Here is a 144179-nt window from a genome sequence, read left to right as displayed (position 1 = left end):
TACACGGCAGGACCTGGTCAATGACCTGAAGAGAGCTGGGACCACAGTCTCAAAGAAAACCATTAGTAACACACTACGCCGTCATGGATTAAAATCCTGCAGCGCACGCAAGGTCCCCCTGCTCAAGCCAGCGCATGTCCAGGTCCGTCTGAAGTTTGCCAATGACCATCTGGATGATCCAGAGGAGGAATGGGATAAGGTCATGTGGTCTGATGAGACAAAAATTGAGCTTTTTGCTCTAAACTCCACTTGCCGTGTTTGGAGGAATAGAAGGATGAGTACAACCCCAAGAACACATTACATTACATTTAAGTCATTTAGCAGACGCTCTTATCCAGAGCGACTTACAAATTGGTGCATTCACCTTATGATATCCAGTGGAACAACCACTTTACAATAGTGCATCTAACTCTTTTAAGGGGGGGGGGGGGGGGTTAGAAGGGGTTAAACACCATCCCAACCGTGAAGCATGGAGGTGGAAACATCATTCTTTGGGGATGCTTTTCTGCAAAGGGGACAGGACGACTGCACCGTATTGAGGGGAGGATGGATGGGGCCATGTATCGCGAGATCTTGACCAACAACCTCCTTCCCTCAGTAAGAGCATTGAAGATGGGTCGTGGCTGGGTCTTCCAGCATGACAACGACCCGAAACACACAGCCAGGGCAACTAAGGAGTGCCTCCGTAAGAAGCATCTCAAGGTCCTGGAGTGGCCTAGCCAGTCTCCAGACCTGAACCCAATAGAAAATCTTTGGAGGGAGCTGAAAGTCCGTATTGCCCAGCGACAGCCCCGAAACCTGAAGGATCTGGAGAAGGTCTGTATGGAGGAGTGGGCCAAAATCCCTGCTGCAGTGTGTGCAAACCTGGTCAAGAACTACAGGAAACGTATGATCTCTGTAATTGCAAACTAAGGTTTCTGTACCAAATATTCAGTTCTGCTTTTCTGATGTATCAAATACTTATGTCATGCAATAAAATGCAAATTAATTACTTAAAAATCATACAATGTGATTTTCTGGATTTTTGTTTTAGATTCCTTCTCTCACAGTTGAAGTGTACCTATGATAGAAATTACAGACCTCTACATGCTTTGTAAGTAGGAAAACCTGCAAAATTGTCAGTGTATCAAATACTTGTTCTCCCCACTGTATATGGCTATATGGTGTCTTGTGTGGATATTTTAGTACAGAGTGGTTAGCTTGTCTAGACTACCTGGGTTGCTGCTGACGACTGAGGAAGGGATGGAGTTGGGTCGGAGCGAGGGTCGTTGTTTCAGCTGCTCCTCTCCTGCCTTTCTCTGCTGCGTGTATCAGCCAACCAGACCAAATATTAATAATTATGTAAATCAAGTGTTAACTTTTCTAGCGTAGGGGGCAGCATTTGGAATTTTGGATGAAAAGCATGCCCAAATTAAATTTACCTGCTACTCGGGCCCAGAAGATATGATATGCATATAACTGGTAGATTTGGATAGAAAACACTATAAAGTTTCCAAAACTGTTAAAATAGTGTCTGTGAGTATAACAGAACTGATTTGGCAGGCGAAAACCTGAGAAAAATCTATTCAGGAAGTAGTATTTGTTTTGGTTTTGTAGTTTTCTATTCAATGCCATTACAGTATCCATTGACTTAGGAATCAAATTGCAGTTCCTATGCCTTCCACTAGATGTCAACAGTCTTTAGAAATTGTTTCAGGTTTGTATTCTGAAAAATGAGAAAGTAAGAGCAGTCTGAATGAGTGGACCCTAAAGTGTCACAAAGCTTTTTCATGCGCGCGACCGAGAGAGTGCCTTTCTTGTTTACCTTTTTATATTGACGGCGTTATTGTCCGGTTGAAATATTATCGATTATTTAGGCTAAAAACAACCTGAGGCTTGAATATAAACATCGTTTGACATGTTTCTATGAACTTTACGGATACAATTTGGATTTTTTGTCTACCTGTTTTGACTGCGTTTGAGCCTGTGGATTACTGAAGAAAACGCGCAAACAAAACGGAGGTTTTTGGATATAAAGAGACTTTATCGAACAAAAGGAACATTTATTGAGTAAATTAATGTCTGAGTGCAACCATATGAAGATCAACAAAGGTAAGGGATTAATCTTATCTCTGTTTCTGACTTGTGTAACTCTTCTACTAGGCTGGTTACTGTTTGTAATGATTTGTCTGCTGGGCTATGTTCTCAAATAATCGTAAGGTATGCTTTCCCCGTAAAGCATTTTTTAAATCTGACACCGTGGTTGGATTCACAAGAAGTTAATCTTTAAACCTATGTAAAATATGTTTTGTTTTCTGAATTTTTATAATGAGTATTTCTGTATTTGAATTTGGCGCCCTGCAGTTTCACTGGCTGTTGAAGAGGTGGGACGCTACCGTCTCACGTACCCTAGAGAAGTTCATCAAATGTTATGCTACTGAGGCAGCACTGTTGATATTTAAACTAGTTGACTTTCTACACACACTCGACCGGTGACATGTTTGGATACCGGGCGTGTGCAATCTCAGTACAGGGCAGACCATCAGGTGCAACCAACAGACGGGTTGGGGGGTGGCGAACTTGACAACGTCACAACGACTTGCGGGCAATGGGTTCAGAACAACAACGACAAAACCTTATACATAAAAGAATAGTTATAGCACCACGCAAAAGGGCACTTGTCGAATGGGAGTTCAAAGGGGCATACGCTGGGCACAGGTTGACTCAACTGTGCACGTGCCTGAGCGCAATAGATGCAGTAGTATACACAAGCCCCCTAATATCATCCCATCTCATCATCAACAAAACAAACATCAACCCTGGCCTGAACCTGCATTAAAGCAGTTGGGATGTACTCCAGTATATGAGTCATTTATTTAATGTATGTGAATTAAATGAGTAGACGTTTTTAATGCTAGATGGTTTTATGATGTAGTTACTGGCATTGGTGCAAGATGGGCCGGTTTTGACTTTGCTTACTGTTTCACATGATGTGTCATTAGGATCTTCCTTCATCTACACTCGTGTCAGATCAGGTACTGCCATACATGTATCTGAATGTAGACAACTGGGTGAAAATGTGACTGTGGATTTGTAGGTTCTGGATTCATTTTACCCCAAAGTGTGATGATATGATCATGTTGTGACTTCTCTGCATGACGCCATACATTACTACAGTGTATTCAGACCCCTTGACTTTTTCCACATTTTGTTATGTTGCAGCCTTGTGCTAAAATGTATTAAATAAATATTTTTCTTCATCAATCTACACACAATACCCTATAATGATGAAGCGAAAACAGAAATACCTTATTTACATAAGTATTCAGACCCTTTGCTATGAGACTTGAAATTGAGCTCGGGTGCACCCTGTTTCCGTTGATTATCCTTGAGATGTTTCTACAACTTGATTGGAGCCTACCTGTGGTACATTCAATTGATTGGACATTATTTGGAAAGGCACACACCTGTCTATATAAGGTTCCACAGTTGAAAGTGCATGTCAGAGCAAAAACCAAGCCATGAGGTCCGGATTGTGTCAAGGCACAGATCTGGGGAAGGGTACCAAAAAATGTCTGCAGTATTGAAGGTCCCCAAAAACAGTGGCCTCCATCATTCTTAAATGGAAGAAGTTTGGAACCACCTAAACTCTTCCTAGAGCTGGCCGCCTGGCAAAATTGAGTAATCGGGAGAGAAGGGCCTTGGTCAGGGAGGTGACCTCTGAGGATATGGGAGAACCTTCCAGAAGGACAACCATCTCTGCAGCACTCTACCGATCAGGCCTTTATGGTAGAGTGGCCAGACGGAAGCCAGTCCTCTGTAAAAGGCACATGACTGCCTGCTGGAAGTTTGCCAAAAGGCATCTAAAAGGACTCTCAGATCATGAAAAACAAGATTCTCTGGTCTGAAACCAAGACTAAAGAATTCAGTCTGAATGCCAAGTGTCACATCTGGAGGAAACCTGGCACCATCCCTACGGTGAAGCATGGTGGCGGCAGCACCCTGCTGTGGGGATGTTTTTCAGCGGCAGGGACTGGGAGACTAGTCAGGATCGAGGGAAAGCTGAACGGGGTAAAGTACAGAGAGATCCTTGATGAAAACCGGCTCCAGAGCGCTCAGGACCTCCGACTTGGGCAAAGGTTCACCTTCCAATAGGGCAAACAACCCTAAGCACACAGCCAAGACAACGCAGGAGTGGTGTCAGGACAAGTCTCTGAATGTCCTTGAGTTGTCATTATGGGGTATTGTGTGTAGATTGATGAGGCATTTTTTTTGTACGTTTTAGAACAAGGCTGTAACGTAACAAACCGTGGAAAAAGTCTTTGATCCTGGGTGAGGATCAAAGAGAGTCCCCCCTCTCTCTCCCACCAGATATGAAGTGGGGCTGGTTCTAGGACTTTAACGACCGGTCGTAAACTTCCTGTCTCGTGCACTACAGTATGGAGAAGTCAAAAATTATTTGTGTGTAGAGAGATACTCTGCCCCCAAAACTTTAACATCAAAAGGTTGGACATTTAAAACAATATTTCTAACGCAAATAATGTGGGAAATGATTGTTGGGGCTCCAAACAATAATCATGTCAAATCAGTTGTTGTTTTGTGATTTCATTAAGAACGGTATAACTAAATAACAGTAACTCTACAAATGTATACGTCCCAGTTGTCAGGTTGTAAAATGTTGTTAAGCTCATGCTTTAAATATGAAACTGTTTGTGGGAAGAGTAAATGTGATTTTAGCCTTCTAAATGAGAATTGTTTCTACCTAAACTTTTGCCAGTCGGTACCAACGCCTACATGAGCACAGACATTATGCCAAAAGGATGGAACGACCCTTTTTCCAGAGTACTTCTAAAGGACTCCTAACAAAATGTAGATTAGACCAGACAGCATGGAGCGGTGGCTACACAGCTACATTGCCTGATTGCTACTGACGTGTAAAATGGTTTAAAACTACTAGACCAGTATGCAGCGCAAGCTTTATATGTGACAAATGGTCTAAAATTACAAGACCCTCCTGAGACTCGACGAGTGAAGAAGACTAAGACATGCACCGCCTGCCGCTCTGCATGTAAAGTAGTCTAGAACTTTGACCAAAGACACAAGGAAGATCTTAACAAACGATCATTGGAATGTCTGATGTATCCAGTCTAAAGAACACTTCCAGAATGAAGAAAGCTACTACTACAACTACTAAGGGCATGGTGATCTCTGGTGGACTACCAGAGACTTTCTGTCGAACTATTCGTCACAGACGGATCGGGCGATTTCAACAGAGCAAGATGACAGACAAACAAGCGTCAATATTTGCATTGCATTTCTAAGTCCGAATGAGCGGTTGTTAGGATGCTAAATATCCATATTTACGATGAGCGTATTATTCAACTATGTACGATAGTTGAATTCCTTTGTCTCTTCTTCTCCCATTCTTTCTTTCCCCGCCCCTTTCATTGTGTAACCAGCCGTCATATCGGGTTAGTGCACTGGGGACTTTTCAATGCATTATGTTAGTAATCAATTCAACCTATACTGTGTGTATTTCTGTGTAATTAGTTAGTAAATAAATAATTAAGCCAATTTGTGTAAGCTGAGTCATCATGTAGACTAGGGTTCGTGCAGATTTATAGAATATTATGACGTTCAGAATGAGACTGATATGAGGTAAAAAATACATTTATAAGTGACTTATCTATAGATATATTATCTTATAAGAGTTTAATTCGGGAGATAATAACTCTTTAAATACGTTTACCGTGGTGCCCCAAGTTACTGAGATTAATTTAATCATGTAATTAATTAAACATAGTTAATTGATTTGATAAGATAAGTCATTGAATGAATGATTGTCATGTCATGACAATACTTTCCAAATGCCTGTAACAGATTTACATAGGATGCAAAAAGGATCAGCTTGTGCAAATGATGTACCATCCACATTGATTTTACTACCATATGATGTAGATCAGCAGTTGCCAACTGTCCTCCTGGAGCTACTGATTTTGCAGGCTTTTGCTCCTATGCATTTCTCCTTTTCTTCCTACTCTACCCTCTCTCCTCAATCAACTTCTTTGTCACACCCTCCCTCTCTTCTTCCCCCAGCTCTTCTCCATCGTGATCTTTGGCTGTATAGCCAACGAGGGCTATGTGAACCGGCCTGACGAGATTGAGGAGTTCTGCATCTTCAACAGGAACCAGAATGCCTGTAACTACGCAGTGGGGATGGGAACCCTGGCTTTCCTAAGCTGTGCTGCCTTCCTGGTCCTGGACGTCTACTTCCCCCAGATCAGCAGCGTCAAGGACCGCAAGAAGGCTGTGCTTGCTGACATTGGAGTGTCTGGTAAGCTCTGGGGTGTAGTTTCTCCTAGGCACCAATCTAGGAACAGCTTTCCTCCCCCAATCCAAACCTTAACCATTACTGGGGGAAATGCAAAACTGACCACAGATCAGCGTCTACGGACAACTTCACCCCACACAGGAAGAATGTTGTTTTGGCTTGTTGGTGTGAGTTTGACTGGGGGATGCGCGGGAGGTGATTGTGTGTTCGTTAACAGCAAAGAAAGGGGTTGTTTTAGTTGAAGTTGGTCATGATACGAGTTTGGAGTGTGTTTGGAGGCACACGGTTTATCTGGGTGCTCTGTGAAGACTCGGTTCAGGGGTGGGGAGGTGGATGTGGCCTTTGTCTTTAGCCTTTCTAAACTCTTAGGAAACACTGATCAATACATGGACATTGATAAAGGTATTGTTTCTTCAATAGCCATTAGGCGTACTGGGCCCTGTCTGTATACTCTTAAAATGTATAATCCCTCCGTCCTCCTTTCCTTGACGTAATCACTCCAACGTGACTGGATTGGCATAGAAGCAAGCTTTTCACTGTATTGCTCTCACCAATTATATTATATCAGATGGGTGATTACTTCAAGGAAAGGATTAAAGAAGGATGCATATTAATAGTATTGGAACAGAGCCCTGGAATTTGAATCACAGCTCTAGGACATTGGCGGACTTCAGTTCTATAGGAGCCATTTTGTATGTGCACAGGTGCCCCCTTGTGGTTAGCTGTGGTGTGGCTGATAAACCCTAACAAACTCATTATGACCTTTGAGGCTCGGCTTTGATTACTGTGAGGCTATTGAGGCTTGTAAAAATGGTTGCAAAATATGTTGTGTATCAGTAGTTGATATGTTTTTTTATATTGTTGCATGACATTTGTGGTGTTGCTCATAATGCACAAACATACTCATGACAGTCTGTTATTGGCATGACATTTGTAATGTGGTATTACTGTGTATGATATTACATTTCAAGAACAGATTTTTTTCTTTAGTTTTACCACCCCATAGTATTAATGGTTTCCGTTTGTAATTCTCCCTCTCCCTTTTTCTCTCTCTCTCCCCATCCTTCCTGTAGCATTCTGGTCATTTGTCTGGTTTGTGGGGTTCTGTTTCCTGGCCAACCAGTGGCAGGTTGCCAAGGAGGAGGACAACCCTCTAAGGGAGGGTGCGGACGCAGCCCGAGCCGCCATTACCTTTGCCTTCTTCTCCATCTTCACCTGGGTACGTACAGTACAACAGCCCTCCATTTCATCAACCTTCCTGTCTGGCGTAATGGCCATTTAAGCATCTACAAAATAGAAAACATGTATATTACGCAAAATGTATTCATATCAAAGTTTTCAATTAAATTGGTTACATATCACCTCTGCCTTCTTCATCAGGCTCTAATTCTGCTCCGTCTGAAGCTGGGTCATAACATTCTGCTCCTCTTTGTCAGTCTTAACTTAGCTCTGTTTAACACTGCTTTTTCTTCATATTTAGAAGTGTCTACTGTCTTCTGTTTTTCTGCAGTTTTGTAACCCGGATCTACATTTTTCTCTCCCAATTCTATCTTCTCTGGGTCTGTTTAGATTCCTAATTTTCTCAATTTGAATCTTTGTCTATGCTGTATTTTTGTATACAATAATGCTTCATCTCTGTTTTTAGTTAGTTCAGATCTAAGTTTCTACGTCTTCGCCAATTTAATCTTTGCTTCCGTCTCAGTCTAGAAAAAGCTTAAAAAGGTTGTTATGATACAGAACTTTATGGAAGGATTGTATCTGGTGAATATTGGGGTCATCCTCACCACCCGTCCTCACCACCCTTTCTATCCCATAACTGACCTGTCTGTCTCTCTCTAGGGTGCTCTGACACTGCTGTCCCTGGAGAGGATAAAGAGAGTGTCGTTCGAAGAAGAGTATGACAAACTGTTCATTCCATAGCCCACACCACCGCTAGCCTAATGATAGATATCCTGACCCTCACTTTCTTTATTTCACTCACACCAACTTCCCATCCAGGCTGTGTCTGAATGATGTCCTCCTTAGATGGCCAAACACATTGAAAGGAGTACCTTGTGTATGTTTACTATGATTGGCTAGTGTTTACAGCTAGGATCCGCTTGCTAGATTCAGATTGCCCTTCCAACGTGCCTTGATATCAAACCATTGCCAAAAATGAGTGTCTTTGTGGGGTTAAAACAGTGGTACTCTACTGTTGACATATCAGGTTCTCATTGCCTGGCATAGTAATCCACCATTTTAGCTATGTTCACCTTTGCTGGTTGTCTCAATTCATTTTAATGTAAAGTATTATTTTGATAAAATCATTTGATTTCATGGTACCGTTCAATTTAGATTGAACATTTTCTGTAGGGCCACTTTGCATGGTTGGGATCAATCAGGAAATTATTAGAAAGTGATAAAAATGTACAGAGTTCATACCAATTTGACCTTGTTAGATTGTATCTTAGATATGTAGTAATTGTTCACATTTTATTTCAATGCCAACACTACAAATCTGTGAAGGAAAAGCTATGACCTCTTTTCACCTCCTCTCCCTAATCTAGCCTTATGCTTCCCCATACACACATGCCACAGCTGTAGCTAACTACTACAGCTTAATGACATGCATTTAGTGTTACCAGGTCCAGCTGGCTGCAACCACTATGTGAATCTGTCTGTTATATTGTATTATGAGTTCTTTTATTTTGTTTGGGTATTTTTGCTTTATATATGACACTGGGATGATTTGTGAATGTTTATTATTCATGATAAATTGTTATTGTTGTATTAAAAAGAAATAAGTCAAAGACAGTGCCCGACCAGGTGAAAGGTTACTCACTTCACTCCAAGACCACTGACTGTATCTGTTTTGACACTCCCCACTTAAAACCGACTAACAGACTTAATCCCCCTCCCCTCTTCCTTCTTTCTCCCCCTCTTTCTCTCGTTATCCCACTCTTATCTAACTACCGTTCATCCTCCTAACCTTTTTTCATTCCTTTTTTAATCAATGGCTTGTTACCTGATATACCCCCCTCCCCCACTATCATTGGTTGCATCTATTGTGTCATCTCATTCTGCCCATCTGTCATATTCAAATCCCACCCACACAACCCCATGTCTCCACTTTTCTTGTTTATCCCCCTCACCCACAACATATTTTTTTGCTTTTGCTTTCATGTTGTTGCCCATCCCCTTTCCAATCGCTCGCTGCCCCCTATGGTCTGGGCTCCCTCTTCCCTTCTCCACGCATACATTGCTTTGCTATCGCCTCTATATTATTGCCCATTCCCTTTTCAATTGTTCGCCCTCCGCATCACACCCTCTCTACTCTGAAGGCGGTGCAGGCCTTCCTGGGCTTTCAGAAGTACAAGCTGGGGGCTGACTCGGCCCTCTTCTCCCAGGAGTATGTTGACCCCACCGCCGACCCCAACGCCGCGTCCCCCATGGGCACTGACTACACGAGCTACGCCGCCGACATTGACCCCGCGGCCAGCACAGAGCCAGCCTTTGACGGCTCCGCTGGCTACCAGGGCCAGGAGTACTGAGCCAGAGGGCAAATGGAGGAAGAGAAGGGCCATGAATGGGCTTACTCAGCATCAGGGGTGTTTTAAGGGGATATTTTTGTGGTTTATGGGGACATGGGGTGTCTTAAAAGTAGCCAAGTCCCAGATCTGTTTGTGTTAGCGGTGATGATGAAATACAGGGCCTTCAGAAAGTATTCAAACCCTTTGACTTTTTCCACATTTTGTTGTGTTACAGCCTGAATTTCAAATGGATACAATTTCGATTTTGTGTCACTGGCCTACACACGATAGCCCATAATGTCAAAGTGGAATTATGTTTTTAGAAATGTTTACATATTTATAAAAAAATGAAAATCTGAAATGAGTATTCAACCCTATTTTTTTTAATGTCAAGCTTAAATAAGTTCAGGAGTAAAAATGTGCTTAGGCATGTTGAAGTTATTAATTGGGTGTATTGATACATGCAACGCCTAGTCACTACAAAGATACAGGCATCCTAACTAACTCAAGGAAACCGCTCAGACATTTCACCACGAGGCCAATGGTGACTAAAACATTTACAGAGTTTAATGCCTGTGATAGGGGAAAACTGAGAATGGATCAACAACATTGTAGGCACTCCACAATACTAACCTAAATGATAGAGTGAACAGAAGGAGGCATGTACAGAATAAAAATATTCCTGTTTGCAATAAGGCACTAAAGTAAAACTGCAAAAAATGTGGCAAAGAAATTAACTTTATGTCCTGTATACAAAGTGTTATGTTTGGGGCAAATCCAACACAAAACATCACTGACCACTGCATTTTTCATATTTTCAAGCACGGTGGTGTCTGCATCATGTTATGGGTATGCTTGTCATCGGCAAGACTAGGGACTTTTTTAGGATAAAAAGAAATGGAATAGACGGCACGGGCACGGGCAAAATATTAGAGAAGAACCTGCTCGAAAATCTATGGCAAGACTTGAAAAGGCTGTCTAGCAATGATCAACAACCAACTGGACAGAGCTTGAAGAATTTAAAAAAGAATAATGTGCAAATATTGTACAATTCAGGCGTGCAAAGCTCTTAAAGACCTCCCCAGAAAGACTCATAGCTGTAATCGCTGCCAAAGGAGATTCTAACATGTATTGACTCAGGGGTGTGAGTACTTATGTCAATTAAATATTTCTGTATTTCATTTTCAATACATTTGCAAAAAAAAAGAAAAAACATGTTTTCACTTTGTTATTATGAAGTATTGTGTGTAGATAAAATACATTTAATCAATTTTGAATTCAGGCCGTTCACAACAATATGTGGAATAATTTGAGGGCTTTGAATACTTTCTGAATGCACTGTAGGAGTTGGCAAGATAGCACTAACAGATCTGAGACTTGAATACCTGACAGGGACTTTGGGTGGCTAACAGGGTGGGACAGGACCAAGGGTTGGCAATCACTGTGTGTGTGAGTCTGAGAGTGCTACAACATTGCTGGGAAGGTGGAGGCAGGGTATGGGGGAGAGCGAGAGTCTTCTCAGAGACCATGGTCGGTGTGTGTGTCGGTGTCCGGAAGCGCTTTGCATTTAGTGTGGGGGGGTGTAGTGTTGGTTGGCCACCTCCATGGGATCAGACAGAGTTCTAACCAGAAGAGGGTTATTCTCTGCAGCCTTAATTCACTTATGTGTGTCGCAGTTGTCCACCCTTATCCAAAAGTGTGCACTTGCATACTCCCCATCATGGATAAAATGGGATTGGTGTAAGCATTGGCTGGATGGAGTTTCCACCTACCTTTGATGGGGAGTGTGCAAGTGCACACTTTGGGAGAAAGGTGGGGAGTTGGGATACAGTCTTGGAACTCGTACACACCTATAATAGCACATATATCAACACAAATTAAAGAAGGAACGTTAGGAATGCAATTGGTGTGCAAAACTACTTTCTGGCAAACAAAGGGACTAGATAGTCACCTGATGATGTAGGTGATGAGACCTGAAGTCCTACGAAACACCACTGTGTTTTGTGGGCCTCAACACTATAGCCTGGTCATTGCACAATGACCTAGGACCTGCTTGCCATCCCTTTTCTGCCAGTTTAGCTTTCTTTGTTTGGCAAATGGAAAAGGGCACTGTTTGGTGTCTACTCTTGGCCATATCTATGCCAAATTAACACCCAAGCCAAACCCACTGTTAACGGTGCTAAATCTGAAGGGTTATCCCATCATACAGGCCAAAGGACAGGGTATGACATACAGGAACCGAACAACTAACGGTAAAGCACAACTATAGACACGCCACATGAACACAAATTGAGCTGTTGCAGATGTGCTGCGTCATCACCAGCGCAAACTCAGATATTGTCCTCAACTGTTCATAGCAGAAAATTCTCAAACTAGATAAATCCGTAAACATTTCATCAAATTCTTAAGCATTCCATCAGCAGGCACCAAATTCTATAATTATGACGTGTAAGCACTTAATAAAGAAGACCAGTGTACATAACCAACTTAAAAGCCAAGTCTTTTTCCGCCAATAACCAACCCCCATGCACCAACATTGACTGCCAACCAAAATGTGACCAACACTGGCTTGACACTAGTAACTGACATTGTGTATGTCCTTTAAAATCAAAGCGAGAGTGTCAATTGCATACTCCTGTCCTCTCTCCTATCGTCCTCAAAATCTATTGTAGTCAGAGGTGTGGGATCTCTGTTTTTTTTCATCCAGTGGCTTAAAGCGAAGGAGGTGATGAGAGAGGACGCGAGGAGTATGCAATTGAGATTCTCCCAAAGTGGGCTCGGGAAGCCTCTCATTTGACTTAGCACTAGAATTCCAGCAGTTGATTTCAGACTTGTTATCTCTTCTTTCATGCCAACAGCTGAAGACCTTAGTGATTTCTGTTTCCAAATGTTTGTAATGATCCATGTATGTGTAACTGAGTGGGGTTTTTTTCAAGGCAAAACTTGCTCAAGAATTGTATATATATTCTGCAATTTTTTGTATATATTCAGTACCAGTCGAAAGTTTGGACACACCTACTCATTCAAGGGTTTTTATTTATTTTTACTATTTTCTACATTGTAGAATAATAGCGAAGACATCAAAACTATAAAATAACACATGGAATCACGTAGCAAGCAAAAAAGTGTTAAACAAATCAAAATATATGTTATATTTGAGATTCTTCAAAGTAGCCACCTTTTGCCTTGATGACAGCTTTGCACACTCATGGCATTCGCTCAACCAGCTTCATGAACAGTCTTAAAGGAGTTCCCACATATGCTGAGCACTCGTGGCTGCTTTTCCTTCACTCTGCGGTCCAACTCGTCCCAAACCATCTGAATTGGGTTGAGGTCGGGTGACTGTGGAGGCCAGGTCATCTGATGCAGCACTCCATCACTCTCCTTCTTGGTCAAATAGCCCTTACACAGCCTGGAGGTTTGTTGGGTCATTTTTCTCTTGAAAACAAATGATAGTCCCACTAAGCGGGATGGGGTATCGCTGCAGAAAGCTGTGGTAGCCATGCTGGTTAAGTGTGCCTTGAATTCTAAATAAATCATCAACAGTGTCAAAGAAACCCCTCACCATCACACCTCCTCCTCTTTGCTTCACGGTGGGAACTACACATGCGGAGATCATCCGTTCACCTACTATGCGTCTCACAAATACACGGACTTATCAGACCAAAGGACAGATTTCCACCGGTCTAATGTCCATTGCTTGTGTTTCTTGGCCCAAGCAAGTCTCTTCTTATTATTGGTGTCCTTTAGCAGTTCTTTGCAGCAAATCGACCATGAAGGCCTGATTCGAGCAGTCTCCTCTGAACAGTTGATGTTGAGATGTGTCTGTTACTTGAACTCTTTGAAGCATTTATTTGGGCTGCAATTTCTGAGGCTGGTAACTCTAATGAACGTATCCTCTGCAGCAGAGGTAACCCTGGGTCTTCCTTTCCTGTGGCGGTCTTCATGAGAGCCAGTTCATCATAGCGCTTGATGGTTTTTACGACTGCACTTGAAGGAACTTTCAACGGTCTTGAAATGTTCCTGGATTGACTGACCTTCACGTTTTAAAGTAATGATGGACTGTCGTTTCTCTTTGCTTATTTGAGCTGTTCTTGCCATAATATGGAATATCTTCTGTATATCACCCCTACCTTGTCACAACATAACTGATTTGCTCAAACACATTAAGAAGGGAAGAAATTCCCCAAATTAACTTTTAACAAGTCACACCTGCAAAGCTGTCATCAAGACAAAGGTTGGCTACTTTGAAAAATCTAGTTTGTTTAACACTTTTTTGGTTACTACATGACTGTGTTATTTCGTAGTTTCGATGTCTTCACTATTATTCAACAATGTAGACAATAGTACAAATAAAGAAAAACCCTTGAATGAGTAGGTGTGTCCAAACTTTTGACTGGTGCTGTATATACTACAGATATTACTTTAAAAAACAGGATGTTTTTATTTTGTGGCACACATAACAAATGTGTAATTATGAACAACATGTAATTATATATGTATGAAATAACATTTTTACTACATTATTATTAACCAGATATTACTATGTTATAAACAAAGATAATATATTGTACCTATTGTTAAAATAGCATATGTCTATATGTGTTAATGCATTTAAAGTGTGTGTGTTTCAAAAGAACTGACATCTTCGGCTTTCATTATGTGAGGTACGGCAATGTTTTCTGATCAGGAAACATTGACTTTGTCATGTTTTACTGTTGCAAACCTTTCTGGGGCGAAACATTTAGGGAACACTTTATTTGGATAGTCCCAAGTAGATGGGTTGTAGATGGTCAGTCCATGTTCAATAACTAACAAAAACATTTCAACTAACTATCCACTAACCCTAACCTTAACCCTTATCCTAACACTAAACTTAAACCTTAACCTAGCCCTAACCTTAACCCTAACCCTTATTCTAAACCTAACCATAAACGTAACCTTAGCAGACATTTGCTTATCAACAGCTACTTAGTTGATACTATCACCATCTGTAGTTCATCTATATGGGACTATACAAATAAAGTGTGACCAACAATTATAAAGAAAAACTGGGATAACGGGACAAAACTACCAATTGTATAGACATTGTGTAAGAATTATTTGGTCTTTGTGTGCTACTACAGAGTTGAAAAAAAATATACAGTTTTGATGTGATGATTTTTGATTAAATTAATCAGTTAAGTAATTAAGGATACATATTTATTAGCTGTTTGTCGCTTGTTTGTGAAAGATCTGATGTAGATGTGGGGGACTTTGTCGGGAGACGATCAATAAAGGAAAAGCTGTGGTATGGTTGAACTTGAGTGCAATTCTGTTTGTTTATTTCTTCATGTGGGTTTTACTATTTAAACCCAGCGTCGAAATATGTCTGGTGTTAACCTTTGTGGCTGATATTATTCTCTACTGTCTGATCTTCTTCTTGCTACCACAGCATCCAAAAAAGAACCTGGCGAAGGCAGCGGACAAGCGGGAGCCAAAGGAGTGCTTCTTGTGTTTCTCTGTAGCAGCTGAAACTACAGATCAACAAGAGATCAGTCCTCTGACAGGCCTGTAATAGATACTGTCACCTGTATTTAAATGGTACACAGCTTAACACAATTCACCACAATGGATTTAACTGATTTCCACACAAAATTACAAGGTAACCTGTGACGTGAGCATTTGTTATGTTAGGAAAAATTACCAGGCAGGGGTGCCACTGAATTATTGAAGTTCTGTCCTTTACGAGGCTTGGAAGATTTCTTCTGGCTTTTGTTCTGAAACTTCGCTGTCTTTGATAGAATTGAAGGCACCTTACGCTGCTGTTAACCGCAGACATTCATTGGTTTGCCGTAATGTATTTCTCTAATCAATGAATTGAAATAAAGGTACATAACTTCAATGTATTTGACTGTTTAATTGTCTGTGAAATATAGTGATAATAGTGTTGCTATCTCAATGGGAGTCCCCTCAGCAGTCTGGCAGCAGAGGACGCAGCGCCAGCCTTTGTGACCTGCTGCCCCTGTGCTGCTCTGAGTCACAGCCATGTTCTGACGGTCAGCTGTTAATGCAGCATTGTTAGCAGAGCTGAGTTTTTACCACCGTCTCCAGTGAGATCAGTGAGGAAGCATCTGATGAGGCTTCTGCCTTGAAGGAAGCCTGGCTGGGAAATGACTGCCAGAAGGATGAGGCGCTGTGCCCTGTGTCGGCTGAGTCCACTGATTCAGCTCTTCACTCATCCAGTTGCCCTGTCATCCAAAGGGAGTCGGGGTTCTTCTCACAGCCAGTGACATCGCTATTGGTGGCCTCGGCTTCAAGAGAATACTTAGACGAAGTCTCTGACATCATGCAATCTGCAACAGTTAAATCACAAAGAAAATGGTGTCCTTATGTCATGTTGATACCATCAATAATCTATACATTCACTTATCTTAAAGAAATGTGACAGCGCTATGGTTGTGCATCGTATAAATACCATGTTGCTAAAGTTCTATTTTTTTCCTCCAATACAGCCAATTTGACTTACTAATCATCTTAGCTTTGTATGGACACATTATGGACAGGCCTATGTTGATCAAACCAAATATGCTTGTACAGATATCTTACCATTGATTGAAGTACGTTCACCCTCATCATCATCACAAGACTCTTGGAGACGTTCTTCAACTCTGTCAATGAACATGTCAGATAGAAGAGCATTGATGGTTTTCCTAGAGCTGGGCTTGACCATGCCCACTTCACCTGACTGTTGTATGATTGTAGAGTCATTATCACTCAGGGTGGGAGAGGCCATACATACTCTACTGCCATGAGAGAGAGCGGGAGAGACCACCCAGTTCCTCTCTTCCGTGCAGCTGTAATCCTCCATGAAGGATTCCACAGGAGGGTTGTGTGGAATACTCAGGAAGGTCTCCTGAAGGTTCTTGACTGCCCCCTCCACAAAGCTGTAGAGGAGCTCAGTACAGCACTCTGTGGACAGGTCAAGGCCTCCACTCAGGTTGGCCACTGTTGTGTATGAGAAACACTTTCCCACCAACGTCGTCTTCGACATTTTGGACTCCAGGATCAGTCGCGCCACGTGCCAGATCAGTTGCTCAGAGAAGTGGCGGAGGTTTGGGCTGCAAAGAAACCCCACTAGGTCCTTGGAGTCCAGGAAGGCACGCATGGGGCATGGATACTGAGAGCCCCCCCCTGGAAGAGGTGGACCTTCTGTCCATTTTGGGATTCACCAGATTCACGATGGAGGAGAAGATAGAGGTGGTGGTGATGCTAGCCTCATTAGCCATGTCCTCATCTTGGAGGGAGATGTGGTTCTTATCCACAGCTATGTCTGAGGAACACCCTGGAGGCTCCATGGTTCTGTCTGGGATCAGCTCTGAGGTCTCCATGGTTACAGCTGGGATCAGCTCTGAGGTATTCATGGTTATAGCTGGGATCAGCTCTGAGATTCTCCATGGTTCCATGTGGGATCTACTCTGAGGTCTTCAGGGTGGAGTTGTCCCCCTGCACCACAGGAACCTTGGCATCCAGCATCAGCAGACTCTTCAGGGTCACCATCACAGAGTTGACCAGGCTTTGGCTGATAGCCTTTTCCAACTCTGGCCTTGTGACCTCTTTGGACAGAAATGCACCGATGGTGTCCTTTAGGCCATGCAGAACAACAGACAAAATGTTGCTGGCTGCCAGGCTGGTAGTGGGAGTGGAGCGGCGAGAGCCTGGTGACACAGCTTCACACAGCTCAGAGGATCCAGAGGCTTCGTCCTCACCGCCCTCTGTGATGATCTCCTCCACAGCGATGATAATCCTCTGCTTCACCTCAGGAGTGAGGAGCTCATCTGGACTCTGATGACCAGAGGAGGAGGAGGCAGTACTCTGCCCTAACATCTGGCTGCAGTGTGAGGAACATTGAGAGAGGGAGCTCTGTCTGTCTCTTCCCCAGCAGTCAGGCAGAACTGGGACTTCTGACACAGCGGTGATGGAGGAGACAGGGTTCTGTCATCAGTGAAGCCTAGAGATTTGTCCTCCAACACAGAGAACCTGACGTTGCTGTACGTGCTGGTCACCATGTCTGAGCAAATACAGCTGATGTGCTTGTCTGAGAGGAAAAACCCTGGATTGATTCTCTTCCCAACGTCAACTATCTCCAAGGGACTCTGACTTTCAGAGCTTTCCCTGTCTGCAGCTGCAGCAGAATTCAACACCATGGGGATGTTCTTGAGAATGCCTGAGAGAAGAGCCCCCATCTCAGGGTCGCTGGTGTCTACCGATGTCATTGTCCAGACCTTCTGTAGAACTAGAGCCACCACCCTGCTGTCCATGTGTTCTAACTCAGCCTCCGTCCTCACCTCTCCACCTAACAGGGATCCAAGGGAACAGTAGCTTCACCCTGGCCAGTAAGGAAGCTGGACATTTTGCGGATGATACTCAGTCTCTCTGGGGCAGGTACCAGAGTGTTGAGGTGTTGATGGTGATGTTGATACTGATGGGGCCTGTAGCAGCGAGGCCTCTGATGGGGTGCTTCTCTGTGGATCCTGCTTAGTGCTGGAGGAGGTCCTAGAAGATCTGGAGGTGGATCTGCTTCTCAGAGCTTTGCACAGGAAGATGGAAGGGAGGAGAACTTCAGTGGTGACGGTCAACACCCAGTCGATGATGCCATCCGAGGCGTGACTCAGGTCCTCCAAACTAATCTGAATTTTGAAGAAAGGAGAAAACCAACGCTTTAGTCGGCAATGAGATACTACATGGGAACCTTTTTCAATGTGACTGAAAAGATAGTTACTGAAACCTCTGAACTAATAACTAATACCTTAAAGGGGCAATCAGCAGTAGAAACAATAACAAAACAGAATACCCCTGTTTCAGTAAAAAGCTGAGGGATGGGTGTGGAGAAATGTAACCGCTCTCAAAGTCATAAATTAGAGGATGCCGGGGACTGGCATGATATCAAGGTTATAGTTTTAACCATGTTTTGAGCCTGTTTGTTTACATTTACTTTGTTTACAAACATTAGAGCAAAACAAGTATATATATTGGGTTCTGATGGGGTACAACAGTCAAACTAAGCTCATGAGGCATTTATAACTTATTCTTCAAGAATCAATAGGTACATTGCGGGGGGGGGACTTCTTTTGTTGAGTGGTTATTATATACATGAAAAAACTACACATATGGGGAAAAAAATCTACAGTTAAGACATACAGTACCAGACATAAGTTTAGACACACCAACTCATTCAAGGGGTTTTCTTTATTTTCACTATTTTCCACATAGAATAATAATGAAGACATCAAAACTATGAAATAACATATGGAATCATGTACAGTAATAACCTAAAAAGTGTTAAACAAATCAAAATATATTTAACATTCTTCAAAGTAGCCACCCTTTGCTTTGATGACAGCTTTGCACACTCTTGGCATTCTCTCAACCAGTTTCACCTGGAATGTTTTTCCAACAGTCTTGAAGGAGTTCCCACATATGCTGAGCATTTGTTGGCTGCCTTTCCTTCACTCTGTGGTCCAACTCATCCTAAACCATCTCAATTGGGTTGAGGTCGGGTGATTGTGGAGGCCAGGTCATCTGATGCAGCACTCCATCACTCTCCTTCTTGGTCAAATAGCCCTTACACAGCCTAGATGTGTGTTGTGTCATTGTCCTGTTGAAAAACAATTGACAGTCCCACTAAGCGCAAACCAGATTGGATGGCGTATGGCTGCAAAATGCTGTGGTATCCATGATGGTTAAGTGTGCATTGAATTCTAAATAAATCACAGACACTGTCACCGGCAAAGCTCCCCCACACAATCACACCTCCTCCTCCATGCTTCATGGTGGGAACCACACATGCAAAGATTATCCGTTCACCTACTCACCTACAAAAATCTAAAATCAGACCAAACAACAGATTTCCACCAGACTAATGTCCATTGCTCATGTTTCTTGGCACAAGCAAGTCTCTTCTCATTATTGGTGTCCTTTAGTAGTGGTTTCTTTGCAGCAATTCTACCATGAAGGCCTGATTCACGCAGTCTCCTCTGAACAGTTGATGTCGAGATGTGTCTGTTACTTGAACACTGTGATGCATTTATTTGGTCTGCAATTTCTGAGGCTGGTAACTCTAATGAACTTATTTTCTGCAGCAGAAGTAAATCTGGGTCTTCTTTTCCTGTGGTGGTCCTCATGAGAGTCAGTTCATCACAGAGCTTATGGTTTTTGCAACTGCACTTGAAGAAACTTTCAAAGTTCTAGAAATTGTGCAGATTGACTGACCTTTATGTCTTAAAGTAATGATGGACTGTCATTTCTCTTTGCCTATTTGAGATGTTCTTGCCATAATATGGACTTGGTCTTTTACAAAACAGGGCTATCTTCTGTATTCCACCCCTACCTTGTCACAACACAACTGATTTGTTCAAACCCATTAAGAAGGAAATAAATTCCACAAATTAACTTTCAACATGGCACACCTGTTAATTGAAATGCATCCCAGGTGACTACCTCATGAAGCTGGTTGAGAGAATGCCAAGAGTGTACAAAGCTGTCATCAAGGCAAAGGGTGGCTTTTTTGAAGAATCTTCAAATCTCAAATATATTTTCATTTGTTTAACCCTTTTTTGGTCATTACATGATTCCATGTGTGTTATTTCATAGTGTATGTCTTCACTTTTATTCTACAATGAAGAAAATAGTAAAAATAAAGAAAAACCCTTGAAAGAGTAGGTGTGTCCAAACTTTTGACTGGTACTGTACATACACTGTAACTGAACTTACTCCGCAGACAGTTTCTGTAGTACACTGAAGCCCTGTTGGGAGCGCTGTTTGCTGGGTTCCTGAAGACGCTGCTCTCCACTGACTCTGGATCCAGATGTCACTGCAGCCTGACTTGTCTCCCTACAGCCAGAGGAACTGGAGGAAGCCTGAAGGTGGACAGTATCATCACTCACGGCTACATCCCAAATGGTATCCTATTCACTATATAGTGCACTATTTTTGACCAGACCTGTTCAAAAGTAGTCAGGCCCTAGTCAAAAGCAGTGTACAGGGTGCCATTTTAGACAAAACTTGTGACTTTTTGCAGGGTATATTTCTCAGTCCAGTCAAGTAACCCAACACCTACTTTAATGGGCAAAGGCTTAGAAAACTGTCTGTTGTATTTGAGTAAAGAGATGAGAGAGACCAAGTGCTGTCAATTACCTGATAGATTACAAAACCATGCATCTGCTATTACAACAATTAAACATTGTGGGCTACTTACAGTTCTTTGCTGGTCCTACAGCCCTAACACGTAAGGGTTTGTATCCATCATACACGCACCTGGATTTTAAAAAAGAAAAGTTATTTGTGAGAAAAACTAAAAACAAGAGAACATCATTCATCCTAATCTCATCATTTATCATTATTACTCATGAGATCTCTTGAATTTTGTACTACAGTTGCTGATGCAAGCACTTAAAAAGATGCTTAAAGTATACGAATTCACAACAGCCTACAGATAACAAGATCTGCATACGTGAGAAAAGCGATTGATAAACCTATTTTAGAAAACACTTAATGTAACTAGAACTTGAGTTGTATTTCTATGGCAATTGCATTTGTGACGTCACTGTTCAAAACCCAAGTGGCTGTCCCGTGTGTTCGCAATGATGTTGTGAGTAGCTTGCTGTCCATAAAACGATCTTATTGGTGTGAACCCATTAGGGAAGTCAATCACCTACCTTCAAGTCACAAAATGTTCAGTTTCTCAGTTTAGTTTCTCATGATTCACTACGCAAATATTCCCTTATCTCCACTAGATGGCGGCAAAGCTTTGAAGTGAATTTTCCCGTGACGCCCAGACTAGATTTATATCACATGTTCTGTCTGATATCTGAATAATTACATAATTCAACGTAAAAAACTGCTAAATACCTATGCGGTAACACTTCCTTTTAAGAGGTTCTTGTTGCAGTGTAATTACATGCAACAAGCATTGTAGTTAACTGTATCAACTCATAGTTACAGTGTAATAACAACATGTAACTGGCAGTAATTGCGGCCTGTAATAACAGAAGTGTAACAACAAATGCTTGTTACCATACTTGTTACAAATGGGCAGGTTTCCATTAAATTCACCAACGTATTGTTTTGCTTCTTCTCAGCCGGCTCCGATTCATTTACAACTGTGACAAACGTTGGGATTCCTTTGTGGATGCGCTGGGTGTCCGAGAGATTATAGCCTACGTTCAATAGGCTTTAATTACTTACCACCCATCAATGTGCACTGTTCAAAATATATCTCCTGTCAACGTTTTTGCTAGCACTTGCCCCCAAAATAAAGCATACCTTCTGGGTTAACTTGGTTGAGCTTACAAAAAATGATGTCATACGAGTGTCATCCCAGATGAGGAATAAGACACTAATTACTAGTTGTTACACAGAATTTAGCTAGTTAAAATTAAGTGTATCTTGAGGAGTACTTACTTGTATTTATTGTGTACCTACAAATATGTCACTTGTCCTGACAATCTAATAATCTGCTTCTGAACGTGCCATGCAAGTAATAAATAAACACACTAGTACACCACAGAGTACATGTAATATCTGCATAAGTACAATGTAATTACTAGGTGTTACACAGGATATAGCAATTTCTATATAATTACTTAGGCCTACATTACTCATTAAGTGAAAATACCTACAAACAATAGATGAGCTTCTATTTTAGTCAAGTGTATTGCAACATGTAAAAATACCTTAAATTTCTTACAAATAATTAGGATTTTTTGTTAGATTAATAATTAGATTAATTAGATTGAACAAAGGTATATAACATAAAAATAACTATTCTAGTGGTGAATCCAATCTGTAGCCTATGGTGAGTAGCCAGATAGTGTCACGACCGTTTAAAGGAGTGGACCAAAGTGCAGCGCGATTGGAATACATCTTTTAATTCAACAAAGAACACTTAACAAACTAACAAAATAACAACCGAACCGTGCCGCCAACGTAGTGCTCACAGGCAACTAAACATGGACAACTACCCACCAAACCAACATGGGAAATGGCAACCTAAATAGGCTCCCCAATCAGAGACAACGAAAAACAGCTGTCTCTGATTGGGAACACACTCAGGCCACCAAAACCTACAACCCCTAGACAATACAAAATCCCCATAGATAACAAAAACCCCTAGACAATTCAAAAGCTAAACAAACCACCCCTTGTCACACCCTGACCTAACTAAATAATAAAGAAAGCAAATATAACTAAAGTCAGGGTGTGACAGATAGCTAATTGTCTTTTTCTCCCCTTTTTAATATTACAAGTAACAACGGAATTCAACAACTCTGTCTGTCTCCTTTGTTTCTTTCTTGTCCTAGAGTCTGAGAACATGTGGAAATCTATGGTAAAGAAGAAGAATCTATGACAATTTAGCATTAGACACTACGTTACCCAATACTAGCTATCGTCATCATGCGTTCTATAGTTTAGGCCTATAGCTAGATAGGCCTAGCAAGCTACCTAGCTAGTTCTTGTGTTACATCATATTACATTAGGGAACCCCTGCTCTGTGAAGTGTGCATGGGCAATAACTCAATTTGTCCTTGCACTCCTTCTAAACAATCCCATTTCTGAAACTTTGGCAAAGGGTAAAGTCTACAAAACTTAGTCCACTGAGGCTGTTCGTAACATATTCTCGTCTCGGGAACAGAAATCTGTTTTGAGATCGACTGTTTAATCAGCAGAATGTCCAGTTCCATCTCGCTCCAATTATCTCCCACTGCCAACCAATGAGCTTCCTCTCTCCACCATATTTGTCAGGGAGAGGAAACTCCAAGTGGATGCTTCACATTTATACTTCCTGTGAAACAGCTGGGCCATTTTCTATCTGTGCTAACACTAATAAATGTGTTTAGCTACATTGAAGAGGAACTAACATTACTCATAGTGTGTGTTGACACACCTAGCTGGCTAGCTAAGAATGACTATGGCTTTTCAAGTCACCCAGCAGTGTTATTTGCAGAGTTAGCTTTACACTAGGTAAATGTGACTTTTCAGCTATTTCTGAACCTTTGACCAAACATGAGCAGTACGAAAACAAGGGATAAAATTATTCTGTCTCCTCGATGCAAAAATCTGCAGAGCTGGAATGGTTGTATCCCCCATATATATAACATTCTATTGGTTGCAAGAATTTTGTATAATAATTTCAATGGAAAATCTTTACCTTTTGAATCTGACATTGTTTTGTATATCAGTTCATAAACCATGTGCCATGGAATCGGCATATCGAAAATCTCTTCAAAACTATTTTGAAATCTGTATAGCACAGCTGTCATTTTTTGGTCCTTAAATGGAACTGGTAGACATTTGATTGTTTTTTTTTTAACCAATTTTGGTCTTTAATGCAGGGCCGACAGAGAAGTTCCTTAGCTTCTCCCGATTCCACTTTCCTTCTCCATTTCTGCGGTAATGCTGCATGCAGTCAGTTGGTTGTGATTTTGGATAGAGTAGACATTTTCATATATTTTTGTTAGCTGCATGTGTGACATAACTCCACCAGTCGCATTCATGATATCATTAACAAAGATTATACCGTTTTTAAATGTTTTTTCTAAACAATGGTTTATCATTGTTTGCTTTTGTCAGTCAGTTGTATAGAGCAGTCATTGCTTTGATTTTAAGGTGCCTTGTGGGCATTGATATTCTCCGTGTCGTCCGTGGCCACAAGAAGAAGACCATTTATTTAGCTTTATTATGTTCCGTCAGTATTTGTTTTTTATTTCCTGGATCAGCTGACGATGGTCGACAATATCACTAGACCACCAGCCTACATCTAGACACCAATACGCATCCAATCCATCCAACAAGGAGGCTATGAGGTAATGAAAGTAGCCTAGGCCTATATATAGTTGACTCTTTCAGTTAGAAGCATTCAATTTTGCAATGGCATAGGCCTGCATTAATTAGGGATTTGTGTGCCCGAGAGAACAGTTTTCACAGTGAAACATAATGTTAAGTAGGCATAGTTACACTTACAGTGCATTTTCCGAGATCTCCATGATCCAGGATTCCCACCGGGTTTAAGTTCAATGTTCTAATTCAATTGTTAAATGCTGAATAATGATAAATAACAAGCCATAAATGTCACTAATGTAAGGAAAGAAAGGTAATGTTTTATGACACACACAGGAGGCTGCTGAGGGGAGGACGGCTCATAGTAATGGTCGGAAACCATGTGTTTGATGTATTTGATACCATTCCACTTATTCCACTCCAGCCATTGCCACGAGCCCATCCTCCCCAACTAAGGTGCCACCAACCTCTTGTGATGACACACTATCTGTTAAGACTCCAAGCCTATTTTACTGTTTACAATGCCTTTATTAATTAATTATGTCTGTTTCTAAATGGTGATTGTGTAATGACAGGATATAACTGCTAACCTTGTGATATCTTAATGGTGCTTTCAAGGCAACTTGGAATTCTGAAAAAAAACGAGTTTAAATCATGACGTCAGTGATCTTCAGGTCGGAAAGTCGGAGTTCTAGAAAGAGTTCTGAGTTGGATGACCATTCAAAACAATTTTCCCAGTAGGAGCTGTTTTTTGGGGGAGGGGGGGGGTTGTCTTGAACTTTACGAGATTTACGGAGATTTACGAGTTCCCAGTTGTTTTGAACGTGGCATCTTTTTTGTGTTTTGTAAGAGCTGTCTATTTCCATTCATCAAATGGCTCAAGTATACTGTACATGTTTGGATGCTGGCATTATATTGGAGTGGATGAATATACAGGCAGCCTACTTTTTGAAGTGGTTTGCATGACAATCAGATAATTAAAGCTAATTCATCCATTAAATTACGTCTTTACTATTAGGCCCATTACAAAAATGTGTACGAGCACTGAGTGTATTGCAGCATTCCCTGAAAATAATATATGTTCATTAAAGAAAAACATTTATTAAAAAAACACTTATTCTCAAAAGTAGTGCACTGGGACTTTACTAGTCCTGTATTAGTGCGATTGACAAAAAATGTGCTGAGGCTAGTACTTTTCAGAACGGGCTAGTTGAAAATGTGTTTAACTAGCCCGCTGGCTAGTGACATTTTGTCTTTTCAAATATCTCAGGGCATAGATTTTGCACCTGGGCAGCTGGGCTAGTAAAAATGGTGGTCTACTAGCCCGACTGACCAGGCCCCAAAATCCTTAAGTTCCATTCCTGGTGGGGAACAAGCGTGATTGCACATTGGATGATGCCTTCTCAGCATGGATGAGTAGTGTGTTGCTTACTGTATATGTTTTTACTTAACAGAACATTCTAAGTAGTATATAGTACGATTAGTACGCAGTTTAAGTATGTAGTAGGCAAGACAGATTTTTGGACAATGCCACAGTGCTTCCTTCCAAAGGCAAACATACATTTGTAATTTTATTGAACAAGCTTTTTAAAATTCTGCTCACTTCCAGCAAAGTTTTTTGAGTGAACAAACATTCACACCGTAGTTACATTTCTTGTCCTTCTGAAGTCCACAAAACTCACAGAAAAACACTGATTAAGCAATGGTTAAGATGTTTGTTTCACAGTGAAGGCAAACATTAATTTGTATTTTGACTCAACACGTTTTTATACATTCAGCTCACTGTGAGCAAAGTTTGTTGAGTTAACAAACATGAACACATTAGCTACATTTCTTGTCCTTCTAAAGTCCACAAGACTCACAGAATAGAGCTGATTAAGCAATTGGTTAAGTTGTATTTTTTACAGTGTAGTTGCCACAACTTCATCAACTGTCTGTCAGCCCAGTTACATTTCTGTAGCTGTTATTATTCCTTGTGACTGTGATTAGTACCCAAGCATATGACTCGCTAACAGATGCTTAAAGTTTAAGTAGAGGGGAACAATGTGTTGTGTGTATTTATTCTTGTCCAAACATAATTTGCCATGTAAATATTTTTAGCTTAAAGAAATAGAACCCCAAAATACTGTTATTTTTGCAAAATTAGGCCTACAGTAAATTAGCATATTCTGTCAAATGAAAATATGAAGTTTTCCCCTAGATAATGTGCAGCTTTTTACTAAAGTACAATCCACATTAGTACTAAAAAGCTGATTTACTATCATGTGATTGTAGTATTGTTTAGTTTTTGAATTTTGATGAAAATATACATTTTGTCATATTTTGGTGGTAAAAACAACTGTCATTTAAAATATACTTACTTTTATGGACAAAAAGTGATTCATCCATTGATCCTAAGAGACAATGACCAAAAACATGGCTTAATTTTATTTACTTACCCCACAGCTAACATTAGCATAGCTGCTAGTGAAAATGAGAGTATGGCGGCCTATGGCAGGATGCTTCAAAAGCATGCCCAAATCCTGAAAGTCAATTCAAACCAAATGTTATAGCAACCAAAATACCATAACAAGATGTACATATAGAATATTGGGGGATATCATAGAAATTATATTTATATATTATAAAAATTACATTTACTGTATATACCATTTTCCGTAGAATATATAGAATATACTGTACACACCAATACAGCACTACAGTATTTGTACATTCAGAGGGTAGCTGGTTTCTGTATTGCAGTCCACCAAGTATTCACACCACTGACAGACTTTTATGAGCTGTTTTGACTGCAATTAGGCATAAATCTAAGGTAACTTTGATTTTGTACACGGTCATACCTAGTTCTAACAAGTTATAACCATAGGCAAGTACATAGGGTGCTCCATCTCTGCAGGTGACGTGAGCCAACGTTCCCAGTCCAGAGTTTCCGGCGACAGTTCCCAGTCCAGAGCTTCCGGTGACAGTTCCCAGTCCAGAGCTTCCGGCGACAGTTCCCAGTCCAGAGCTTTCGGCAACGTTTCCCAGTCCAGAGCTTCCGGCGACAGTTCCCAGTCCAGAGCTTCCGGCGACGTTTCACAGTCCGGAACCTCCAACGACGGGTCACAGTCCGGAACCTCCAAAGACGGGCCACAGTCCGGAACCTCCAATGACGGGCCACAGTCCGGGGCCTGCAGCGACGGTCCCCAGTCCGGGGCCTGCAGCGACGGTCTCCAGTCCGGGGCCTGCAGCGAGAGGCAGCTGTCTATCGTTGTCTCTGATTGGGAATCATACTTAGGCAGCCTTTTTTCCTTTTGTATTTTGTGGGTAGTTGTCTTTGTTAGTGGCCTGTATAGCCCTAGTAAGCTTCACGTAAATTTTTGTTGTTTCTTGTTATGTTGGCGACATTTAAAATAAAGAAGAATATACACTAACCACGCTGCACCTTGGTCCGGTCATTTCCCTGAAGACGTTCGTGACAGTAAGCCAATCTAAAGGATATAGGAATGGCGAACTTGATCAAATGTCTTATTCTCTGTCCACAGATGTTTGGTAGGCCTAAGTAGAATGTCAATGTGAGAGGGAAATTGGAAATATAACATTTAGCATTATGATACTTTATGGTCAAATGATCAATCCAGGATTATACTTGAATATGCAGTTATTATGTGCATTTTCCATTTAATATTCCTTGATTTACTGATATTGTTGTGTTACTAGGGCTATTTGTTGTAAGATTATGTGTAAGATAGTCTTTGATGAAAATAATGTAGACAATCTCATAGTCCACTGAGTTCCCACTCATTTAAAATTGACCACCAGCTCAAGAACATGCTTCATCTGAACTTTAAACACCTGTGACTTCATTGTTAAATACTGTATCACATTTCCTTACAAGAACAAGGAAGTATTTGCATATCTCTTCCTAAGAAAAGGGCTTTTGTAGATAACAAGTATGTTGTGGTGTAATTGGCGTCAATATACAGTTTTCATAGACCTTATCTTGCCCATTGATTGTGTTACAGAAACAGTGCCTTGTTACCACACTGGCTGCCTAGGAAAGAACCAGACAAAGTTGACAAATAGCTTCAGTAGCTTGTGGTCTCTTGTTCTCATTTCTGTCTTTGTGTGGACCTGCCCTGCACCTGACCCCACCCTGCACTGTAACAAATTGCTGTAAATTTAAAGCAAAATATGTACAGTTAGCTACTGTAATTCTATATTACATTCTATATGAATTCTATATTACAGTACTGTAAAGAGCAATGCCTTATGTGGGCTCACTGGCATTCCAATTTACAATAATTTTACAGAAAAGTAGTGTATTACTGTGGATAATGGTGCATTGTGGGAAAAGGTTGTGGGCGGGGAAAGAATCTTTGGCTCATTTTAAGGGGGGCCTTGTAAGAGGCTATATTTGTGGCACACTTTAGTGAGAATGCTGTACATCACAGAATACAGTACCATACCATATCTTTTCAATCTAAAATGTTTTTCCTTAAAACGAAAGTCATTTACTGGCTACTGTGCTGCCAGTTATTTTCTGTCATTCAGTACCACCCCACAGAATACAGTACCGTATCAATTTAATTTATTTTTATTTATTTTTTTCACCTTTATTTAACCAGGTAGGCTAGTTGAGAACAAGTTCTCATTTGCAATTGCGACCTGGCCAAGATAAAGCATAGCAGTGTGAACAGACAACACAGAGTTACACATGGAGTAAACAATAAACAAGTCAATAACATGGTAGAAAAAAAAGAGAATCTATATACAATGTGTGCAAAAGGCATGAGGTAGGCAATAAATCGAATAATTATAATTTAGCAGATTAACACTGGAGTGATAAATCATCAGATGATCATGTGCAAGAAGAGATACTGGTGTGCAAAAGAGCAGAAAAGTAAATAAATAAAAGCAGTATGGGGGGTGAGGTAGGTAAATTGGGTGGGTAGTTTACAGATGGACTATGTACAGCTGCAGCGATCGGTTAGCTGCTCGGATAGCAGATTTTTAAAGTTGTTGAGGGAGATAAAAGTCTCCAACTTCAGAGATTTTTGCAATTCGTTCCAGTCGCAGGCAGCAGAGAACTGGAAGGAAAGGCGTCCAAATGAGGTTTTGGCTTTAGGGATGATCAGTGAGATACACCTGCTGGAGCGCGTGTTGCGGGTGGGTGTAGCCATCGTGACCAGTGAACTGAGATAAGGCGGCACTTTACCTAGCATAGCCTTGTAGATGACCTGGAGCCAGTGGGTCTGACGACGAACATGTAGCGAGGGCCAGCCGACTAGGGCATACAGGTCGCAGTGGTGGGTCGTATAAGGTGCTTTAGTATCAAAACGAATGGCACTGTGATAAACTGCATCCAGTTTGCTGAGTAGAGTATTGGAAGCTATTTTGTAGATGACATCGCCGAAGTCGAGGATCGGTAGGATAGTCAGTTTTACTAGGGTACTAGGGTAAGTGGCGGCGTGAGTGAAGGAGGCTTTGTTGCGGAATAGAAAGCCGATTCTTGATTTGATTTTGGATTGGAGATGTTTGATATGAGTCTGGAAGGAGAGTTTGCAGTCTAGCCAGACACCTAGGTACTTATAGATGTCCACATATTCTAGGTCGGAACCGTCCAGGGTGGTGATGCTAGTCGGGCGTGCGGGTGCAGGCAGCGAACGGTTGAAAAGCATGCATTTGGTTTTACTAGCGTTTAAGAGCAGTTGGAGGCCACGGAAGGAGTGTTGTATGGCATTGAAGCTCGTTTGGAGGTTAGATAGCACAGTGTCCAAGGAAGGGCCGGAAGTATATAGAATGGTGTCGTCTGCGTAGAGGTGGATCAGGGAATCGCCCGCAGCAAGAGCAACATCATTGATGTATACAGAGAAAAGAGTCGGCCCGAGAATTGAACCCTGTGGTACCCCCATAGAGACTGCCAGAGGACCGGACAACATGCCCTCCGATTTGACACACTGAACTCTGTCTGCAAAGTAGTTGGTGAACCAGGCAAGGCAGTCATTAGAAAAACCGAGGCTACTGAGTCTGCCGATAAGAATATGGTGATTGACAGAGTCGAAAGCCTTGGCCAGGTCGATGAAGACGGCTGCACAGTAATGTCTTTTATCGATGGCGGTTATGATATCGTTTAGTACCTTGAGCATGGCTGAGGTGCACCCATGACCGGCTCGGAAACCGGATTGCACAGCGGAGAAGGTACGGTGGGATTCGAGATGGTCAGTGATCTGTTTGTTGACTTGGCTTTCGAAGACCTTAGATAGGCAGGGCAGGATGGATATAGGTCTGTAACAGTTTGGGTCCAGGGTGTCTCCCCCTTTGAAGAGGGGGATGACCGCGGCAGCTTTCCAATCCTTGGGGATCTCAGATGATACGAAGGAGAGGTTGAACAGGCTGGTGATAGGGGGTGCGACAATGGCGGCGGACAGTTTCAGAAATAGGGGGTCCAGATTGTCAATGTGTATAGGGGATAGATCAGAGTGGCAGAAAGTGTTTTGCCAAGCCATTTTGGTCTGTTTTGTCCTGTAATCCCGGCCAGTTTGGAAGCCTTTGTGTAGGCCTAGTGATATAAAACACCAAATATTCATAAATATGTTGTAATATAAGCATACAAGCACCAATCCCATATAATTACAGTAAAATACCAATATTACAATAACAGTAGCATTTACTTTCTTAAAGTATAGTATGCTAATTGTACAGTATTGTACTGTATTGTTGCTATGATATTACAGTAACTTAGAGAACGTTAGTGGGAAGTTACTGTGAATATTACCGTATTGTACTTTGCACTAGTCAGAGATGGGCAAAGATGCAGCAAAAGGTATCTTTTCACAAATACAAAATACTTTGAAGACCAATGTATCCTTAAATACAAAAACATTCTCAGTAACGGTTACAGAAACGTTTTACTTGCTATGACTGTTATGTTTAAAAAAAAATCTACTTTAATTTAATGCACTGACTGTAGATCACTCTGGACAAGAGTGTCTGCTAAATGAACAAAATGTAAATGTAAACATGATAAACAAGAACATACCACATTCATAGCAAGTAAAAAATAATGTTACCATTACCGAGAATGTTAAAGCTAAGTGGGTTATTTGCAAGTTTATTTTTGTGTTAGAAAACACAAAATCCATGTATTTGTTACGGCTGTCCTCGCTGACAGAAGGTGTGGACCAAAACGCAGAGTGGTTAGTGTTCATACTTTTAATGAAAGTCAACAAAACACTTCAAAATACTAAAACAACCAACGTGACAAAACCGAAACCGTCCTGTGTGGCAACAAAACCTCCACAGGAACAAACACCCACAAAACACAAGTGAAACCCTGGCTGCCTAAGTATGATTCTCAATCAGGGACAACGATTGACAGCTGTCTCTGATTGAGAATCATACCAGGCCGAACACAAAATCCCAACATAGAAAATCAACCATAGACAACCCACCCAACTCACGCCCTGACCAACTAAAATAAATACAAAACAAAGGAAAACAGGTCAGGAATGTGACAGAACCCCCCCCTTAAGGTGAAAACTCCGGGCGCACCAGCACAAAGTCTAGGGGAGGGTCTGGGTGGGCGTCTGTCCACGGTGGCGGCTCTGGCGCTGGTCGTGGTCCCCACCCCACCATAGTCAACCCCCGCTTCCGTGGCCTCCTCCCAATATCCACCCTCCATGTCAATCCCACTATTCCAAAGGGTAGCACCTGACTGAGGGGCAGCACCGGACTGAGGGGCAGCACCGGACTGAGGGGCAGCACCGGACTGAGGGGCAGCACCGGACTGAGGGGCAGCACCGGACTGAGGGGCGGATCCTGGCTGGCTGGCTCTGGCGGATCCTGGCTGGCTCTGGCGGATCCTGGCTGGCTGGCTCTGGCGGATCCTGGCTGGCTGGCTCTGGCGGATCCTGGCTGGCTGGCTCTGGCGGATCCTGGCTGGCTGGCTCTGGCGGATCCTGGCTGACTGGCGGCTCTGGCAGACCCTGGCTGACTGGCGGCTCTGGCAGACCCTGGCTGACTGGCGGCTCTGGCAGATCCTGGCTGACTGGCGGCTCTGGCAGATCCTGTCTGGTTGGCGGCTCTGGCAGATCCTGTCTGGTTGGCGGCTCTGGCAGATCCTGTCTGGTTGGCGGCTCTGGCAGATCCTGTCTGGTTGGCGGCTCTGGCAGATCCTGACTGACGAATGGCTCTAGCGGCTCCTGACTGACGAACGGCTCTGACGGCTCGGGACAGACGGGCGGCTCTAATGGCTCGGGACAGACGGATGGCTCAGATGGCGCTGTGCAGACGGATGGCTCAGATGGCGCTGGGTAGACGGATGGCTCAGATGGCGCTGGGTAGACGGATGGCTCAGATAGCACTGGGCAGACGGATGGCTCAGATGGCGCTGGGTAGACGGATGGCTCAGATGGCGCTGGGCAGACGGATGGCTCAGATGGCGCTGGGTAGACGGATGGCTCAGATGGCACTGGGCAGACGGATGGCTCAGATGGCGCTTGGCAGACGGGCAGCTCTGGCCGGATGAGGCGCACTGTAGGCCTAGTGCGTGGTACCGGCACTGGTGGTACCGGGCTGAGGGCACGCACCTCAGGGCGAGTGCGGGGAGAAGGAACAGTGCGTACAGGGCTCTGGAGATGCACAGGTGGCTTGGTGCGTGGTGCCGGAACTGGAGGCACTGGGCTGGAGACACGCACCACAGGGAGAGTGCGTGGAGGAGGAACAGGGCTCTGGAGACGCACTGGAAGCCTGGTGCGTAACGTAGGCACTGATGGTACTGGGCTGGGGCGGGAAGGTGGCGCCGGATATACCGGACCGTGAAGGAGGACACGCGCTCTTGAGCACCGAGCCTCCCCAACCTTACCAGGTTGAATGGTCCCCGTAGCCCTGCCCGTGCGGCGAGGTGGAATAGCCCGCACTGGGCTATGCATGCGAACCGGGGACACCACCTGTAAGGCTGGTGCCATGTACGCCGGCCCGAGGAGATGTACTGGAGGCCAGATATGTTGGGCCGGCTTCATGGCACCCGGCTCGATGCCCAACCTAGCCCTACCAGTGCGGCAAGGTGGAATAGTCCGCACTGGGCTAAGCACGCGTACTGGGGACACCGTGCGCTCCACCGCATAACATGGTGTCTGACCAGTACGACGCCCTCTCACTCCACGGTAAGCCCGGGGAGTTGGCTCAGGTATCCAACCCGGCTTCACCACACTCCCCTTTAGCTCCCCCCCAATACATTTTTGGGTGAGCCTCTCGGGCTTCCGTGCTAGCCGCGTACCCTCATACCTCTGGTTCCTCTCTCCGGTAGCCTCTGCTCTCCTCGCTGCCTCCAGCTGTTCCCATGGGAGGCGATCCTTTCCAGCCAGGATCTCCTCCCATGTGTAGCAACCCTTGCCGTTCAAGACGTCTTCCCATGTCCATTCCTCTGTCTGTCTCTGCTGCTGTCGCTGCCCTTCTCCACTCCGCTTGGTCCGTCTGAGGTGGGTGTTTCTGTTACGGCTGTCCTCGCTGACAGAAGGTGTGGACCAAAACGCAGAGTGGTTAGTGTTCATACTTTTAATGAAAGTCAACAAAACACTTCAAAATACTAAAACAACCAACGTGACAAAACCGAAACCGTCCTGTGTGGCAACAAAACCTCCACAGGAACAAACACCCACAAAACACAAGTGAAACCCTGGCTGCCTAAGTATGATTCTCAATCAGGGACAACGATTGACAGCTGTCTCTGATTGAGAATCATACCAGGCCGAACACAAAATCCCAACATAGAAAATCAACCATAGACAACCCACCCAACTCACGCCCTGACCAACTAAAATAAATACAAAACAAAGGAAAACAGGTCAGGAACGTGACAGTATTCCAAAATAACTGTTACAATTGCTGCAATACATTAATTGTACTTCAGGCCAGTGAAATACAAATGACAAAATAGGTTTTGAAATACCTATATGAAATGCTTTTAACAGAAATCCTGCACATACTGTAGTTGGCACTAGTTACATACACTGCAAATCTACAACAGTTTAGTAACCACTGTGCTTCCAGTAATGCACTTTGAATTCAAGAAATACAACATGTTGCTATAATCAGGTGTTACAGTAATATTCTGTAAGTTTGTGTTTCAGTAAAGGTCCTGTAAATCTACAGTAATTTACTGGCATCTGTGCTGACCGTATTTTACTGTACATTTACAGTAATCTACTGGCTACTGTACTGCCAGTAATTTACTATAAAAATATTTTGCAGTGTGCTTTTGGTCTGTTTGACTGTGCCTTAGCATGTCAAGGCTCAGTCAGCCCATAAAGGGTTGGGTAAGGTAGGGTAAAGGTTAAGGGCTTGGTCCCCTGCAAAACCACCCACACATTAAAGCCTCTCTGGGATAGGGTCTAGTTTCCTGAATTTCCGCCTGACTGACGTGCCCAAAGTAAACTGCCTTCTACTCAGGCCCAGAAGCCAGGATATGCATATAATTGGTAGCATTGGATAGTAAAACACTCTGAAGTTTCTGAAACTGTTCAAATAATGTCTGAGACTATAACAGAATTGATATGGCAGGCAAAAATATCTCTTATCTCTATTTGTGATTTTGTGAAGCCTGTGCTGGTTGAAAAATATGTTGATGTGTGGCGCTGTCCTCATATTATTGCATGGTATGCTTTCGCCGTAAAGCCTTTTTGAAATCTGACAACGCAGTTGGATTAACAAGAAGTTAAGATTTTAAATTATATAAGACACTTGTATGTTCATGAATGTTTAATATTACGAATATTTATTTGAATTGCGCGCCCTGCAATTTCACCGGATGTTGTCGGCAGGTGTCCCACTAGCGGAACCCCTAGCCCAAAATGAAGGTTGATATTAATGCATGGTCTGTTGTACTTATTCTTAGAAGGGCTAGGCCCCTTAACTGTTCAAATTCGTCCTGGGCACCCTATTGGCTATCACCTGCCCTGGAAAGTGGACGACACATTGCCATGAGTGCTTGTGCTCTGAAAAGAATATCTAAATTTCAGCAATTGTTACTTGTCAGGCAAGTCACTCAGGTAACTCAGAGGTGTCAAGCATACGTGCCATTGTTTGGTGTTTGCTGAACAATGGGTTTATAAAGTAGTAGTAGTATAGTAGGAACGGTAGTACAGTAGTATTACATGCTTTATTGTTGGTGTTTTTCATAGGATTATAACCCTTGGGATATATTATTTCATCCAGATGTTGGCTTGATGGATGTTCATGTATGATACATGTGTATGTACAGAATGTGTGCTTTCATATCCATCTGTGTTCCCATCTACTTTCTCTACCACAGCAGAGTGCAATCAGACCCAGCGCCAGGATAGAGTAAGTAAGGGGGCAGTTGAAATCGATGAGGGGGCACAATTCTTTGGGGTTCTTGCATTGGAATTATATTGAATTATGCTTATATCACGCTATACCACAAACATAAAGTTCAAATGCCGAGTCTCCGAGATCATTGAGCGCTTTTGATGTTGCTGTGAAATCCTTAGCCATTGTGCTGTATCAGCACAATGAACAGCGTACGGCCATTTTGGTAATGAAAATAGGCTATAAAATAGGTTGTTTGTAATAGGTGAATTACCCTATGTGAACGCAGGCATATACACAGCTGTCTTACCAAAATAATGCAAACTAAATGTTGAAAGTAGTAGCCTAGTTGTTTGGGCATGCAAACAAAAATACTAAATAGCACTTTGGCTTACAATACCAACACAACTGCGAATGCGAACAAATGAATACGAACAGAACAAAACAGTGGTATCAAGTAGTAGGCCTAGTAAACAAAACATCAGATTGATCAAGTCATGACACAGTCTAGATTTAGGCTAGTTACATTAAAGAGCCTATATATGCACCCAAATATCTATTAAAGAACATTCAGCTGTATCGTTACATTCTTGAGAACCCATATGCCTGAATCTGCTAGGAAAACGGTGAGGATTATTTTCTCCTTGTTGATTTCAATGGAAGGATTATTAACTTCAAGGAGTGTTGCCTGTACACAACTATGAAACCTCCACCTGCGCCTCTGATTGAAGGGCAGGCCGTCCACTTTCTGATTCTACCTCTTTTCAATCACAATATTAAACAATAGTTTAACAATCATCAACGACAAAGGCCTCTTCTTCTTCAGAGCATTCAAGGACTAGTTTCCGGTTGGAACATGATGACTGTTGTACAGTTCCTAACTGTAGCGTGATGGCAGACAGGTACATATGTATAGTAGATCTATTTGATGATGGCTGATGGCCAGTGACACTGTAGTTTTCCCTCAGTCAGATAAACAATGTGCTTCTAGTGCCAACAGTGTTGCGTTTCCAGAGAACTTTGTGAAGATAGAGACCTGAAAAACGATCAGTGCACTTTTCTGTGGTGGTGGTGGTAAAACGGTGTTACTGTGCTGAAATGGTTGTTCGAACACCATAGGGGGAAAGGGAAAGTCTGTTATATATTGTTTAATAGAAACCCTGGTATCCCTCACTAAATCACTACAGACTTATCTTAGCTTACACTTACTTAGACTACACAACTATCCTCTTAGCCTTCTTGTAAACAGATCATTTATGGTTTACAGGTGAATGAATGTGAGACCAAAAAGCATATTTAATTAGAACCAAATGATCCTGCCAAACAATTGTCACAATGCTTTTGGACATTTTTGTAATCTGTATCCATTGTTCATTGAGAGAGAAAATTCTCGAGAAACAAAATAGAATAGAATAAAACTTCATTGTACATCCAGGATGTCACGACTTCCGCCGAAGTTGGCTCCCCTGCCTGTTCGGGCGGTGCTCGGCGGTCGTCGTCACCGTCCTACTAGCCGCCACCGAACCCTTTTTCGTTTGTCTGTTTGTGTTTTCTGATTATTTGCACCTATGGTTTTTTTGTTACGTAATGAGCTTCCCTATATTTAGGAGTTTGACCCGCCCTTGTTTTGTGCGGGATTGTTTTTTGTTACGTGCGTTGTATGTTGGGTTGTTGCAAGTGTTTTTCTGCGCTCTGTATGTTCGGGCTTCATATTTTGTTAAGCAGTAAAAGGAATAGTTTTTTTCCAAGCGGCTCTCTCTCTGCGTCTGATTCTTTTCACACCCTTTGACGATCGTGACACAGGATGGACATTTTTCTTTGGCATCACCTTCATTAAAAGAATCACCTACACATACATTCTCACATCATACACATTTAAACCAGTCAGTCCATCATGGTACATACACTAACAACATAGAGGACATTAATACATTGACTCACAACGACCACTGTCTAAACTGCATTAGATTGATAAGTACATATACCGATACAATTTACTTAGCATTTAGTAGTCCAACAGCACAAGGAACAAATTAATGTTTGAACACGTTCTTCTTGGCCATGGGCATTCTGAAGCGCCGGCCAGAGGGAAGCCTCTCAAACTGACGGTGTAGAGGGTGGGAGGCGTCGCCAATGACAGCCAGTGCCTTTTTTTTGGTTGCCTTGTGGAACAGAATGCTCAAATGTGCCTGTGATTGACCAATTACTTTGCTGGCTGTGCTTACTATTCTGGTCAGTTTGCTTTTGCTCCTCACGCTCAGATTACCATACCAGACTGTCATTTTGAACGTCAGGATGCTCTCCACCAAGCTGCTATACACCCTCTCCAGAACATCCTGGCTGACCCCAAACCCCTTTAATTTCCTGAGTAAGAACAGGCGTTGGCATGCTTTAAAAAAAATACAGTCTGCATTCTCTGTAAAGTAAATTTGTGTCCCTAGGTATTTAAAACACTCAACCACATCCACTGGTCGGTCATTCAGAGAGAGTGGTTGGGACATTGGTAAGTTGTTGCCATTGATGATCAGTTCCTTTGTCTTTTCCACATTGATGTGGAGGGCACTTGACCGACACCATTCTTGAAGGTTGTTGGTCTGTTTAAAATAGCTGTCCCCTTCTGACGTAGCATCTTTAAAAAATAGTCATACCAGAGCCATGTCATCCGCGTACTTAAAAAGGCTCACATTGTTTCCTCGGATCTTCATCTCGTTAGTGTAGATAGAGAACAACAACGGTGAAAGGACACAACCCTGTGTTCAGGGTCAGTTCATCAGAGAGGGCTCCATTCATCAGGACCCTCTGTGGGCGGTCAGTTAAAAACTCCTTGATCCAACATGCGAGGCCTCCTTTGACATTCAGGTCCAGTAGTCGTTTCAGCAGTGTGTGTATTTGCATTGTATTGTAATCTGAACTAAAATCAATAAATAAAATGTGTGCTTATGATTTAGCATGTTGAAGGTGACTAGCCACCATGTTCACCAAGGTCAGGGTAGCATCCTCAGTCCCCCTCTGTGCCGTATAGGCAAACTGTAACGGGTCTGGTTGATCTGCTATGGAAAGGGTAAGGTGCTTACTAACAACCCTTTCCATGCATTTGGCCAAAGGGGGCGTGAGGGCCACAGGTCGAAAGTCATTTGGTGATTTGGCCCCTGGCTTTTTAGGCACAAAGTACAATGGTCGACACCTTCCAGGATTTTGGCACTGTCCAGGTGCTCAGCAGGAGTTGAAACAGTCGGGTGAGAACTCCCTTGAGCTGGTCTGCGCAGACCTTCAATCCATTTATTCTGCTATGGTCTAGTGATTCACACCACGTCTGGTAACTCAATCGGTTCTAGACAGTCAACTTTACATTTATATAAGCAAACACAATGGTTTCCTTGGTTTCGTCCTTAAAAATGGATTGCAATTCTTCAACAACCAAATAACGAACATGATAATAATATTCCTACAGCTCTTAGGGACTGTGAATAGGATGTATAGCAATGACAATGATGAATGTAAATGGAGAGTTTTCCACCATTTTATTGGTTCGTTAAGAAACAACAGACTGTCTACCATCAATTGGATTAGTCTTCCGTACGCTGCAAGTCATTTGTTTCTACCCGAGTGACCATAGAGTAGACTGAGGGGCCTATTCAATGGACACCGGTGAGTCAACAAAACAAAAACAAAATAATTATGCTGTGAATATCTTAGTTTGTTCTTGTTTCACACGGTAGACATTGTTTTGTTGAGTGGCTATATGAATCCAAACCTACTGGGAGAAAAAGCAGTAACAGGACAACATGAAGACAGACAAAAGTGCATAAAAAGGAGTCATTTAGTAGTGTGTTTTTACTTCCATTTTATGTAATTGAATACATTTCTTACTTTATTAATCCTGCCTCTTTATCTCCAGATAAATATACAAGGTTAGGTTAAGGGGCAGCAGGTAGCCTAGTGGTTAGGGTGTTGGGCTAGTAACCGCAAGGTTGCTGGATCGAATCCCAGACCTGACAAGGTCAAAATCTGTCGTTCTGCCCCTGAACAAGGCATTCAACCCACTGTTCCCCGGCAGGCTGTCATTGTAAATAAGAGTTTGTTCAATATTCAAAACCTAAGTGTTTGTCCTGTGCGTTCACATTGATGTTGTGAGTAGCCTGCTGTCCATAACACAGACAATGTAATTGTATTGGTGTGAACTATCGAGCTATAATAAGAAGGTGTGAAACCATTAGGGAAATCAATCACCTTATAGTCACAAAATCTTCATAGTTTCTCATGATTCACAACAAAAATATTCCCTTATCTCCACTAGATGGCTGCAGAGCTTTGAAGTGAATTTTCCAGTGACATGCAGAATACTCTACACTGAAATCACAAGTTCTGTCTGATATCTGAATAATTGCATAATTCAGCGTAAAAAAACAACTAAATATCGATTTTGTTTTACAGTGTGGGTGCAAACCCACACCCACATAATTGCACAGTGGTAGGCCTACTTCTGCTGACTGTTTTGAATAATAATTTGAATTGATTTGACTTTATTTGAAACATCATAATGTAGTCGTGCATGTGAATGGTGTGTGTGTGAATGTGTGTGTGTTTATGTGTGCGTGTGTCTGTCTGTCTTTGTCGGTGTCTGTGTGACCTTACAATCCTTCCTGTGTGGGGATGTACAGTATATTATTTTGAGGTACACTACCGTTCAAAAGTTTGGGGTCACTTAGAAATGTCCTTGTTTTTGAAAGAAAAGCACATTTTCTGTCCATTAAAATAACATACAATTGATCAGAAATACAGTGTAGACATTGTTAATGTTGTAAATGACTATTGTGGCTGGAAACGGTAGATTTTTAATGGAATATCTACATAGGCCCATTATCAGCAACCATCACTCCTGTGTTCCAATGGCACGTTGCGTTAGCTAATCCAAGTTTATCATTTTAAAAGGCTAATTGAACATTAGAAAACCCTTTTGCAATTATGTTAGCACAGCTGAAAACTGTTGTCCTGACTAAAGAAGCAATAAAACTGGCCTTCATTAGACTAGTTGAGTATCTGGAGAATCAGCATTTGTGGGTTCGATTACAGGCTCAAAATGGCCAGAAACAGACTTTCTTCTGAAACTCGTCAGTCTATTCTTGTTCTGAGAAATGAAGGCTATATGAGAAATTGGCAAGAAACTGAAGATCAACGCTATGTACTACTCCCTTCACAGAACAGCGAAACTGGCTCTAACCAGAATAGAAAGAGGAGTGGGAGGCCCCGGTACACAACTGAGCAAGAGGACAAGTACATTAGAGTGTCTAGTCTAGATGCCTCACAAGTACTCAACTGGCAGCTTCATTAAATAGTAAACACCAGTCTCAATGTCAACAGTGAAGAGGCGCGACTCCGGGATGTTGGCCTTCTGCTTCACAATGCTATATTGTAATTACTTTGCCACCATGGCCTATTTATTGCCTTAACCTTTATAGAGTCACAAACCCGGATCCGGGATCCCCCCCATCAAAAAAGCTGACTAGCATAGCCTAGCCTAAAGCGACAGGGATATCATATAATCAAATGTTCATGAAATCACAAGTCCAAGACACCAAATTAAAGATACAGATCATGTGAATCCAGCCATCATTTCCGATTTTTTTAATGTTTTACAGGGAAGACAAAATATGTATTTCTATTAGCTAACCACCATAGCAAAAGACACAACTTTTTTTTGTCCACCATCTTTTTCCTGCATCAGTAGCTATCACTAATTCGACTAAATAAAGATATATATAGCCACTAACCAAGAAACAACTTCATAAGATGACAGTCTGATAACATATTTATGGTATAGGATATGTTTTTTTAGAAAAATGTGCATTTTTCAGGTATAAATCACAGTTGTACATTGCAGCTGCAATCTGAAATAGCGTTGGAAGCAGCCAGAATAATTACAGAGACCGACGTCAATTACCAAAATACTCATCCTAAAACATTTCTGAAAAATACACAGCCTACAGCAATCGAAAGACACAGATCTTGTGAATCCAGACAATATTTCAGATTTTCTAAGTGTTTTACAGCGAAAACACAATATATCGTTATATTAGCATACCACATGAGCTAACATCACCCCAGCATTGAACCAATGCAAAAGGGGTGATAACGTTATCGCCACCAAAATATATTAATTTTTTCACTAACCTTCTCAGAATTCTTCAGATGACAGTCCTGTAACATCATATTACACAATGCATATAGAGTTTGTTCGAAAATGTGCATATTTAGCATCACAAATCGTGGTTATACAATGAGAAAAGTAGCTAAACTGGGCCGAAAATGTCGGGCGCCATCTTGGAGAGTGACTTAGTCTAATCATTAAATAATCATAAACTTGACTAAAAAATACAGCGTGGACAGCATTTGAAAGACAAATTAGTTCTTAATGCAATCGCTGAATTACATTTTTAAAATTAACCTTACTGCGCAATACAAGTTGCGCCAAAGCGAAGCTACCCCAAAAAAAATGGCAGCTTATGCGTTTAACATTTTTCAACAGAACAACGATTTATCAGCATAAATAGTTCTTACTATTAGCTGAGCTTCCATCAGAATCTTGGGCAATGTGTCCTTTCTCCGGTCTAATTTTCTTTTGGTCGAAAGATGTCCTCTTGTCCTGTCGAAATGGCCACTAACGTTCGGCATGTACAGGGAAAGTGTCCAACTCTTGAAAGTGCGTCACAAAGAAATGCCAGAAAATCGCAATAAACTGATATAAACTGAAATAATTCGGTTCAAAATAACAAGATTATGATGTCTTTAAAGCTTATATCGAATAAAAACATGACCAGAATTATCTAAGGAGCTAAAACCAGAGCTTCCACAACGATACGCAAAGCTCCTCTTTGCGCCCGAGCGAAGATCCAAAAGATTGGCCACCGTGATTCCAATTCAATTTATAACCTTTGGGAACTACGCAGAAAGTCCATTTCAAGTCTCCCTATTCGCTGACACCCAGGGGAAGGCGTATGCAGTGCATCTCAACCAATAGACGACAGGCAAATTAATACACAGGTCTCAGAACAGCCAGTACAATTCTGAATTCTGACATACACATAGGAAAATTGCTCTAAGTCGAGTTCTGTTTCACCCACAGACATAATTCAAACGGTTTTAGAAACTAGAGAGTGTTTTCTATCCAATAGTAATAATAATATGCATATTGTACGAGCAAGAATTGAGTACGAGGCAGTTTAATTTGGAGACGAATTTGGACTATGTCGAAATGGCCCCCCCCTAGTGGTTAACTCTCTTATCTTACCTCATTTGCACTCACTGTATATAGACTTTTTTTTTCTTTTTTCTACTGTATTGACTGTTTGTTTTGTTTATTCCATGTGTAACTCTGTGTTGTTGAATGTGTCAAATTGCTATGCTTTTTCTTGGCCAGGTCGCAGTTGCAAATGATAACTTGTTCTCAACTAGCCTACCTGGTTAAATAAAGGTGAAATAAAAATTAAATAAAAAACTTCTGTCATCATGAAGTGCTTTGAGAGACTAGTTAAGGATCATATCACCTCCACCCTACCTGATACCCTAGACCCGCCCCAATAGGTCCACAGACGACGCAATCGCCATCACACTGCACACTGCCTTATCCCATCTGGACAAGAGGAATACCTATGTAAGAATGCTGTTCATTGCCTCCCGGGTGGCGCAGTGGTCTAAGGCACTGCATCGCAGTGCTAAATGTGCCACCAGAGACTCGTGTTTGAGCCCAGGCTCTGTCACAGCCGGCTGCGACCGGGAGGTCCATGGGCGACGCACAATTGGCCTAGAGTTGTCTGGGTTAGGGAGGGATTGGCCGGTAGGGAAATCCTTGTCTCATCGCGCACTAGCGACTCCTGTGGCGGGCCGGGCGCAGTGCACACAGTGCACGCTAGGTGTACGGTGTTTCCTCCCACACATTGGTGCAGCTAGCTTCTGGGTTGGATGTGCGCTGTGTTAAGAAGCAGTGTGGCTTGGTTGGGTTGTGTTTCGGAGGACGCATGGCTCTCGACCTTTGTCTCTCCCGAGCCCGTAAGGGAGTTGTAGCGATGACACAAGACAGTAACTACTAACAATTGGATACCACGAAATTGGGGAGAAAAAAGGGGGTAAAAAATAATAACAAATAAAAAATGAATGCTGTTCATTGACTACAGCTCAGCATTTAACATCATAGTATCATCCAAACTCATCATTAAGCTCGAGACGCTGGGTCTCGACCCTGCCCTGCGCTCCTGGGTTCTGGACTTTCTGACGGGCTGCCCCCAGGTGTTGAGGGTAGGAAACAACATCTCCACCCCGCTGATCCTGAAAACTGGGGCCCCACAAGGGTGCATTCTCAGCCCTCTCCTGTACTCCCTGTTCACCATTGACTGCGTGGCCATGCACGCCTCCAACTCATTCATCAAGTTTGCAGACGATACCACAATGGTAGGCTTGATTACCAAAAACGACGAGACGGCCTACAGGGAGGAGGTGAGGGCCCTCGGAGTGTGGTGTCAGGAAAATAACCTCTCACTCAACGTCAACAAAACAAAGGAGATGATCGTGGAAACAGCAGAGGGAGCATCCCCCTATCCACATCAACGGGACAGTAGTGGAGAAAGTGGAAAGTTCCTCGGCGTACACATCACGGACAAACTGAAATGGTCCACTCACACAGGCAGTGTGGTGGATAAGGCGCAACAGCGCCTCTTCAACCTCAGGAGGCTGAAAAAAAACACTCACAAACTTTTACAGATGCATAATCGAAATCCTGTCTGGCTGCATCCCTGCTTGATACTGCAACTGCTCCGCCCACAACCACAAGGCTCTCCAGATGGAGGTATTGTCTGCATAATGCTTCACCGGGGGCAAACTACCTGCCCTCCAGGACACCTACAGCACCCGATGTCACAGGAAGGCCAAAAAGATCATCAAGGACAATAACTACCCGAACCACTGCCTATTCACCCCGCTATCATCCAGAAGGCGAGGTCAGTACAGGTGTATGAAAGCTGGGACTGAGAGACTGAAAAACAGCTTCTATTTCAAGGCCATCAGACTGTTAAACAGCCATCACTAACATAGAGTGGCTGCTGCCGACATACAGACTCAAATCTCTGGCCACTTTAATAAATGTAATAAATGGATTTAATAAAGGTATCACTAGTCAGTTTAAATAACGCCACTTTAATAATGTCTACATATCCTCCATTACTCATCTCATATGTATATACTGTATTCTATACCATCTACTGAATCTTGCCTTTGCCGCACGGCTATCGTTCATCCATATATTTATATGTACATACTCTTATTTACCCCTTTACATTTGTGTGTTTAAGGTAGTCATTGTGAATTTGTTAGATTACTTGTTAGATATTACTGCACTGTCGGAACTAGAAGCACAAGCATTTCGCTACACTCGCATTATCATCTGCTAACCATGTGTATGTGACCAATAAAATTTGAAGGGGCCTAGCCCAAACCAAGACAAACAGCCACAAACCATTATTCCTCCTCCACCAATCTTTACAGTTGGCACTATCATCATCACTCCAGAGAATCCGTTTCCACAGCTCCAGAGTCCAATGGCGGCGAGCGTTACACCCCTCCAGCTGGCACTTTTCATTGCCATTTGCATTGGTAATCTTTTGTGCGGCTGCGCGGCTATGTAACCCCATTTCGTGAAGCTCTTGACGAACAGTTATTGTGCTGACATTGCTTCCAGAGGCAGTTTGTAACTGGTAGTGAGTGTTGCAGCTGAGGACAGATTATTTTTACGCGTTACGTGCTTCAGCACTCGGCGGTCCCATTCTGTGAGCTTGTGTGGCCTACCACTTTGTGGCTGAACCGTTGTTGCTCCTAAAGGTCCCACTTCACAATAACAGCACTTACAGTTCACCCGGGCAGATCTAGCAGGGCATAAATATGACGAACTGACTTGTTGGAAAGGTGGCATCCTATGCCGATGCCACGTTGAAAGTCACTGAGCTCGTCAGTAAGGCAATTCTACTGCCAATGTTTGTCTATAATCAGTACACCGAGAGCAACTGGCGACAAAAGAGCTGAGCGCAGAACTCTGAGATATCCAGCAGGTAACTTCGATTGTAAACTACATCGCACATGCCTGTTCGCAAAACTATGTGGAGATATGGGATCAAAGCATGACAATGTTCTATTTCACACCGAGACTTGGTGGTTATCGAGGGGGAGTGTTGGAAAGATTTGTTGAATTGAGAGTGAATGTTGTCATTCGCAATGGATGTAAAAAACAGACTGTTGACTTTCTGTGTAATGAAAAGAAAATGTGTCTCCTTGCCTATGTAAACAGACATATTTGTGAAACTGAACAAACAGAACACAAGCATGAAGGGGAAACACCAAAAAACATCTAGAGATGAGTGACCGAATCAGCTAAATCGGTTTGACTGTGATCCTGGCTCTATTGACATGCCGGTAAGTGAACTCGAACAGCTGATTGAGCTGTCATGTGACCGAATGCTGAAGACAACACATTCATGTGTCACTATGGAGGAATTTTGGTTTATGACTCAAAGGGAAAACTGTGCCGTCTCCCTCTGAGCAATAAAACTCATGGTAGGTTGATTCAGTGCTCTTGTCTGCAATAAAAACAAATATCAATCCAGGCTGGATGTGACAGGAGAGATGAGGTGTGCACTGTCGACCATGCCCGCTGACTTTGAGAAGCTCCTATGCGACATGCATCAAGCACACCCATCTCATTAGTGGTGGTGAGATAAGAGAAATTATGTCAGACTAATTTGCAATTGATTGTCATAGCCCCACATTAAAAGTACAGTTGAAGTCGGAAGTTTACATACACTTAGGTTTGGAGTCATTGAAACCACTCCACAAATTTCTTGTTAACAAACTATAGTTTTGGCAAGTCGGTTAGGACATCTACTTTGTGCGTGACACAAGTAACTTTTCCAACAACTGTTTACAGACAGATTATTTCACTTATAATTAACTGTATCACAATTCCAGTGGGTTAGAAGTTTACATACACTAAGTTGACTGTGCCTTTAAACAGCTTGGAAAATTCCAGAACATTATGTCATGGCTTTAGAAGCTTCTGATAGGCTAATTGACATCATTTGAGTCAATTGGAGGTGTACCTGTGGATGTATTTCAAGGCCTACCTTCAAACTCAGTGCTTCTTTGCTTGACATCATGGGAAAATCTAAAGAAATCAGCCAAGACCTCAGAAAAAATGTGTAGACCTCCACAAGTCTGGTTCATCCTTGGGAGCAATTTCCAAATGCCTGAAGTTACCACGTTCATCTGCACAAACAATACCACGCAAGTACAAACACAATGGGACCATGCAGCCGTCACACCGCTTAGGAAGGAGACGCATTCTGTCTCCTAGAAATGAATGTACTTTGGTGCGAAAAGTGCAAATCAATCCCAGAACAACAGCAAAGGACCTTGTGAAAATGCTGGGAGAAACAGGTACAAAAGTATCTATATCCACAGTAAAACGAGTCCTATATCGACATAACCTGAAAGGCCGCTCAGCAAGGAAGAAGCCACTGCTCCAAAACCGCCATAAAAAAGCCAGACTACGGTTTGCAACTACACATGGGGACAAAGATCGTACTTTTTGGAGAAATGTCCTCTGGTCTGAGGAAACAAAAATTTTTGGCCATAATGACCATCGTTACGTTTGGAGGAAAAAGGGGGAGGCTTGCAAGCCGAAGAATACCATCCCAACCGTGAAGCACGGGGGTGGCAGCATCATGTTGTGGGGGTGCTTTGCTGCAGGAGGGACTGGTGCACTTCACAAAATAGATGAAATAATGACGAATGAAAATTTATGTGGATATGTTGAAGTAACATCTCAAGACATCAGTCAGGAAGTTAAACCTTGGTCGCAAATTGGTCTTCCAAATGGACAATGACCCCAAGCATACTTCCAAAGTTGTGGCAAAATGGCTTAAGGACAACAAAGACAAGGCATTGGAGTGACCGTCACAAAGCCCTGACCTCAATCCTACAGGAATGTGTGGGTAGAACTGAAAAAGCGTGTGCGAGCAAGGAGGCCTACAAACCTGACTCAGTTACACCAGCTCTGTCAGGAGGAATGGGCCAAAATTCACCCAACTTATTGTGGGAAACTTGTGGAAGTCTACCCGAAACGCTTGACCCAAGTTAAACAATTTACAGGCAATGCTACCAAACACTAATTGAGTGTAAACTTCTGACCCACTGGGAATGTGATGAAAGAAATAAAAGCTGAAATAAATATTTTTCTCTGCTATTATTCTGACATTTCACATTCTTAAAAAAAGTGGTGATCCTAACTGAACCTAAAACAGGGAATTTTTACTAGGATTAAATGTCAGGAATTGTGAAAAACTGAGTTTAAATGTATTTGGCTAAGGTGTATGTAAACTTCTGACTTCAACTGTATATGATGCTGAGTTGAAAATACAATCAGAAATACTGTTTTACAATTGACTGCCATAGCCCCAATCAAACAATAAGCATTGGCTGTTGATTACATCATTTTTTTCACATGGTTGGGGTCGCAGGAATTTTCAGATATCAAAATGTGGTCGTGGGCCAAAACATTTTGGGAACCCCTGAGTTATATTAATAGGTGTGTGAATCGGAACATATTGCTGTCCTGCCTGAGCATTCAAAATGTAACAACTACTTTTGGGTGTCAGGGAGGTACATATTCTCATTAGGAATGTAGTGAAGTAAAAGTTGTCAACATATATAAATAGTAAAGCAGGATCCTGAGTGGAGCAACGGTTCGTTCCCAGGCTTTGTCAAAACCGGTCAACCCTGTTGCCCCATAGGACAGGCTTTCCTTGGCTCATTGCGCTCTAGCAACACCTTGTGGCAGGGCCGGGTTCCTGCAAACTGACTCAGTCCTCTGACACATTTGGTGCGGTTTACATCCGGACAAGCCGAGCAGTGTGATAAGAAGTAGCGTGGCCAGGCGGGTCATGTTTCGGATGCCGCATAACTCAACTTTCGCCAAGCCGATTGGGGAGTTGCAGCGATGATCCAAACTTGTAATTCGTGGAGAAAATTGTGAAAAAAAGAATTAACTTGTGGCTGCACCCTCGGGCCTGGTTAGTACTTGGATGGGAGACCGCCTGAGAATACCAGGGGGTGTAAACTCAAATTATTATTATTATTATAAAAAATATATTTAAATAGTAAAGTAAAGTACAGATACCCCCAAAAAACGACTTTAAAGTATTTTTACTTAAGTACTTTACACCACTGCCATTTGGGATGCCACCCGACTACAATCGCTGTCTGGCACCCGTTTATGAGCTCTACTTGTGGTTACCGTAGATTTACAGCATACATTTGACTATCACATGCACTTAGATTACATTACTATGGCCAATTAACTTTCACGTATGTGGTCCCAGAATCAAACCCACTATCCTGGCGTTGCAAACACCATGCTCTACCAACTATACTACAGAGGATCAAGTCAGGTAGAGTCCTGCTTGAGAGGAGTCTGTCTGTGTAGCAGATGGATACCATAGCATGCCATTGCCAAGCAGTGAGTTTGTACGTATTAGGCCAATTTATAGCCCCCATTACAACAGCAGTGGAATGGCCTGCGGTTTGAGGACAGGGTGTAGCTGTCCACCACTGCAGATTGAACCAAGTGAAAACCCTGAAATGCTCATTGTGTGTGTCTTGGCTGAGTGAGTGTTGTGGTGTGGTGGAAGACTGTTGTTAAGGCTAAAGGAAAGTATATGCTCCTTGGGACTACACAGAGAAAACCAGACCATGAAGGGAACGCCTGCCCATTGTGGTCAGGTTGGATTTAAACCACTAATGTCTCAGTCAGCACAACTATAGAGAGGGAATCATGAACAATCATGAAATATGTTCTCACTGTGGTGTTTTTTTATGTCCAAAGGAGGCCCTAGTTGTTTCAAGGGTGTTCTTGTGACATAGAGAATTGGGAGGTGGCCGACTTGAACTCGGCTCCACTCTAGCGCACTAACCGGTCCATCCAACCATGATATTTTTTTTGCCTTTTGGTAGAAGGCTACAATAATCCCTCAACACTCAAAATAACAGATAATAGGTCCTATAACAATGGAGGTTGTTCATTTATGAAGGCATGTAAAGTAGGTGTTGACCTCTTCTCTTATGTACATTTCCTTGCTCGACTGCAGCTGTTTGACAGATGTGTCAAGTGTGGAACCACCAAGCTTGAGGTTGAGACAAAGATGTTTCAATATCTTTATTAACAAAGGTTTGCGAAGTTAATGTAAAATATGTATTGGTCATGTCATTCATGTTCAAGCAGAATATGTACACTTATTTGAATTACAAAACAAAATATAATGTAGCACCTTTTTGTACGTTATTAAGCACCATAAGGAGACAGACAGTCAAGTAACCTGAACAGCAAAACAGCTCAGAATTCAATGGAGCATTTTGTCATGAATAAAGGAAGAATAGTTCTCGAATTATTACATCTCTACCCCTGTGTCTACTAGCTAACTTTCTAAATTAAAAGTTCTCCCCTGAATGGCCAGCTTCCCAAAGCTAACTTCCTATCAACTCATTCCCCATTCTGACACAAAAACAACATTCAACAAAATGCTGTATGAAGAGGTTTGAAATTGGCTGAAGGATGCCACCTGTTGTTAAAGCCATTGACCTGCATGGTTAGGAATTGGTTCATGGGGGCAACAGTACTGTGAGTACTTGGTAGGGTTTTGGATAGCTTGCACTCTGCCATTCCATTGAAAAGCAACTGTCTGTCACACCATTAAACACATATAGAATTCTATTTGTACTTCATTCACCCTCTGTATTTTCACACTTAATCAACCCTTTGATCAACAGTTTATCTTTGGTTTATCTCTGGACTCCCTTCTGCATTGTGATATGAGGGTGGAGCTCTGCCTGGATGACTGACTAGAGGAAACTCACCTGCACCTCTGACATCCTGTTTTAAATCTTCACAAAAACAGCCCCCCTCCCTTTTACATACCTGTAAAGCCCGTCTCTGACTCTCACACAGACATTCATAAACCTGCAGTAAAACCACACATTTGCAAGCCTTTACGGTGTGAATTTTAAAACGATTGAAGGATGTTTTAGCACCATGTATTAAGTAGGGTATTTCAGCATACAGTAAGGCTACTGCTGGCAACTGGATTTGTGTTGATTTTAGACTCCGAAATGCTCTATTTCCTGCAGCAATGTTACTGTTGGAGTTTTACTGGGTTTCACGCCATTACTTTTCAGAGTAGCTGGCAAAATAGTAGCACACAAGGAACCTCTGATATTTCCGTAAAAATTCTAATTCCCTGATGTGCAAGGCACCAAATCTCACAAGACTTGTCTCAGCTGCTGTCATCGAAGGAAATACTGCCAAGAGAACTGTTCATAATTTTTTTTTTGAGTCGTTACTTTTGGAATCAATCAATGAATCTTTCTACTTCAGAGGGCTAATTTGTGGTATTGAATACTTGATCCTGTTTGAATGGTGCAATGGTACCCTATTCCAGCTGGCACTGTTAGTCTTCCACATCAGGTTCTGACTAAAGAAGACCAAACAGAAACAGCACCAAACTGTAAATAACATTTCTGTATCCTGTTACCAAGGGATCCCTGTTGAGATTTAACTATTATCATATTATTCCTATTTGGACTTGAGATCAAATTTGCAAGCCCACTGTAATGACCCTTGTGGTCTTTTTCATTTATACAACCGTGCAACTGATATCCAGCTGGAGAATATCAGGATCTTATGAACAGCTTTACCAGACAAAATGGATCAAGAGCTCAGAAACTGAACACTAAAAAAACAGCATACACACTGGACTAGTGTCCAGACAAAACATCTGAGACAAATGACAGAATTAGGGCATACGGGAAGGCAACCAGGCTTTATCGAATCACTAATGGTTTCAAAGCACTTCAACCTGTGTGTCTGTTCTCTGTGACAACTCTTAATAAAGCTAACAACCAATAGTGAAATCCATTACAGCCAGATGGTTATAAAGGGGTTTGTGTCTTTAAGGGGACATCTCTTTCCTTGTGTCATAGGTCTTTTCCCACCCAGCCTCCTTGACAGCATATACATCTAATAATATTTATGTTTCAATACAGGAGAGAAGGAGTCTATGTAAAAAAATAGAAAAAAGAAAAAAAAGAAGGAGTATATGTATTTGGAGTCATTACTTTACAAGCCTCCAGTATCCCCTTGCATCGTATAGAGGCACTTAAAAGTGGGTGTGTGCGTCAATGAAAACCCTGCATAAAGAGGCCCCCTCTCGATGTGCCCTCCGATACTCTGACCTCTAGACCCCTCCCCTCCCCTCAGGTCAGTTGGGGATCATGTTCATAAGGGCACACCATACCAAAACATTTAAAACATTTTGCAACGGAAAAAGAAAACAAGCGTTTCTTCCTGGACAAGACCAGATAGTACCTCCCCGTTGGACTCTGTTTAGGGCGTTTTCTTCCATTTTGTGCCTACTGAACACGACCCAGCAGGTCATCTCACTCCAGGGTGGGCTTGATGAGGTATCCGTTGAAGGTGATGTACACATCCACATCGTCACTATACACAGCGTTCTCCCTCTCCCTCTTGTACAGTCGGACCCACACCTCGTCATTGAGCTCAAGGGGCAACATAAGGCTCTGGCTTTGCATGATGGACCTCTCGCTGGGCTGGGCGTACACAATGGCCTGCTCCTTGTCATTCCTCATGATGTGCAGGTAGGTCTCTTTAAAGTTCCAGGTGTGGATGTTGACGTTGAAGAAGTAAATCCCAGGGACGTAGCAGTAGAACTTTCCTTTGAACATGTCGAAGTGGCCGTGGAGGTTGACGAACTCTGTGTCGAACACCAGGGCCTGGTAGTAGTCCACGCTGTGGAGGGACTTGCGACGCCCCACCGAGAAGGCTGCGTCCTGGGTCTTGAAGGGGTCCCCTGGGGGGCCCGCCTGGCCCTTGGTTCCTTTGGGGCCCATTGGCCCTCGGGATCCAGGAGTGCCTTCCTCACCAGACTTCCCAGGTGTCCCCCTGTCTCCGCGGTTTCCCTTGTCCCCTGTAAGGCAAGATGGAAAATATACAGCACATGAGTCCTTAGGGCGCTATGACACAGTCATGTAGACTAAAGGTCCAAATGGGGTAATGTTGAGATTAAAGTTAGTATAACATGGATCATAGAAGCTTTTGTGTAGATAGATTGTTTATGATTTTCTCCAGATTTTCTCGACTCCAGATAGGAATGTTACGTAAACTTGGAGTCACTCCAGACCATTCAGTATATGAGAATTTAGGGTTCTGGAGTTCTGCTTATCTGCTTATCTCTTAACAGGATATTCTTTTTTTTTTGCAGCTTTATTTTTGGAAAGCAAAAGCATGTTTTTCAAAGCTAGGTCACGCTCTCTGGTGAGCACACAAACACGTACGCAAACACACACACACACAAACTGTTACGTTATTGGTCATGTTTTCTGCCACATAAGCAAGTTCAATGCCCGGTTAATGTTCTGAAATGGCAGCAGACTTTTTAGCCTCCAGTCCACTGAATGGAGAAAAAAATAAAGGCATTCATTCAATGAAAAAGTCAGTTTGAAACCCAACAGCCTCATTAACTCCAGGGGCAGCCATTCTCCTCTGGTGAATCACATGTACACCGAGCCAATCTCAGTGTCTAGCATCCTACCAAGCCTCTTAAATGTGTCAAATGCGAGCAGGGGTCCAATTGAGTAGAGCCTTGGATCGGAATACACATACTGATAATCCAATGTTTTTTTCCCGTGCTGTTTTGTCACTTGTTTTGTCTTTGGCATGACAACCACCATAGGAGTTGACAAAACACCACAAAGAGACCTGGGATCAAGCTATGTCTATTGCAGGTGTAAGGGCACAATCCAGGCGCACCTTTGAGGATGGTCATGTTGATGAAGGTGCGGACTTCAGGTATCTGGTTCAGGACACTCTTTTGGTCCCCCATCTGAGGGGCTGGGGGGCCCTCCTGTGGCTCCAGGTCATCACAGCAGCGGCGGCAGGGGGCAGGAGAGGCATTTCCCGGGGGTGGGACAGGGATGACCAGGGGGAGGAAAAAGAGGACGGGGCTCAGGAGGAGGAGGCGGTCAAACATGGCTGCTGAACCTGGGAGGACAAGGAAGGTCAACAGACAGATTAGACACAACCTTTGACCTTTTTACCCTTAAAGGGATAGTTCACCCAAATTCGATCCAGGTTGGATGTGACAGGAGAGATGAGGTGCGCATTGTCGACCGCGCCGCTGACTTTGAGATGCTCCGACGCGACATGTACACGCATCTAATTAGCGGTGGTGAGATAAGAGACATTATGTCAGACTCATTTGCAATCGACGGTCATAGCCCCACATTAAAAGTATACGATGGTGATTTGAGAACACAATCAGAAATACTGGTAGAATGTTTTACAATGAACTGCTATAGCCCCAAATAACAAAGTAAACATTGGCTGTTAATTACATGCATTTTTTTCACATGGTTGGTTCACAATCATTTTCAGATATTAAAATGTGGTCGTGGGCAAAAGAAGTTTGCTATAGTGGTCTCTGCTTAGCAACTGAATTATTACGTGTCAACTGCCCCTTTTATGTTGCTGCTACTCTCTGTCTATCATCTATGCATAGTCACTTTAACTATACATTCACGTACATATTACCTCAATTAGCATCAACTCTGTACCGGTACCACCTGCATATAGCCTCGCTACTGTTATTTTCACTGTCATTTTACTGTTTTATTTTTTGTATTTCTTTACTTATCTATTGTTTACCTAATACCTATTTTTTACTTAAAAATGGCACTGTTGGTTAGGGCTTGTAAGTAAGCATTTCACTGTAATAAATGTTGATTTGACTTTGATTTGATTTGAGCTAGCTATGAACTATCCATGAGACAGCAACCACTGTTGTTGTCTGGAGCTTTGATTCAAACCATGACCAGCATTGATCATTTTCTATGATGTCAGCCCTATAGTCTCAGACAGACAGTCCAACACAGCTGTTATACTAAGGTGCCATTTTAGATCCATAGCTCATGGCAGTGACAGAACATAGGGCCAATGGTCCAATGAAAATCCATAGAAGAATCACAAGTGTGGCTCTCATCAACAAACCAAAAGTATAGCAATGCTATAGCTTCTTCCATAATGTCCCTGAAATAAATGGCCATGATCTGCAGACATCTGAGTGATCTTGACAGCCTTTTTCTGGGATTGTCAAATCAAATCAAAGTTGATTGTCATATGCACGGGATGCAGCATAGTACTCTGTACAATGAAATGCTTATTCGCTGCAATAAATGTGAACCATTTAAACTTGTGAAGTGTACTGAGTATCTTGATAGTTTTTGGATTGTACAGGCCAGAAGTGTGGACTCGAGTCACATGACTTGGACTCGAGTCAGACTCGAGTCACAAATATGATGACTTGCAACTCAACTTTGACTTTAACACCAATGACTCGTGACTTGACTTGGACTTGAGCCTTATGACTCGACCTGACTTGATACCCTCCCCGAGCCCAAATATTAAAAATGATGCTATTAAAAAAAGTGTGCATCACATAAACTCTTAATTTAACGGATTACAGTTTGAATCGGACAGCAGCCAATGAAATTGTGCCAGCTGAGAAAAAGTTGTGCGTGGCAGTGCAGAGGAACGTCGGCGGGTGAATTCAGATGGAGCCCTTGGAAAGATGATACCCAAAATTATTATTTTTCGATTTAAAGACGACGCTGTATCAACAAAAACGGATTGCAACTTGCAAAACAAGCGGGAAGAAAATTACAGACGGAGGCGCAACAATTTCCAACTTTGTTCGACATTTGAAGCTGCACAAAGAACGGTAAGTCGTGGCTAATATAGCCGACAGCTATATATTTTATTACTTTACTAGTGTATCATGTAGGCTAGCGTAACGTTAAATCAATGAGCCTCCACACAGTCAGTCAGTGCGGGAACGTGATCATTGCACCCAAGATTGAGCTACAACTGGCTAGGAAGTTGGTAGCCTAAATCCTGCCTGATGTTACTGCTGTTCCTAAAACAAGGTTGGGCGATTGTGTACAAGCCTACATCGCCCGATTGGGGGTCTTTCTCATGGCTACCCATGTATTTCCATGGAAATATAACATTTATTTGGAAAGTAATAAATACAGCAAAGCTGGCCTGCAGTCCTAGACCAAGGCAATGGTAACACAAGCATGGTTAATGAAGTTTGACTTTGACGTGTAGTAGCAGTGACATGGTACAGTCTGGGTTTAAAGCTATATGATCTGGTGGTGTGCTAGACTAGAGAACATGCTAATAAAGCCAGTGGAATGCTGCGGTAGACTAATCTACATTAGATAAATCAAGCACATTAGCATTTCGGAGCAAGCTGCCCCGTACGGAAAAGTAATATGGCCACATATGGCCTTACATACCCTACATGACCAAAAGCATGTGGACACCTGCTCATCGAACATCTCTGTTATGCTGGTGAATGAGGACCCAAAAGCGACGTAATAGAAACAGAGTCTTTATTCCCGTATCAAACAAACAATGATTCTCCTGGATATATCAAAGGTAAATCCAAAACAGGAAACTGAAATCCTCTCGTCAGTAGAGAGGAACGACTGGATACGCGACCACAGACTGCAGGTCGCTTCAGGAAGGCACAGGCCGTAGCTGACATAGACACCTGCTCACACGCAGCATCTGAAGAAGGCAAAAACACGACAGGGCGGAACAAGGACACAGGACAGCAAACATCAAACAAGAATCCGACAAGGACAGAAGCGGAAAACAGAGGGAGAAATAGGGACTCTAATCAGAGGGCAAAATAAGGGACAGGTGTGAAAGAGTAAATGAGGTCGTTAGGAGAATGAGAAACAGCTGGGAGCAGGAACGGAACGATAGAGAGAGAGAGCGGGAGAGGGAGAGAGGGAGGAGGAGAGAGAGAGAGAGAAAGAGGGAAAGAACCTAATAAGACCAGCAGAGGGAAGCACAGGGACAAGACATGATGATCAAAGACAAAACATGACAGTACCCCCCCACTCACCGAGCGCCTCCTGGCGCACTCGAGGAGGAACCCTGGCGGCAACGAAGGAAATCATCAATCAACGAACGGTCCAGCACGTCCCGAGATGGAACCCAACTCCTCTCCTCAGGACCGTAACCCTCCCAATCCACTAAGTACTGGTGACCACGTCCCCGAGAACGCATGTCCATGATCTTCTGTACCTTGTAAATAGGAGCGCCCTCGACAAGGACGGGGGGGGGGGAGGGAAGACGAACGGGGGCGCGAAGAAAAGGCTTGACACAAGAGACATGGAAGACAGGGTGGACGCGACGAAGATGTCGCGGAAGAAGCAGTCGCACAGCGACAGGATTGACGACCTGAGAGACACGGAACGGACCAATGAACCGCGGAGTCAACTTGCGAGAAGCTGTCGTAAGGGGAAGGTTACGAGTGGAAAGCCACACTCTCTGACCGCGACAATACCTAGGACTCTTAATCCTACGTTTATTGGCGGCTCTCACAGTCTGCGCCCTGTAACGGCAAAGTGCAGACCTGACCCTCCTCCAGGTGCGCTCACAACGTTGGACAAAAGCCTGAGCGGAGGGAACGCTGGACTCGGCGAGCTGGGACGAGAACAGAGGAGGCTGGTACCCAAGACTACTCTGAAACGGAGATAGCCCGGTAGCAGACGAAGGAAGCGAGTTGTGAGCGTACTCAGCCCAGGGGAGCTGTTCTGCCCAAGACGCAGGGTTACGAAACGAAAGGCTGCGTAATATGCGACCAATCGACTGATTGGCCCTTTCTGCTTGACCGTTAGACTGGGGATGAAACCCGGAAGAGAGACTGACGGAAGCACCAATCAAACGACAGAACTCCCTCCAAAACTGTGACGTGAATTGCGGACCTCTGTCTGAAACGGCGTCTAACGGGAGGCCATGAATTCTGAACACATTCTCAATGATGATTTGTGCCGTCTCCTTAGCGGAAGGAAGCTTAGCGAGGGGAATGAAATGTGCCGCCTTAGAGAACCTATCGATAACCGTAAGAATCACAGTCTTCCCCGCAGACGAAGGCAGACCGGTAATAAAGTCTAAGGCGATGTGAGACCATGGTCGAGAAGGAATGGGAAGCGGTCTGAGACGACCGGCAGGAGGAGAGTTACCTGACTTAGTCTGCGCGCAGTCCGAACAAGCAGCCACGAAACGGCGCGTGTCCCGCTCCTGAGTAGGCCACCAAAACCGCTGGCGAATAGAAGCAAGCGTACCCCGAACGCCGGGGTGGCCAGCTAACTTGGCAGAGTGAGCCCACTGAAAAACAGCCAGACGAGTAGAGACAGGAACGAACAGAAGGTTACTAGGACAAGCGCGCGGCGACGCAGTGTGAGTGAGTGCTTGCTTTACCTGTCTCTCAATTCCCCAGACAGTCAACCCGACAACACGCCCTTCAGGGAGAATCCCCTCGGGGTCGGTAGAAGCCACAGAAGAACTAAAGAGACGGGATAAGGCATCAGGCTTGGTGTTCTTATTTCCCGGACGATAGGAAATCACGAACTCGAAACGAGCGAAAAACAACGCCCAACGAGCTTGACGTGCATTAAGTCGTTTGGCAGAACGGATGTACTCAAGGTTCTTATGGTCAGTCCAAACGACAAAAGGGACGGTCGCCCCCTCCAACCACTGTCGCCATTCGCCTATGGCTAAGCGGATGGCGAGCAGTTCGCGGTTACCCACATCATAGTTGCGTTCCGATGGCGACAGGCGATGAGAAAAGTAAGCGCAAGGATGGACCTTATCGTCAGAATGGAAGCGCTGAGACAGAATGGCTCCCACGCCCACCTCTGAAGCGTCAACCTCGACAATGAATTGTTTAGTGACGTCAGGAGTAACAAGGATAGGGGCGGATGTAAAACGCTTCTTGAGGAGATCAAAAGCTCCCTGGGCGGAACCGGACCACTTAAAGCAAGTCTTGACAGAAGTCAGAGCTGTGAGAGGGGCAGCCACTTGACCGAAATTACGAATGAAACGCCGATAGAAATTAGCGAAACCGAGAAAGCGCTGCAACTCGACACGTGACTTAGGAACGGGCCAATCGCTGACAGCCTGGACCTTAGCGGGATCCATCTGAATGCCTTCAGCGGAAATAACAGAACCGAGAAATGTGACAGAGACATGAAAGGCGCACTTCTCAGCCTTCACGTAGAGACAATTCTCTAAAAGGCGCTGGAGTACACGTCGAACGTGCTGAACATGAATCTCGAGTGACGGTGAAAAAATCAGGATATCGTCAAGGTAAACGAAAACAAAAATGTTCAGCATGTCTCTCAGTACATCATTAACTAATGCCTGAAAGACAGCTGGAGCATTAGCGAGACCGAACGGCAGAACCCGGTATTCAAAATGCCCTAACGGAGTGTTAAACGCCGTTTTCCACTCATCCCCCTCTCTGATGCGTACGAGATGGTAAGCGTTACGAAGGTCCAACTTAGTAAAGAACCTGGCTCCCTGCAAAATCTCGAAGGCTGACGACATAAGGGGAAGCGGATAACGATTCTTAACCGTTATGTCATTCAGCCCTCGATAATCCACGCAGGGGCGCAGAGTACCGTCCTTCTTCTTAACAAAGAAAAATCCCGCTCCGGCGGGAGAGGAAGAAGGCACCACGGTACCGGCGTCGAGAGAAACAGACAGATAATCCTCGAGAGCCTTACGTTCGGGAGCCGACAGAGAGTATAGTCTACCCCGAGGGGGAGTGGTCCCCGGAAGGAGATCAATACAACAATCATACGACCGGTGAGGAGGAAGGGAGCTGGCTCTGGACCGACTGAAGACCGTGCGCAGATCATGATATTCCTCCGGCACTCCTGTCAAATCACCAGGTTCCTCCTGAGTAGAGGGGACAGAAGACACAGGAGGGATAGCAGACATTAAACACTTCACATGACAAGAAACGTTCCAGGATAGGATAGAATTACTAGACCAATTAATAGAAGGATTATGACATACTAGCCAGGGATGACCCAAAACAACAGGTGTAAAAGGTGAACGAAAAATCAAAAAGGAAATGGTCTCACTGTGGTTACCAGATACTGTGAGGGTTAAAGGTAGTGTCTCACATCTGATACTGGGGAGAAGACTACCATCTAAGGCGAACATGGGCGTGGGCTTCCCTAACTGTCTGAGAGGAATGTCATGTTTCCGAGCCCATGCTTCGTCCATAAAACAACCCTCAGCCCCAGAGTCTATCAAGGCACTGCAGGAAGCAGCCGAACCGGTCCAGCGTAGATGGACCGACAAGGTAGTACAGGATCTTGATGGAGAGACCTGAGTAGTAGCGCTCACCAGTAGCCCTCCGCTTACTGATGAGCTCTGGCTTTTACTGGACATGACATGACAAAATGTCCAGCAGAACCGCAATAGAGGCAAAGGCGGTTGGTGATTCTCCGTTCCCTCTCCTTAGTCGAGATGCGAATACCTCCCAGCTGCATGGGCTCAGTCTCTGAGCCGGTGGGAGGAGATGGTTGAGATGCGGAGAGGGGAAACACCGTTAACGCGAGCTCTCTTCCACGAGCTCGGTGACGAAGATCTACCCGTCGTTCTATGCGGATGGCGAGTGCAATCAAAGAGTCCACGCTGGAAGGAACCTCCCGGGAGAGAATCTCATCCTTAACCTCAGCGTGGAGTCCCTCCAGAAAACGAGCGAGCAACGCCGGCTCGTTCCAGTCACTGGATGCAGCAAGAGTGCGAAACTCTATAGAGTAATCCGTTATGGATCGATCACCTTGACATAGGGAAGCCAGGGCCCTGGAAGCCTCCTTCCCAAAAACTGAACGATCAAAAACCCGTATCATCTCCTCTTTAAAGCTCTGATAAACGTTAGAACACTCAGCCCTTGCCTCCCAGATAGCTGTGCCCCACTCCCGAGCCCGACCAGTAAGGAGTGATATGACGTAAGCGATCCGAGCTCTCTCTCTTGAGTACGTGTTGGGCTGGAGAGAGAACACAATATCACACTGGGTGAGAAAGGAGCGACACTCAGTGGGCTGCCCAGAGTAACATGGTGGGTTATTAACCCTAGGTTCCGGAGACTCGGAAGACCAGGAAGTAGCTGGTGGCACGAGACGAAGACTCAGAAACTGTCCAGAGAGATCGGAGACCTGAGCGGCCAGGGTCTCAACGGCATGACGAGCAGCAAACAATTCCTGCTCGTGTCTGCCGAGCATTGCTCCCTGGAACTCGACGGCAGTGTTGAGAGAATCCATAGTCGCTGGGTCCATCTTGGTCGGATTCTTCTGTTATGCTGGTGAATGAGGACCCAAAAGCGACGTAATAGAAACAGAGTCTTTATTCCAGTATCAAACAAACAATGATTCTCCTGGATATATCAAAGGTAAATCCAAAACAGGAAACTGAAATCCTCTCGTCAGTAGAGAGGAACGACTGGATACGCGACCACAGACTGCAGGTCGCTTCAGGAAGGCACAGGCCGTAGCTGACATAGACACCTGCTCACACGCAGCATCTGAAGAAGGCAAAAACACGACAGGGCGGAACAAGGACACAGGACAGCAAACATCAAACAAGAATCCGACAAGGACAGAAGCGGAAAACAGAGGGAGAAATAGGGACTCTAATCAGAGGGCAAAATAAGGGACAGGTGTGAAAGAGTAAATGAGGTCGTTAGGAGAATGAGAAACAGCTGGGAGCAGGAACGGAACGATAGAGAGAGAGAGCGGGAGAGGGAGAGAGGGAGGAGGAGAGAGAGAGAGAGAAAGAGGGAAAGAACCTAATAAGACCAGCAGAGGGAAGCACAGGGACAAGACATGATGATCAAAGACAAAACATGACAATCTCATTTTAAAATCATGGGTATTAATATGGAGTTGGTCCCCCCTTTGTTGCTATAACAGACTCCACTCATCTAGGAATGCTTTCCACTAGATGTTGGAACATTGCTGCGGGGACTTGCTTCCATTCAGGCACAAGAGCATTAGTGAGGTCGGGCACTGATGTTGGGCGATTAGGCCTGGCTCACAGTCAGCGTTCCAATTCATCCCAAAGGTGTTCAGTGGGGTTGAGGTCAGGGTTCTGTGCAGGCCTGTCAAGTTCTTCAAAAAACCAATCTCAACAAACCATTTCTGTATGGACCTCGCTTTGTGCACGAGGGCATTGTCATGCGGATACAGGAAAGGGCCTTCCCCAAACTGTTGCCACAAAGTTGGAAGCACAGAATTGTCTGGAATGTCATTGTATGCTGTAGCGTTAAGATTTCCCTTCACTGGAGCTAAGGGGCCTAACTAAGGGGCCTATTCCTCCTCCACCAAAGTTTACAGTTGGCACTACGCATTGGGTTAGGAAGCGTTTTCCTGGCATCCGCCAAAACCAGATTCGTCCATTGAAGTGCCAGATAGTGAAGCATGATTCATTACTCCAGAAAACGCATGCTCTTAGGCTTGTGTGCGGCTGCTCGGCCATGGAAACCCATTTCATGAAGTTCCTGACGAACGTTTTTGTGCTGATGTTGCTTCCAGAGGCAGTTTGGAACTCAGTAGTGAGTGTTACAACCGAGGACAGACGTTTTAAAAGCGCTACACGCTTCAGCACTCGGCGGTACCATTCTGTGAGCTTGTGTGGTCTTCAACTTCAAGGCTGAGCCGTGGTTGCTCCTAGACGTCCCGCTTCACAATAACAGCACTTACAGTTGACCGGGGCAGCTCTAGCAGGACAGATTTTTTTGACGAACTGACTTGTTGAAAAGGTGGCATCCTACGACGGTGTCACGTTGAAAGTCACTGAGCAATGAATATTGCATGACTGTGTCCTCGATTTTATACACCTGTCATTAACAGGTGTGGCTGAAATAGGCGAAACCATTCATTTGAAGGGGTGTCCACATATTTTTGTGTATATAGTGTATCTTATTTTCAGTAAATGTGGGTGTCACAAGCACTTTCATTATGTGGCAGTTGTTTAAATGGCACAATATTCTCTACACTATACTTTCTTGTTTTGTCACATAAACTGAAATTATGCAAACTATTAGAATTTTTGCAAACAGGAAATGGCGATTTCTGCATAGTTCATTTTTAAAGGCTCAGTGTAGTCAAAAAAGTGATTTTCCTGTTTTAATATATAAGTCCACACTTCGATGTTGGAGTAATACTGTGAAATGTTGTTTGTCACTCTCACTCAGATATCATATTAGCATGACATAAGTCATGGCAAAATATGTAGGATTGCATGGAATTAGCTTTAAAACTGCAAAAATTTATCCCCACCCCATGTCTAAACGTGAAGTATTACAGGGAATTAGCTGTAAATGTCATGCTAATATGATATCTGAGTGAGAGTGACAAACAAAATCAATGGGGGCCTAGTGTTACCTGTCGGTAATTTGCCCTGATTACTACACATTTAGATAGCTGGCTAGACTAACTAGAATCTCAAATGCACACTCCTCGTGCCCTCTCTCCTTGCCTTCTTCTCGAAACCCATTGATTGAGAAAGCCAGAGATCCCTCCCCTCTGACCTTCTCCTCCGATGGGTTTTAAAAAAGGAGGCGAGGAGAGAGGACGCAAGGAGTTGCAATTGAGATTCTACTCCCGACTAATCCAAAAATGTTTTATGACATAGGTTAGTTGAGTGACCGTCAGTGAGTGACATATAGCAAGAGGAAAACCGCTGATGCACAACTACAGTTTTGAAATTGCACCTTGTCTATTCTACTATTCTGACTCTCAACAGTAGTTTGAGACCCTGATTGAGTTCCTAAAAAACATATATGTAATTACGGCCATGCCTCTATGGTCATGTAGAGAGGCAGCCAACTATTGAAACAAGCTCCAGCTGCTGATATGCAACTTGACCAGCTCTCTGGTGCTGCTCTATCCTACTCTCTGCAAGTCCTGGCGACGCCCATCAGTGAGGCATTACGTTTAATGTAGCCAAAGGAAAGATGCGGGACTGCGTGATATGTGCACTCTTGGCATTGTGCAGAAGCTACCGCAGAATGACAGTTAATGTGATTGATAGTAAAGCAGGCTGTAACTTACCTCTCCTAGAAGTCTCTGCAAAGTCGTGTCGATCAGCTGAGGAGAGAGAGGAGAGAGAGATGAGAGGGGAGGGGAGGGGAGGAGGAGAATCCTGAGTCAGCCTCTCTCTCTCTCTCTCTCTCTCTAAAATTCAAATTCAATGTTGCCAAAGCAAAGTGATACACATAAAAACTATGAAAACAACATCGGCAACAATAAGAATATCTAGAAATACTCAATAAAAACTGGTAAACAGATCTTAATTTGAGCCGGTTTAAAAGTTGATAACTCATGAAAAATGACGGGAATGCTTAAGTTAAGGGCTATGACAATACAGAACGGATGGAATGTATAGACTATGTCTGGAGGTTCTGTTTGAACACCCATTTATTACATTCTGTTAAAGAAATGAATTAGAACACACATAGGAACGTTTTATTGATATCCCATAGCTAATCAAACAGTGGACACACACACACGCTACCCTACCCGAACCCTACACTACATTACACTACATCTGCGTAATAGTTGCGGGAGGCTCAAGAGAAGCCATCCCATTGCCTTTGCAAGTACTGTCTGCCATCCGTCCAGTCCTGTATTTCTGCTGTGGTAAATTCCTTCCCCTTGCTCTTTTTTTCTGCTGCTTCACATCTGTGAAAGCTCAAGCCACAAAGGAGAGGAGGAAGCAGATGTTAGTGTGGGATTGTGGAGGGCCTGGAGGGGAGCTAGCACTCTGAGGAGAAAGGGGGCACAGGGCTTTACACATGGATTCAGGGACAGACAGGGTGGGGTAGTGTTATTGTTGGGGTGGAGACAGAAGGTGGGGGGGGGAGAGGTAGGCTAGCTTGAGGGAAGGAAAAGATTGGGAGGGAGGACCATCGCTGGGGAAGAATTGGTGGCAGAAACCTTGGGGAAGGGACAGTAACACACACATGCCCATGTGCAGGCACACAGGCAAGCACGCACGCACACACACAGAGATCCACTTTTAGCAGAGACAATATATGTTTGACTATTTATTGGGCTCAATAGTTTTTGTTAATTAGAATAGACACAGATACAGCACAACCATGTTGGCACAACCGTCTACCTGCAGCAAACAGTGAGAATGAACAGGCCTATTTTTATTTACCCTCTGCAAGTTTTTGGATGAGCTCTTATTGCCAGTGCTGTGAGAGCCGAGAGCGGAAGTTGATTTCAGATTGGTGTACACGTGTAACACAAGCACATCTGGAGCGCGTTACCGCCTAGGGGTCCAGGATTGAAGGAGACTCCACAGACTGTTATGTAATTATGTCAGGCGTGTTCTTCTTCTTCTTTCATCTCCAGGCCATTAACAGACACATCTGACCCATATTTTATTGACTAATACGTTGACACTGACTGTCCTCCCTTGAACTACCAGTGTCAATAGTACCGGTTTGTGTATATCTATGAAGGAAGGGAGGGAGGAAATAAGGATGGAAGGAAAGGAGGGAGGAAATAAGGAAGGAAGGCTATTTTTAAAACGTTATTTGTAGCTCTATATGCTTTAATTCAGACTATTGACTCACCTTTCAACTGCAAGCTACTCAACCATTATCTCTTTCTCTGTGCCTTTCTTTTCCCCCAATGTCAACACTACTCCTAATCTTAAAAGAGGAAACTGCAAAACATCCAAAAACATTCGGCTGTGAGAACATAATTGTCCCACAAATGTAATGTGTTGAAGGAAGGGGAACTGATAAATCACATATCAAACCATGTTTTAAACTACGTCAATATGCTTTTTGTTTCATTGACTATCCTTCAATTTGAATGACTGAATGAACATGAATAAATAATACAAAAACACCAGATGTACAATAAATTATTTATATTTGGGGATATATTAATGGTGAAAATGAAATTCTTCAGCATGAGCCTCCTCAATCATATCGTTGACATGAGCTCTTGACCTGTGACCTTTCCTACAAGTGGTCACATGTTTATACAGTTTGTTCTGACACACCTAGGCCTTAACCACTGACCCCGAGTTGACCTCTCATTTTCGCATCTCATTAAAACCTCCATAACCCTCTCTAGACTCATTCCTTGTCTCTACTCAACTTAATTGCCCACCAATAACCAGAAGGTAGAGGCCCGCATCCGAAATGTGGTGCACTATATGTGGAATAGGGTGCCATTTGGGACACAGTCAGTGTTCCACCAGGCAGAACTCATTCCTTTTAATGAGGTGGCAAACATTATTTGACCTTGTGTCCGTGTGTTTGTTATTTGGAGTGTCTACTGAAACATGGACACCAATGCAGTAGTTCAAATGGTTGTGGCATTCAACAAACTTGGGTAAGATTTTTGCTGAGATATAAAGATTTGTTTCTGTTTCAAATCTAGGACAATGGATTATGAATGTATGTTTACCTACGAGTAGCATTCTCTTGTCCAAGATCCCCTGATATCCCAAAGTAATAACCTGTGGATCATCCCCGCTATCAATCATAAAATGATGTACATGCAAAAAGCTAACAACGGGCTGCAGAAGATCTCACTACTGCAATGATCCATGTTACAAAGTGGCTCAGTGGCTCAGTGGCTCATGTTTTCATTTTTTTTAAACAACAGTCAGTATGTTCTTCAGGGGAGAAACTCCAGTACCTTGGCATCATACTTGATTCCAACATCTCTTTCAAAAATCAGGTGAAAGGGCCTCCAGAATGGCGCAGTGGTCTAAGGCACTGCATCGCAGTGCTAGAGGCGTCACTACAGATCTGGGTCTGATCCCGGGCTGTGTCGTAGCCGGCCGCGACCGGGAGACCCATGAGGCGGCGCACAATTGGCCCAGCGTCGTCCAGGTTAGGGGAGGGTTTGGCTGGCTGGGATGTCCTTGCCCCGCTCTAGCGACTCCTTGTGGCTGCCAGGCACATGCACGCTGACTGCGGTCGCCAGCTGTACTGTGTCTCCTCTGACACATTGGTGCTTCTGGGTTAAGTGAGCAGTGTGTCAAGAAGCAGTGCGACTTGGTGGGGTCGTGTTTCGGAGGAAGCATGGCTCTCGACCTTTGCCTCTCCCGAGTCCGTACGGGTGTTGCAGCGATGGGATCAGTCTGTTACTACCTTTTGGATATCACGAAATTGGGGAGAAAGAGGGGGTAAAAGTAGCCCAAAAAATTTAAACAGGTGAAAAGGGTAACTCGAATATCCAAATTGTACCTAGCTAATTTCCAATACATATGACATTGTTTGACTACAGAGACAGCAAAACAGTACTTCAATTCTATGATACTCCACTTACTTAACATACTGCTTGACTAGATGGGCAACATTAAAACCCATTCAGTCTGTCTACAAACAGGCTCTCAACATGCTTGATATAAAGCCCAACAGCCATCCTCACTGTTACATCCTCAGAAAGCATGAGCTGTTGAGTTCAAAAAATCTTGTGCAATAAATGTCTTGTATCCAAGATCCTAAATGGCCTGCCCCCCTCCCACTTAGTACTTTTGTCATAGACAAAAGCCATGGCAGGAGATCCACAAGGTCTGCCATGAGAAGTGACTGTATAATTCCCATAATCAAGGAAAAACACCTTTATTCAAACTGCTTTCTCTGTGAGATCTACACATGTCTGGAACACACTGCCATCAGACACACATAGCCGCAGCGCCTATCTCACCTTCACAAAAAACATAAAGACATGGCTAAAGGACAATCAGACTTGTGAACATCATTGTTAGCAATGTATTGCCGCTTTCCATGTTATCTGTTTCCTTATAATTTTTTATTTAACATTTATTTAACTAGGCAAGTCAGTTAAGAACAAATTCTTATTTACAATGACAGCCTACAAAAAATAGATATATATTTTGTCTGTAGCTTGCTTGTTGCTTTTATATATTTTGTTCTGTTTCTTTTTGTGCTATTGCTCTGTCTGTCTGTGTGCTATGTGTTGCTTGTCATATGTTGCTCTGCATGTTCTCACTGCTCTTTGTTTGTCTGTACTGTTATTAGAATTGTTTTTAATAACCTGCCCAGGTACTGCGATTGAAAATTAGCCGGCTGGCTAAAACCGTCACTTTTACTGAAACGTTGATTAATGTGCACTGTCCCTGTAAAAATTATCTCAGTAAAGTAAAAGTCTGTATATAATGCCAGGCATGAGAAAGTATATGAGAAGCATCACATTTTGTATGGTAATTATTTTAAGTCCACCACACAATCTGGAATGAATGGGAAATAAAGTGGATCTTTGGAACACGATCCACATTTGTCCCTGGTTATCCCTATTGCCTCAAATAGAAGTGCTTCCATATGCTCCCTCCCTCTAATTTAGGCTAGTCTGTATCTTGGTTACGATTACAGTGTTGTCGACACTTTCCTCCGGGCTCTGTTTCTGATCCACACAAATAAAGAGGACAGACACACTCGACTTGGCCCTACATCCTCAGATTCCAGGGTGGACCCGTTCCAAGACAAGCTCTGATTTTGTAGAATTACTGTATGCTAGTCACGATTTTTTATTTCCCTCCCTCTCCCTCTGTCTCTCTCTCTCTCATTGTAGCTTCATCACCCAGCACAAGCTGAGGAGGAGGGCGACAGACAAACAGGCAGGCAAGGGATCCTCAAACAGACAGAGACTTACACGAGACAAAATCAAGCAGGCGCCCCATACTCTGTGCAGATGGAGGTACCAGAGTCTTATACAAGTGCAATGTTAGGACTGATGGCTGAGGAAAATATGTAAATATCAATGGAGAATTCAGTGGAGAATTCAATGGAGAATTCTTCCTGAATTCATTTAGTGTACAGATGGAAAATGATACAAATTCTACAGAAAAAAAAGTAGTAAGCCAAGTTCACAGTGACCTTCTGCTTTCGAGATTGATGTGGGAGTCTTTAGTTAGACTTTCAGTAGTCTTGTATCTCTATTAATTTAATCACTTGATACCACCTCTATTCTTATCATTTTTCTTTGAATACACTCATTCTTCTTAGTTATAGAGAAGTTGTATTATAATACACGGGAGTATGAAAACTTTTCGTGAGCAGCTGAAAAGGTCAGGGAATCCACTGTGCATTTACCAGCAGTGTGAACTCCTCGAAGATGTCATACCATCTAGACTCTGTGAAGTTGGCTTGTCATAACAGCCTTACTGTTATCGTCATAAAACTATAGGGCTCCTCCCATTCTAGTCTTTGGAGTTTAAAGAGGCAATCTGCAGATCAAACAATAGCAAAGCGGTACACCCTGACACTGTTTATGTAAATAGCTGAGGGATGGAGAAGTATAACCACTATAACATTCATGGACAGAGTTATGGATGCAAGAACTGACAATCCATGAGATCAAAATTATGGTTTACCATGTTCTGAGGCATACTCAGTGTTTCTTTACAATTACATTGTTTACAAACATTGGAGAAGAACAAGCTTATATTTGGGGTTTTGGTGGGGTAAGACAGTTGAACTAAGCTCATAACATATGTATAAGTTATATTCTTCAAGAATCAATGGGTATATATCATTAATCTGAAAGTTAAAAAATGTATGTAACAACTGCAGATTGAGCTAAGCCAATCAGTGATTTAGGTCTGCTATTGTTTTCTTGGCTGTACATTACAAGGTAGAGGATTTATTCTGTGGTATTTATTCTATTGCCACCTGGTGGTAAAAAGCTGACCCCACACTAAACTGTTTAAAGGCCCAGTGCAGACAAAACAGCTGACGAAACAAACACTGTAAAGTGTGAAAAAAAATGTATTAGTGTTATTTCCTGATAGTTGCTGGTTGAAAATACAATCCACACATGTCCTTCTAATCAGCAGGTTTCCATGGGTGGGAGTTTTGGCTTTCCATGGTGATATCACCATGCAGTAAATTGGTTTGTAGAACACTAACAAACAGAGTTCCAAACGTCTCTGCCAATAACAGCTAGTTTTAAGTTTTCCCCTCCTTACTCAGACCAGACAATGCTAGCAAAATTCTTGTCAGGAAATGCAGCTCTGACTCGGGTTCTGCTGTGGGGAAGTGGTTCGACAGCCTTTCCTCTACACGGAGCCTGGTTTTCCTGTGTCTAGCCTTCTCAATGACAAGGCTGTGCTCACTGAGCCTGTACTTTGTTTTTGTAACCATGGTTAAATCAAATTTGATTTGGATTTGATTTGAATAGTTTGCCATGGTGTACTGTCGATTTAGGGCCAAATAGCATTACAGTTTACTTTGTGCTTCTGTTTGTGTTTCCCCATAGGTAATGTAGTTTAGTTTTTCTGTGTTGTAATTTGGTTTATTCTGACTAATTTGATGTTCGGGGCCTGAGGATTCAGTGTGTTAGTAGACCAGGTTTGTGAACTCAGCCCCATGAGGGGACTTTCGCTGCCGTAAAGTGCAATTGGTTCAATTCACAAATTCAATTAGCTTTAGCCACATTTTAATGTGGCTAGGTATTTAAAATGTGGTATTAGGTATTTCAATTTTAATTAATTAATTAATGGCGTAGAATGCCCTGCGTGGTTTTCTCTCAGTTAATTCACTGACCCCCCCCCCCACCCCAAGCTCAAATGCAATTTTCTTTTCATCATAGCAATGCCTTGTAACAAGTAAAACAACTTTTTCAAGAGAGCGAAAGTCAGCGATGGGGACGTAGTGTCACAGTTAAATGTCAGACCACAAACTAATACATAAACTCATTCACACACCTGACAGGACATGTTTACACACACAAACAGACCTAATTTCGCATCCCAGCTTTCATAAGCCACAACCACCCTTAGATCGGTTACACAATTACACTCTCAAATCAGAACCCCTCCCCCACACAACTCACAGGCCCACACACATGCACACACAAACATGCACACATACATACACACCAGTGCAGGCTCCTCAGAGGAGGAACGGGAGGATAAGGGAAAGGGGAAAGGGGGATAACTAGTCAGTTGTACAACTGAATGCATTCAACAGAAAATTGTCTTCTTAATTTAACCCAATCCCTCTGAATCAGAGGACCCTCCTCCTCAGTGAATTTCATTTTTTTTTTTAATTGGTAAAACAATTCAAAAGCATTTTTTTTATATAAAACTATACTGAATATACTCATTACACCAAATAATTGATTATAACACACTGTGTAGCAATGGAGGTCTACAATAGCCTCAGCAGCACTCTGTAGGGTAGCACCATGGTGTAGCCGGAGGACAGCTAGCTTCCGTTCTCCTCTGGGTAACGGTAGCTAACTCTGTTCCGTACAGATGTTGCGTACCGTGGCATTCAAACAAGGCTGCGATGAAAACGAATAGGACTGTAGAGACTGTGTTGGCATCAAAATCCGGGGTGTAAACTACCCTTCAATTCCAGCGTTGATTAATATTAATCAACGCTTAATCAATGGTAATAGACCAATAGTATGCGATAAAAGTTTTTAAAAAACGCTGTACAATACATTGTGACATATCGTGAAGTATCGTACGGCACGCATTATGCAACACATTGTGTGCCGTACAGAGTCTTTCCACCAGGGGTAGCGAGAGGGACAGGGAAAGGGGCATACCTAGTCAATTGTACAACTGAATGCATTCATTTTTCGCGTCATCTCTGCACGCCATCATGATTCTTAAAAGCCGCGAGACAGCCGCAGTTTACTTGTGAAGATAACTGTAGCGCCGCCCTAAAAACCCTAAAAAACCCGCCGCCCTAAAAATAGTGATACATTATATAAACTCTTTATAGTGTTTTATTAACATTTTTGAGAAATCGGTTGAAAAAAGCAGTTTCCCCATACGACATCTCTTCCCCTTTCACTCAGTAGCCTTCTCTTCCCCACCACAATTTTTTTTAAAGGCCAGGTGGAGCTCCATTGCATTCTTCAATCATGCAGAGACGGGCAGCATGAAGGTCTGAAGGTTGATTGAAGGTTGATTTTGCTGGAAAGCGGAGAAATTGTGCTTTACAATGGTATTCATATTACAGTTGACCTGGAAGTATACATTTTTTGGGGCACTAAAACTGTCAAGTACGGAAGTTTGTTAGTTTTCGTTACATTGACTTACAATACAAAACCTAGGAGGCTCATGGTCCTCACCCCCTTCCATAGACTTACACAGTAATTATGACAACTTCCGGAGGATGTCCTCCAACCTGTCAGAGCTCTTGCAGCATGATATGACATGTTGTCCACCCAATCAAAGGATCAGAGAATGAATTTAGTACTGAAAGCATAAGCTGCAGCTAGCTAGCACTGCAGTGGATAAAATGCGGTGAGTAGTTGACTTGAAGAGAGAGAAAGACCATAGCTGAACAGTTTTGAACAAATTAATTTATTCCAAAATGAAGGAGAAGCAAGAGAGAAATAGAGAGAGATAGTCATTGTTTTTTCAGTTTCACTTACTTAGCTAGCAGATGCAGCTAGCTAGTTTAGCCCACTCAAACACCCTGCTCAAAACATAGGGTTGCTAGCTATGACTATTCAACACAACATTCCAACACTTCCAATTCAAGGTAAGCTTTTGGTTTTACAAATGCATTGCCACCGGGGCAAGTTCTAAAATGCTTACTAACTGGTACACTGTAACGTTACTGCATGATTGTAGGGTTACGAAGGCGTTAGCTAGTTCTATTAGTTATTACGTTACTTTAGCTAATATGGTGACAATGATGTAGGCTGTGTGTAGCGATTATAACTCATTTTCGACCAAATTAGCAGTTACTGCCTTTTTGCTTGGTACTGTAGGGCAGACTAAGCCCACAAACATAGGATGTTTAAGGCTGACCCACTTCTCTTCTGCCAGAGGTTTTATTCAGGTCTTCATACAAACAAGCTGTCAGTGAACGCATTTAAAGACAAAAACAACTAGCAGCACTAACTATCTGAGATAAAGTAACAACGCATTGGCAAACCAGCTGCCTCAATAGTAATACAAGTAATATACAAAATGTATATAAAATACAAATAAACTACATGCAAAAAATGATTTTGTACCTGCATTATCTGAGCCTTGTGTCATAGTTTGCACGAAGAATAAGTTCAACAGCTTAACTAAAATGTAAATTGAGTGATAAATGGATTGTTCAAATAGACTTGTTGCTGTAGGTATTCTGCAGCTCATTAATGGTCAAATAGCCGCTACAACTGGGTTCCACTGTCATTGAGGAGGATCTGCCTAGAGCAGCCTCTACAGGCCAGGCATTGTAACTGCCGCTAGGCGCCATGGCAGAGTTAGACTCAGGATTCTGAAGGGGGAGTTGAGGGAGACTCAGGGGATGGTGAGGGCCTGGAGGGATCCCAGCAGGCAGGGAGACTGGTAGGACAAGAGGAGGGGGTGAATGATGGTCAACTGGAGCCACATCCCTTTCCTTCTTCCCCTTTCCTTCCTCCTCCACCTGGTCCTTCCCCTCTACGCTCTCCATGCCGAACCCAGAGTCTGGGCTCTGGGGCTCGCTCTGCAGCCGACCGAGAAGTTCCAAGAGCTCATAGGAGGAGGATGTGGTGGTGGCGTAGAGAGAGCTGTGGTCCTCCTGGTAGGTGAAGTAGACGGGACAAGACTCGATGCGGAGGCCGCTGGGGTAGAAGTAGCCGGTGTTGGAGAAGCAGGAGGACTGGCCACTGCTGTTCCAGCCATCAGAGGGGGTGTTGGGGTCAGAGTGTAGGAGGAAGGCCGCGGTGGTGGAGCTGGTGGAGTCGGTGACGTCCCAGACTTCTGTTCCAGACACCTCCACAGGGGAGATGTCCTCGCCGGGCTGGGCGGTGATGAAGCACTCTGGAGCAAACATGGGGCTCAGCCATTTCTGCATGGGGAGGGCCAGAGACACACGTCAGTATACGGAGCACTGTACAGTGTCACAGTTATTGGTGAAATTTAAAGTTTTGCTGATACTTAGGCAAAATGACAAAGGATAAATATTTTGCTGCATCTACACTGGCAAGTATCAAGTTTTAAAAGTTGCTGCAAGATCAGTCTGTGAGTGCATACGTGAGTTTATTGGTGTGTTGATGTGTGCGTGTGGTAGAGTCTATGTCTGCATCTAACTGTTAATGCAAGGAGTTCAAACCAACAGAGAAACCACATCAAGGGGCCTATGCTCATGACTAATGTTTTCTTAAGGTTTTTACTGTGGCTGGGCACTTTCCTTTTACTGGCAACTAAAGAGACTGTTCCCAACTGTAAACATCAAATGTAAGTAAGTAGTAAGTAAAGTTAGATAAGGACATAAATATGGACATTTGCACTCAACCAGGTTCAAGAATATTATATTAGGCTGTCCACTAGGTTTTCATATCAAGAAAACATTCACGCTAGTGAATAAAGCCACATACACAGAATTTTATTGGTTCAACAGGTTTCAAGTTTAGCAGGAAGTTGGAGTATTTTCCAGGTACCTGAAAGTTTCCACCATGGACAGAGTTAAGTGGCTGGAAGTACTTGGCGGGGTCAGGCACATACTGGTGTTTCCTGTAGAGCACCAAAACAACATGGATTTTAGTAAACCATCTTGGGTCTGTCCCAGAATTAACTTGACACTACATACCCAAACAGACCTGACATACCCAAAAAGGTCCTGACAGCTAATTCTGCTTCATATTGGATTATGCAACCAATGATAAAAATCAAGCCCCCGTCATCAACATGGCACAAGACCAAATTAACTCACTGAGCCAAAGGTTGTGGGTCTCACTCCTGATCTGACCCAACAATACGCATATAAATACACCTTTACGCATTACTCACCTATTGTTAATATGTGTTTTGTAGAAGACTAGCAACATGACAACGATGAGAGTGAAAAACGAACCACTCAACACCAGCCACAAAGTCAGGTCCGGGGACTCCGCTGGAACACAGAACGTAAGCACGGTTGGAATATATGTCTCAGAAATGCATCTGGATGCATTTAACAGGGATCGTTAACACAATTTTGTAGACCAGCAAATAAGTTTTATTCCTGTATGGGCCGCATGAACTTCACTATGCACCGACTGTCAGTTTCTCTGGATAGGATAGAGTCTTCTGCATGACCGAAGATATAGTAGATGTAATGTTTAAGTTTGTGGCATGGCATGGCATCAAACGTACCAAAGGTTGGTGAGACCTCGCCCTCTGATGTCCAGGAGGCAGTGGGGCTCCACTCACTCCAGTGGCTAGAGGGGGGATGGGTCGGCTTGACTCTCACTCTGATGTGATGAATCCCACTCTCCTCCACACCCAGCTCCATCCACGTTTCCTGCTTTGGTCTGGTCAAATTCTTGGCCTCCTGACAGAGACAGACAGGTAGACAAAAATAAGCATAATCACTGCAAAGCTACAAGACTGTCTCAAACTATTCAGGCTGAAATCCTGATTTGAGATGAGTGTGTGTAACTCAAATCGTACTACACCGGCTCTGACGCTCGTCGGATGTGGCAGGGCTTGCAAACCATTACAGACTACAAAGGGAAGCACGGCCGAGAGCTGCTCAGTGACACGAGCCTACCAGGCGAGCTAAACTACTTCTATGCTTGCTTCGAGGCAAATAACACTGAAACATGCATGAGAGCACCAGCTGTTCCGGAAGAATGTGTGATCACGCTCTCCGCAGCCGATGTGAGTAAGACCTTTAAACGGGTCAACATTCACAAGGCCGCAGGGCCAGACGGATTACCAGGACGTGTACTGCGAGCATGCGCTGACAAACTGGCAAGTGTCTTCACTGACATTTTCAACCTCTCCCTGTCCGAGTCTGTAATACCAACATGTTTTAAGTAGACCACCATAGTGCCTGTGCCCAAGAACACTGAGGTAACCCCGACCTCCCGGGTGGCGCAGTGGTCTAGGGCACTGCATCGCAGTGCTAGCTGCGCCACCAGAGTCTCTGGGTTCGCGCCCAGGCTGGGCTGGGTTCGCGCCCAGGCTCTGTCGCAGCCGGCCGCAACCGGGAGGTCCGTGGGGCAACACACAATTGGCATAGCGTCGTCCGGGTTAGCATAGCGTCGCCTATAGAGAGAGGGTCATAGACGTGGTCGTGTGCTGCCAGGACAACAACCTCTCCCTCAACGTGATCAAGACAAAGGAGATGATTGTGGACTACAGGAAAAAGAGGACCGAGCACGCCCCCATTCTCATCGACGGGGCAGCAGTGGAGCAGGTTGAGAGCTTCAAGTTCCTTGGTGTCCACATCACCAACAAACTAACATGGTCCAAGCACACCAAGACAGTCGTGAAGAGGGCATGACAAAAGCTATTCACCCTCAGGAGACTGAAAAGATTTGGCATGGGTCCTCAGATCCTCAAAAGGTTCTACCGCTGCACCATCGAGAGCATCCAGACTGGTTGCATCACTCCCTGGTATGGCAACTGCTCGGCCTCCGACCGCAAGGCACAACAGAGGGTAGTGCGAACAGCCCAGTACATCACTGGGGCCAAGCTTCCTGCCATCCAGGACCTCTATATCAGGCTGTGTCAGAGGAAGGCCCTAAAAATTGTCAAAGACTCCAGCCCCCCTAGTCATAGACTGTTCTCTCTGCTACTGCACAGCAAGCAGTACCGGAGTGCCAAGTCTAGGTCCAAGAGGCTTCTAAACAGCTTCTACCCCCAAGCCATAAGACTCCTGAACATCTAGTCAAATGGCTACCCAGACTATTTGCACCCTCCCCCCTCTTTACACCACTGCTAGTCTCTGTTGTCATCAATGCATAGTCAGTTTAATAACTCTACCTACATGTACATACTACCTCATTTAACCGGTGCCCCCGCACATTGACTCTGTATCGGTGCCCCCCTGTATATAGTCTCGCTGTTGTTATTTTACTGCTGCTCTTTAATTACTTGTTACTTTTATCTCTTATTCTTATCCGTATTTTTTTTTAACTGCATTGTTGGTAAGTAAGCATTTCACTGTAAGGTCTATACCTGTTGAATTCGGCGCATGTGACTTAATAACATTTGATTTGATTTTGATCATGCTTTGATGTCTATGGAAGTGAAGAATCAGTCAAAAATCACAGCTAAATCCTCAGGCACCGGTATTATGCATGACTACCCACTAATCAGATTCACCATAACTCATTCAGCAGGAATACTGCATGTTCAGCCAACACCACACGTTCACACCCACCCACACAATGGTTTGTCTCACTCACCCCCCATAGCTGGTCTTCCCTCTTCACCTTCACCTGGAACTCATATGCAAAGATCTTCCTAGACAGCGGACTACCAGCACTCCAGGTGACATTAATCCCATTGATGATGACCGGACTACCAGGAGGATGCATCTTAACTGTGAGGAAACAGAGGGAGATGTCACAGTCATCTAATACCGTGAAGTGGAAATATAGAGGAGGCGGTTTGGTGAACTAAGATCAGGTGATCAGTAACCTTGTCTGAGACCTGAAGACTTAATAATATTGTCATTTAGCAGATGCTTTCCAAAGCAACGTTTACATTGATAGTGGCACATACATTCGGTATTGAATATGGCACATGCAAGAATCAAACTCTCAAATGAACCAGTGAAGAAGAACAGCTATTTAGTGAGAGGCTACTCTCGCAGGTACACTAGACGAAAGAGAGCACTGAAAAGGTGGACACTCACTGTGCTCGATAGGTGTGTATTTTATGAGGTTTACCGCCTCAGACCCGTCACACTCCACCTTAATGCTGGGGAGGTTCTCGTTTGAACTGAAATACTGTAGAGAAACACAGTCAGAAAACAGATTGCATGTTTAATAAAGTAAGAACTCTTTGCAACATTCATGGAGAATAATTCTAAGGATTCTAACTTTAATTCTCATTTTCACGTAGTTAAAAAATTATAAAAAATTCACATGATATATTTAGTTCACTTTTGAAAAATACAATAGGAATCGATATATATATAGAAAACAATGAAAATGATATGTAAAATAGCATATATGTACAATAACATATATATGGAGAATAACATACTGTATATAATTCTGATTCTGATATCAGGAAAAACTTACATGGCCCTTGAAGACAAAACTGCAGCCTCCTAAAGAATGACCTTCCAAGGGTTTGAGATCGCAACTACTCTGGCTATACAAAACAAAATAAATCAAATATAATATTACACAAGGATGCATTTATACCTCAAAACACAATGCAGTCATTTTCTGTAGTGCAGTAATAATAAAGACAGATTCCTTACAAAAAATTGTTTTCATAGTCTTCTCTTGTACCGCGGAGCTGGCATGCCACGTCTGGATCTATTCCCGAGCTGTTCCACACACAGGTGATGTTGTTGATGTAGTCATTCACACAAAACAGTCCTTGGAGGGAAAGACAGCAAAGGCAAACCAAAAAGAGTATTACTGTATAGTAACACTTATCATTTTAAAATCCACAAACTCACCAACCTCACAAATCTGATTTACATTTCTTTTGGGGGGGGGGGGGGGGGGAGAAATTCAATCAATAAAACGTGTTTCTCCACAAGGTGCAAGTACTGTTTGTTTTTCACAGATCTCATCTGAATGAGTAGGCTGAGAGTAACATGACGTCACTAGTTACCTTGGATGTTGTGAGTGAAGCCTGGTGGGACAGAGAGCAGGAACAGCAGGTGAAGCATGGACCACATCATTACCACCCCTGTCTAACTGGAAAACAAAAGATGACATAGATGAAGAAACTGTCACTTACAGAGCCTCGGCCATTACCGCCACTGTTTAAATGTAAAACAAAGATGATGAAAACTTAAGATGAAGAAGCTGTTATAACAAAGCACTGGAACAGTAAAAATCCTGAGTAACAGTTGCATAGAACAGCAGCAGACACGACACTGATAAGGGACATCCTCAATTGATTATATACGACATGAAAATCTTTCCGTCACAAGCCCAATACCATTATTACCCACTGTCATCACCTTTGACTGCAGTACATGAAGAGTTTTGGTAGGCACTTAAAGGCAGCAGCAGAAACTCCTCTAGAATCGATATCTATACAGAATACACATTCATCCAGAGACTGCTGAATACTGCATGACTTAATGTTGAACTCTCAATGAGAAGACCCTTTGTACCCTTGTCTCCCCTTAATAGGCAGATGTTCAAGTTCGTTTGCACCAATAGACAGCTAAAAAACTAGACAGTCTAAACACTATCCTCTTGAGTGCTTGTTGGACAAATTCACCAGGTTGGCCTAGATGTAAAATATATATATATATATATACAGTATGATGAATTGTCACATACGACGGATAGGTGTCATGAAATGTGTTGTTTTACAGAGTCAGCCATAGTAATACTAAGCAAATTAGGGTTAAGTGTCTTGCACAATGGCACGTCAACAGATTTTGCACCTTGTTGGCTCGGGTATTCTAACCAGCGACCTACGTTGTGGCTCAACACTCTAACCGCTAGGCTACCTGCCGTCCTAAGGATTCGTTTTAAATGACTACATTCGGTGATGCGGCAGACACCTGATGATAACAAGAACAATACAGGGATAGATACTCAATGATAACTTGGCTTTTTTTTAAATTTTAAATATAACATTTAAATCTAAGTTGAATCTTACAGAAAGTAAGTGCTAATGCACATGTAAACAAATAGGTATTCAACCTCTTCAGACTTACCCTCTCAGTCAGGGTCGACGTGTCAGCACAGTCCTCATTCTGTTCTCCTACTTTCTTTGCTCTGTTTTGACTATTTGACTTGTGCAGATGCTCTCTCCTCTCTGTCTCCTTAGCCTCAGGTAGGTCTCTGTCTGTCTGTCTCTCCCTTTGTGACTGTCTCTCTCTCTGCCTCTAGCGCTCTCTCACTCTGACTTTCTGTCTCTATCATTCTCTCCTGCTCCTTAACGCTATCGCTCTCTTTCTCTCTCTCTCTCCTTCCCTCTCGATTGAAGTGCCCAATAACATTTCACGGTGACACACGTAACCACAACCTCTCGCTAAGGCTGACATTTGCCTGTGTCTTGCAGGAAGCCACACAAAACACTGAAGATTTAAAAAAAAGTTGAATTACCATTCTCTACAACAGTGTTTATCAACCTTGGTCCTGGGGACCCAAAGGGTTGCCCATTTTAGTTTTTGCCCTAGCAGTCACACACCTGATTTAAATGAAAAGGTGTGATGATGAGTTGATGAGTTAAATTAAGTGCAATAGTGCTTGGTCCAAAACAAAGATGTGGTAGCCCTTCCTAGGACCAGGATTGAGAAACACTTCTCTACAAGACATACTCCACAAGCAAAGCCATTAGGCCCCTGAGCCCCTGTATGTGTTAAGGTATAAATAGTGAATACACCGCATCCTGTTTCAGTCGAGCACCAGTAAAGTAGGCTAGAACAGTGACGCACGTTTATACTGACATTGCGTTGGACAGGCAGTTGCAGCGCATTCTGTGTGGTGCATACGTTGGATTGCATTTATCGAACGTATGCCTCAAACTGTATGCGTAGACAGCTTGACAGAAATGGTAGCAGAAGGTGAATGTTGAACTTTTGTTGCACACACAACCAGATGATGGTGTGTACCATTTTGCGCAATGACACTGTCGGTGTGATCAAGGTGTAAGGTGAATACACTACATTTAGACGTGTTAAAATAAATAATGGTTTTCCAATATACTGTATAACACTCATGAAAGCAAGTCAGGTCATAATTTTTTTTCAATCAAGTAGTAAATGGATAATGGAGTCAAAAGATCCTTGTGAAAGTCAATAAAATGCAGAAGTAGAATGGCAATAGAAAGATGAACTGAGTTAGTATGACAAAGCAAAGGTCATCGGACATCTCATTGTGTAGCCATAGAAAGACAGGCCTTTTCCTCATAGAAGGAGTATTGGTTGGTCTACTCTATGGTGTCATGCAGGAGGTCATGGCAGGCACCTGACAGTGTCAGATCTCCAGCACGATACCCATTTCCTCCATTCTTGGATTTCTTTCACATACTTACACATTATGCGACTTACAAAACAACATAAGCAATAGGTAGGTAGCTATTTTATGTCACACGGTTACATGAAATGCTTTGTATCAATCAATGTACTGGGATGAATTTGTATTGACAATGAAAATCATCCCTTCATCATAGAAACCGATGGAAACCTCTACTTGTTACAACATTACAAAATGCATGCTGTAGTAGATGCTTAGCACATTGACATGAGCAGGTCCTGTGAAGTGTATCTGCACATCTTATCTCATGCTTTATCTTTTGGTACAGGAGGGCATTGTGAAACACTCTCTTTATGTGAATGGCGAGGAACAAAGCACTCGATAAACAAAGTGAAGTTCAGGCTTGTGTTGCAACAACTGCCTGTTTGCTCACAGAATGCGAGTGAATACGTTGGTTTGGCCATGATGGCACTTTGACACCATCAGACATATGGGCTCTAGCTGAGTACTTTTCACTCTGCAGCATGGGTTAAGGAGGCTTGCAAAAGAGTGGCGGGGGTGGGGTAGGTGACACACCCGACACTTGTTGAAAGGTCAGAGTCCGCTTTGTGGCGGGAAGTTGGTAGGAGGCCTCAGTGTTATGTGTAGTTTGTGTACAGAAATGGTTTGTCGAGATCAGTGTGGAAGAACTTGACAGGCCTGCACAGAGCCCTGACCTCAACTCCATCGAACACCTTTGGAATGAATTGGAAAGCCGACTGTGAGCCAGGCCTAATCGCCCAACATCAGTGCCCGACCTCACTAATGCTCTTGTGGCTGAATGGAAGCAAGTCCCTGCAGCAATGTTCCAACATCTAGTGGAAAGCCTTCCCTGAAGAGTGGAATCTGTTATAGCAGCAAAGGGGGGACCAACTTCATATTAATGCCCATGAATTTGGAATGAGATGTTCGATGAGCAGGTGTCCACATACTTTTGGTCATGTAGTGTACTTTAAAAAAAAAAGTGGTTTTGAACCAGCAACCTCGCCAGATATTGAATTTAGGTGAATAAAAAACATGAATTATAATTGAATTATAATAGATATACAGTTCATCAAAAGGTCATTTCCCTAATTTGACACCACAGTCAAGAAATATGTAATAGTAACATGACGCACAACCCCCCCCCCCCCCCCCACACACTAAATGTCAGAAGGAGAAAGGGGAACATGATCTGTTGAGATGTATTACTGACAATATCTCAGGATTCCTTCCACTGGGCTCGGTATGACAGTTTATTTACTGCCTGTTGAGTGAGTGAGGTGAGTCAGTATAAAAAAACACCTATTTTATCCTCTAAAGCCCCAGTATGAATAGTGTCTATAGTCTCTAGACTGAACACAACAAATATAGAGATATGGTTGTGAGAAAAAGACAGTTTCGGTGGGGTTTTCGTTGAAACCACGTTAGTGATGCTGCCACTTTGCATTAGTCTGCTACTTGTTCATTGTAAAAAGACATCCGAGACAAAAATCCCCTCCAACCATTGTCATCCTTTGAGCTGTTTCATTTTTTCCTGTTTCGTTCATTCCATCAGTTTCTTATTCTTGTCATTTGAGCAACTTCATTGATAATATGGTCAGGTCAGGTGGATTATAGCTACTTGCATGTACATTTGAGACTTGAGCACAGATTAAGTCAAAATGTACTTCAATATTACTTCAAAATGTACTTGAAGAATACTACAAAGCCGCTACTACCAACTTTCCAACCTAAAACAAAACATTGGTTGATGTGGTAACCACCTAATTGTGGTTTATGTAATATTCTTTTGTTGGTAAAATAGAATTTCCATTTTACAGTTTTATCTGAATATTGATAGCTGCAGGTTTAACCGACAATCACATTCAGTGGGTTTCAGTAGTATGAGTAGATTTTTTGATGACAGCTATGAATCCCCTCAGAAGTAAGTGAGTTCTACAATACACAGAACATCAGGTAACTAAGGTGAGCGATGCTGTTCTACTTTTATTGAGGTAAAAGAGAGATCATGAACTTGTGTCTGCCTACAAATGTGTTGGAATGTGTTTAGAGGTCAGGAGATGAGTTGTTTTTGTACTTTTGAGAGTTTGTGACAATGTTTGTGTGTGTATGCTTGTGCATGTGTGTGAATGTGACACTGAACGTACCAGAAAAGGTTTGTAAAGGCTTGCATGTAGATATATATGTGTAAAAAGAGATGTGAATAATGTGGAGGGTGCATGGGCGCTGCGGTGAAGGTGTGAAATGGCCACTGCACCATGGCCTCATTTAGACCCTTGTTCTCCATTGCCTTTAGCACCTTGTTCAACTTCTGGTTCACAATGTTTCTTTCTGTCCATTTCACTATGGAAGAACAAATAAAATGAGGAAGAATGAAAACGGGGTTTGAGTATAAGTGGATGTGGCAAGGATAGAGCTAGTTGTCATATCATTGGTAGTATTAATCAAACAAGTGGTGTCTATTATTCGCTTATTAGCTTATTATCTAGCTTATTATCAAAGCATATTATGAATCATGTAGCACTATTTGATTCATAGTACTACTAGGAGTGGTAGTAGTAGTGGTAGTAATAGTTGTTGATATAGCAATAAGTGACATTTGCAGCAGATCACCCACCAATGTCATCAGTCCTGCGGCCGTACCAACGCTGGGCGTCTGTAGGAGGGGCGGGCAAGTGGTGACCGATGTAGGAGTCTTTTATCAGGGACTTCCACACCAGAGGAGCTCCTGGGAAGAATAGAATAGAAACATGGATAGGAAAAGAAAAGAAAGGAACATGAGAATTAGACAGAGGAACAGTAATCATTGACTGTATATGTCACTGCCTGTGCTGATAATTCACTTTGTTATCATACTGAATCAGGGATGCCCAACAATGACCTGGTGCAACACTGACCTGGAAAGATGTTGGTGCGTAGACAGTGTCCCAGGCTGTGGTAGGAGCAATGGGGAGGGACGAAGGCTGACCGTTTGTCAGTATAGTGAGGCAGCACGAGAGGAGGAACCTCCGGGCATGCTAAAACGCTCACCTCCAACACACACACACTCACAGACACACACAGTTGCAAAAACATAATTGAGAGCTCTGTAGTGTGCATAGGTTATGGTGGAATACCAAGTTTTGGGATATAAACTGAATTATACCATCCCTCTCCAACGCTACTGACCTGCGGCTTGTCTCCAACTGTTGTCTCCGGCTGGCCAGTGGAGGTCATTGCCTTGACTAACAAACAAGAGGCGATGAGGATTCTAGGTCATGTAAGCAGAGAACATAACTAAAGAATGCACTGCCTGACCACAAGTATTCTTGTTGTTGGTACAGTCCTGCAGGTTTCCCATGTCAACATTCACTTCCCAGTGTTCCATCAAAAGATGCAGCATTATAAACTCCTTCATAATAAATCTAATGATGCACAAACATTTGGGCAACCATGAGCTATAACAAATCAACATATGCTAATGCTTAGAGATAATACACTTTTCTCGATTTTTAGTAACTGTTTGACATAGTATTGGCTTTCAATGGGACTATTAGGCACTGAAAAGGTTCGTGTGAACCCAACAGAGAATTATACTGTGTTGCCCTCCCGCGAATAAGATTACTTTTGCACAGTTGACAAGTGCGTCTACTTTCAAAATCGCTAATTTACAGAACACTGGGACGCTGAAGGTCTAGGCTTATTTATTATTTTACACACGTGTCCGCATTAGCGTTCAAAGTAAATATTATTTTAAAAATATAATCTTACCCTCATTAGGACATAGCCTAAACCAAAACTCAAGCTGAACCAAACAGGAAAAATGTGACAACCTTATTTTCCTGACATGAATTCGTGCTGGGTCAGTTGGGCTACATCGTTGGCACGTTTAATTATCACATTTCAGGTGCATTGCATAGAATGTCCGTAAGTGAGAAATTACATTTTGTATTATTTTGTGGGAAAAGTACAGCCTAAATATACTTACATCTGTGCTTCGATTCAGAGCCTCGGTCGCTGTGTAGTTTTGTGAGTTTACCTCGATACATTAGATTTTTCAGAACCCTGCGCACCGTCCGAATAGGCGTGAAGAGTAACACGTTAGCTGGATAATGATGTCGTATTTATCCTAGAAGGTAGTTGCGTGAAGGAGTCTCTGATACAGTGTAGTGCGCATTACCTGAGATTTGAACTCCATACTCGGAGCTAAAGGTCATTCAGTTATCCAATATAACACCACCACAGGAAAATAAAGTTTATACCTTAATCCCTCATAAAAGGTCAAATAAAACCTACCCTGTACATTTACCACACAGACAATAACAAATTCAACTATCAGCAAAGAAACTAAAAGGAGAAAGGACACCGTTTAGTATTTTCCATTCAATTAACTTTATTTCACAATTCTTACATTATAATGTGTTTATTACTTTTAATACCACACACAAATATCAACTTGCTAAAACAATAGAAAAGAACACAAGATCCATATGGACCTACATATTTATATTATGTACATACACTCAAGTCTTTGGAGGTAAACCTCTTCAGCTCTCTATGCAGCACACTCTCAGCTCTGACATCCATCTTATTAAAGGGGCATCCCAATAAAAATCTACAATTAAATTCAACGTGACCAGACACTCAGAAAAATAAGGCTCACTTAACTTACGGGGGTCATTTATTTAAGTACAGATTCAGTTACAAAATGACGTATCAGACACTGCAATTTGAAATTACTTGTTATTAGACCTTATGACTATTTGATAAGACTAAACATAAGGCAAAGTAGCTTCCTGATTTATAGATCACAAATCCAAATGGAATCTTATTAAATTATAAGAAAGTGTTTTAGGCATGTTTTAGAAGTGAAATAGGCAACAACAAAAATTGTGGACAAATATGATTATTTTGTTTGGTTTTAAAATGTCTCTCATGTAGGATACATGACACTTTTCTCATGTAAAGAAGAACATATCAAATAGTAGATTGATCATTGGATTGGTCCTCTAAGTGCTGCTTGCTGTTCAGTACCCAGGTGTTGTATCAGGCTTCTCAGGCAGATGTTCAGCTGAGCTTTATGTGGGGGCAAACTTCTTGGCCTGCGCCCTCACCCTCTTCTCATAGTCCATTCTGTTCTGACTAAAAGAGGCAACAAAGGGGGATTAGTCCATTATGAAATTGAGTATCACCCAAAAAAGGCTATTATTTTCGGTTTAACAAAGAGAGATTGTGTATGTTTGCAAGTGTCTTAAAGCACACTAAGAGCCCCTTTACCTGTATCAATTATACAGTAGAACATTCAAAAATATTATAAAGTATCTCTCAACTGAAACTCACCAGTAAATTGTGTAGGCTTCTGCTTGTGCTGGGTCTTGGATGTTGGGTTCATTGAGAAGCTCTTGGATACCCAACAGGATCTGTGAACACAAAACAGATTAAGTCAGCTTTTAGAATGGATTGAAATACAAAACAATGCAGATCAGAAGACAATCACTCGACCAGAGAGTACCATGCTTTGATCCACATAAAAAAAATACAGTAATTTGATACCCGTTGAGTCAATGTCGTGCATTCCTCCAAACCGGTGAAAGCACTGATGCCTCTCCCATTCTTTATGTGTGTGTATATGTGTGTGTGTATATGTGTGTGTGTGTGTGCCTGTTTGATGGTGATGGCTGGCCTCCAGTCCTTCTCCTCCTCCAGGATGGAAAGACACACCGTGCCAGATGGGTAGACATTGGGGTGGAAAATGGGTGGCTCAAACTTGCCTGAGAGGATATAGAATAGATGATTAAAAAGCATTTCTGTTGACTTCCTTATCATCGATATCAAAAATGACTAGGAACAAAACACTGCACATCAGGGTTGTTAAAATGTTGAAATTGGGATCGTTAAAGTTAAGAAAAAAATCCTTAACCGTTTTGTTTTTCACAAAATTAAAATCAAAGTACAGTATTCACAAAACGACCAATTATAGGTCCTGATCGTCCTCATATAGAGGATTAAAGAAATATTATAGAAATACCTAATGCAACAATGCTGTAACAATTTGCGCTACTTTATTAACCGGAGCTGTAATCAATGACTGTATATACAGTATGAAAGTAGCAGCTCAAGCAAGCAGAGGCGAGGGGCCATGTGGTGTGAGTGAGTGAGTGAGTGACGAGGGGAACAGGAAGGGGAGAGAGATAGCAACCAAGTCGACTCGCGCTGGTAAACTAACTTAGTGCTAGTTATTTATCATCTCATCTAACGTTAGCTTGGCTAATTGAGACTACATAACTGTGCTTTCCCCTCTTCAACGTAAGAAGCAGCCTACCTGTTGGCTCTTGGTGCTGTAGCCTGTCCTTCTCACTTTACCTAAGTTCTGTCATTATAATTCCATCTCAATTGATTAGCCTAAATGTCTCCTAATAACTTAGCTCTATTACTATAGGCTAATGCCGGTTTGATGACTTGTGAATGGTCGATAAGAACAAGCTGCAGGTTTACTCACATTTTGGCGGCGAGGAAGGATAGTCATCTTTGAACAGCATTCGGAGTTTGTATTGGCCTCCCTCCCACAGCGTCTAGAGAATTGAAGAACATAGTTATTACATCCATTAATTGTTCCAGCTCACGAGGGAGTGTCTACACACTATAAAGAAAATACTTTTAAATGAGAACTGGTGGCGGCATATTTCTGCTTTACCAAATGAGGAGAGTTACAAACTTCACACACCAGTCAGAGTTATACTTAAACTACATCTTTAATAATAAGAGCTTTGCAATAGCATTTTTGACTTTCAATGATGCGCTATCTCTAATGAACCATTGAAAGTGACCACAGAAAAATACAAAGATCTTTTATAGCCAAGATACACCCCTCTCAACCTACCACATATCTTAGGAACAGTTCACAAAGGTTAAGATTTGTATGAAAGATATCTATAAAACATAGCAGACAGTTACTGCTGTGTCAACAGTTTTCATTGTAAAGACCAGTGTCTGGCCCTCCTACTCCAAACTAGAACCGTCGTCTCTCCCTGGTACGGTATAGAAGAGAACCATTTGCTCATGTTCTCTGGAATGCTCTTTAGGTTTTATCACCCAAAGACATCGTAAATCTCATCTGTCAGTGTTATCTCATAGAGGACCATCCTCAGTAGAACCCACACAACAGTTAACAGAATATTATATTCTGTCGAATAAAACAACCATTATAATGCAATACAAGCATTATAACAATCTTGCCATTTTCCACGACAGAACACATCAGTTTGCATCTGTACTTGTGTTGGCCATTTTTTTAATGTACTATAAGAAACACTATGATATCTGTTTACTCATTCTGACAGACTGGTAGTGGTTGTTGGGTCTTGTTAGAATAAAAACTACAAAAAGTAAAAGTTGACATACCCCCTTCTTCCCTGGAATGGCACATTCCCAGTTCATGAGGTTCATAGTGCCATCAGGATTTTTGGTAGGCACAGCGACAAAACCCTGAGAGAGAGGGAGGGAATAAGGTTTGAGGAACAAGCTTGCCTTCTGCAAATCATCAGAACAAGTTTATTTTCATTGTTTGTATGGTAGCTCCTCACAAATGGGTGGTCTTTCCTCCATGCTTTGCGCTCCTGTGACAGTCTGCTAAGAGCGATACCAGACATGTCTACTCATTAACACAGTCCTGTGGGAAGACATAAAAACACTCAATTAACATGGCTAGATAGCAAAAACACTAGAGAAAAAGGATGTGTAGCTAACTAACATTTTTATTAGAAATGTCCATGATATACTATAGTTGGATTAAGAGTTGGGGAGTAAATGATAACCCTCCCTCTCTCTGTTACATGTAAAATTATTACAAAAAACCCTCACTGTAATCAGCTACATTACCAGCCAAAAAGATTGTAATCAGATTACAGATACTTTGAAAAACTAGATGGATTACTTTGAAATTCAGAAAGGATCCTTTGTCTTCTTCTAATGCCTCTTAAGGCGTAATCCAAAAGAAACAAAGTAATCAGATTACATTACTGAGTCTGGGTAATCCAAAAGTTACATTACTGATTACAATTTGGGACAGGAAACTAGTGCTCTGCCCAGCAGGTAGCCTAGTGGTTAAGAGCCTTGGAACAGTAACCAAAAGGTCGCTGGTTCTAATCCCTGAGCCGACTAGGTGAAAAATATTTTGATGTGCTGCCCTTGAGCAAAGCACTGAACACCAATTGCTTGTGTAAATCGCTCTGGATAAGAGCGTCTGAAAATGACAAATCTAATTGTAAAATGTTGACTTGCCATATTACTCATGAAAAATTCTTATGACATGAAGTTAACTTTAAAGCTAATTAACCTCTTCACTAGCTAGCTATAAAGATTTCCCCTCATTAATTTCAGATAGCAATGATGTGGATGGTGCATTGGTCATATACCACACACCCCCGAGGTGCCTTATTGCTATTATAAACTGGTTACCAACGTAATTAGAACCTAAATAGTCATTTGTCATACCTATGGTATACAGTCTGATATATCACGTCTTTCAGCCAATCAACATTCAGGGCTTGAACCACCCAGTTTATACAATGGCATTGTTGAATACTCGTTTCCGATTGGCTTGAATGGTATTCTAGAGCGTGCAATATATACCTAAATTGCATGGTATAATTAAATGGCTATTTGAGCTACTTTTGAAAGCAAAAGTCGAATTGAAAACATTATTGGCATTGTTGAAATCGATTTCCATATTAGCAAGCTAGGACTTAAGGTTAGGTTAGCTAAACTATAAATCTATGATTACCAAGGCAACTACTGTAGCTATGTAGTAGACTTGCTATCTACTTCAGTGGTGTTGAACACAATTCTACCTGTGAATGAACACATTTATAGCAGCTAATGTGTTAATTTATAGCCATGGTATAAAAGGGTTTCAACTAAGTGCTCTAGTTATGCGTTTTCTGGAAAATAATGCAACTCCGTGGGAGGCTACTTCCACTCCGCAACACACATTCCACGTTGTTTATTATTTTCCATAGTACACATAACGTTAGCCCCTAGTGATTACCCCTTACATATGGCTCGGGTTATTGATATTGCCAGTAGCTAGCTGGCTAGCTACCCAGCTAGCAGTCTAATTAGCAACAAATCATCAAACTAGCCAACCAACATACATACATCCACCCACCTGTAAGCCCAGTTAGCTAATATATTAAAGTTCGTTTACAGGTCATTGGTTACTAGTAGTTGCTTACCTTATAATTCAATTGATACTGGCTAGATGGCGTTCGCTTGTTGGTGTTTGTCAACGCTAACGTTAGCTAGCTAAAAACAATGAGCTGGGTCGTCTATTTTTTTTTACTATCAAAACTAGCTAAAGCTGCTTAGTAATGACGATATTTTCGTGCTAATAATTCGATCAAGTTAGCTCTCCTGACATAAATCACCTGATTGAGCGATTTCCTTATCTGTTACCGCATATGTGAATACCTGAACGATAGCATTCAGCTAGTTAGCTCGCTAAAGTCAAGAAAGAGGACCTAAATTTGTTTATCTCGACATAACCTACAGGCACTTCGCAGGGCACCTTTCATCGTCTTTCTTTTCGGCCATCTTTAGTGTGGCGTCGTGTTGGCTTCATCTGGTGTTCGACAATTTTTTTGAGATATTTTATATATCGAAGCTTTTTATCAATTAAAGATCACTTTGAGTCAAAATGCAAGCCGAGATCTACACCGCAGATTAAAAAAAATTATAATAATTACTTAAACGTAAGCCAATGCAACGTTAACCAATTAAAAACAGTTATGTAGCAATGAGTATTTGTGCAGTAGGCTATATGCCTAATACATTATCACTGCGTATTGGCTACGCTTGAATTGCCCTGCCAATGTTGTTCTTATCAGACCATTTAAAAATTAGATATTTTTTTAAAGTAGGTATATGATCACACTGGTAATTGATCATTTGTTGTATTACATGTGAGGCACTAAGTGCCTAAGTGAGCATAACAATTGGCTTTTTTCCTGGACTGATGGCCTGCAAGGAGGGAGCAACGTCTGCTGCGAAAAGGCGACATTCTTCCAGCTGATGGCGAAACACAAGTCACATTATTTTTGCCTCATTCACCAATTAATGTTGTTACTGCGATGACCAGAGAAAGTGAAATAAGACCCACTGGTTGATGCTTATTTATAAAACCCTCTTAGGCCTCACTCCCTCCTGTCTGAGATATCTCCTGCAGCCTTCATCCTCCACATACAACACCCGTTCTGCCAGTCACATTCTGTTAAAGATCTCCAAAGCACACACATCCCTGGGGCACTTATCTTTTCAGTCCGCTGCAGCTAGCGACTAGAAAGAGCTGCAACAAAGATCTCAATCTCTTCATTCAAAGACTCAATCATGGACACTCTTACTGACAGGTGTAGCTGCTTTGCGTGATGTGTTGTTGTCTCTACCTTCTTGCCCTTTGTGCTGTTGTCTGTGCCCAATAATGTTTGTACCCTGTTTTGTGCTGCTACCATGTGCTGCTGCCATGTTGTGTTGCTACCATGCTATTTTGTTGTCTTAGGTCTCTCTTTATGTAGTGTTATGTTGTCTCTCTTGTCGTGACGTGTGTTTTGTCCTATATTTTCTATTTAATTTATTTGTATATTTAATCCCAGCCCCCGCCTCTGCAGGAGGCCTTTTGAAAGGCCGCCATTGTAAATAAGAACTTGTTCTTAACTGATTTGCCTAGTTAAATAAAAAATAATGTTCATTGCTTTTAATTCTTGGCCCAATCAAGTGTCTTCTTATTGTGACCTTTAGTAGTGGTTTCTTTGCAGCGATTTGACCATGAAGGCCTGATTCACGCAGTCTCCTCTGAACAGTTGATGTTGAGATGTGTCTGTTACTTGAACACTGTGAAGCATTTCTTTGGGCTGCAATTTCTGAGGCCGGTAACTCTAATGAACTTATCCTCTATGGCAGAGGTAACTCTGGGTCTTTCTTTCTTGTGGTGGCCCTCATGAGAGCCAGTTTCATCATGGCGCTTGATGGTTTTTGCAACTGCACTTTAAGAAACTTGACTGACCTTCATGTCTTAAAGTAATGATGGACTGTCGTTTCTCTTTGCTTATTTGAGCTGTTCTTGCCATAATGTGGACTTGTTTTTTTACCAAATAGGGCTATCTTCTGTATAACACCCCTACCTTGTCACAACACAACTGATTGGCTCAAACGCATTAAGGAAAATAATTTGACAAAATAACCTTTAATAAGGCACACCTGTTAATTGAAATGCATTCCAGGTGACTACCTCATGAAGCTGGTTGACAGAATGCCAAGAGTGTGCAAAGCTGTCATCAAGGCAAAGGGTGGCTACTAAATATATTTTGATTTGTTTAACACTTTTTTGGTTACTACAAGATTCCATATGTGTTATTTCATAGTTTTAATGTCTTCACTATTATTCTACAATGTAGAAAATAAAGGGCAGAATGTAGACAATTAGAATGGCAAAATATACTCCAAGTAGTAACTCTTCCGGAAGACCAGTCAATCTGTGGCTTGTGTAGCTTTAACCATGGATGGCTCAGAACCAAAGGCGGGTGAGAACAGTCGATTATATGAAAACTGATCTTTTCCTGGTGATTACCAGAGAGACGCCGGATAACAGGAACAGTTCTCTCCAAAACACAGAAGATTAGCTTTCCATTGAGAGCGTTGGCTTCCAGCAGTGAATCGAGCAAAACAGTGTCCAGGCCCAACTGCTTAACAACCCCTCGGTCCAGAAAATCCTCGTTGCCGCCCGGCCTCAAGCAGGGGTCTGGGAGATGATGGGCAGGCGATTTGGCTCAACAGGTTATCCCCCACTACTGCTGAGCCCTCTTTTACTGGACACAGGGTAAAAGTGGAGACCAGGTGACCAACCTGGCCACAATACAGACAGCTCCTAGTACTGATACGCTGCTGCCTCTCCTCTGGAGATAGACGGGTCTGTCCGAGCTGCATGGGTTCACTATTGGGATCTGCCTGGTGATGTGATGCAGTCGGAGAAATTGAGCAAGGCACAGAAGCAGACGTCATGGGACATGCAACCCTACCTCCCCTCTCCCTCCGACGCTAACGGAGACGGTTGTCAATGCGTTTAGTTTGTCAAGTCCATCAGGCTCCTCTCTGGACACCAACTCGTCCTTGAGGGTCTCAGTAAGTGTGTTCCGGAATGTTCCCTGAAGGGCCTCGTCATTCCAAGGCTCTGCAAACCCCAAAATTCCCATCATAGCGCTCAGGAGTTGGAACAAAAGGCTCCCTGGGAGGAGAAGAGGAACTAAAGACAGGTTGTAAATTCTGGAAAGAGGTTCAGACCTTTAGGTCAGACAGGCTCTGTGAAAACTCCTTGATGTTCTCCAGCAGGGTTTTCAGGGCTTGGTCATGTTGATCAAGAAGAGTGCCTTGCCCCACAAGAATTCGGTGAAGAGTAGTAGAGTCTGCTGGGTTCATTTCTCGGCCAGGTCGTACTGTTACGCGGAGCGAAAACAGGGGAACCCAAGAGCGGACTCAGTTGCGGAAGCAGGGATGAATGAACCAAAATGTTTATTGTACAAAGAGAGATGTGGAGTGCAGAACCGGGGTAGCTCAGATGAGTTACAGAAAAACCAGAAGTGTAGAGTGCGGTTGGATTTGACTGAGTTGAACAAGGGTAAACAGGTCCTGAGGGGAATCCAAGGCAGTGGTGGTGAGTGAAGTCCAGAGCAAGGTGATTGGATGGTGAGACGTAGTACAGGAGCCAGAGACAGAGCGGTAATGAGCAGATATTACGATCTGGCAGAGTGGAAGTGGCAGGAATTAGTTTATGTAGAGGTCTTGATTTATGGGACGATTTGCAGCTGGTTGGGATCTGCTCTGACTCCAGCACACCTGTCTCCAACCACACCAAGAGAGAGAGAGAGAGAGAGAGAGAGAGAGAGAGAGAGAGAGAGAGAGAGAGAGAGAGAGAGAGAGAGAGAGAGAGAGAGAGAGAGAGAGAGAGAGAGAGAGAGAGAGAGAGAGAGAGAGAGAGAGAGAGAGAGAGAGAGAGAGAGAGAGAGAGAGAGAGAGAGAGAGAGAGAGAGAGAGAGAGAGAGAGAGAGAGAGAGAGAGAGAGAGAGAGAGAGAGAGAGAGAGAGAGAGAGAGAGAGAGAGAGAGAGAGAGAGAGAGAGAGAGAGAGAGAGAGAGAGAGAGAGAGAGAGAGAGAGAGAGAGAGAGAGAGAGAGAGAGAGAGAGAGAGAGAGAGAGAGAGAGAGAGAGAGAGAGAGAGAGAGAGAGAGAGAGAGAGAGAGAGAGAGAGAGAGAGAGAGAGAGAGAGAGAGAGAGAGAGAGAGAGAGAGAGAGAGAGAGAGAGAGAGAGAGAGAGAGAGAGAGAGAGAGAGAGAGAGAGAGAGAGAGAGAGAGAGAGAGAGAGAGAGAGAGAGAGAGAGAGAGAGAGAGAGAGAAAAAACAGGGGGAGAATTGCAGGTTTAGATGCCACCGGATGAACACCAGAGGGCGTAGTGGGAGCAGATGTGACAGTAACATGCTGATTGGTAGGCTGTTTGAACCATTGCTCTGCTATTCTTGGGTAGTGGAATGACCTTTACTCCCTCTGTGTCTGAGGGCACACATCGTTTTCTAGACTTAAATTGAAGATGTGGGAAACAGGAGTCACAATGTATTCCACTACCATCCTCAGCAATTTACCATCCACGTTGTCGGTAACAGGTGGTTTTGTCTTTATTTATAGATAGCAAAAAAAATGTAACCTCTTCCACACCCACTTTGTGGAACTCAAAACTATAGTGCTTGTATTTCATTATTTGGGCCATTATGCATGAACATTTGCTGTTTGCATGTCATACCTAAGTTTGCTAATCTTGTCAACAAAGTGGTTAAATTAAATTAAAGTGGTTGGAAATATCAAAGGGTTTTGTTATGAACAAGCCATCTGCCTCAATGAAGGATGGAGCCGAGTTTTATTTTTTGCCTAGAATTTAATTTGAAGTACTCCAGAGCTTTTTACTATAATTCTTTACATCATTTATCTTTCTTCCATAGTATAGTTCTCTTCTTTTTGTTTAGTTTAGTTAAGTGATTTCTCAATTTACTGTATGTTTGCCAGTCTGCTGCCTTGTCAGATTTATTTTCTATTCCCTTTGCCTCATCCCTCTCAGCCATACAGTTTTTCAATGTATCATCTATTTATGGGGATTTGGCAGTTCTAACAGTCAGTTTCTTGATGGGTGCATGCCTATCAGTAACTGGAAGAAGCAGTTTCATAAATGCTTCAAGTTCAGTGTCCGAATGTTCCTCATTACACAAATCAGACCAACAAATATTATTCACATATTTGACATAGGAACCATTGCGAAACCTCTTGTATGAACATTTATACACAATTTTAAGTCCAGTCTTTGGAACTTTGGTCATAGAAGTAATGTAGATCTATCAGTGGGGAGTACAGTAACAACAAATAACCAAACTCCAGGGTGTTAGTAAAAATCAGTTTGCTCTTATTGATACCCTATTACCAGTGGTGTAAAGTACTTAAGTAAAAATACTTTAAAGTACTACATAAGTAGTTTTTTTGGCATCAGTACTTTACTTTACTATTTGTATTTTTGACATGTTTACTTTTACTCCACTACATTCCTAAAGAAAATAATGTACTTTTTACTCCATACATTTCCCTGACACTATCATGGCCGTCGTAGGGAGGAGACCAAGGCGCAGCGTGGTAAGCGTACATTCTTCTTTATTTAAAGAACGAACACTGAACAAAACTCACAAAATAACAAAACGAACCGTGAAGCTAATATGGATAGTGCAGACAGGCAACTAAACATAGATCAAGAACCCACAAATACCCAAGTGAAAATGGCAACCTAAATATGGTCCCCAATCAGAGACAACGATAAACAGCTGCCTCTGATTGGGAACCATAATCAGGCCACCATAGACATACAAATACCTAGACCTCCTAAACCCCTAGACTTACAAAAACCCTAGACAATACAAAACAAGCATACCCACCCTCGTCACACCCTGACCTAACCAAAATAATAAAGAAAACAGAGATAACTAAAGTCAGGGCGTGACAGTACCCCCCCAAAGGTGCGGACTCCCGACCGCAAACCTGAACTTATAGGGGAGGGTCCGGGTGGGCATCTACTGTCGGTGGCGGCTTTGGTTCTGGCCGCCGCCCTCCCTCTTTACACTGATCCCTCCGCCTTTGTAGATCCGGACCGTGGATCATTGCCGGAGGCTCTGGACTGCGGATCATCGCCGGAGGCCCCGGACCGGGGACCGTTGCTGGAGACCCCGGGCTGGGGACCATTGCTGGAGACCACGGAATGGGGACCGTCGCTGGAGACCCCGGACTGGGGATCGTCGCTGGAGGCTCAGGACTGGGGATTGTCGCTGGAGGCTCAGGACTGGGGATCGTCGGAGGAGGTTCCGGGCTGTAGCCCGTCGTCGGAGGTTCCGGGCTGTGGCCCATCGTCGGAGGTTCCGGACTGTTGCCCGTCGCCGGAGGTTCCGGACTGTGAAACGTCGCCGGAAGCTCTGGACTGGTACTGTCGCCGGAAGCTCTGGACTGGGTACTGTTTCAGGAAGCTCTGGACTGGGTACTGTCGCCGGAAGCTCTGGACTGGGTACTGTCGCCGGAAAGCGCTGGACTGGGTACTGTCCCCGGAAGCGCTGGCCTGGGTACTGTCGCCGGAAGCTCTGGACTGGGTACTGTCGCCGGAAGCTCTGGACTGGGTACTGTTGCCGGAAGCTCTGGACTGGGTACTGTCGCCGGAAGCTCTGGACGATGGAAGCGCACTGGAAGCCTGATGCGTGGTGCCGGAACCGTTGGTACCGGGCTGAGGACACGCACCTCAGGGCAAGTGAGGGGAAGAGGCACAGGCCGTACTGGACTGTGGAAGCCCACTGGAGGCCTGATGCGTGGTGCCGGAACTGGTGGTACCGGGCTGAGAACACGCACCTCAGGGCGAGTGCGAGGAGCAGGAACAGGCCATACTGGACTGTGGAAGCGCACTGGAGGCCTGATGCGTGGTGCCGGAACTGGTGGTACCGGGCTGAGGACACGCACCTCTGGGCGAGTGCGTGGAGCAGGAACAGAATGTACTGGACTCTCTAGGCGCACTGGAGGCCTGGTGCGTGGTGCCGGCACTGGTGGTACCGGGCTGAGGACACGCACCTCAAGGCGAGTGCGGGGAGGAGGCACAGGATACACTGGGCCGTGGAGACGCGTTGGAGATCTGGAACGTAGAACTGGCTCAATGCGTCCTGGCTGGATGGCCATTCTAGCCCGGCAAATGCGAGGAGCTGGAATAGAGCGCACCGGGCTAAGAATGCGAACTGGAGACACTGTGCGCATCTCTGCATAACACGGTGCCTGACCAGTTACACGCTCCCCACGGTAAGCATGAGGAGTTGGCTCAGGTCTCCAACCTGACTCAGCCAATCTCATCTTGTGCCCCCTCAAAAAAATTATTGGGGCTGCCTCTCGGGCTTCCTTGCTAACCGTGTCCCCTCGTATCGTCGCCGTTCCTCCTGTGCCATCTCCACCTGCTTCCATGGCAAGGTCTTGTCCCCTGCCATTACCTCCTCCCAGCTCCAGGATATCCTCCACTCATCTTTCTCCCGGGCCCAGGATTTCCGCTCCTCATTCACACGCTGCTTGGTCCTTTTGTGGTGGGTTCTTCTGTTACGGCCGTCGTAAGGAGGAGACCAAGGCGCAGCGTGGTAAGCGTACATTCTTCTTTATTAGAAAAGAACGAACAATGAACAAAACTCACAAAATAACAAAACGAACCGTGAAGCTAATATGGATAGTGCAGACAGGCAACTAAACATAGATCAAGGACCCACAAATACCCAAGGGAAAATGGCAACCGAAATATGGTCCCCAATCAGAGACAACGATAAACAGCTGCCTCTGATTGGGAACCATAATCAGGCCACCATAGACATACAAATACCTAAACCTACTAAACCCCTAGACTTACAAAAACCCTAGACAATACAAAACAAGCATACCCACCCTCGTCACACCCTGACCTAACCAAAATAATAAAGAAAACAGAGATAACTAAGGTCAGGGCGTGACAGACACCCAAAGTACTTGATACATTTTCGATGCTTAGCAGGACAGGAAAATGGTCCAATTCACTCACTTATCAAGAGAACATCACTGGTCAAATCAAATCAAATGTTATTTGTCACATGTGCCGAGTACAACAGGTGTAGACCTTACAGTGAAATTAAAGAGCACTAGTAAAATAACAATAGCGTGGCTATATACAAGGGGTACCGGAACAGAGTCAATGTGCGGGGGCACCAGTTAGTCGAGGTAATTGAGGTAATATGTACTTGAAGGTAGAGTTAAAGTGACTATGCATAGATAATGAACAGAGAGTAGCAGCAGCGTAAAAGGGGAGGGGGGGGCAATGCAATAGTCTGGATAGCCATTTAATTAGCTGTTCAGGAGTCTTATGGTTTTGGGGGTACTGCTTGCCGTGCGCCAGCAGAGAAAACAGTCTATGACTAGGGTGGATGGAGTCTTCGACAATTTTTAGGGCCTTCCTCTGACACTGCCTGGTATGAGGTCCTGGATTGCAGGAAGCTTGGCCCCAGTGATGTACTGGGCCGTTCGCACTACCCTCTGTAGTGCCTTGCGGTCGGAGGCCGAGCAGTTGCCATACCAGGCAGTGAAGCAACCAGTCAGGATGCGCTCGATGGTGCAGACGTAGAACTTTATGGGGATCTGAAGACCCATGCCAAATCTTTTCAGTCTCCTGAGGGAGAATAGGCTTTGTCGTACCCTCTTCACGACTGTCTTGGTGTGTTTGGACCATGATAGTTTGTTGGTTATGTGGACACCAAGGAACTTAAAGCTCTCAACCTGCTCCACTACAGCCCCGTCGATGAGAATGTGGGCATGACCGATCCTCCTTTTCCTGTAGTCCACAATCATCTCCTTTGTCTTGATCACGCTGAGGGAGAGGTTGTTGTCCTGGCACTACACGGCCAGGTCTCTGACCTCCTCCCTATAGGCTGTCTCATCGTTGTCAGTGATCATCGACAAACTAAATGATGGTGTTGGAGTCGTGCCTGGCCATGCAGTCATGAGTGAACAGGGAGTACAGGAGGGGACTGAGCATGTCTGCATGTCAGCCCTGCTGCCTCTGATCTGGAGGTCTCACTAAACACAAAGGCTTTGTTTGTAAATGATGTCTGTGTGTTGTAGTGTGCCCCTGGCAATCTGTAAAAAATCTGACGGATGTGCTTATTATAAGCAATTTGAGAAAAAAAATACTTTTACTTTTGATACTTACTCAATTAGTATTTTTCTGGGTGACTTTCACTTTTACTTGAGTCATTTTCTGTTAAGGTATCTTTACTTTTACTCAAGTATGATAATTGGGTACCTTTTCCACCACTACCTACTACAACTCTGGTTCAACTGTACAGTATGTAGTTAGACCAGGAATGTGTTGAGCAATGGATATGTGCCATTGAGCCTGAGCATGCCATCATCCGATGTACCCATGTGAGAGATAGATACACTGTGTCCTGTTCTCTCTGTGTATTTCCTTGTGCCCATCCTGTCTCGGTCAAAGTCTGCAGAGAGGCATTGTTGTGCTGCCTGCCCTGTGGGAGATGGTCTCAGCTGTGGGAACATGTGCTTTGTCATGGGGCTCTGATTACATGCTCAATGTCTGGCTTGTGCGTTGCTCATCGACTGGACAATTGAAAGAAATTACAAACCTGATCACTAGTCTGCCTCTATTTGTTCAATTCTAGGCTATTTGATACATTTCTGCTTATTTGACAACTTGAGGAATTTTTGTGATTTGCTGATTTTCCCGAGGCCTTTACCTCGACTAACCCTTTGATTAGCAATTAACTTAAATGTTATCTCAGTGTTTAAGTTCATTAAGTCTACAAACCTGCACACAGTCTTTCAAAAGTGCAAGACTACTCTCTCTGTGTTTCTCGGGTGTCACAAGAAACTTCTGTGTTGTTGTGAAGTTGTTGCTTCGCTTGTGATCTTGTGCATTTTCAGGCAAAAGTATTTTGCCTCAAAGTGTAAGGTTCTGTATTTATTTTCTTAGTCAACCTTGTGTTCTGTTTTGTTGTGTTCTGGAACGTAGCCCTGTTTCTTTGTGTTTTTGAACATAGCCCTGTCTTTCATTTTTGTTCATTGATTTCACCTGTGTTAGTTACTCACCTGGTCTCATCAGCTCCTTATTTAGTTCAGTTCATTGTGTTTGTGCCTTTGTGAGGTATTGTTCATTTTGACTCTACTAAGCCTTTTCTTAGCTTGTTTGTGAGAACTGGCCTTCAGTCCTAGTTTTGATTCACCTGCCTGTTTGTCTACCTGTGTATGACCATTGCCTCCCTGTGACCACAATTCCTGCCTTCTGCAATGGCGAAATAAACACCTGCCGTGCTCTGCGTGTGAATCTACACCTTTTTCTCCCTGAGTATTCATTACACAGAGAGACTCTTGGTGATGGAAGAGATTTAGGAGAGTGTTGTTTTGGGATATCCGCTTGTTACAAACCATTTCTTATTTTTTTTAATTCTTTTTTAATTTTACCCCCTTTTCTCCCCAATTTCTAATTACTATCTTGTCTCATCGCTACAACTCCCGTACGGGCTCGGGAGAGACGAAGGTCGAAAGCCATGCGTCCTCCGAAACACAACCCAACCAAGCCGCACTGCTTCTTAACACAGCACGCCTCCAACCCGGAAGCCAGCCGCACCAATGTGTCAGAGGAAACACCGTGCACCTGGCTACCTTGGTTAGCACGTACTGTGCCCGGCCCGCCACAGGAGTCGCTGGTGCGCGATGAGACAAGGATATCCCTACCGGCCAAACCCTCCCTAACTCGGACGACGCTAGGCCAATTGTGCGCGAACCCAGAGTCTCTGGTGGCACAGCTAGCGCTGCGATGCAGTGCCCTAGACCACTGCGCCACCCAGGAGGCCCTTTACAAACCATTTCTACCGCTGTTTTTCTATTTAGGCCCTACTCAAAGCATTCCAGGAGTAAGAATAAGGGAAAAAATATGACCCAGCAACAATTTAATTTGAATGTTAAAAATACCACAAAGTACAAGAGATTTACATTGTTTGATGGCTGATGAAGACAGCGTTTATTATTGCCTTGGTAATAGAGGAAACAATTGAAAGGATCATACATATAAAACAAACGCAACAATTCACCTCATAATAATCAATATTTGAAAATTCACACAAGTATGGTATTCTCAAGTGTTTTTATAATCATACGCAAAACATCTGTTCTGTTAAATAGGGCAGGGAAGTGTCCACCTTGACCAATGTGTTATGTTAACAAATATCTTCTCTCACTTGTTTAGACAGTTGACATGCCTGTTTAACAGTAATTATTTTGTGTGAATTGAACCAAGTTATTCCTCATTTAACCAGATATTTTGTAACAAGTACAGAGAATGATTAAGGGTTTTACATAGAAGGATTTACAGACATACTTTACAGAATTACAAACAGACCGATGTTTCTACATGTAACAAAATCTTGCTTTGGAAAAAACATTATTTGGTACAATTGGCTTGTCTATACAGTACCAGTCAAAGGTTTCTACATACCTACTCATTCAAGGGTTTTTATTTTTACTATTTTCTACATTGTAGAATAATAGTGATGACAAACTATGTAATAACCAAAAAAGTATATTTTCCCCTTGATGACCGCTTTGCACACTTTTGGCATTCTCTCAACCAGCTTCACCTGGAATGCTTTTCTAAACAGTCTTGAAGGAGTTCCCACATGTGCTGAGCACTTGTTGGCTGCTTTTCCTTCACTCTGCAGTCCAACTGATCCCAAACCATCTCAATTGGGTTGAGGTCGGGTGATTGTTGAGGCCAGGTCATCTGATGCAGCATTCCATCACTCTCCTTCTTGGTCAAATAGCCCTTACACAGCCTGGAGGTGTGTTGGGTCATTGTCCTGTTGAAAAACAAATGATCGTCCCACTAAGCGCAAACCAGATGGGATGGTGTATCGCTGCATAATGCTGTGATAGCCATGCTGGTTAAGTGTGCCTTGAATTCTAAATACATCACTGACAGTGTTACCAGCAATGCACCCCCACACCTCCTCCTCTATGCTTCACGGTGGGAACCACACATGCAGAGATCATCCGCTCACCAACTATGCGACTCACAAAGCTCGGTGATTGGAACCAAAAATCTCAAATTTGGACTCATCAGACCAAGGACAGATTTCCACCGATCAAATGTCCATTGCTCGTGTTTCTTGGCCCAAGCAAGTCTCTTCTTATTATTGGTGTCCTTTAGTAGTTTCTTTGCAGCAATTCAACCATGAAGGCCTGATTCACACATTCTCTTCTGAACAGTTGATGTTGAGATGTGTCTGTTACTTGAACACTGATTTATCTGGGATGAAATTTCTGAGGCTGGTAACTCTAATGAACTTGTCCTCTGCAGCAGAGGTAACTATCATGATACAAGGCGAGACCCAGATGCAGACACAGGAGGCAGATGGTTGGAGTCTTACAATATTATTTAATCCAATAGGGTAAGGCAAGAGAATGGTCGTGGACAGGCAAAAGGGTCAAAACCAGTTCAGAGTCCAAAAGGTACCGAAGGGCAGGCAGGAAAAACATGCTGGTTGACTTGACTAACATACAAGACAAACTGGCACAGAGAGACAGGAAATACAGGGATAAATACACTGGGGAAAATAAGCGACACCTAGAGGGGGTTGAGACACAGGAACAGGTGAAACAGATCAGGGAGTGACAAACTCTGGGTCTTAATTTCCTGTGGCGGTCCTCATGAGAGCCAGTTTCATCATAGCGCTTGATGGTTTTTGCGACTGCACTTGAAGAAACTTTCAAAGTTCTTGAAATGTTCCTAATTGACTGACCTTCATGTCTTAAAGTAATGATGGAATGTCGTTTTTCTTTGCTTATTTGAGCTGTTCTTGCCATAATATGGACTTGGTCTTTTACCAAATAGGGCTATCTTCTGTATACCACTCCTATCTTGTCACAACACAACGGATTGTCTCAAACGCATTAAGAAGGAAAGCAATTCCACAAATGTACTTTTAACAAGGCACACCAGTTATTGAAATGCATTCCAGGTGACTACCTCATGAAGCTGGTTGAAAGAATGCCAAGAGTGTGCAAAGCTGGCATCAAGGCAAAGGGTGGCTACTTTGAAGAATCTCAAATATAAAATATATTTTGATTTGTTTAACACTTTTGGTTACTACAAGACACAATGTAGAAAATAGTAAAAATAAAGAAAAACCGTTGAATGAGTAGGTGTGTCCAAACTTTTGACTGGTACTGTATATGAAAATATACAAAGGTATATGATAGAAAATAGCTCAAATTTGTTTCCCTTCCTAATCTACACAATCAGCACATTTTCAACACACAATCACTGCTCTATCATAACTGCAACTCATCTCTTGTTCCTAATGTTATAGTATACTATACTCAGAGTTTTATAGATATGTTGTCTCGCTTTCTATGCATCCCTTAGGACGTTCAATGAAAGAGCTGACAGTTAGGGGAACTTTTTCATCAGTCTTTGAGTAACTAATGGGTTAGGGATATTTCAAGGCATGTATTTCCTGGCCTTCATACGGGGTATAATATGTATGTCTCTGACGTCATTATGCTGAAGCAGCCAACACAAATAGCGCTCTGTGCCCATGCCCCACCCACTGGTGAGTAGAGGAATGACCTGCCGCATGTTGATGTACCACTTGTAGGATTCCTCTGGGACAGCGTGATGTCTGAGGGCTTCTTGCACCATCTCGGGGTTGGAGTGACGCTCCCCAAGACCCAGAGTCTCTCCCAATCCCAAGAGGAGGTCCGATGCTTTTGCCTTGCGTCTGCCAGAGCCCTCCACATATGCTTGGTAGAAAGGCACTCCCAGGTGGTCCATCTCTGTCAGCCAAACAGCGCCTCCGTACTTCTCAATCAAAACCTTTTCTCCTTTGCGGGATAACTTCCTGCCAAACTGGGGCTGGCCGTCCTGTACCCACTCAAAGCAGTCTGGCGAGGGCATCATAGGGATGGCCTTGTCCAGAGTGACTCTTGGGAGAGCGGTTCCTCCTTCCAACTTCTCCAGTAAGTCCTGGACATGTGAAAGGGTCCCAGCAGAGTTCAGGATGATGTTGGAGTGTTTTTTCAGCATTGCATTGGTGAGATGAGCCAAGTATCCCTCAGCTATGTGCATGGCAGTATCCATGTCGCCCAGGAGTTCACACTCAACATGGTAGAACTGGTTAAGATGCGTGGCATCTGGATCTTCTCCCCGAAAACTTGCCGATATATAGTATGCCCCCGACAAGTTCTCTTGGAATCGCAAGAAATACTCCAGCACAAATTGCATGGAGTCAGCCAAGTACACATCCTGCCCCAGCAAGTTGACGGAAACGGGCTCGGAGTCTGATCCCAGGCCCAACGGAGAGGAGATTGTGTCAGTGGTGAGAGGAGTCAGGGCGTATGCATACTGACAGGTGTTGTTGAAGTACTCCACTGTGCTGTGGAAGAGGGTATTTTGAATTTGAAAGAGATTGCGGTACCACTGGCTCTTGATGGCTAACATGGAGTGGCTCTGTGGGTCCTCCCAGGAACGAGGAGGCCTGCAAAGTGTGATTTTGGTGTGGATTTCCTTTAGAGATTCAGGGCTGGCGGGAGGGCCATCGACAGATGAGACATACCCGGGGTAGCTTTGGAAGTACTCTGGGAACACCTCAGCAGGCTTGTCACCACGTAGAGGAACCAGAGGGATCAGCTTGACATGGGCATAATCAATCTCAAAGCCCTCAAAGATGAGTGCAACACCTCGAGCATGCATTCCTTCCTCCAGCAGTCCAGCTACCTTACGAGTGGCCAGGATCAGTGATGTGTAATCAGTCTCTTCCAGACAGAAAATGTTGCTTGACAGTGGTTTACGTGGCACTAGAACTGTGAGTCCAGGTGTATTAGGGTAGGGAGTGAGGAAAGCCACATGATCACTGTCCTCCCACACCCGCCAATGTTGCTCCTCCCCACGGACGATACGGCAGAACAGTCCATTGTGGGAGGGATTTCCTAAGAAGTCATAACACAATGGTGCGTTAGGTGTTGGCAGCTTGTCCCGAATCTTGGCCTGAACCTGATCCAGATCTGCGTCTTCGCAGCGTGGGCCACTCTTTGAACTGCAGTAACCTGGGTCATAGGGCTGAAAGTCCTCCTCCCCGGTCAGATGGGGGCACCAGTTTGTTTCCAGGCCATGAAGTGGTAGCACTCGGATATGGGCCGGGGTCTCGGGATGTGGGTTAAATACTAGGGCGCAACGCTGTACCCCCAGTCATTCGCATAGCAGGTTTGAAACAGCCCTTGCTCCTTGCAACAGTTCTAAGAAATCTGGTACAGCCAACTGAAAGATGCTGCTCGGTCCACTCAGAGTCTTTTGGGTAAGGATGGTGGCACCTGGTGTCCAAGGGTGTGAGTGTAGGTGAGCAACTAGTTTGTCAGTCTCCCAGATCACATTGTAATAACTCTTCATGGGTCTCAGGACTTCGACACGTGCAATGCCACCAACCATGGATGCTACAAACATCACCCCAGCATTGGTTTCAATAACAGCATCGCCTTTGGCGTCTACAGCAATGATTCCAGCACAGCTGCCCTTCAAGTTCTCAGATATGACTTCTCGACATGCTGCCCTAAGGCTGTAGCCTTTATGATGGTAGAGACTGGCTACTTTTTGTGCAACTGTGTGCCTTAGAAACACATCTCCATCACCAGAGCATGTTACTGCAAGCTTGTCATCAGCAAATATACCTGCTCCCACTATTGCGGTGTCCCCAACTCGACCCTTCCATTTTCCCACCAACCCACCTGTGGACGTTGCAGCAGCTAACCTACACCACCGATCCAAAGCAACAGCTCCCACCGTCTGTGGATGGTTGTTCTTGGAGGCATTGCCAGCACTGAGTTTTGCTATCAGCTCTCTGCGACGGACATCAGTTTGGAAGTACTCCGCCCTCATAGGCTTCTCACTCTCTTCTAAGCCTTGCAAAAACTCTTCTGCACCTTCCCCTACTAAGAGTGAGTGTGCACTCTTCTCCATGACCTGTCTTGCTGCTTTCACTGGGTTCTTCACACTAGTCACACAAGCCACCGACCCAGAGTTCATCCCATTTCCATCTACTATGGTCGCCTCCATCTAATTTTTCCCATCTTTGTTGAAAACTGATCCCTTCCCGGCGTTGAACAGAAAGCAGTCCTCAAGAGCTTGCACACTCCGCTGCACTGCGTCAAGACTACTGCCTCCTTGTTGTAGCACTTGTGCTCCGAGGGACAGGGCTGTCTGCAGAGCAAATTCAATGACGTCTACCACCTTTGTATTTAGCATCATCTCCTCCCCAGCTCCACCATGGATCACCAGAGTAAAGTCTGGACTCATGTTGGAGGCAGAGTCAGAGGGAAGTGTTGGCTTGGACATTGTCTTGCCTTGTTTTTGGCCTGCTGGACTGATACTTTTGTCAATTTCCCCTTGGGTGGATCCATTCCTTCTTCCTACTTGTCCTTCTTGTAGCAGACACTCCATTGCTCCCATTTGTCCGGCTACAGCATATCTGACAGCGAGAAGCATCACCAGCTTCAGATTAACTTTCAAGCTATCTTGAAGCTTCTCCAACACTGTGGCAAAGGTGCCTCTCCCATTGAGCACCATACGGACCCGGTCTCTCCTCCCCATGTAGGTTACAGCCAGTTGGTCTTTAGCGTACACGTTCCCTACAGCAAGCTCCACTCCCTCTATCAAATCCTTGCCAGTAAGGTAAATGGACGGGCACCCAAAGGGGTCAAGAAACTTCTTGAGAGGGTTGTCTGCAGACATGGACCAGCGTAGGGCTGCGAGGTGAGGGCCCACACCGTGTCCACTTTTAGTGGCTTTGATCAGGTTCTTGTGCTCCAGGAAAGCCACATGGAACAGACGGAGCAGTTCGTTCGTGTATCGAGGTTTGTTATCTGGTCCGATGCAGGATTCCAAAGCACTAATGAGCTGGCAGGATTGCATGGTGATGGAGTATGTCTGATCGCAGCGGCCATGCTTGTAGTGACGCATATGGGTAGGGGTTACAAGAATGTGGCTGGCAGCAGATTCCCCAAGAGTCTGCCTTAGGGAGAGCTGCAAGGAAAAGTTGATCCAGGCATCATATAGGCCCCTGTGACCCCGGAGGGTAGCAAAGACATCTGGGTAAGAGGGAACCTCAAACGTGATTATGGGATTAATTGCTTTAGGGGAGGACTTTGGGGGGTCTGTTTTAGTTATACCCTGTAGTGGGAATGCTAGGGGGCTTGGGGAGGAGGAATCAGCCTTGTTAAGATAGGCTGACCCATTGCTTCCTGTGTTGGTCTGGACTAGGTTCACATTAAGAGACTCAGAGAGATACCACACAGTCTCAGCCACTAACCCAGCCACCATTCCATCCACTGCACTGTGCTCGAACGCCATCCCTGCTGTGCTGTCTTTGAATACCACCAGGTTCACCACCTGTAGAAAAAGTATAGAAAAAATCATTTTTATTTTACTTGTGATGTTTGCTTGTGATGTTGAGCTAAAGTGGAACCTATGTTTTCAAGTCTTGTGTCAGTGAGTTAATAAACTGAAGTTTGTTGGGTGCAATTATGTATGGCTGATGTGCAGTAAAGATCCACTTACAATTTGATTCAATATAGAAAAATTGATTTAACTCCATTATCTAGCGTATATTTTTGTCAACACATAAAATCATGTTCCAGGTTTTAAATGAGATGTATAATTTAAGACTATATCCTCATCCGGTAACCCGATGAATCCAGTTGATTCACTACAGCACCACTGTACTGTATTGTAAGGACAGACGCTGAGAAAGAAGAAGCAAGTACAGGGAGCGAATATTTAATGAATAAACAGACAGGAAACAAAACACGAACAGCGTCTGGACAAGGCACACAAAACGACATTAATACTGACTCGGGAAAGAAACAGAGGAAGTGATAGATATAGGGGAGGAAATTAATAATGTGATGGAGTCCAGGTGAGTCCGATGAAGGGCAGATGCGCGTAACGATGGTGACAGGTGTGCGTAATGATGATCAGCCTGTGGCCTCGAGCTCCAGAGAGGGGGAGCGGAAACAGACGTGACACTGTATTGTAGTAGTTGTTATCCACAGTTAAAGTACCACAAACATCCCATACTGTACCTTGTCATAGTATCTCAGACAGGGCCCATCTCCTCCTCCCAGTCTGACAGCGTTGAGGGTGTCTGCCAGATCAGCTGGTGGATTGCAGTCTTCCAGGGAGAGAGCCACCACAGCACTCTCCATCAACCCCAGTGAGGCGGCCGCTGCCCCACCTGCTCTAAGGATCTCCTCCCTCACTGCACTCCAGGCTTGCCGCTGCAGGGCAGAGAGGCCGCAGATGGCAGAGGGCTCATTGTTCTTGGCAGCTCTATGTTGGCTCATCACATGAGCCACTTGGCTGTAGATGTCAGGGAACGGTAAAGGGGACATAGGCCCACCTGGGCTGAGACGCTGCAGTATGTTGATTGAAAATACCTCTCCAGCACAGATTACGATGGCATGGATGCAGTCTGGGTATACCTGTAATACAAATAGCAATAAGAAGTAGGAGATAATCACATTAGATGAAAATAAGACAAGGGAGTATGATGAACTGTTATCATTATCATCAGAGATGGTGTATGAAAACACAAAACAACATTGAGTCAAAGTACTCAATTTTTTTCCCAAAGCTTACTTTAATCTCATCTTGGGTCTTCCCAGGAATGCGGCTGGCAGCAAACACCTCTGATTGCTGTGTGCGCTCAGTTTGCCCCTCGCCCTCTACCAGCGAAGGCTCACTATACATCTTAGCCACAGCCCAGAGCAGAGCGGCAGCCCTCTCAAGTTGGGCACACTCCTTCTTGGCTCTGGAGGGGGACAGGACAGCGGGGATGGCTGTCGAGGTGGGCAGTGGGTCAGTGCATGAGAGCAGCTGGCTCTTGAATTGCTCTGTCACCCAGTTCTCTCGGCCAGAGAAGGCAGCCGCCAAGCAGTTTTGGGCTTCCTGCAGGACCTCCCTCTGTTGGCTAAGGGTGTTTTTGAATTGAGCGTAGAGCTCGGGGCTCAGGGTGAGCTGGAGCACACGGCTTGCCTCTTGTAAGGTGACATCTAGCTCTGGAATAGGGTAATCGAGAAGTGCCATCCTGTACTGTTGATAGGGGGAACCTAATGCAATGAGAGAGCGAGGATAAACAATCAATTGAGTTACTGTAAAGACACTCAGGTAATTTGCCCCAATAGTCCCTCTCAACCATAGTATGCAAAAACGTGACATATTAACCTGTATGAGTAGTAAAGGCTGTAATTCAATCAGGCTATTCATATTATCTAGGAGAAGAGCTCATGAGATACACAGAGGACTCTTTGTGGATTCATTTGGCTGATGTGAATACAATACCTCCTGTAAGGTCAATGTATCCTTTGAAGATACATTGTGACTTCTCCTTTATCACACTGTGTGTGAGAGTGGCTGCTCTGCATTACCTTCACCCCTTAAGATGAGGACCAGAGGGCGCTGTTTTCACTTTGGGGGAAAATCGTATCCAATTTAAACGGCCTCGTACTCAATTCTTGCTCGTACAATATGCATATTATTATTCCTATTGGATAGAAAACACTCTCTAGTTTCTAAAACCGTTTGAATTTTGTCTGTGGGTAAAACACAGCTCATTTGGCAGCACACTTTCTGACCAGGAAGTGGAAAGTCTGAAATCGATGCTGTGTTCAAGGGTCTGCCTATAAATGGGCATTATACGTATGACTATACGTGCACGTCATACACCTTCACCCGGATGTCAAGAGGAAGTGAGAGGAAAAATGAGTTGATTATCTCTGTCTGACGTTGAATGAGCCCTCTTGGAACAACGTGTCCCCCATTTTCTGTTTTCTGCAAGGCGCGTGGAGGGACCTGTTATTGCCTACTGGAAAGCAGTCGTTATGGATGAATATGATCTCCGGCTTTGATTTTACTTGATACATGTTACAATATCATCCTAAAGTATGTTTTTTCAATATAGTTTCATTAGATTATTCAAATTTATTCGGGACGTTAGTTGTGTTGCGTTGTTTGACTTTGTTGACGTTGGAGAGCTTAGCGCCGCATGGCCAGTGTGCTTGCTAATTCAAGAGGGAAAAAGAACGTTCTGAATCCAAACAAAGACGGTTCTGGACAAAGGACCAAAGGTACAACATTCTGATAGAAGATCAGCAAAAGTAGGAACCATTTTGTGATGCTATTTCATATATATCTGTCGAACTGTGTACTAGTAGCTTTGCGCTCAGGTTTTGGTTATTCCCTTACCATAACTAAGTCTTATGTCGTAATGAAGATATTTTTAGAATTCTAACACTGCGATTGCATTAAGAACTAATGGATCTATCGTTTCCTATACAACATGTATTTTTTTGTAATGTTTATGAATAGCTATTTGGTCAAAATAGGTGAGAGTCTAATAGAAATATCCGCACATTCTGGGAAAAAGATGCTACGTTAGCACGTTATGCTACGTTATGCTACGTTGTATAACCACGGATTTCAGCTCTAAATATGCACATTTTCAAACAAAACATAAGTGTATGTATAACCTGATGTTATAGGACTGTCATCTGAGGAAGGTTTATGAAGGTTAGTGAAATTTAATATCTTTTGCTGGTTTATTCGCTAACGCTAACGTGCCTTTGCTATCGCTAACGTGCCTCGATGAATGAATGCGGTAGTGTGGTAGGCTATTGTAGTAAGCTAATATAATGCTATATTGTGTTTTCGCTGTAAAACACTTAAAAAATCGGAAATATTGGCTGTATTCACAAGATCTTTGTCTTTCATTTGCTATACACCATGTATTTTTCAGAAATGTTTTATGATGAGTATTTCGGTATGTCACGTTGGTGTCTGTAATTATTCTGGCTGCTTTCGGTGCAATTTCTGATTGTAGCCGCAATGTAAACTATGATTTATACCTGAAATATGCACATTTTTCGAACAAAACATAGATTTATTGTATAACATGTTATAAGACTGTCATCTGGTTAAGTTGTTTCTTGGTTTCTTTGGTTTGTTCTAGGTTAGTTTGGTTGATTTTGTGCATGATACCTGTGCTGTGAAAAATGTCTGTGCTTTTTTCTATTTGTTGGTGAGCTAACATAAATATATATTGTGTTTTCCCTGTAAAACATTTAAAAAATCCGACATGTTGGCTGGATTCACAAGATGTGTATCTTTCATTAGCTGTATTGGACTTGTTAATGTGTGAAAGTTAAATATTTCTAAAAAATATTTTTTGAATTTCGCGCTCTGGCTTTTCTGTGGAATGTGGGAGGAGTTCCGCTAGCGGAACGCCGGGGTGGTAAAGGTTAATAATAAGAATAGCATGGTGTTTGTATTGACAGTTGTCATGGGAATATGTCTCATGCTGCATGACCCTGTTGGGGTAATTAGATTCGTGCTGATTCGCCTAGTCAGTCTCTCTTTACAATGCTGCCTGTTTTTCATTCTTCTAAGGCCGATTCAAGTTCAGCTATGCCTCTGACCTTGTGATTACCAGGAAGTTACTAATTATTATAACTAAATTAAGTTACAATCGATAGGTTTCATGTAATACCACCTTCATAAACGGTATAGGTAATATATAAGTTCCGAAATAAACTGTAGGATTAAACTGTAGGATTTAAGTTCCAAATTGTAATATTTACCATAAAAATAAACTAAAAACACAGTTGTGTCATTTTTGTCAAAATGGAGTTTCATTAAAACCAGTTATCAGCTAAATAAACCAGCTTATTAGATGTCAAAATCATGTTACAGAATACATTTTTGTTTACTTAGAATTTTCTCTCTTGTACTTTGGATATTAAATGTTTACAATTAACTTTTGAATGTATTAGCAGCACTCTTCAAGAGATCTGTTTACAATCTCAGGGCAACACAACCGCAACACAACCAAAATATACTGTGTAAGTAATGTGTAAGTTCCTCAAATGTGATTGTGACAACACCACTGACAACCAATGCTATTATATTTTGCATGCCTAAAATACACATGAAATAACAACTCAGCTATTATATTAAAAACATTTTCCCTCTGTGTAAGGCAACTTTTTGTCATCAAAGTTGCTAAGATCAATTGCAATGATTTAGACTATAAATAGGAGAGTAATCAGAGACAGCTGTTTATCGTTGTCTCTGATTGGGAACCATATCAGGCCAACATAGACATACAAAAACCCCAAGACATACAAAAACTCTAAACATACAAAAACCCTAGACATACAAACAACTAGAGTACCCACCCTAGTCACACCCTGACCTAACCAAAATATATAGAAAACAGAGATATCTAAGGTCAGGGCGTGACACACATTATCAGGGGTATGTCCGGAAGTCCATACACCTCTCAACAGTTTTAGCAAGGAGGCTGCCCTCCACTAAAGACTGTATCATACCACTATGACTCATTCAAGCGTGACTAACTATAAACATGCATTTCAAGATAGACCAGCATACACATCTGGCTCAGCTTCGTAAGTGAAAAACAATGCAAATTGTAGGTACACAAAATACCACTATGATCAACAACACAAGCATTCACAGATACATGGCTCTTACATTAAACTCTGTAATTAGGCTACACATAAGTAGATAAAGTTGTGTTATTCCTACAGCCATTGTTTGTACGTGTATAAGCTCATAAAATGTCATTTATAAAAGTAGAAACTAGTTTACCTCAAAACCGAATACACTTCAAGATATGCACGCTCCGTAAGATGCAGCGATAGTCAGTGAACAGCAAGTTTTGTTGTACCACACAAAACAAGGTTTGGCTATAATATTGTCACGAGAATTTCTAGTTCCAATGATATTAACTCAAAACTCACTATATACTTTGACCAATTCTCCGGGGGTTGTAAAGGCCCCGGTTAATAGAAGAATTTGACAAAGTCCCAGAAGTCTGAAAAAGGTAAGTGCTATATTCAGAGAGCTCTGAATATCATACAATGCACCTAGCCTTATATACCTCACATTTGGTCATACCATAAACCATACCCCTTATAAATGCCCCTCCTCTTCTCTAACACTGTCAATGCTATTTACAAGTCTACTCCAACACATACATTGCTTATCATATCCTGCATCATGTTACATAATCTACTGCAAGCCTAGCGGTTTCACCCCTCCCTGGGTGGAGAGACTTCCTTCGTGTTACCAGTTTCACAGAGGTGACAAGTTGTCTGTCACAAATTCCTTTTTCCTATGTACACACTGTCTCACTTACATTGCTTAATAGTAAAATCTTAACTTGTCCTATGCACACACATTAGAGAAATACAGTCTTATAATTCTAACTATTCACTCTGTTATACATTTCAGGGTGGAATACTTTAGTCATTACCTTACACATACAAATTCCATTATCAATCCACCCTTTGACTAAATATTACACACACACTATTACACATCTAATTTTATTTGAGTAGAAGGGGGCATCAAACAAAACCAATACATGTATTTACATCACATAGTCATCAATGACTGTTCTAGGCCTATATCCAATTATAACTCTTCTTTTTAGGATTTTCATTATAGCTTCATTAAAGAAACAGTCTTCCCAAACATCAAAAATAGTCTCAGCCAACATGGGCTCCTTGGAATTGAACAAGGAAGTATCCTCCACCAGGCTCGGTGGCATGTATCTGTCGCCCCACTGATCGGAATTTGGGATCGGACCATACCTCACCATCTGTTGCATCATCAACCTCTACAGAACCCTGGCAATGAGACCTCTCACACACGGAATCAAACAGCATCCGCACAATACCAACATAGTCATACAGGTAAAAGCTGCCCATAACACAGTGATTATGACATTCTTCCATTTTCCAGACATACTATCGAACCACCCAGTCAGTGAGGTATCCACCCCAGAGTTCTCTGCTAACTCGTTAGCCAACGTGGTTAAACCGGCCAGGGCCTTGGTCACTGATCCATCTGGAGCTGTGTTATTTGGGATGAAAGTACAGCACATTGATCCAAATATCATTCTACATACCTCGCCCTTTTCTGCCAATAACATATCGAGAGCCAGCCTATTTTGCCAGGTCATGAGGGAGGTGGTGGATAATTGGTCAGAGAACCCCTTTACTGCATCCCCAGTTTCATTCATGGATCTCTGTTGATTATAATAGATGTAGAGAATCCACATTTTTATTTATTGTCAAACACCAAAAGAACGTAGTGGTAAAGCCTTCACCTAATTTGATTCATAGCTTTGTATTCATCTGGAACTTCCCTGGGGATGCCAATAGCATCCATCTAGACAAGGCTACTCCCATCCTGGTCAAAACTCCTCCTGTGCCTACTTCAGCCCCCTATAACTGGCCTCTGATGACTAACTCGAACTGGTTGGTGTCACGCCCTGACCATAGTAAGCTGTTTTTTCTCTGTGTTGGTTGGGGCGTGATAGTGTCTAGGGTGGGTCATCTAGGGTTTTTTGTATGTCTATGTTGGCCTGATATGGTTCCCAATCAGAGACAGCTGTTTATCGTTGTCTCTGATTGGGGATCATAGTTAGGTAGCCATTTCCCTTTTGTGTTTGTGGGATCTTGACTACGTTTAGTTGCCTGTCTGCACTATTTTGTATAGCTTCAAGTTTTGTTTTGGTGAGGTTTCAGTTTATTAAAAATATGTGGAACTCTACTCACGCTGCGCCTTGGTCTACTCTTTTCAATGATCATGACAGTTGGACCAATAACACCGGGGCGCAAGTACCTTACCACCCTTTTGGTAGTGCCTGTAGTATGCATCCTTTGCTGGTACAAGCCCACCATACATCAGTTATAGGTGCTGTGAGGTTAAGAATTTTCTCCTGTGCTTCCAAACCTAAGTCAGTCACATTAACTTTTGTCACTACAGGGGGTGCTGTTTCAACTTCGACATTTTGCGTCTCCAAATTAAACTGCCTCGTACTCAATTCTTGCTCGTACAATATGCATAGTATTATTACTATTGGATAGAAAACAATCTCTAGTTTCTAAAACCGTTTGAATTATGTCTGTGGGTGAACCAGAACTCTTTCTACAGCGAAAATCATGACAGGACATGCGAAGGTCAGAAAAATAGTCTCTGTTCTCAGATCAGTTTAAAGCTCTGTGTGTGCCCTATGGATCGAAATGAACTGCACCCGCCTTCCCCTGGATGTCAGTAACCAATGAGAAGTGGAATGGAGCCTCTACGTATTTCTCAGAGTTTATAAAAGGCAATGGAGTGACATGTCCTTTCTTTTCGACGCTCGCCAAGACGCAAGAGAGGACATCAGAATGGCATGCTCAAAAGCTCTCGTTATTGACCTAAGATATATCCGTCTGTGATTTAATTCGATATAGGTGTTAGAAACATCATAACGAAGTTATTTGAAACCGATTTATATCAGTTTATGCGAGTATATTGCTATTTTTCGGAATTTCCTTAGTATTGCGTTTGAGGATTTGGACATGTGTGTGCCGTGTAGCTATTGTTAGCTGCTAGTTCCGAAGTTGAAGAGGACGTTTTACAACAAAGCAACCATTCTTTTGGACAAAGGACACCTTGCCCAAGAATCTGATGGAAGCTCGTCCAAAAGTAAGAGCTATTTATGATTTTATTCCGTATTTATGTGGAAAAATGTCAACGCATTTGTCGGCCATTATTGCGGCACTAGTCTGGCTGTAACGCAACACTGTATGTCTAGTAACGTTAATTTTAAAAATCTAAATCAGCGGTTGCATTAATAACCAATGCATCTTTCATTAGCTGTCCAACCTGTATTTTTTTAGTCAATCTAATCGATAAATAATCATAAACTTAGGTGCCTTTCCAAGATGGCGCCGGAATGTTTTGACAGATTACATTGCATAACCATGATTTGTGATGCTAAATATGCACATTTTCGAACAAACTCTATATGCATTGTGTAATATGATGTTACAGGACTGTCATCTGAAGAATTCTGAGAAGGTTAGTGAAAAAATTAATATATTTTGGCGGCGATAACGTTATCGCTCTTTTTGCCTTGAATCAATGCTGGGGTGATGTTAGCTCATGTGGTATGCTAATATAACGATATATTGTGTTTTCGCTGTAAAACACTTAGAAAATCTGAAATATTGTCTGGATTCACAAGATGTTGGGCTTTCATTTGCTGTACGCTGTGTATTTTTCAGAAATGTTTTAAGATGAGTAATTAGGTAATACACGTTGCGCTCTGTAGTTATTCTAGTCGCTTTGGGTGAGTTTTGTGATAGTGGCTGCAATGGTAAACTGTGATTTATACTTGAAAAATGCACATTTTTCTAAAAAAACATATGCTATACCATAAATATGTTATCAGACTGTCATCTTATGAAGTTGTTTCTTGGTTAGTGGCTATATATATCTTTATTTAGTCGAATTAGTGATCGCTACTGATGGAGTAAAAAACTGGTGGAGTAAAAAAAAGTGGTGTCTTTTGCTAACGTGGTTAGCTAATAGATTTACATATTGGGTCTTCCCTGTAAAACATTTTAAAAATCAGAAATTATGGCTGGATTCACAAGATCTGTATCTTTCATCTGGTGTCTTGGACTTGTGATTTAATGATATTTAGATGCTAGTATTTACTTGTGACGCTATGCTAGGCTATGCTAGTCAGCTTTTTTACTGTGGGGGGTGCTCCCGGATCCGGGATGAGTAGGCAGTAAAAGTTAAGAATTTTCTCCTGTGCTTCCAAACCTAAGTCAGTCACATTAACTGCCAGACTTACCATTAAGATCTCCTAAATTCCTAGTACCATCCTTGTGTCTATAACACTGGTACTCACCAGGAGTTAAAGTGAACCGAGGCGGGTTGGCCAAGTACTTCAATCTGGCCAACCCAATCCCTGTACAGTTGTCTGCATTAATAGGAAATTGTTTGTTTACCTTAAATCCTACATCTTGACCTTTGACTCCTATTCTATAAGTCACTCGTCCTTGATGGTCAGTATTTTATATTGTTTGTCTTTTACTTCTTATCAATGACAACGGCGTCATATAATTAGTACCGAAGGTGGTGGGTCTGAATGTATCAGAAAGATTACCAAGACTATGATGCGGCTCAGAGTCCCTAATCTTCCCAAAAACCGCCAACCCTCTCCTGCCCTTAGTTGGTCTGCTAGGTACCACCCCATACTCACACCTCTAGGAGCACACACAGTGATGAACGGTTGGGGAAGGGGATCTTCGTTAAGGAGGTAGCCCTCAAACCCTGTTAGTACTCGGCTCTTCTCCTAACTCTGTGTTTGAACAGCAGTGCTTATATGTGTACATACCTCTTTGCAGTGGGTAACGTGGACCCAAGTGACTCTCTCAGCTATTCTAATGGCAAAGGCGGTGGTTAACTTCTTATGGCTGGGGGCAGTATTGAGTAGCCTGGATGAATAAGGTGCCCAGAGTAAACTGCCTGCTACTCAGGCCCAGAAGCTAAGATATGCATATTATTAGTAGATTTGGATAGAAAAACACTCTGAAGTTTCTAAAACTGTTTGAATGATGTCTGTGAGTATAACAGAACTCATATGGCGGGCAAAAACCTGAGAAAAAATCCAACCAGGAAGTGGGAAAACTGAGGTTTGTAGGTTTGCCTATCCAATATACAGTGTCTATGGGGTCATATTGCACTTCCTAAGGCTTCCACTAGATGTCAACAGTCTTTAGAACCTTGTTTGATGCTTCTACTGTGAAGGATGAGGGAATGAGAGCTGATTGAGTCAGGGGTCTGGCAGAGTGCCACAAGCTCACTCAGGCGCGCCCCCGTGAGAGTTAGCTGCGTTCCTTTTAGTTTCTAAAGACAAAGGAATTCTCCGGTTGAAACATTATTGAAGATTTATGTTTTAAAAAATCCTAAAGATTGATTCTATACATCGTTTGACATGTTTCTACAAACTGTAATGGAATTTTTTGACTTTTTGTCTGGCCTGCGCGTCATCAATTTGGATTTTGGAACTAAACGGCGCAAACAAAAAGGAGGTATTTTGACATAAATTATGGACTTTATCGAACAAAACAAACATTTATTGTGGAACTGGGATTCCTGGGAGTGAGTTCTGATGAAGATCAAAGGTAAGTGAATATTTATATAATGCTATTTCTGACTTCTGTCGACTCCACAACATGGCGGGTACCTGTAAGGCTTGTTTTTGTGTCTGAGCGCCGTACTCAGATTATTGTACGGTGTGCTTTTCCGTAAAGTTTTTTTGAAATCTAACACAGCGGTTGCATTAACTTCACTGCGCTACGGATCCCTTTTACGGGATCACTTTCCTAAACAACCGCTAGAATTGCAGGGCGCCAAATGCATAAATATTACAAAAAATATTTATAATCATGCAATCACAAGTGAAATATACCAAAACACAGCTTAGCTTGTTGTTAATCCACCTATCGTGCCAGATTTTGAAAATATGCTTTACAGCGAAAGAAATGTAAGCTTTTGTGAGTGTATCAATCAATGCTACAACAGCTAGCCCCAAATTAGCATGGTCACGAAAGTCAGAAAAGCAATAAAATTCATCGCTTACCTTTGATAATCTTCGGATGTTTGCACTCACGAGACTCCAGTTACACAATAAATGTACTTTTTGTTCGATAAATATTACTTTTATAACAAAAAAAACGCCATTTGGGTTGGGCGTTATGTTAAGAAAACTACAGCCTCGTTCCGGTCCTGAAAGGAAGATGAAAATTCCCAAATGTATCAGATTAAAAAATATTACTAAAAATATTTATAATCACGCAATCACAAGTGAAATATACCAAAACACAGCTTAGCTTGTTGTTAATCCACCTATCGTGTCAGATTTTGAAAATATACTTTACAGCGAAAGAAATCCAAGCTTTCCTGAGTGTAGCAATCAATGCTAGAACAGTTAGCCTTATATTAGCTTGGTTAGCTTGGTCACGAAAGTCAGAAAAGCAATACAATTAATCACTTACCTTTGATAATCTTCAGATGTTTGCACTCACGAGACTCCCAGTTACACAACAAATATTACTTTTATCACAAAAAAACGCCATTTGGGTTGTGCATTATGTTGAGAAAACCAAAGCCTTGTTCTGTTCGACAAATTCCAAAAAGTATCCATAGTCGTAGAAACATGTCAAATGTTTTTTATAATCAATCCTCAGGTTGTTTTTAACAAACAGTCTTCTCATGTGCTCTGTTATGGTATATTCTGTCTCTACATCACCTTATTCGGGCCTTCCTTATTCTGGCATTCTATATGGTCTTCCACATACTTTCTCGAATGGGGATAACCCATCTTTATCGGGGGTTATTCTTGTAGTCATTAACACAGTAGGGAACACATTTTTTTAAAGTAATTTGTGATCCCGTATGCTACGAAGTACTTCCTTATTATTTCCACCATCCCCCCAGTTGATACATGACTCTGCCCATGTAACGCTCGTCGGAAGGAGTGGACCAAAAGAGCAGCGTGGAAAGTGTTCATGATTTTTATTATCAAAAACACTCAAACAAAATAACAAAGCGAACACGAAAGCGAATAGTTCTGTCAGGTACAGACTCTAAACAGAAAACAAGACCCCACAAAACCCAAAAGGAAAATGACAACTTATATATGATCCCCAATCAGGGACAACGATGGACAGCTGCCCCTGATTGGGAATCAACCACACCAACATAGAAATAAGGAAACTAGAATTAACCCTAGTCACACCCTGACCTAACCAACTCTCTATTCCCTTAGTATGAGCCTCACACTTACAAATAGCTAACTTTTCTGGCAAAAATACAGCATCAAATAAATTCAAAATCAACTGAACATGTATAATGGGTTTCCCAGAAGTGGTTACCATTCCTCTGTTTCTCCATTGGGCTGCAAATATATGTACTGTATTAAATGCATAGGCACTGTCTGTATAAATGGTAATGCATTTCCCTGTCCCTAACTGACATGCACGGATACGTGCTACTATTTGTGCTTATTATGCTGAATAGTTCCTAGGTAAGGGCTCTGCTTCTAAAACTTCTGTTTCTGTAACTACAGTATATCCTGTTGCATTAGTGCCATCAGGGTTCTTTCTTGAGGATACATCTACAAACATAGTAAGTTCCCCATCAGATAAAGCAAGGTCAGTTAAATCGGGTCGTAGTAAGGCAACTTTCTCGGTTTCTGACACGCAATCATTTGGGCTGCTGTCTGTTGCATTAGAAACTAATGTGGAGGGGTTCAGAGTAGCACAACGTTCTATTGTCAAATTAGGCATGTTCAAAAGCATTATCATACAAGACAAATGTCTAGCTGGTGACATGTAAGCCATTTATTGCTCTAACAACAGTATGGATACGACATGTGGAACTTTTAAAGTCAAATCATGATAAAGCACAACCAATGCCGAGTCCCCAACCCCTCCCTACAATCCACTGTTTGTATAAAGGGCCTATCATATCTGGGGAATGCTAAGACTGTACTAGATATTAACAGCTTCTTAATACTCATAAACTGTTCTTCTGCTTCCCTAATCCATTCTATCTTATCTCTGGCTGCCATAGCTTTACCTTATATCAACTCACTGAGCTTTCCGGTATGCATTGCAAAGTGGGGTATCCACGCACGACAATAGTTAATCATTCCAAGAAAACTCATCATCTGTTTCTTATCGAGTGGTTTAGGTACTTCTAAAATGGCTGTTTTTCTGGTAGAGTTAAGTGTTCTCCCTTCCTGAGTTATACTAAATATAACTAAATATTATCTATACTAAATAGATAACCTCTTCCTGCCAGAGTTGCAACTTCCTCTTACTAACTTTATGACCTTGTTCTGCTAAAAACAGTGTATCAGCTTTACAGCCCTCCTGGGAGGGATTCGACACCAATATATCATCTACATATATCAACATTTGGCACCCTCTTGGAGGGTCAAACTTCCTTAACTACTCCTAATTACTCGCACAAAAAAATCATATAATACCCTAGTATATATCCATTCCCTCCCTTAAAAGGTAAAGCCAAACCAACCTTGGCTATCAGGATATACTACTTATACTAAAATAAAAATGCATTAACCAAATCTATCACTGTAAAACCAGTTTTCTCTAGTTTTAATTATGGTTTCTGTTTCCAAATATTGACTAACTGTCTCACCGTCTCCCTGTTTGCACTCATGGGTTTTTAGAAAAATCAACATGTCTATGGTAGTAATCTCTAAGATTATTACATATTTAATTAAGTTTATCTCGATACTCTCAATGATCCTGGATCACCACAGATGCCATATATCCCTGTCAACTTTCTACTATTTAAATAAAAATCTTCTAATAATTAAAAAAAGCCAAAACGAATGCTAAACATAACATATGTTTTCTGTACTAATGAAATCTCTCCTTCGGAAGTCTAACAATAACATGGGTTAATCCTAAATCAGTCTCATCAATACTTTAATATATGTTGCATAGTGTGGGATCCATTATCTACAGTAATTTACCATCCCTAAGAACTTGTCACGTTCCTGACCTGTTTTCTGTTAGTTTTTGTATGTGTTAGTTGGTCAGGACGTGAGTGTGGGTGGGCAGTCTATGTTTTCTGTTTCTATGTTGGTTTATGGGTACCTGATATGGTTCTCAATTAGAGGCAGGTGGTTTTCATCTCCTCTGATTGAGAATCATATTAAGGTAGGTGTTTTCACATGGTTTGGTGTGGGTGGTTGTCTCCTGTGTCTGTGTTTGTTTGCACCATACGGGACTGTTTCGTTCGGTAGTCGTTTTGTGTAGTCATTTTCCTGTTCGTGAGTTCTTCGTGTTATGTAAGTTCTTATGTTCAGGTTCGTCTACTCCGTTTGTTGTTTTGTTTAGTTTCAAGTGAAGATCGTGTTTTCGTCTTTACTTAAATAAATCATGTCATATCAAGACGCTGCATTTTGGTTTAATCCCTGCTCCTCCTCTTCGGATGAAGAGGAGGAGGAACGCCATTACAGAACTGCAACATATTTCCTTTCATAATTAATTTTAACGCTTATAAAATCACTGTTTTTCTTTCTCTATCTATTTCCCTGCCGGCTTAGAATATGTCCTAAATACTTAACATAAGTCTACCATAGTCAAAACTTATTATTTGATTTATTTCACATTTATTTAACCAGGTAGGCAAGTTGAGAACACGTTCTCATTTACAATTGCGACCTGGCCAAGATAAAGCAAAGCATTTCGACACATACAACAACACAGAGTTACACATGGAGTAAAACAAACATACAGTCAATAATACAGTAGAAAAATAAGTCTATATACAATGTGAGCAAGTGAGGTGAGATAAGGGAGGTAAAGGCAAGAAAAGGCCATGGTGGCGAATTAAATACAATATAGCAAGTAAAACACTGGAATGGTTGATTTGCAGTGGAAGAATGTGCAAAGTAGAGATGGAAATAATGGGGTGCAAAGGAGCAAAATAAATAAATAAATAAATACAGTAGGGAAAGAGGTAGTTGTTTGGGCTAAATTATAGATGGGCTATGTACAGGTGCAGTAATCTATGAGCTGCTCTGACAGCTGGTGCTTAAAGCTAGTGAGGGAGATAAGTGTTTCCAGTTTCAGAGATTTTTGTAGTTCCTTCCAGTCATTGGCAGCAGCGAACTGGAAGGAGAGGCGGCCAAAGGAATAATTGGTTTTGGGGGTGGCCAGAGAGATATACCTGCTGGAGCGCGTGCTACAGGTTGGTGCTGCTATGGTGACCAGCGAGCTGAGATAAGGGGGGACTTTACCTAGCAGGGTCTTGTAGATGACCTGGAGCCAGTGGGTTTGGCGACGAGTCTGAAGCGAGGGCCAGCCAACGAGAGTATACAGGTCGCAGTGGTGGGTAGTATATGGGGCTTTGGTGACAAAACGGATGGCACTGTGATAGACTGCATCCAATTTATTGAGTAGGGTATTGGAGGCTATTTGTAAATGACATCACCGAAGTCGAGGATTGGTAGGATGGTCAGTTTTACACGGGTATGTTTAGCAGCATGAGTGAAGGATGCTTTGTTGCGGAATAGGAAGCCAATTCTAGAGTTAACTTTGGATTGGAGATGTTTGATGTGAGTCTGGAAGGAGAGTTTATAGTCTAACCAGACACCTAGGTATTTGTAGTTGTCCACATATTCTAAGTCAGAGCCGTCCAGAGTAGTGATGTTGGACAGGCGGGCATGTGCAGGCAGCGATCGGTTGAAGAGCATGCATTTAGTTTTACTTATATTTAAGAGCAATTCTAGGCCATGGAAAGAGAGTTGTATGGCATTGAAGCTCGCCTGGAGGGTTGTTAACACAGTGTCCAAAGAAGGGCCAGAAGTATACAGAATGGTGTCGTCTGCGTAGAGGTGGATCAGAGACTCACCAGCAGCAAGAGCGACATCATTGATGTATACAGAGAAGAGAGTCGGTCCAAGAATTTAACCCTGTGGCACCCCCATAGAGACTGCCAGAGGCCCGGACAACAGACCCTCCGATTTGACACACTGATCTCTATCAGAGAAGTAGTTGGTGAACCAGGCGAGGCAATCATTTGAGAAACCAAGGCTGTCGAGTCTGCCGATGAGGATGTGGTGATTGACAGAGTCGAAAGCCTTGGCCAGGTCAATGAATACGGCTGCACAGTATTGTTTCTTATCGATGGCGGTTAAGATATCGTTTAGGACCTTGAGCGTGGCTGAGGTGCACCCATGACCAGCTCTGAAACCAGATTGCATAGCGGAGAAGGTATGGTGGGGATTCGAAATGGTCGGTAATCTGTTTGTTGACTTGGCTTTCGAAGACCTTAGAAAGGCAGGGTAGGATAGATATAGGTCTGTAGCAGTTTGGGTCAAGAGTGTGTCCCCCTTTGAAGAGGGGGATGACCGCAGCTGCTTTCCAATCTTTGGGAATCTCAGACAACACAAAAGAGAGGTTAAACAGGCTAGTAATAGGGGTGGCAACAATTTCAGCAGATCATTTTAGAAAGAAAGGGTCCAGATTATCTAGCCCGGCTGATTTGTAGGGGTCCAGATTTTGCAGATCTTTAAGAACATCAGCTGATTGGATTTGGGAGAAGGAGAAATGGGGAAGGCTTGGGCGAGTAGCTGGGTGGGGTGCAGTGCTGTTGACCGGGGTAGTGGTAGCCAGGTGGAAAGCATGGCCAGCCGTAGAAAAATGCTTATTGAAACTCTCAATTATAGTGGATTTGTCGGTGGTGACAGTGTTTCCTATCTTCAGTTCAGTGGGCAGCGGGGAGGAGATGCTCTTATTCTCCATGGACTTTACAGTGTCCCAGAACTTTTTGCGGTTTGTGTTGCAGGAAGCAAATTTCTGCTTGAAAAAGCTAGCCTTGGCTTTTCTAACTGCCTGTGTATATTGGTTTCTAACTTCCCTGAAAAGTTGCATATCACGGGGGCTGTTCGATGCTAATGCAGAACGCCATAGGATGTTTTTGTGTTGGTTGAGGGCAGTCAGGTCTGGAGAGAACCAAGGGCTATATTTGTTCCTGGTTCTACATTTCTTGAATGGGGCATGCTTATTTAAGATGGTGAGGAAGGCATTTTTTTTTTATAACCAGGCATCCTCTACTGACGGGATGAGATCAATATCCTTCCAGGATACCCCGGCCAGGTCGATTAGAAATGCCTGCTCGCTGAAGTGTTTCAGGGAGCGTTTGACAGTGATGAGTGGAGGTCATTTGACGGCTGGCAATGAGGCAGTGATCGCTGAGATCTTGGTTGAAAACAGCAGAAGTGTATTTAAAGGGCAAGTTGGTTTATGATGATATCTATGAGGGTGCCCGTGTTTATGGCTTTGGGGTGGTACCTGGTAGGTTCATTTATAATTTGTGTGAGATTGAGGGCATCAAGCTTAGATTGTAGGATGGCTGGGGTGTTAAGCATGTTCCAGTTTAGGTCGCCTAGCAGCACGAGCTCTGAAGACAGATGGGGGGCAATCAGTTCACATATGGTGTCCAGAGCACAGCTGGGGGCAGAGGGTGGTGTATAGCAGGCGGCAACGGTGAGAGACTTGTTTTTAGAGAGGTGGATTTTTAAAAGTAGAAGTTCAAATTGTTTGGGAACAGACCTGGATAGTAGGACAGAACTCTGCAGGCTATCTTTGCAGTAGATTGCAACACCGCCCCCTTTGGCCGTTCTATCTTGTCTGAAAATATTGTAGTTAGGGATGAATATGTCAGCATTTTTGGTGGTCTTCCTAAGCCAGGATTCAGACATGGCTAAAACATCCGGGTTGGCAGAATGTGCTAAAGCAGTGAATAAAACAAACTTAGGGAGGAGGCTTCTAATGTTAACATGCATGAAAAATTCTAGCTAACTTTATAACCTTATTCAACAAAGAAAATATAATAATACTATTATATCAATTTTACAGCCTTGTTGTGTTAAATTTCCCACAAAAATATAATCTACATACAACAACAGCTAATTGCCTAAGGGAAAGAAAAACTTAGCTAGGTTACTAAACATTACTTAAGCAAAAGTAGTGGAGTTTCATAACAATCTTTTATAAACCCACCTTGCCCCAAAAATAAAATCCAAACCTCAAAGGACCGTATCCTCCCCCATGTTTAACACATAACTCTCCATGACAGTAATGTATAAAAAAAACACTACTACTGGTCAAAGGATTAAACTAAATTTCAAATAACATAATCAAATTAAAATCACTATTCTGAAACACTCCACAAAGAAAAATGATTGTACTCTTATGGCAATAAAAAAATAGACTTAAGGAAGCCTACCCTTAGTCAAAGGCTATGCCCTTTCTTTCTTCTCATTGGTTCAATTTACAAATATGTCTAAGAACTTTAAACTCCATCATAATTATCAATTACAAAAATTACCTTAAAATCAGTATTACAAAGTACCTTAAATGTATTATCCAAATGGCATGAGGCTGATCAAACCACCATGGAAAGTCATGACAGAGGTCATAGGTCATACAAATCCTTCATAGAAGTATTTCTTACTATATTCGACAAATTAAAGAAAAACCGTCAAACATTTTCTACATGTTGTATCCCAGGTTCCCAGAACATTCCTTTATCAAAAGAATTCATGTGTTTAATTAAAACTCAGAAAATAAAACTTGTAAAATTCCATGTGTGTGCGTGCCCATTTAAGATATCGTGGCACTAAGACAAATGGAAATCTCACCAAACCCAAAGGAAATAGAACACCCAAATCCAAACATAGTATTTTAAAAACACCAACAAATAGTTATACACTATTTGTTGTGTGTGGGTATTTGCAAACCCTAAGTTAAAACAAACAAAACATTTCCAGGCCTTTTCAATTTGGTAGTTTTATGCCTCTATCTCACTCTCTGCTCTCGCACTCTCTCTTGTTCTCTCTGTCTCTCTCTATCTTGCTCTCTTGATCTCTGTTTTTTCTTACGTGTCTTTTCTTTCCCATAACAGTCAGTGTCAAGTATGGTTTCTGTTCCTGTTGTAATGCTAGGTCAATGGTTGCCAACTCAACACCTCACAGTCTGTTTCCTCTGAATCCTCCCTGTCATTCCCCTCATCTAGTCATGCCTGTTCTTCCTCATTCTCGGACTCCTCTCGCTCTCTCATTCGCCTACGTTCCCTCTTCTGTCTATCCCTAAACTGTCTCTGTCTACTGTTCCTTGGTGGGGCCTTACTATCCTCTGCCATGTGTCCTATTTTATTGCAGTTGTAGCACTTTCTGTCCTCAGGTTCTATCCACTTTCTACTCTCCCTGTTTTCCCCCTTTAAAAAAAAATCTTTCCTGTTCTTTCCTGCAATTTCCCCAAGAGTGGCAATCAAATATTCTGCTCCTGTCTGTTCTTTCTTACTTTTCTTTTCCTTGCCATTATGCTCATGGTGTATAGCATACCTCTTTACTTTGGCCATCCCCTTGTTTACACTCATGTATCTTTGAAAAGTCCACATGTCTATGGTAATAGTCCCTAAGATTATTACAGAGCTGTGTCAATTTGTCTGCACAATCCCCATCTCCTGCCCATGGTAAAACCGGTTCTCCTCCTTGCCATGGAACTCAGGCTCCCCTCACTGTTGCCCAGTCTTTCCCCACTATCTGTCGGACAGCCCTTTCCAATTCTGCTGTATTTAGTTTAAAACTCTCGGTCAGTCCCTCCATATCTCACCTAAACCCTTCTATTCCTGTTTTTGGATGTACTATTCCCTCAACTGCTCTTGCTACATCTCTCTGAGTCCAGGGTCGATACACTTGTAAGGTATCCGATTGGTCAGCTTCGCCTGCTCTAGGATTAGGAAGCTCTATGAGAGGACACTGATCCTCTTCCCCATCTGATTGAACCTCCCTCAGCCCTGGCTTATTATACGGTGCTAATCACTTTTTAAGGTTAGACTCTCTTGGTTCTGGCTCTTCTTTCCTCTCCCTGGCTATGGGTTGCTCTCTCTGTTCGTGTTCATATCTTTCTCTCTCTCTCTTTCCCTTGTTCTCAATCTATCTTTCATTGTTTCTTCCTGAATACTTATTACCTTCTCCTCTTTTCCGTGCCTCTGACAGCCACACCCTGGCTGTATCCAAACCTTCTGCTTGTTGTCTCTGGGTGTTATTACCACAGGTTTCATGCATCTGTTTTATTATAACCTCCAGCTTGTCCACATCTAGACGCACCATAAACCCGTATTTCTTTCTCCATTTCGGACCATAATACACATTCCTCTTAACCTCAGACTCCATATACCTCTCGTCCCCGGTTAATTCCGGGACCTCCTTTGAGGATTTACCACCCATGTTTATTCAAATACTGTTATGCTTACTCAATTACTATATTTATTTTCTAATATGTATTCTCACTTTCTATGGGTGTAACCTCCTTCCTCCTGTTTGGAATAATCAGACGTATTTTGCGCGCCTCGACTAGATCTCGACTATCCCCTCAAATTTATTTAGACAGGCGATCTATACTCATACAAATTATGTCCCTGACTTACTTTCTTATTTTTATTATTATATTTCGCCTTCTGTATTACGTTTTCCGCCTAATATATGATTGACCAGTTATCGTTTAGGTCTCAATATTAGCTCCAATTCTCACAATCTATGTGTGTGTTTCTATAATCTGTTATTATTGTAACGGCTCTCGTTGGTGGTATGAAGAGTGGACCAAGGCGCAGCGTGGTAAGTGTTCATGATTCCTTTATTTCATAAACACTCAAACAAAATAACAAACGTGAAAACGAAAGCGCACAGTTCTGTTAGGCAGACAACACGAAACAGAAAACAAGATCCCACAAAACCCAAAAGGAAAATGACAACTTATATATGATCCCCAATCAGAGACAACGATAGACAGCTGCCTCTGAATGGGAACCACACACGGCCAAAAACAAAGAAATAGAAAACATAGACTTCCCACCCGAGTCACACCCACCATGACCTAACCAAACATAGAAAATATTAAGGAACTCTAAGGTCAGGGCGTGACAAGACCCCCCCCGCACTTCTCCCATTTCGAAATCTCTTTTACTGGTGCTCTAGACTGACAATGTGTCAATATGGTTTTGTCTATGTTTGCTTCCTCTTTTAAGAATTCCTGTGGCGGCGGCTGTGGCTTGAGGCCTGCCCGTTTCGCTAACTGAAAAGCCTTTCTGTTGCAGTTGCTAATACTATCTATTCCCTTAATATGAGCCTCACACTTACAAATAGCTAACTTTTCTGGCAAATGTACAGCATCAAATAAATTCAAAATCAACTGACATGTATAATAGATTTCAAGGAAGTGGTTACCATTCCTCTGTTTCTCCATTGGGCTGCAAATATATGTACTGTATTAAATGCATAGGCACTGTCTGTATAAATGGTAATGCGTTTCCCTGTCCCTAACTGACACGCACGGATAAGTGCTACTATTTCTGCTTATTATGCTGAATAGTTCCAGGGTAAGGGCTCTGCTTCTAAAACTTCTGTTTCTGTAACTACAGCATATCCTGTTGCATTAGTGCCATCAGGGTTCTTTCTTGAGAATCCATCTACAAACATAGTAAGTTCCCCATCAGATAAAGCAAGGTCAGTTAAATCTGGTTGTAGTAAGGCAACTTTCTCGGTTTCTGTTACTCAATCATGTGGGCTGCTGTTTTTTTATTTATTTATTTTTTATTTATTTAACCTTTATTTAACCAGGTAGGCAAATTGAGAACACGTTCTCATTTACAATTGCGACCTGGCCAAGATAAAGCAAAGCAGTTCGACACATACAACAACACATAGTTACACATGGAGTAAAACAAACATATAGTCAATAATACAGTGAAAAAAAATAAGTCTATATACAATGTGAGCAAGTGAGGTGAGATAAGGGAGGTGAAGGCAAACAAATATATGTATAAATAAATAAAAATATAAAAGGCCATGGAGGTGAAGTGAATACAACACAGCAAGTAAAATAAAAACTAAAAAAACACTGGAATGGTTGGTTTGCAGTGGAAGAAAGTGCAAAGTAGAGACAGAATATAATGGGGTGCAAAGGAGCAAAATAAATTAATTAATAAATACAGTAGGTAAAGAGGTAGTTGTTTGGGCTAAATTGTAGATGGGTTATGTACAGGTGCAGTAATCTATGAGCTGCTCTGACAGCTGGTGCTTAAAGCTAGTGAGGGAGATAGGTGTTTCCAATTTCAGAGATTTTTGTAGTTCGTTCCAGTCATTGGCAGCAGAGAACTGGAAGGAGAGGCGTCCAAAGGAAGAATTGGTTTTGGGGGTGACTAGAGAGATATACCTGCTGGAGCGCGTGCTACAGATAGGTGCTGCTATGGTGACCAGCGAGCAGAGATAAGGGGGGACTTTACCTAGCAGGGTCTTGTAGATGACCTGGAACCAGTGGGTTTGGCGACGAGTATGAAGCGAGGGCCAGCCAACGAGAGTGTACAGGTCGCAGTGGTGGGTAGTATATGGGGCTTTGGTGACAAAACGGATGGCACTGTGATAGACTGCATCCAATTTATTGAGTAGGGTTTTGGAGGCTATTTTGTAAATGACATCACCGAAGTCGAGGATTGGTAGGATGGTCAGTTTTACAAGGGTATGTTTGGCAGCATGAGTAAAGGATGCTTTGTTGCGGAATAGGAAGCCAATTCTAGATTTGACTTTGGATTGGAGATGTTTGATGTGAGTCTGGAAGGAGAGTTTACAGTCTAACCAGACACCTAGGTATTTGTAGTTGTCCACATATTCTAAGTCAGAACCGTCCAAAGTAGTGATGTTGGACAGGCGGGCAGGGGCAGGCAGCGATCGGTTGAAGAGCATGCATTTGGTTTTACTTGTATTTAAGAGCAGTTGGAGGCCACGGAAGGAGAGTTGTATGGCATTGAAACTCGCCTGGAGAGTTGTTAACACAGTGTCAAAAGAAGGGCCAGAAGTATACAGAATAGTGTCGTCTGCGTAGAGGTGGATCAGAGAATCACCAGCAGCAAGAGCGACATCATTGATGTATACAGAGAAGAGAGTCGGTCCAAGAATTGAACCCTGTGGCACCCCCATAGAGACTGCCAGAGGCCCGGACAACAGACCCTCCGATTTGACACACTGAACTCGATCAGAGAAGTAGTTGGTGAACCAGGCGAGGCAATCATTAGAGAAACCAAGGCTGTCGAGTCTGCCAATGAGGATGTGGTGATTGACAGAGTCAAAAGCCTTGGCCAGGTCAATGAATACGGCTGCACAGTATTGTTTCCTATCGATGGCGGTTACGATGTCGTTTATGACCTTGAGCGTGGCTGAGGTGCACCCATGACCAGCTCTGAAACCAGATTGCATAGCGGAGAAGGTGTGGTGGGATTCGAAATGGTCGGTAATCTGTTTGTTGACTTGGCTTTCGAAGACCTTAGAAAGGCAGGGTAGGATAGATATAGGTCTGTAGCAGTTAGGGTCAAGGGTGTCCCCCCCTTTTGAAGAGGGGGATAACCGCAGCTGCTTTCCAATCTTTGGGGATCTCAGACGACACGAAAGAGAGGTTGAAGAGGCTAGTAATAGGGGTGGCAACAATTTCAGCAGATAGTTTTAGAAAGAAAGGGTCCAGATTATCTAGCCCGGCTGATTTGTAAGGGTCCAGATTTTGCAGCTCATTTAGGACATCAGCTGACTGTATTTGGGAGAAAGAGAAATGGGGGAGGCTTGGGCGAGTAGCAGAGGGGAGGGCAGTGCTGTTGTCCGGGGTAGGGGCAGCCAGATGGAAAGCATGGCCAGCCGTGGAAAAATGCTTATTGAAATTCTCAATTATAGTGGATTTGTCGGTGGTGACAGTGTTTCCTATCTTCAGAGCGGTTGGAAGCTGGGAGGAGGTGTTCTTATTCTCCATGGACTTTACGGTGTCCCAGAACTTTTTTGAATTTGTGTTGCAGGAAGCAAATTTCTGCTTGAAAAAGCTAGCCTTGGCTGTTCTAACTGCCTGTGTATATTGGTTTCTGGCTTCCCTGAAAAGTTGCATATCACGGGGGCTGTTCGATGCTAATGCAGAACGCCATAGGATGTTTTTCTGTTGGTTAAGGGCAGTCAGGTCAGGAGAGAACCAAGGGCTATATCTGTTCCTGGTTCTAAATTTCTTGAATGGGGCATGCTTATTCAAGATGGTGAGGAAGGCATTTTTAAAAAATGACCAGGCATCCTCTACTGACGGGATGAGATCGATATCCTTCCAGGATACCCCGGCCAGGTCGATTAGAAAGGCCTGCTCGCTGAAGTGTTTCAGGGAGCGTTTGACAGTGATGAGTGGAGGTCGTTTGACCGCTGACCCATTACGGATACAGGCAATGAGGCAGTGATCGCTGAGATCTTGGTTGAAAACAGCAGAGGTGTATTTGGAGGGCAAGTTTGTTAGGATGATATCTATGAGGGTACCCGAGTTTACGGAATTGGGGTGGTACCTGGTAGGTTCATTGATAATTTGTGTGAGATTGAGGGCATCAAGCTTAGATTGTAGGGTGGCTGGGGTTTTGAGCATGTTCAAATTTAGGTCGCCTAGCAGCACGAGCTCTGAAGATAGATGGGGGGCAATCAGTTCACATATAGTGTCCAGAGCACAGCTGGGGGCAGAGGGTGGTCTATAGCAGGCGGCAACGGTGAGAGACTTGTTTTTAGAGAGGTGGATTTTTAAAAGTAGAAGTTCAAATTGTTTGGGAACAGACCTGGATAGTAAGACAGAACTCTGCAGGCAGTCTTTGCAGTAGATTGCAACACCGCCCCCTTTGGCCGTTCTATCTTGTCTGAAAATCTTGTAATTGGGGATGAAAATGTCTGAGTTTTTGGTGGTCTTTCTAAGCCAGGATTCAGACACGGCTAAAACATCCGGGTTGGCAGAGTGTGCTAAAGCAGTGAACAAAACAAACTTAGGGAGGAGGCTTCTAATGTTAACATGCATGAAGCCAAGGCTATTGCGGTTACAGAAGTCATCAAAAGAGAGCGCCTGGGGAATAGGAGTGGAGCCAGGTACTGCAGGGCCTGGATTCACCTCTACATCACCAGAGGAACAGAGGAGGAGTAGGATAAGGGTACGGCTAAAAGCTATGAGAATTGGTCGCCTAGAGCTACTAGAGCAGAGAGTAAGAGGAGGTTTCTGGGGGCGATAAAATAGTTTAAAGGAATAATGTACAGACAAAGGTATGGTAGGATGTGAATACAGTGGAGGTAGACCTAGGTATTGAGTGATGATGAGAGAGATATTGTCTCTAGAAACATCATTGAAACCAGGTGATGTCATCGCATATGTGGGTGGTGGAACTGAGAGGTTGGATATGGTATAGTGAACAGGGCTAGAATCTCTACAGTGAAATAAGCCAATAAACATTAACCAGAACAGCAATGGACAAGGCATATTTACATTAAGGAGAGGCATGCTTAATCGAGTGATCAATAAGGGTCCAGTGAGTAGAGGTTGGTTGGGGTCGTGGCGATCCAGACAGCTGGCCGGGTATGTGGCTATCGGTAGCAGCATAGGATGGAGGTCTGTTTGTAGATACCTCGTGCGTTTCCGTCGGTAAGTTAGTGGGGTTCCGTGTAGTGGGGTTCCGTGTGGAAGAGGGGATCAATCCAAATTGGCAGAATAGATATAGTGACCCAAGGAGAAAAATAAATAAAAAATAAAAAAATAATAGTTGTCCGGTATGCTTATTCAGGTAGCAGCCGATAAGACAGCTAACGATTAGCGGGCCTCAGGTGAGCGTTCAGGTAACGTCGGGACGGAGGTGCCAGTTGGATAAATCCCTCGGGCAGATAACGTCGGCAGTCAGACGTGAAGGCCCGGTGGGGTTCCGTATCTGCAGCAGCAACAAAAGAAACGGGTCCGGATGGTGATGGAACTCCTCAGCTGGCTAGCTCCAGGATGATTTGAGTTTGCTCCGGGGTCGACGTAAGCCAATCGTCACACGGTTTGCAGCTAGCTAGCTGCGAAGTTAAGGTGCAAGTGACCAGAGCCTGCGGCTGGAATCCGGGGAAACTGAGAGAGAAGAAAAGTCCCGGAATGCTCCGGTCCGAGTCGCGTTGCACAAAAGTGCCGGTAGATTATCGAGCTAGAGGAATAGCTGATGACCACAACACGAGGGCAGCTGAAAACCAACGCTAGCCAGCAAACCGGCTAATTTCGGGGCAGCTACAGATTAGCTTCTGGCTAGCTATCGGAGTAGCTACTGGTTAGCTTTCAGGCTAGCTTCTGAATTAGCCCCTGGCTGGCTTCCACGATGGATTTTCAGTTTGAGGTAAATAATACTTTTTAGTAATTGGTGAAGCGGGTTGCAGGAAAGCTTTTGCAGGAAAGCTTTTGTAGTTGAGTTCTTGGATAATAAAATAAATAAAAGATAAGCGAAGAGAGGTGTAAATATATATATATACAGGACACAACAATACGGAACAGAAAAAGACGTCTGAACTGCTAAGCAACCTTGGAGAGAGGAAGTATGTGGAGAACTATTGTCTGTTGCAATAGAAACTAATGTGGAGGGGTTCAGAGTAGTACAACGTTCTATTGTCAAATTAGGCAATAGAAAGACTTCCGGGTTGTAAGACTTCCGGGTTGGAGCGAGTAGTCGCATTCCGCTTCGCTCCACAGGTAGTATCACATTTCATTTAATTTTCATTACAGTACAACGGTTTGATTTGTTTGATCTTAGCTAGCTACATAGCCGTCTTTGTATCAAAGATAATTGTGTAGTTTAGAGTAATTATTGAGGTTCGCTAGCCAGCTATTTTCGTCCTAACGTAACGTAACGTAGTCAACACTGCTAGCTAGCCAGCTAGCCAGCTAGCCACCGAATAGCAGCACTGTAGAAACGATTACATTACAACGGAACGACTTGATTAGTGTAGTGTTAGCTAGCTACATAGTTGTCTTTGCTATCTTTGTATCTAAGATAATTGTGTAGTTTAGAGTAATTATCGGTTAGCTAGCCAGCTATTTTCGTCCTCCGCGCTGCCGTTCTCCTACCTAGTCAACACTGCTAGCTAACACTGCTAGCTAGCCAACTTCTACCGAATAGCAGCACTGTAGAAACTATTACATTGCAACGGAACGACTTGATTAGCGTAGTGTTAGCTAGCTACATAGTTGTCTTTGCTGTCCTTGTATCCAAGATAATTGTGTAGTTTAGAGTAATTGTCGAGGTTACCTAGCCAGCTACACGTTCAAACAAAGTCAACAACGCAGCCACTGCTAGCTAGCCTACGTCACCAGCCAGCAGTACTATATAATTTTAGTCAATAAGATTTTTTGCAACGTAAGCTTAACTTTCTGAACATTCGAGACGTGTAGTCCACTTGTCATTCCAATCTCCTTTGCATTAGCGTAGCCTCTTCTGTAGCCTGTCAACTATGTGTCTGTCTATCCCTCTTCTCTCCTTTCTGCACAGACCATACAAACGCTTCACACCGCGTGGCCGCCGCTACTCTAACCTGGTGGTCCCAGCGCGCACGACCCACGTGGAGTTCCAGGTCTCCGGCAGCCTCTGGAACTGCCGATCTGCGGCCAACAAGGCAGAGTTCATCTCAGCCTATGCTTCCCTCCAGTCCCTCGACTTCTTGGCACTGACGGAAACATGGATTACCACTGATAACACTGCTACTCCTACTGCTCTCTCCTCGTCTGCCCACGTGTTCTCGCACACCCCGAGAGCTTCTGGTCAGCGGGGCGGTGGCACTGGGATCCTCATCTCTCCCAAGTGGACATTCTCTCTTTCTCCCCTGACCCATCTGTCTATCGCCTCCTTTGAATTCCATGCTGTCACAGTTACCAGCCCCTTCAAGCTTAACATCCTTATCATTTATCGCCCTCCAGGTTCCCTTGGAGAGTTCATCAATGAGCTTGACGCCCTGATAAGTTCCTTTCCTGAGGATGGCTCACCTCTCACAGTTCTGGGTGACTAACCTCCCCATGTCTACCTTTGACTCATTCCTCTCTGCCTCCTTCTTTCCACTCCTCTCCTCTTTTGACCTCACCCTCTCACCTTCCCCCCCTACTCACAAGGCAGGCAATACGCTTGACCTCATCTTTACTAGATGCTGTTCTTCCACTAATCTCATTGCAACTCCCCTCCAAGTCTCCGACCACTACCTTGTATCCTTTTCCCTCTCGCTGTCATCCAACACTTCCCACACTGCCCCTACTCGGATGGTATCGCGCCGTCCCAACCTTCGCTCTCTCTCCCCCGCTACTCTCTCCTCTTCCATCCTATCATCTCTTCCCTCTGCTCAAACCTTCTCCAACCTATCTCCTGATTCTGCCTCCTCAACCCTCCTCTCCTCCCTTTCTGCATCCTTTGACTCTCTATGTCCCCTATCCTCCAGGCCGGCTCGGTCCTCCCCTCCTGCTCCGTGGCTCGACGACTCACTGCGAGCTCACAGAACAGGGCTCCGGGCAGCCGAGCGGAAATGGAGGAAAACTCGCCTCCCTGCGGACCTGGCATCCTTTCACTCCCTCCTCTCTACATTCTCCTCTTCTGTCTCTGCTGCTAAAGCCACTTTCTACCACTCTAAATTCCAAGCATCTGCCTCTAACCCTAGGACGCTCTTTGCCACCTTCTCCTCCCTCCTGAATCCTCCTCCCCCTCCTCCCCCCTCCTCCCTCTCTGCGGATGACTTCGTCAACCATTTTGAAAAGAAGGTCGACGACATCCGATCCTCGTTTGCTAAGTCAAACGACACCGCTGGTTCTGCTCACACTGCCCTACCCTGTGCTTTGACCTCTTTCTCCCCTCTCTCTCCAGATGAAATCTCGCGTCTTGTGACGGCCGGCCGCCCAACAACCTGCCCGCTTGACCCTATCCCCTCCTCTCTTCTCCAGACCATTTCCGGAGACCTTCTCCCTTACCTCACCTCGCTCATCAACTCATCCTTGACCGCTGGCTACGTCCCTTCCGTCTTCAAGAGAGCGAGAGTTGCACCCCTTCTGAAAAAACCTACACTCGATCCCTCCGATGTCAACAACTACAGACCAGTATCCCTTCTTTCTTTTCTCTCCAAAACTCTTGAACGTGCCGTCCTTGGCCAGCTCTCCTGCTATCTCTCTCAGAATGACCTTCTTGATCCAAATCAGTCAGGTTTCAAGACTAGTCATTCAACTGAGACTGCTCTTCTCTGTGTCACGGAGGCGCTCCGCACTGCTAAAGCTAACTCTCTCTCCTCTGCTCTCATCCTTCTAGACCTATTGGCTGCCTTTGATACTGTGAACCATCAGATCCTCCTCTCCACCCTCTCCGAGCTGGGCATCTCCGGCGCGGCCCACGCTTGGATTGCGTCCTACCTGACAGGTCGCTCCTACCAGGTGGCGTGGCGAGAATCTGTCTCCGCACCACGTGCTCTCACCACTGGTGTCCCCCAGGGCTCTGTTCTAGGCCCTCTCCTATTCTCGCTATACACCAAGTCACTTGGCTCTGTCATATCCTCACATGGTCTCTCCTATCATTGCTATGCAGACGACACACAATTAATCTTCTCCTTTCCCCCCTCTGATAACCAGGTGGCGAATCGCATCTCTGCATGTCTGGCAGACATATCAGTGTGGATGACGGATCACCACCTCAAGCTGAACCTCGGCAAGACGGAGCTGCTCTTCCTCCCGGGGAAGGACTGCCCGTTCCATGATCTCGCCATCACGGTTGACAACTCCATTGTGTCCTCCTGCCAGAGTGCTAAGAACCTTGGCGTGATCCTGGACAACACCCTGTCGTTCTCAACTAACATCAAGGCGGTGACCCGTTCCTGTAGGTTCATGCTCTACAACATTCACAGAGTACGACCCTGCCTCACACAGGAAGCGGCGCAGGTCCTAATCCAGGCACTTGTCATCTCCCGTCTGGATTACTGCAACTCGCTGTTGGCTGGGCTCCCTGCCTGTGCCATTAAACCCCTACAACTCATCCAGAACGCTGCAGCCCGTCTGGTGTTCAACCTTCCCAAGTTCTCTCACGTCACCCCGCTCCTCCGCTCTCTCCACTGGCTTCCAGTTGAAGCTCGCATCCGCTACAAGACCATGGTGCTTGCCTACGGAGCTGCGAGGGGAACGGCACCTCCGTACCTTCAGGCTCTGATCAGGCCCTACACCCAAACAAGGGCACTGCGTTCATCCACCTCTGGCCTGCTCGCCTCCCTACCTCTGAGGAAGTACAGTTCCCGCTCAGCCCAGTCAAAACTGTTCGCTGCTCTGGCACCCCAATGGTGGAACAAACTCCCTCACGACGCCAGGTCAGCGGAGTCAATCACCACCTTCCGGAGACACCTGAAACCCCACCTCTTTAAGGAATACCTAGGATAGGATAAAGTAATCCTTCTAACCCCCCCTCCCCCTTAAAAGAGTTAGATGCACTATTGTAAAGTGGTTGTTCCACTGGATATCATAAGGTGAATGCACCAATTTGTAAGTCGCTCTGGATAAGAGCGTCTGCTAAATGACTTAAATGTAAATGTAAATGTAGGCATGTTCAAAAGCATTATCATACAAGACAAATGTCTAGCTGGTGACATGTAAGCCATTTATTGTTCTAACAACAGTATGGATACGACATGTGGAACTTTTAAAGTCAAATCATGATAAAGCACAACCGATGCCGAGTCCCCAACTGCCTGGGCTGCTGCCACCACAGACTGTAAACATAGTAGCATAACTTGAGCTACTTCATCTAAACGGGAGGTATAGTAAGAATAAGGCTTATATTTTCCCCCGTGTTTTTGAGTTAGTACTGACATCATGAACCCCTCCCTATAATCCACTGTTTGTATAAAGGGCCTATCATATCTGGGAAACGCTAAGACTGTAGTAGATATTAACTTCTTGTGAATAGGGGGGCGTGAAAATTATATTATATGATATCCCTGTCCCGTTAGGCTAGGCTAGGCTATGCTAGTCATTTTTTTTGATGAGGATGCTCCCGGGTCCGGGATGGGTATTAAAAGATGAACGTCTTGTTAATCCAGCCACTGTGTCAGATTTGAAAAAGGTTTACTGCAAAAGCAAACATGCGATTTTCTGAGGACGGCTCCCCACACACACAAGTATTACTAGCATTTTTCCAACCAAGCATTAGCGTCACGAAAGTCAGAAATAACAATAAAATAAATCGCTTACCATTGAAGATTTTCCTCTGGTGGCAATTCCAAGTGTCCTAACTACACAGTGAATGTTCGTTTTGTTTGATAAAATCCATTTTTATAGCCTAACACGAAACATTTGTAAACCGGCTGCGTCGTGATTTCTGTCTCATTCAACTTTGGACGAAGCGTTCGTGGTAATTACACACACTAAACAAAGGTTAACCCAGTCATGGTTGGTTTCATTGCAGTCCTCTGGTTGTTACTAACACAACCATACATGATGGTTCTTTTCCCGGGACGTATTGACCGAAGCAAACCGATTTGAAGACACCAATCAATTACCTCATTACGCAACAATGGTAGGACCGGTCTATCGTTGATTGACTGTATTTTGGCCCAATGACCACTGATCAGCTTGGAAGATAGCCAATGAACTGAGGTAAACTGCAATATGTAATGTTTATACTTTCAAAGACCAGCCTTTGTCGTAAACTCTGGCGTAAAAGAGGTTCATTCGCCATTGCAAATCCTACTTGACGGAGCCACGAGTGTTACGCATAGCAGTACATATTCGATAGCATTTTCAACAAGGTTATATATTTAAATTATGGCGAATAAATCAGGAAAATCTAAAACAAAGTCTAGGTATACAGATTTAACCCAAATTATAGAGGAAATTGATAGAGACAGCGAGACAGAGTTTCTTCAGGAAGATGAATCTTTTAGTGAAGCTAGTTTTGACTCCCAGGCGGAATACATGTTTCTGCATGGCAAGGATGCCATGCTGGATTGGTAAGTTCTAATGCTAATGTCATTGTTTGAAATTAATATGAAATATTATTCATTTGAGAATTTTTGGGGGGATTTTCTTATTTTATTTGCAATGTATAAAAATATAATCTGTAATGAAATGTGTAAAGTACACATTGGCAATACTGTGTGTGTGTGTGTGATATATTTTTTACATTTATTTTACATAAACATGGAATGGAACAGCACTTCACCATAGTGATTATGTTCACTGTACTCTATATATATCTGTTTATTTTACGTGTTGATACAGGGCTCATACAGGAAAGTATTGTTACTGATTTTTTAAATCTTTCACAGTGCCAGTGATTCTGATTATGAGCCACCAATGTCTAGGTGTCCATCTCCCTCTGAAGTTGGTTCATCCAGCCAGACCCCCGCTGTCTCCGGCTCCACACCTACCCGGCCATCTAGAGTTGTGAAGTCAGTGACAAAGAAGAGGAGGTGGGGAAGAGAGAAACCTGCAGACAGAGGGCCAGAGGGTCGTTGGTCTTCCACTGGTGGATTTGGTTCCACATCGTCTTCTAACACAGAGTACCTGTGTTAGAAAACGATGTGGAACCAAATCCACCAGTTTTTAGACCCAAAAGGCAGCCAGGACCTCAATTAGACATGACCGCAAAGTACAGCCCCCTTCAACTTTTTCAACTGTTTTTCACCTCGTCAGTTGTTGATTCCCTGGTGGCGAACACCAATAAGTATGGGGCAAAGAAGCAAGCAGGTAAGAAAGAGGCATGGAAGACCAATTCCATGTCAGACCTTTTCTGCTACTTTTCAATGGTCATTTACATGGGGCTGGTGAAGTTGAAAACTCTAAGGAACTACTGGAAAATGTCAGCTCTCTATCAACTGCCTTTCCCCATGACTGTCATGTCTTCTAAAAGGTTTCTGACTATCTCACGGGCGCTTCACATCAGTGACCCAGAAGTTGATGGGGAGAATGACAAGAAGAGAGGCACACCAAGGTTTGATAGGCTCTGTAAAATAAAACCTCTCTACCCCAGCATCGTTGATGCCTGCAAGACTTATTTTCAGCCCGCCCAGAACCTGTCCATCGATGAGAGAATGGTAGCCTCAAAGGCCAGAATCAGCCTCAAACAATACATGCGTAACAAACCAACCAAATGGGGTTACAAGCTGTTTGTTTTGGCTGATTCTGTGTGTGCCTACACGTGCATTTTTTTTGTTTATGAGGGAAAAAACAGTTTTGCTACCGGTAATGGACTGAGTTATGATTCCGTTATGGAGTTATTGGATTTTCAACTGCTGGGGAAGGGCCACAAACTTTTTGTGGACAACTTCTACACAAGCCCTACCCTGTTTGCAGACCTGAGGAAGCTGGATGTGTGGGCTTGTGGCACCATTCGGACCAACAGGGTGGGATTTCCAAAGACCAAGGTGAACGACATGCCTAAGCGGGCTGAGCGGGGTACCATGCGATAGATCCGTGAAGATGGCCTGCTGTTTGTGAAGTGGATGGATACCAGAGAGGTGGTCATGTGCTCCAGTATCCACAAGTCCTTCAGTGGCGATCATGTCTTAAGACGTGTAAAAGATGGTTCTGGGTCATGGACCACAAAAAATGTCCTCATTCCTGCAGACATCAAGGACTACAACAAGAGCATGGGAGGTGTGGACCTGTCAGATGCGCTGATAGGATACTACAATGTTCTTCACAAGACCATGAAATGGTACAAAACATCTTTCTATCATTTCATTGACATTGCTGTGGTGAATTCCTTCATCCTCCAGAAGGAAATGGCCAAGAGCTGTGGACAGCCCCCCATCTCACAGCTAGCCTTCAGGGAGCTGCTCATCCAGGAGCTTGCTAGCTACAGCAAGTCCACTGCAGCACCTTTTGCTCCTTCAACCAGTGGTGTTCACCTGCCCAGATTCATCTCTGCAGGCATGAATGTGCCTCAGGGCAAAAAGGGCACAGTAGGGAGACGTCGTTGTGCGTTTTGTCACAGGAAATGCCCCATCACCTGCACCACTTGTTCAGTAACCCTCTGCTTTACAGCAGAAAGAGACTGCTATGGGGCATGGCATGAGCAGCACAATATTGTGTAGAGGACTGATGGTCTTCACAATATTGTAAATAGAAAATGTGTAAATAGTTACCCTTGTTATTTGTTTGGGGGGGTGTGTTAGAATAGCATTTATGTATTTTGTATATAGTTATTTCCTTCAAAATGTATCACTGTACCAATTTGGCCACTTGGGTACATTTGGGTACATTTGTGTGGGACACCTGGGTGACATCATGCTCAATATCATGTAGCTCGCTCATTTTTGAAGTTATCTGTTTAAAACTTTGCTCAGCTATTGTTGCCATCTTCTGTTCTTCATTCAAATCATCCACAGCATCCTATCTGTATGTTTGGCTGTTCTTGGCCATTTGAAAGATGCAGCAACAATAAAAAACAAAAAACATGTTTATTTCCTTGTATTTTCTTCTACCAGATCTATTGTGTTATATTCTCCTACATTCAATTCACATTACCACAAAATTCAGAGTGTTTCCTTTCAAATGATACCAAGAATATGCATATACTTGATTCTGGGCCTGGGCTACAGGCAGTTGGATTAGGGTATGTCTTTAGGCGGAAATTGAGAAGGGTGTGTACCCCAAAATAAGTTTTAACCTTTCAGTGATACCCATCCCGGATCCGGGAGCATCCTCATCAAAAAAGCTGACTAGCATAGCCTAGCCTAACGGGACAGGGATATCATATAATATAATTTGTGAAATCACAAGTCCAATACAGCAAATGAAAGATAAACATCTTGTGAATCCAGCCATAATTTCCGATTTTTAAAATGTTTTATAGAGAAAACACAATATGTATTTATATTAGCTAACCACAATAGCCAAACACACAACGGCATATTTTCACCATGTTTCCACAACATAGGTAGCTTTCACAAAACCCACAAATAGAGATAAAATTAATCACTAACCTTGAACAATTATCAGATGACAGTCTTATAACATCATGTTATACAATACATTTATGTTTTGTTCGAAAATGTGCATATTTAGAGCTGCAAATCGTGGTTATACATTGTGAATACGTAGCAACAATTCACCAAAATCTCCGGAGATATTTTGGACAGTCACCTAATCTAATCAAAGAACTCATCATAAACTTTACTAAAAAATACATGTTGTACAGCAAATGAAAGATACACTGGTTCTGTCACGATTCTCTAAAGTAGAACCCAGAAGCAGACCAGGACAAGGAGAGTAAGACGAAGGTGAGTATTTATTTACAAGTGTAAAGGTAGTGATAGAAAAATCCAAGTAGCGGAGCGGGCAGCGGAGGTGAGTTGATGGAATTGAGTAAGCAGATCCAAGGTAGTAACTGAAGTCACCGACGACCAGGTAGGGATGGGATGCGTGTTCCGGGTGAATGACTGTAGCCAGAAAAAACGGAGGTAAGTTCAAGGCAAGCAAGACGTACAAAACAAACTCTATCAAACTGGAGGCTGATACGCTGGCACAACATACTGTTCATGGTTAACGATCCGGCAGGGAATGGATGTCAGGTCAGAGCTTATGAAGTGGAGGGGTGATGATCAGAACCAGGTGTGCAGATAGCTGATGGGATACAGGTGCGGGTAATCAGAGATCTCCCAACTAGCTACGTCGCCCGGCAACCAGACAGGGTGCGTTCCAGGACACCGGAAAAACACTCCAGGACAGAACACAGGCAAAAACAGACTCAGGAAGCGGGATTCGTGACAGGTTCTTAACCAAATCTATCACAGTTAAACAACTTTTCTCTAGTTTTAATTGTGGTTTCTGTTTCCAAATATTGACTAACTGTCTCACCGTCTCCCTGTTTGCACTCATGGGTTTTTAGAAAAATCAACATGTCTATGGTAGTAATCTCTAAGATTATTACATAGTTAATTAAGTTTATCTCAATACTCTCAATGATCCTGGATCACCACAGATGCCATATATCCCGGTCAACCTTTTACTATTTAAATAAAAAATCTTCTAATAATTAAAAAAAGCCAAAACGAATGCTAAACATAACATATGTATTCTGTACTAATGAAATCTCTCCTTCGGAAGTCCACTGTATTTTATCTAACAATAACATGGGTTAATCCTAAATCAGTCCCATCAATACTTTAATATATTTTGCATAGTGTGGGATGCATTATCTACAGTAATTTACCATCCCTAAGAACTGCAACATATTTCCTTTCATAATTAATTTTAACGCTTATAAAATCACTGTTTTTCTATCTCTATCTATTTCCCTGCCCTGTTGGCTTAGAATATGTCCTAAATACTTAACATAAGTCTACCATAGTCAAAACTTATTCTAGCTAACTTTATAACCTTATTCAACAAAGAAAATATAATAATACCATTATATCAAATTTACAGCCTTGTTGTGTTAAATTTCTCACAAAAATATAATCTACATACAACAACAGCTAATTGCCAAAGGGAAATTAAAACTTAGCTAGGTTACTAAACATTACTTAGGCAAAAATAGTGGGAGTTTCATTACAATCTTTTATAAACCCACCTTTGCCCCAAAAATAAAATCCAAACCTCAAAGGACCGTATCCTCCCCCATTTTTAACACATAACTCTCCATGACAGTAATATATACAACAACAAAAACTACTACTGGTCAAAGGATAAAACTACATTTCAAATAACATAATCAAATAAAAATAACTATTCTGAAAAACTCCACAAAGAAAAATGATTGTACTCTTATGGCCATAAAAAAAAAGACTTAAGGAAGCCTACCCTTAGTCAAAGGCTATGCCCTTTCTTTCTTCTCATTGGTTCAATTTACAAATATGTCTAAGAACTTTAAACTCCATCATAATTGTCAATTACAAAAATTACCTTAAAATCAGTATT

General features: G+C 43.1%; 6 protein-coding genes across 10 annotated transcripts in view; 1 reads left to right on the top strand and 5 right to left on the bottom strand.

Annotated features, from left to right (window-relative positions):
• The window catches only part of LOC139565254 (synaptogyrin-1-like), a 34763-nt gene extending 19638 nt beyond the window's left edge, over positions 1-15125 (top strand). Inside the window, exons 2-4 of one of the 2 annotated variants that reach the window (XM_071385435.1) lie at positions 6076-6313; positions 7384-7529; positions 9631-15125. In XM_071385435.1, the coding sequence (XP_071241536.1) occupies positions 6076-6313; positions 7384-7529; positions 9631-9840 (594 nt within the window). In that variant the 3' untranslated portion in view covers positions 9841-15125. Of the gene's footprint in view, positions 1-6075; positions 6314-7383; positions 7530-8149; positions 9103-9630 lie in introns of those variants that run through there. The other variant, XM_071385436.1, reaches the window with a different exon arrangement.
• Positions 15126-50183: 35058 nt separating this feature from the next.
• LOC139565194 (complement C1q tumor necrosis factor-related protein 1-like) lies at positions 50184-64113 on the bottom strand. The gene is made up of 3 exons (XM_071385345.1): positions 64036-64113; positions 53864-54094; positions 50184-53021 (listed from the first exon to the last, which is right to left on the bottom strand). Exons 2-3 carry the CDS (start codon positions 54081-54083, stop codon positions 52474-52476), a joined length of 768 nt encoding a protein of 255 aa, XP_071241446.1. The 5' UTR covers positions 54084-54094; positions 64036-64113; the 3' UTR covers positions 50184-52473.
• Positions 64114-72280: 8167 nt separating this feature from the next.
• On the bottom strand, positions 72281-84942 carry LOC139565188 (interleukin-2 receptor subunit beta-like). Of its 4 annotated transcripts, XM_071385336.1 has the most exons (13): positions 84806-84942; positions 83736-84062; positions 83456-83566; positions 83138-83181; positions 78488-78573; positions 78126-78246; positions 77941-78013; positions 77550-77643; positions 77098-77234; positions 75056-75233; positions 74711-74813; positions 74362-74434; positions 72281-73769 (listed from the first exon to the last, which is right to left on the bottom strand). In XM_071385336.1, the coding sequence occupies exons 5-13, from the start codon at positions 78555-78557 to the stop codon at positions 73053-73055; spliced, it is 1566 nt and encodes a 521-aa protein (XP_071241437.1). In that variant the 5' UTR covers positions 78558-78573; positions 83138-83181; positions 83456-83566; positions 83736-84062; positions 84806-84942; the 3' UTR covers positions 72281-73052. The 4 variants fall into 4 exon arrangements, with proteins under 4 accessions (XP_071241437.1, XP_071241438.1, XP_071241440.1 ...); XM_071385337.1 differs by lacking the exon at positions 83138-83181; XM_071385339.1 differs by lacking the exons at positions 83138-83181; positions 83456-83566; positions 83736-84062; positions 84806-84942 and adding an exon at positions 79554-80315 and having other exon boundaries at positions 78488-78569.
• Positions 84943-85185: 243 nt separating this feature from the next.
• Positions 85186-90696, bottom strand: LOC139564812 (SUMO-conjugating enzyme UBC9-like). The gene is made up of 7 exons (XM_071384656.1): positions 90051-90696; positions 88401-88486; positions 88219-88302; positions 87317-87389; positions 86479-86588; positions 86158-86237; positions 85186-85959 (listed from the first exon to the last, which is right to left on the bottom strand). Exons 2-7 carry the CDS (start codon positions 88464-88466, stop codon positions 85896-85898), a joined length of 477 nt encoding a protein of 158 aa, XP_071240757.1. The 5' UTR covers positions 88467-88486; positions 90051-90696; the 3' UTR covers positions 85186-85895.
• Positions 90697-100932: 10236 nt separating this feature from the next.
• Positions 100933-106039, bottom strand: LOC139565442 (asparagine--tRNA ligase-like). The gene has a single exon (XM_071385791.1). The coding sequence runs from the start codon at positions 104692-104694 to the stop codon at positions 103444-103446; it is 1251 nt and encodes a 416-aa protein (XP_071241892.1). The 5' UTR covers positions 104695-106039; the 3' UTR covers positions 100933-103443.
• Positions 106040-106049: 10 nt separating this feature from the next.
• Positions 106050-112910, bottom strand: LOC139565441 (peroxisomal carnitine O-octanoyltransferase-like). Its single transcript, XM_071385790.1, has 4 exons — positions 112657-112910; positions 108631-109100; positions 108075-108473; positions 106050-107382 (listed from the first exon to the last, which is right to left on the bottom strand). Exons 2-4 carry the CDS (start codon positions 109075-109077, stop codon positions 106051-106053), a joined length of 2178 nt encoding a protein of 725 aa, XP_071241891.1. The 5' UTR covers positions 109078-109100; positions 112657-112910; the 3' UTR covers position 106050.
• Positions 112911-144179: the final 31269 nt, after the last annotated feature.

This window comes from Salvelinus alpinus, chromosome 36 (assembly GCF_045679555.1).
Source record: "Salvelinus alpinus chromosome 36, SLU_Salpinus.1, whole genome shotgun sequence".
NCBI lineage: Eukaryota > Metazoa > Chordata > Actinopteri > Salmoniformes > Salmonidae > Salvelinus > Salvelinus alpinus.
The sequence above is the reverse complement of the archived record's forward strand: the minus strand, read 5'-3'. Positions and strand labels throughout refer to the sequence as shown.

Bases quoted from the DNA above. Each gene is read 5' to 3' on its own strand.
- LOC139565194 (XM_071385345.1), bottom strand. From the start codon at position 54,083: ATGTTTGACCGCCTCCTCCTCCTGAGCCCCGTCCTCTTTTTCCTCCCC. The intron at 53,022-53,863 runs GTGCGCCTGGAT...CTTGCCTTACAG, and splicing joins CAACATGACCATCCTCAAAG to GGGACAAGGGAAACCGCGGA.
- LOC139565188 (XM_071385336.1), bottom strand. From the start codon at position 78,557: ATGATGTGGTCCATGCTTCACCTGCTGTTCCTGCTCTCTGTCCCACCA. The intron at 78,014-78,125 runs GTAAGGAATCTG...TGTTTTGTATAG, and splicing joins GACTATGAAAACAATTTTTT to CCAGAGTAGTTGCGATCTCA. The intron at 74,435-74,710 runs GTGAGTAATGCG...GGTGCTCTACAG, and splicing joins AAAACACATATTAACAATAG to GAAACACCAGTATGTGCCTG.
- LOC139564812 (XM_071384656.1), bottom strand. From the start codon at position 88,466: ATGTCTGGTATCGCTCTTAGCAGACTGTCACAGGAGCGCAAAGCATGG. The intron at 87,390-88,218 runs GTATGTCAACTT...TCAATTCTCTAG, and splicing joins CCATTCCAGGGAAGAAGGGG to ACGCTGTGGGAGGGAGGCCA. The intron at 86,238-86,478 runs GCACACACACAC...TTGTGTTCACAG, and splicing joins CAGCCATCACCATCAAACAG to ATCCTGTTGGGTATCCAAGA.
- LOC139565442 (XM_071385791.1), bottom strand. From the start codon at position 104,694: ATGCATGCTCGAGGTGTTGCACTCATCTTTGAGGGCTTTGAGATTGAT.
- LOC139565441 (XM_071385790.1), bottom strand. From the start codon at position 109,077: ATGGCACTTCTCGATTACCCTATTCCAGAGCTAGATGTCACCTTACAA. The intron at 108,474-108,630 runs GTAAGCTTTGGG...TTTGTATTACAG, and splicing joins AGACCCAAGATGAGATTAAA to GTATACCCAGACTGCATCCA. The intron at 107,383-108,074 runs GTACAGTATGGG...CTTTTTCTACAG, and splicing joins GTCTGAGATACTATGACAAG to GTGGTGAACCTGGTGGTATT.